The 144,179-nt window shown below is 43.5% G+C and overlaps 1 protein-coding gene and 1 pseudogene across 1 annotated transcript; one reads left to right on the top strand and one right to left on the bottom strand.

Annotated features, from left to right (window-relative positions):
• The first annotated feature begins 31,369 nt into the window (after positions 1-31,369).
• Positions 31,370-70,675, top strand: KCNS3 (potassium voltage-gated channel modifier subfamily S member 3). Its single transcript, XM_042930287.1, has 3 exons — positions 31,370-31,510; positions 56,004-56,195; positions 68,675-70,675. The coding sequence occupies exon 3, from the start codon at positions 68,734-68,736 to the stop codon at positions 70,207-70,209; it is 1,476 nt and encodes a 491-aa protein (XP_042786221.1). The 5' UTR covers positions 31,370-31,510; positions 56,004-56,195; positions 68,675-68,733; the 3' UTR covers positions 70,210-70,675.
• On the bottom strand, positions 40,290-40,597 carry LOC122215151 (annotated as a pseudogene).
• Positions 70,676-144,179: the final 73,504 nt, after the last annotated feature.

The raw sequence follows: 144,179 nt of genomic DNA, 5'->3' as shown, positions 1-144,179 counted from the left end.
AAAGTTCTTTGTACATTATACATATTGAAAAGATTTCCTCCTTATCTATCATTTTGTCATAGCACCATGTTTATGGTATCATATATTTATGCTTTTGAATGTGGTGTCCTTTTGCTCTATGAAGCTTTTCATTTTTATATGGTCAAACCTCTCCCCCTTTTATGACTTATGTTTTTTTTTTCTTTTGCTTAATTTTTCCCAGTTCCAAGGCTATCCAAATGTTATGGGTTTTTCAAATATTTTCATAGTTATTTACATATGTATCTTTTTATATTAAATATAATTTGTTGTCAAATTGGTTTCCATACAACACCCAGTGCTCATCCCAACAGGTGCCCTCCTCAGTGCCCATCACCCACCTTCCCCTCTCTCCCACGCCCCATCAAGCCTTAGTTTGTTCTCTGTATTTAAGAGTCTCTTATGGTTTTCCTCCCTCCCTCTCTGTAACTTTTTCCCCCCTCCCCCTCCTCCATGGTTCTCTGTTAAGTTTCTCAGGATCCACATATGAGTGAAAACATACATATGTATCTTTAATATACCTGCATTTTATTTTCGTCTATAGTACAAAGAAGGGATATAACTTTATTTCTCATTAGTGTTGTTATAACCGAAGAATAAATATATCTTGTCATCAGGGATGGTGGGTTGTGGGACAGTTGCTAAAATGTCATTCTATGTCTACAAACCATCATCAGCTTCTCATATATTTGTTGCTGGTACTTTATAAAAGGAAAGTGTTGGGCAGTATATCAAGATTTTCTTCAAGGGACTCTGCCCTGTGCATTTGTAGCGAGAGTATATGTTTGTGCACATGTATATGTATTTGTGTGTGTGTGCGTGTGTGTGTGTGTGTGTGTGTGTGTGTGTGTGTGGTTTAATGTGTGGGGGGAGGAAGATTAGGGAAGATAGTAATATGGGGAAGGGGATGTCTAGCCTTTGATCAAGTTTTAGCTATTTTCCTTGCTGTTTTGAAAAGAGTGGGACCCAAATGCTCTTGGCTTTTGAGTTTTTCAAGATCGAGCATTAAGAATGGTTTATAAATAGGGGTGCCCGGGTGGCTCAGTCGGCTAAATGTCCAACTTCAGCTCAGGTCATGATCTTGTGGTCTGTGAGTTCGAGGCCTGCATTGGCTCTGGGCTGATAACTCAGAGCCTGGAGCCTGGAGCCTGCTTCAGATTCTGTGTCTCCCACTCTCTCTGTCCCTCACCCGTTCATGGCTCTGTCTCTCTCGCTCTCAAAGATGAATAAATGTTAAAACAAAAAAATAAAGAAAAAAAAAGAATGGTTTATAAATAGCTTGGGTAATTTCGGTTGCCCTGGGGACCAGATACTGTGGATGAGTTAGGAACTGCTTGTCCTCACTGTCCAAAAACCTGGAAAGCCACGGACTCACCTACTAGCTGGGCCTGCCCTCAGGACTCCAAGGTGCCCATGGGAGGGGAGGCATGTGGAACATGAAGAGAAGGTGAGAGCTCTGTGGGAGGGGGCTTCTGGTGTGGGGCCTTGTCTCACAGACACGGTTGAGCCCAGCACAGCTGCAGTCCTCCCCAGACAGACTCCACAGCCCGGGCCCCGTCCGGCAGAGACGGCTGTGTACCGGCGTTTGCCTCCTGCGGTAATGCCCCCACGAAGATGCCTCCCTTGTGGGGAAAATAGCTGGATCAGGTCCCTGATCCCTCTAGGGAGCATTTACGGGCAGTTGACCGGGCAAAGCTCATAAATAGGAGTAAGTTATTTCTGGTGCTTGGATAGGGAACCACAGATTGTGTGTGCCTGTTATGTTGTCCTCAGATTTTCATATTTATTATTTCACATAATCCTCCTAACAAGCCCAGGAGGGGGCATTATTGATCCCATATTGAGGGTGAGGAAACTAAGATTTGCGCCAGCTAAACAGTGCAAAGCCCCACGATTAGTGGCACATGGTTGACTAGTTGGCTGGAGGGTTCAGCTCTAACTCCAAAGCTTAGGCCCTTCCTTCCAGCTCACTCTGGGATGCTGTGTGCTGGGCAGTGGAGAGCTTTCTCGGCAAACGCTCGCTCCCAGGCTTCTCCACCATTTTTCTCTGCTTCCCCGTCTCTGGTACCCTCATTTCTTTCACCATCGGAAGCATTTCTGAAGAGGCTGTCATTTGTCTTGTCCTCTGAATTATTTCCCTTTGAACCTCTGCCTCTGCCCCAAATGTTTCCTCAAAAATCCCTTTCACTTCCTTGCTGGCACCTAGGATGAACCACAGAGGAAACCTCACTTCTGTTCATTTGTGTTCAATAAAGTGTTCCACAATTCACACCGGGCTGAGGATTCTTTGTTCTTCTTGTCGTTTCTGCCACGAGCTAATCAGCAGAGAGGCCAGAGCAGGGGTAGGGGGGGATCCTTCGCAAATTGACAAGTAGACAGAATTGCCTTTACTTTAGAATATTAAAAAAAAAAAAAAACAAAAAAAAACAAAAAACAGCAAAAGAAAATGCACATGCAAGTGAGTTTTGGCGTCGCTGCCTTTGAGGTCCTGTTAGAGTAGCTTCTATGTGCCAACTCTAAGGTGTCATCTGATTCCTACACACACTCCAGGCTGCAGGACAGGCTGAGCTTGGACCCCAGACGGGCTTCAGGGCACCCAGAGTCTGGCAGTCTCCTCCTGTCCTTCTCTGAGAATCTGAGGGGCTGCTACCTCAAAAATGAGATGTTGATGGGGTGCCTGGGTGGCTCAGTCGGTTAAGCGGCCGACTTCAGCTCGGGTCATGATTTCGCGGTCCATGAGTTCGAGCCCCGCGTTGGGCTCTGTGCTGACAGCTCAGAGCCTGGAGCCTGTTTCGGATTCTGTGTCTCCCTCTCTCTGACCCTCCCCCGTTCATGGTCTGTCTCTCTCTGTCTCAAAAATAAATAAACGTTAAAAAAAAAAAAATGAGATGTTGAAGCTGAAGCAGTGCTTCCTAGAGAAGCTGGAAGGACTTGATCTTGATATTTTCATTCCAGAAAGGCCCTTAAACTGGCCTGGATTTTCATTCCAGAAAGGCCCTTAAACTGAGTTGGAAGAAAGCAAAAAACTTCTGAGGAAGTGGGGGGAAAAGGCAATTATTTGTTTGCCTCTTGGGTTTGGAAACTATTGACTGCCCTTCCCCTAGCAGAGCCTCCCGCTAAGTTCTGCAAATGAACTCTATTGACTTCTGTTTTCCTTCATTGAGTGAAGAGGGCAGAGGGGCAGGGCGGGGGTCACAAGAGGAAAGCACCACCACGGGCTATTCCCAGCAGAGCCAACGCCAGTTGTGGATCCATCCTGCGAGGTGCGAGGCTCAGGGCCAAGTTCTCTACATACTCTTTCCCCTTTAACTTTGACAGCTAACAATAGCGGAGGGTTATTATTAGGCCAGTTTGCAAATAAAGAAACGGGATCAGAGAGGTCAAGTCACCTTGCCCAGGGTCACATAATTGGTGCAGAGCCCAGAGTTCCACTGGATCTGCTTGACTCCTTCCTCTGGCCATTCGAGGCTCCACGTGCCAGCAGTGTGGCACACACACACGCCAGAACGGTCTCTGCAGTCAAGTCTTTCCCATGAGCCTATGTTCTCGTTTGAAGAAGTGTGCTTTTGCAGGGTCCAAAGAATGCATCAGGACTTATACAGATCAGGGCATATTCTAAGTTGTGATTCCCTTTCTATTCTCCTCCTACACAATGTGGAGCATGGTTGTGATTCTCTCTTTTAAGGTACAATGTGTGGGAGGTTTTTTTTTTATGTTTATTTATTTTTGAGAAAGAGTATGAGTGGGGAAGGGGTGGGAGAGGGTGGTGGATAGAGGATCCAAAGCAGACTCTGTGCCGACAGCAGAGAGCCCAACGCAGGGGTCGAACCAACGACCCACTAGATCATGACCTAAGCTGAAGTCCAACGCTTAACCAACTGAGCCACCCAGGTGCTCCTTCATTATTATCCACCTTCATAATTCAAGTGTGTAGGAGTTTTGTAACGACTTTGGGGAGTATTTGCATGCCTCCAGAGGTATCATAAACCAGATTTCAAGTAATACCTGTTCATAGGGACTACAGCTTACACACTCTTTTCCTTCGGTTTCTTTTACGCCCCAAATGACAAAACTGAAACGGCAATCATAATAATGGCCACCACAACAACTAATATTTACCGTGTGCTTACTCCGCGTAAGGCACTCTTCTAAGCACTTTATAGGAAACAGCTATTTTAACCCCCTATCAGGTAAGAGACAGCTCCTCGAACGACCCTATAAAACAAGGACTAACGTTGTCCCCATTTTGCAGATGGGGAGGCTGAGGCACAGAGAGGCGAAAACTTATCTAAGATGGTACAAGTTGGAGGCACCAGACCCAGGATTGGATCCCTGGTGGTCATGCTCCACCCCTGGCCCTTACCACCACTCCACTGTGTCATCCCACTGCTTTCGTGATTACAAAGCATTTTACTTACATCATCCTGTTCCACCCTAATCTAAACCTCATTACACATGAAGTTGAACAGGGACCGCCATGTCCCTTTTACAGATGAGGAGGTTAAGGCTCATCATGACAAGGTATCACAGCGCTTAATAAACGGCAAAGCTAGCATCAGAATCCTAGTCTGGCTCGTTCTGGCTAATCGCTTCTGTCTCCTGAGAATATCTAGTTGTGCCCTGAAGCCTGCCCCCAAAGGCATCTTTCTCAAAACAGGTACATTTCTTCGAGGTGGGTTTTGCCTGAAACCTTTCTGAATTTTTGAATCTAATCAGCACACACTCAGAAAACAACCAAATCCGCAGGTAGGGTAGGCTGATGAAATCCTAAACCCTTGAACAGAATTTTATTCTCCCTCATAATTCAAGATTTTGCATCCCCAGGACCCCCCCCCCCCCACGATTTTTACTGTGCATCTAATTACTTCTAGCAGAGAAAGTAGACAAAATGTAAGTAACTTCAGTTCAAGGAAACTAACAAACATGTGTAAAAGCACGGAGGTCTTTGCGAGCAGCAGGATTTGGGGGATCTGCTGTGGGCTGGTTTGGCCCAAGCACAGGGTCGGGCTGGAGGCTCAGGGAGAGTCAGATGCTGGGGGCTCGAACATCCTCCAAGCTGCCACGGAGAGGAGCCGACTCTCAGCCTGGGGGCAGCCCCTCACTCACGGGCTAACTGGGGGGCCAGCTCCCCGGGGCCCAGGCACAGCAACGGGCGTAGAACCTCACACACACGGAGTGAACGATGGGCAGCGTCCCACGTGGCTCAGTCACTAAATGCTCGAGTGTTTCCCGTTTTACTTCTGCCAGTCCTGCTATTCGTACCTGTGACAGAGAAATCCAGTGCTCAGTGATCATGCTTACAATCTTCTTCCTACTCGTGTCTGTTTTCTCTGCCTCTCACAGCTCCTTTCCTTCAAACCCTGCAAACAATTCCTTCCCGGGTGTGCCCACGTCACCCTTGTCCTTCACCCCTCTGTCTCCCCAGCACCCCCAGCCTTCGGTACTTGCGCCTCCCTCTGTTCTGCACCACACCTGCCCAGCCTAGCAGGGGAAGCCGGGAGACTAAGCAGACACAGCCGGAAACTTCTTTGGTGGCAGGTTACACTCAATCAATGGTCGTCCTGTCCCATTGGTGAGGACAGCACTGGGTGAACCGGCTTGCAATTAGGGTCTCTTTCATGGTCTGTGTGCTACAGATTATTAACCATACGTGTCTGGCTGAGTACCAGGCCTTGTGGCAACACACAGGTGGAGGGGGACCAAGGCGCCACATATTTAAACACAAGTAACATTGTGTTCTTTCTTGACCATTGTGGTCTTGTTCAATCCTCATAATAACCTTGTGAGGGCAAAATGCAGTCTCTGTTCTCAAGATGTTTCAGTGGATCTGGGAGAGATAGGCCTATACCTAAATAAGCATATTATAAGCAAAAAATAAAAGAGAGAAAACATTTTTAAGAGGTGTCCAAAACCAATGGGAATAAGGGAGGGAGAGAGGAATTCTGTCTGAGGGGGCACCTGGCTTCGTAGGTAAGCCAGCATTGAACTTGAACCTCAATGGGTAAGTGGAATCTCGGTAGGGCAGAGGGGCATTTCAAGACAGGAAGAGCAGCAAAGCAGAGGTAGAAAGGCAGGAATCGGCAAGAGGCAGAGCGCCTGGGCATGTGGGCTGAGGGCGTTTGGGAACAGGTTATGAAGGGCCAAATGTCAAGCCAAGGGGTTGGAGCTATAAAATAAGGGCACATACCTTTATTTTTTGTTTGCTCATTCTGGCAGGGTATGTGATGATGATAAATTTATGCACTGGACAAGAACTTGTGAGTTCATGGCATGTTTCTTAGCCTGCACCTGGTACCTGGGAGAGAGGCAGGACCCCTGCGCTTTGGGAGCTTATCCCCTAATAGTGGAGGAGTCAGATTCCATGAGGAGGAGAAAGGACTGTGGCGTGGACAGTGAGTCTGCTAGGAACCCTAGAGATGAGTATCTGCTCATCTGGGGATGAGCAGCGCAGACTGAGGGGTTGAAGGGGTTCCTGAATATGAGAACTGAGGCTGGGTGGGTGGTGGAAAGGGAGTGGAGGGTAGAGCATTCTTAGAAGAACTGAAGAGCAGAGTGAATGAGGGGCCAGAAGTGGTGGGAAGGGAGAGGTAGGTCTCATTTTGGAAAGCTCTGGAAAAGCCAGTGTAAAAGACAGCTTTCTGGAAAACTGTACCCGAGCGTTATGTTGCTCTCAAATACTCACTTCAGTGAACACCTGGCCCTAATACACCGCTTACCGCATGCCTGCCACTTCCTAGCCCTTCCAGCAAGGCTGTGAAGTAGCTGCCATTATCCCCATTTTACAGATGAGAAAATGAGGCTCCCAGAGGGGAAGCAAGTTGCCTGGGGCCTGTGGCTACTAAAGGGCTGTTTGGTCACAGAGCTTCCCCAGGCCCTCTCAGCGGAGCCACCCTCATTCAGACAAAGAACCTGGAAGTACAAACTACAGAATGATGATCACGAGGGACGAATAACTGCTTAGGGCAGGTTCTAAACACAGGGAATACCTGTGATTCACACTAGAAATGATCAGTTCCAGGAGAGGGGGAGGGGCAGATTTCGTCCTCTGTTTACAGCCGATTTAAGGAAGTACGAATGCCTCCCCCTTTTGATCTTTCAGTTTTCCTGTTTGGAAAGGGCCCATTCAAAAATCCCAGGGGGTGAAATAGGTATATAAAACCAAATAAATGCGCCGGTCACTTCCCCGGGGTCCCCGGTTCCTGTGATGGAGGCCCTTTCGGTCTATCCTACTCTGGAGCCCCCCTGCCCACCTCTCTCCGCAGCAGGCCAGCCAGGCTGGAGGTGCCAAAGTGGGCCCCTGGGGGGCTGGAGGGACCAGAGGCGCCATCATAAAGGGCTCTACTTAAAAGGAGCAAAAGGTGTCGGAGAAATGCTAGGGCCTTGTTGTTTGTTTGTGTGTGTGGATTTTAAATACCAGGGGAATGACAGGCTCACGGTGCCAAGGACCCAGTAGCAGAAGTGCAGTGCATCTCTGTAGAAACAGGAAAACAGGAACTGGAGGCAGGTGCTCTTTCCCCCTCTTTTGGAAGGCTCTGCCCGTCCCATTTGTCAACAAACTGCAGGTAAGTCTCCCGAGCCACCAGACATCCAGTCATTGCTTCTGGCCGCCCCACGGCCCAGGCTCACTGTGAAGGGCATGGACAGATGTTCTGGCTGCCAGGGAGGCCCCTTGCTGCAAAACAAGGGATCCATTCAGAAAACTTTATTTCCGGGTGAGCAGGCAATCCTGCAGAACCGGTCCTGGGCTGCAGAGAGGCAAGAGCGGAAGGAATGGAATATTCAGGGAGGCTCCAGCATGCACCTCAGGGGCTGTGCTCCTGGGCTCCAAGGTGACAGCCCTTTCTGCCAGCCAGGCTTTGAACAGACTGCCTACCAAGGCAAAGGAACAGCTTTGAGCCTCTGGTTGCACGGTCTGAGAACTCGAGACAGTGAGAAGCCCGGTGGTTTAGTGAAGTAACATAGCAATGTCTCCAAAGTTACAAAGTTCATGAAGTTTTTATCTGTAACATGTTGGATCAAAGCTTACATCACAGGCCAGTATGAAGATTAAATGGCATTAAGTTTCCTGCACAGTGACTGATGGAGTAAATGCTAGTTTTTTCCCCTCAAGGTAAGGAGATCTGGTAAACAATTATCAAAAAGTTATATCAGTAAGCTTAGTGGAGGAGAGTTAGCAGTACATGATCTTCCCCCCCCCCCCCCAGTGGGTAGGGGGTAGATGGCCCCATGATGTCAGAGACTGGGCTCACTATAAATGATCCATCCTGGAGGCAGAGATCCCAGATCAACCACAGAAAGAAGCTGCTGCCTTTATTTCAGTCTTGAGATGATAGAATTATTTAAGTGTTTGATTATGTAACCCAGTAAAAAAAAAAGTTCAAACAATATGGACAAACTGAAAATGCAAAGTAAAACTTTTCCTCATTGCCTAGACAACGGCCATACTGTTTTATACTCTAGAGGTTGCCTTATGAGTTTAAATGCCTTATGAAAGACAGAGAAATTGGCATTTACCTATTTCATCTCCTAATTGTTCTTAATGACTTTTTTTATATCAGTAAGATTTATAACATAAATTTTGCTAATTACAGTGAGTTGTTCTGAATGATGTGTTTGGAGCCTTATGGAAACAGTATATCCGTGACTCTGCCTGATGCATAGTTTAGAGTTCAAATGTATACTCCCTGCATGGCCTGGGGACCCCCAAGCACAGAAATGGCCATTTTTATCTTTAGAGGTGAAGAAGAGGACCCCATGCTGTTCGGGGCTTATCTTTGCCACAACAGGGAAGGTCTTTCTGAGAAGGAAGAAGATGAAGTGAAAGGCTAAGTCAGGCATGCCTCAAGGGGAGCGAGCTCTAACTGAAGTTTTCGGTTTCCTGAATGAAGAACTTTCATTGACCTGGTTCCAACTGGGGATCCGTTGAGTACACTAGGCTAAAAAAGCCAGAGATTCAAGTGCTCCCCAAACAGCTCGCTTTCTGTTACCCACAGGCAGGCTGCGGCTGGGTGCACCAACAAAACCATCCAGCACGGCTTAGAGCAGAATGATCTAACAGTAAAAGTAATGCCTGGCATCTGCCAAGAATCACAAGTAGTTAGAATCCTGACAATTTGTTTTAAAGTTTGTTTTTGCAAGGTCTAAGCTGTATTGCTGAGTGGTTATAAAATAAATCCATTTGCATTTTCTATGCAAAATGTGTGTCTCAGAATTTTATGGGAAATAGCGTCTGCTTCTATTTGCAAATAGCATTCCACCTCTTGTCATTTAAAAGCCTTTTTGACTAAATAGTATTTTAATGGCTGTTTGATGATGAAGAGACCATAGTCTAAACAATCTTAGAGTCTGAGATTTCAAACTTCCCTTAACAATGCCATGATATTTATATTTTCTATACTCAATCTATATATATGTTCTTTTAAGGGGTATCACAAGGTCAAGCAATAAGAATTTCATAACAAATTCAAACTGCTTTACAATTAGTGTTCCTATCATTAAAAACAGTCTTTGTTAATCTTGGGAGGGAGAAAAAACACTCTACAAGTTTTCATTCATAATTCATACATTGTTTTTATCGGAAGAAAAGATATTCTTAGATTTAGAAATTCACCCACCTTCAATTGGCGGGCTTCAGGGGCTGTGAACACAGCTCACAGCACGACCCTGATGTCAGTCCCCTTCAAGGCCACACACCTGGTGAAGAACAGAGGTGGGTTTAAACTCAAGTGGTGGTGGGTCAAACTCAAGTCTAAGTGCTCTCCATAATGTTTTGTGGTTTCTCTAAGATATAAAGCTTCTTTTTGAAGGGCGAGCCACCCCAAAACAGCTGTTGCTTATTGGTCAAAGTCAACTATTTACAAGCACGCATCCATCCAAATGTGACATCTACCAATTATTCCATGGCCAGAGGTGCAGGTCCCAGTGACGTAAAACTCTACAGATGGCAAATGGGGCTGGTTAATGCTAAGAAAGGCAAAATGTACCAGGGATTTATGGGAAACAGGAGGTTTGAGCTGCCGTCCTTTGACAGAATGAAAACCAAGCAGAGCTGCTATGACTCACCATACCCCTGAGAATCCAGAGCAGTCGAAGCTGAACTCGTCAACTGCATAAAGGTCAGTTTACTTGTCTCTGCTGTGCGCAGGGCTCCAGGGTCATGCATCCCCTCCGGAGTCAGGAAGTCTGCATCTGCGTGTGTGGAGCAAAGTGAAGGGGGGTGATGGGGCTCTGAATACCACTTGTAGCCCCTCTGCGTCCAGGGGGATATAGAGTCTTATCACCTACCTGCGGTAGCATCTCCATGTCTGAAAACCAAAGCTCCTAGATGAATTAACATGCAATAAAAGCACAGATCTGACCATTAAGTCTGTACACGAATGCCTTCCTGCCTCTGCTTTGAGAAGTGCTGAGGGAAGTTTACCAAACAGTCAGAGAAAGACGGGGTGGGGGCGGGGAGGAGACGCACAGACACATATGCATAGAGAGACAGAGACGGACAGACATGCACAGAGAGACGGACGCACACACACTCACACCCACACACGGGGAGAGAGATTGAGAGAGAGAGAGAGAGAGAGAGAGATGATCAGAACCCTGAACCCTGAGGTCCTGCGGCCTCTCTCAGCCCCAATGTTAGAGCCCGGTGGGATCACTCATCTCACAAGATGTGGAGCCGTGTTACAGCAAGAAGCCCAGCCTTTTGGCCTTTTATCTCTGCAGACAAGCTCTGCTTTCTGTTTGGCCTATGAGCATGGAACTGCCCTCAGTGGGGCTTGCAATCATCAGGAGACACCATTACGGCTGCCCTTCCTCCCTTCCCAGCAATAAGACGGGATCCAGGAGAGCCGTCCTGCAAGGAGGTGCCACCGTTTGCTGATTCTTTCCTACGGCTTCCCTTCAGCTCACTAGGAATGTTCCACAGACACTCCATAGAGGCCCAAGTAGGGCTGCCAGATAAAATACAGGATGCCCTTGTTAAATTTGAACTTCAGATGATGCTTGGAATATTGCAATATTTGGGACATACTTATAGTAAAAGATTGCCCGTTGTTTCTCTGAAATTCAAATTTAACAGAGCATCCTTCATGTTTATTTGCTAAACATGACATCTCTGGTGAAAAGATTTTGGCTTTATTGAGTAGAAAAGGAAAGCTTTAGAATGAGCTAGAATAACTCATATATATATGGACAGTAATATATATATTATATATATAACTAACTATATATATAACTATATATAACTATATATATATAACTATAACTATATATATATATATATATACTATAACTATATATAACTATAACTATATAGTTATATGTATATAACTAAATAATTTTTTTTCTGTCACTTTTGGTCAGATGTACAAATTAAATGGGTAACCAGGAAAGACCCGTGAGATGTTTGGCCAAGACTAGGTGAAATCAGCCAGGGCATGAGTAACCCTCAATATGTTTGTGCACACCAAAACATCTCTACTCATCGGAATGGGAACTTTTCCACGGCAAGAATATGTCATGGATGAAAACCCTACTATTTACCAGGGGTTGTGCTAGAGACCAGGAATATGGGCATGAATAAAACAATTTCTTGCTCATGGCTCACCCACTGGTAACTTAGCCCCTACGCCATTGGTATGCATCCTCAGGAATTGCCTGGGTGAGATCTGAAGCTGGCCTCATACACAGACGTCAGGGATAAACCAAAGAAAGAGGCAGGCCACTCCAGACTGGTAGGTGGTAGTTTTACTACACAAGAGAACTTACGAGGCTTCTCCTGGGCACCACAAGATGAGGGGATCTCCACACCCATCCTCCAGGATCTTAAAAATTTATATAGAGGCCTTAACCGGGTTCAGTCACATACCCTGTCCAGAAGCTCTCAGCCACACATTTTTTTCTCAAGTCTACATCCTTAATACCAGCTCCTAGTGCAGGAACGGTGGGCCACACATACATTCCAAGGACAGGGGAGGGGGCCTCCGGTTGTCCAGGTCAAGCTGGAGGGTCAACCAGCAGTCACATCCTCTTGATGATGTCCTTCAAATCAGAGCTGGCTGGTGGGACACACCCAGGAAACATGAGCTCCTCAGTGCTCTCTGTGGACTTATCTACGCTCAGCTGCTAACCCGGGTTGGGCATCCAGTGCTGGCAGAAGGCTCAGTGAGCAGTTCATGGCTGATGGTCCCTTTTCTCTTTTTTTCTTTTCTTTTCTTTCCTTTTCTTTTCTTTTCTTTTCTTTCCTTTTCTTTTCTTTTCTCTTCTTTTCCTTTTATTTTCTCTTCTTTTCTTTTTTCTTTTCTTTTTTAAAGGTTATTTGTTTTTGAGAGAGAGAGAGAGAGTGTGTGTGTGTGTGCGCGTGCACGAGCAGGAGAGGGGCAGAGAGAGGGACACAGAGGATCTGAAGCAGGCTCTGCACTGACAAACTCTGCTGTTCAAACTCAAGAACCATGAGATCATGACCTGAGCTGAAGCCGAAGCCGGATGCTCAACCGACTGAGCCACCCAGGTGTCCCTGGTGGTTCCTTTCTAACAGCCCTGTGGATGATGAGGGGGCAGCTATCCCCAGTCAATGTGTTACGGGCTCTGGTTTTTAATTTGCTGCCAGCGATGTGCCAGACACTGGGAGTTTAGCCTTTCCCCCCCACCTGTTTCACATTTAAGACACTCTCTTAGGATCCACAATTACAGAGCTGCCTCTCTCCCTAACCTGCTGAGCACTTTGGTCAAGTCCCCTCAGGTTGCTGGGCTTCTATGTCCTGATAAGTGCAAGGAGGTAGCCAGGCTGGATGGTCTCTGAGGTCCTGCTAGCTGGGGCACCGTGTGATTTCTCATTAAAGATGCTTCTTCCCATGAGGGCGCTGGTTGCTGAACTACGACTTTGGGCACAGGCTTGGGAGGGTCTGGCTGCCATCCAACAGGGCTTGGGGACTGTGGGGACACAGAGGGATTTCTTCACTCAGTTTGGGACTCCTGGCTGGTCACATCTGCTGGAACGGGTGCTTCAGCATGAGTGGGGAGGAATTCCCAGAGTTTGGAACGTCCCTAAGCCAACGGAGGAGCATTTTTAGGGAACAGGAGAAAGCAGACCCAGGACTGACCCCTGGAAGGCAATGCCAGTGCCTGTTGGGGGTCTGTGGGGGCGCTGAAGTCATTCTGGTTGAATGTGTAAAATTGATGAACAACAACAACGGCAACGACAACTCTGGAAGCTGTCCCAGCAGATGGGATTCGAAGACCCCCTCGGTAGGGATAGCTGGAAGTTCTAGTCCAGCAGGTCTAACATCTCAGAGGTAATGGGGCTTTGGGGTCATAGAAAGGTGTGCTTGATTCCTGCTCTTGATATCCTCCAGCTGTGTGACCTTAGGGAAGTTAACTCTTTTTTTTAAGAATTAAAAAAAATGTTTAATGTTCATTCAGTTTTTGAGAGAGAGAGAGAGCAAGCATTATTGGGGGAGGGGCACAGAGAGAGGGAGACACAGAATTGGAAGCAGGCTCTGGGCTCTGAGCACAGAGTTCGACATGGGACTTGAACTCACAAACCGCGAGATCATGACCTGAGCCGAAGTCAGATGCTTAATCTACTAAGCCACCCAGGTGCCCCATTATTTAACTCTTCTGAACTAAAGTTCTTTATCTGTAAAGTAGGGCTTTCCTGTGCCACAATGTTCTCCTGTAAAAAGCACCCGGCAAATTATGGATACACATTCAGGAGAACATGTAAGAAATTCCCTTCTCTCTTTCCATCCCCAACTCCTACCTGGAAGAATAGAGATTCCGTGTGTGTGTGTGTGTGTGTGTGTGTAAGAGAGAGAGACAGACAGACATACAGACAGTTGAGAGAATTACTGAGTGTAATATAGGTCATTATTTCCAGTAGTTCAGCAATTACTTCATAGTTTTATACAATAATTTTTTTATATTAAAAAATGCCCAAGAGTAGCAAAATTAAATTATCTTGGGAAGTTATGAGAAAAAAGAGACTTATAGATCTGCATTCTTTTTGTGCAAATGGAAAGGTTACTGGAAGTAAATACAACAGAATGGTAATGTGATGATTTCTGTGTGCAAGGTTCTCAGTCCTTAAAATTTTCAGTCGGCAATCTTGTGTCGGTGCAATGGCAGAGGCAAGCCACACGGGGGCGCCCGGGGCTCTCTAATGGGTTTCAGGAGGCTCTGCATCACCGCAGGTGGTGATGAGAGTGGCGTAGGCCTCGGACAGTCCTAGTCTTTGGAAGGACCCCACTGAAATAAAACGTGCCCTAAGCCCTGCGGTATACACCAGCTGGCTCCATTAGGGAAGGCGACATGCTAGAATGAGGCTGGGGTTGAGAAAGACGATCTCAGGTCTGAGGTGGTGTGGCTCAGGGTCGGGAGACCAGGCCTCCCCTCTGCTTTCCTGGGTTGACTGGGCTTCTCCTTTGGCCCCTGTGCATCTCTGGGAACCAAAGTGGAAGGACCAAGTCCCATAGCAGAGGCGAGTGCCCACCACAAGCTCGGACGCAGGAAGCTCCAAGCATTCAGTAGGACATTAGGTAAAGGTGAGATTGGGCGACCGCCGGAGTGGAGATCTTGCAGTCCTGTCCTGAGCCATCCTGAACAAGTAGGAAGGCCACCGGGGAGAGATGGCAGAGAGGCATGGCCACCCTTTGGTGCGGCTTGAAGGATGAGTTTCCCACAGCCCTCCTGGATACCGCGGAGGACCCTGAGGCATGCAAGTTTGCCCTCCTTGACAGCCATCTACGGGAGGGGCTTCAACTGCAAAAGGAGGTAGCTGGCAAGGGGAAGGGAGAGGTGGCAATCTGGGTTGGAACCTCCTGGGTGAGTGGCACGTGTGGAAGGACCTTGTCTGAGGGGTGCACACCCCTCATCTCCACCCACATCGGACACTTGTCACACAAGAGCATTGCTGGCCAGTTGGTGGGGGTCAAAGGAGCCATGACCACTGACAGAGGACCACAGCAGTGGCCAGTTCATTAAAAACAAGGAAAAGACCCCAAATCATACCCCTACACACACACACACACACACACACACACACACACACACAAATGCTTGGTTTTTTCCCCCTCTTTCTCTCCTGTCTGCCCCAATATGCTGGAGGTGTTGGTGCTAGAGAAGAAGGTGTGGGGGGTGCTGGGAAACAATCACACCTCTCCATTCCAAAGTGTGTCTGACTCCGGGTCCCTCCAAGTAGCCTTGTCCTGGGCGGATTTCATAGACTCTGATTCTTTTCTTTTATTAAGGCTAGTGCAACCCAGTTTATGATGCCAGACTCGTATGAGATTCAGAGCCGTTCTCCTTGGCCCTTTGAGGCCACTGCCATGCTCAACAGCCTCAGAAGGAGGAGGGAGAATGTTCTCCTTTTCTTCCTCCTCGTCCTCTTCCTCCTCTTCCCCTTCTTCTCCTCCTCCTTTTGCTTCTCCTGCCTCTTCTGGTCTTCAATCCAGCAGAAAGTTGGGGCAGGGAGGCAAAAAGGGGGCGGCGGTGTGCTGGTAAATAATGACCAGGTCTCCAGAAAAGATTCCCTGATTTGTAGCATCTGCCTGTTTCTGTGGGATAAATGTCCCACCAAGCTGCCAATGCGATGTTGCTGGACGTGGCGTTGGGGAGAAGTGTGCGCAGTCCCCCAAGCTGATGTGAACTGGTGTGAACCAGCGTGAGGTGGGCTGAGTTGCAGCGAGCACACCCCTGGATGACGGATAAAGGGCTCATCTACCTGAGAGGGCACAGATCTGGTCCTCTTTCTGCTGACTGCCTCTGTTGCTCTGGCTGCCACTGATGGGCTCCCATGTCCTCTGTGGGCTGGCTCCTGGGGGCCCCACTGCTCAGCCCCTGACAGGGAAGACCTGACTCTTTCCCTCCTCTTCGGCTCCCGCCACCAGAGCCCAGTTCAGGGCCTCTCGCTAGTGCTCGCCCTGAGCCGGATGGGCAGCCCTCCCGCGTGGGGCACCTGTAAGATGGCCCAAGCCGAGCTATGTTCCGAGTGTCTGCTTGATGCATGGAGATACCATGCATCTCTGACAACAAATCACAGGAGTGCAGGTGGTTTCATCCCTGTCTCCCCACCTTGAACTTTCTGTGAATGAGTTTTCACTCTCATACCACTTCTGACACCAAATGTGTGTGTTTTCCCTTTCAAGCCAGTCCCCAACTCTCTGTGGACACTAACTAGATGTCCTACAAGTCAATTCAATTCTAATGCTAACTACCTGGCTTCCTTCTGTCGTGTGAGGACACAGAGAGAAGATGGCTATCTATGACCCAGAAAGCAGGCTCTCACAGACACCAAATCTGCCAGCACCTTGATCTTAGACTTTCCAGCTTCCAGAATCGTGAGAAATAATTTTTTTTTAAGTTTAGTTTTGTGAGAGACAGAGACAGCATGCACACATGTGGGGGAGAAGCAGAGAGACAGAAAGAGAATCCCGAGCAGGCTCTGTACTGTCGGCGCAGAGCCCGATGTGGGGCTCAAGCTCATGAGCCACGAGATCGTGACCTGAGCCCAAGTGGGATGCTTAACCAACTGAGCCACCCGGGTACCGCAATACATTTCTGACCTATGCAGAGAATCTTATAAATACATGTATCCAACATGGGTGTTTTAGAGAGAAAGTTGGATTCCTTCAGGAGAGAGGAGAGCTTTTAAGCAATATAGCAGAGACGTGAGCAGCCATTGGAATCACTGATGGTCACACAGGGAACATGGACAAGTTCCAGGGTGGTGGTATTGAATGCTAGCAGTTCCCTAAGACCGTGGATTTGTGTGCATAAGTTGGGGGTGGGGGTAGGCAGGGGCCATGCAGGGGATGCATTGGTAGGAGATATGTTGCCAGATTTAGCAAAAACCCCAAAATGTATGTATGTGTGTATATATATATATATATATATATATATATATATATACATTAATGTGTGTATGTAGTACCCTAATAACCATGGGCTGGATACTTGTGACCTCCCAAGCTTCATCAGCCTCCACTGTGATGGTATTTGGAGATGGGGGCTTTGGGAAGTATTTAGGTTTAGGTTAGGTCTTGAGGGTGTAACACTTGTGATGGGATTAGTGTCTTTGTAGGAAGAAGGAGACAGAGAGCTCTCTCTCTCTCTCTCTAGAGCACACACCAAGGAAAGGCCATGTGAGTATAGACAGAGCAAGAAGGTGGTTTTATATAGGCCAGGAAGAGGGTTCTCACCAGGAACTGAATCTGCTGGCACCTTGACCTTGGACTTTCCAGCCCCCAGAACTGTGAGAAATAAATGTCTGTTATTGAAGCCACCCAGCCTATGATATTTTGTTATAGCAGCTAAGCTGACTAATATGCATATCTATACATATATCCCAGTTAAATTTTTTTAGTATAAATACATCCCATGCAATGTTTGAAAAATCTCCTGAGAATCATTCTATTAGAAAACAATAATTTAAGGATACATATTAAAAAAACAATAACATAATATGTGAGTCTTAAAATTCCTATGCATCCCCACTCATGCTAGAACACAAAATATCTGAAAAATTAAAATATGTGTGAATTATTGGACACAAAATAAATGCATTAAAAATGTCCCCAGGTTTGGATACCCTAGTCTGCTTGGCAGTGGGTCAGTGGTTTCAGGGTTAGATTTTCTTGTATTTATGTATTTATTTATGTATGTATGTATTTATTTATTTAGAGTGTGTACATAAGCAGGGTAGGGGCAGAAGGAGAGAGAGAGAGAGAATCTTTTTTTTTTAAATATGAAATTTATTGTCAAATTGGTTTCCATACCACACCCAGTGCTCATCCCAAAAGGTGCCCTCCTCAATACCCATCACCCACCCTCCCCTCTCTCCCACCCCCCATCTACCCTCAGTTTGTTCTCAGTTTTTAAGAGTCTCTTATGCTTTGGCTCTCTCCCTCTCTAACCTCTTTTTTTTTTCTTCCCTGCCCCCATGGACTTCTGTTAAGTTTCTCAGGATCCACATAAGAGTGAAAACATATGGTGTCTGTCTCGAGAGAGAGAGAATCTTAAGCAGGCTCCATGCTGATGTTAAGACTTGATCTCATGAGCAGAAGATCATGACCTAAGCCAAAATCAAGAGTTGGATGCTTAACCAACTGAGCCACCCATGTGCCCCTCAGAGTCAGGTTTTAGATGTGAGTATTACTAGATGAATTCATGGTTGAGGATGAAAAGAAAGGAATAGGCTTCATTTTTTTTAGAATGATGGTGATGATGATGATTTTTTCCCTTCATTTTGGTCTTCTCCAGAGTGCTAGCCCTGTTCTAGCAGCTAGTTGAGAGAATGCTTGGGAGCATGAAGTGTGTGGTTGTGCTTGCATACGGTGTTTTATAAAGAAGAACTTGGAGGCCCTTTTGAAATGGTTCTCTGAGTGGTAGCCTGCCCCAGGAGACAGGGCTGGCACTTCCTGACAAGTGTGAATTCTCCAGCACGTCTGAGAAATAAATGGCAGAGAGTTTTCCAACTGGGAGTTAGCTCTGATTGGGAATGGATTCTTCCAACACCAGGTGAACTGGGCTCACCAACCAAGAGAACTAAATAAATCAGGAATGGTGTTCAGAGGAGAGTTTGGATGGTTTGAAAAGAGTAAGCTAGAATTCCCGGTTTCTCACCAGTAGCCAGTCTGCCCGGGGGTCTGCAGGGCTATAAGGGATGCATGGAACATACACCTTTGCACTTGCGCAGGAGACAGATGAATAGAGACCTGTTAGAAGCAGTCTGACTCTACTGGAATGGCTGGACAAGGGTTCCACATTAAGGTCCGCTGACCTTCATGAGCCTTTCATAATATACACTGGTACCTACTTCAAAGGCTTAGAGAAGATGGCAGAAAACCTTTGTGGTATTTGTGAAATTTTGGGAGCTCATCTAAAGGCAAAGTCCAATACTTTCTTCATCATGTGAAGCTTTTAGTAATGACATAGGTTGTTATGTCCATATCAAGGCTAAGTTGGGTGCTGTGGGGGCAGCCCTGGGCTCCAACTTTAGTAACCATTAATGTTAGCATTTATCGTCAGCCAGGTGTAGGTGCAGAGGCTTAGGACTCCTGTCCTGCCAGTCCTACCCTCAGACCATCACTTCCAGTCAGAGACCACAGGCTTCTGCAATGGCAAAGGGACTGGTCTATCAAAGAAGGAGCCATGGGAATATCACCCAGGCGGGAGACTGAGTGCACATCAGTGACAGTTATGTCACTCAGACCGACCCAAGATAGGGAAGAACAATGGTTGGCAAACTGCTCATCGAGAAGATTCCAAGATGCAGAATAGTGGGGTGTTGGGGTGGGGTAGGAAATAGGCCTTTCTGGTGGCGAGTGCGATTGTGCTCCTGGTTGCTAGTAACTGAGATGCGACTGACCAATTTAATCAGAGTAATTTCCTGAGAGCTCACAGAGTTCATGAGAGCCCAAAAGATCGCACTTGGGAATGAGCAAGAATCAAGGGCATTCTGGAAGGTCAAGGAGCAAAAAGCAGAAGCATGGCAGCTATGTCAGAACTGCTGCCACGGCCGCCACCACCGCCATCTGAATCCGGTTCCACCGCCTGCCTCACATTGGCACGGCCCACTTACAACACACAGCTTGGGAGAGAATGGCTGACTGGCCAGACAGAGGGCTCCATTCCATGTGATTAAATTGTTCTCTTTCCCTGAGGGAGGATGATCACCCTGGCAGTCTCCAAGACCTGCCCCCCAAACCTGTCTTTTGCTCTGACTAACCTGGGAAATCCAATGAACATAGAAAGTAACTACTACCCTTCCATACAGCCTGAAAGCACAGACGACTACATACTTAGTAAAAGGCTAGAATAGAAGGGAAAAAAGCTACTTTTTGACAAATGGAGCTGACAAGAAAGCTTGTCTGTTTCAATTTGGATTCTGGGTAGAATAATTTTTTTTTTCTACTCTCACAATTAGGTTTGGGACTTGTATTTACACTATCTTATGGTCCATAGAACTACCACACCATGACATTAACCTAAACATGGTCTCTGACGATAACATGTCTGAGAAAATAAAAACCCTTTGGTACACAGGCTTGAAACCAGGCCTTACAGACATCTTGGATGAATGAGTTGTGTTCATTAGGCTGTGTGTGAGGCTCCCTTATACTGTTAGAAGGAACTAGAATAGGAAGGCAAGAGTATCTGATAAGGCGCTGGGGACCTCTATCTGTGCTCTTTTCATGGCCCCACAAATGGCATAGCCAGTAGAGGGGAAAGGGAATACATGAAGAACCAACTTTCCTAGAGTTGATAGAGCAAGCTGCGAGATGGCAGGAAGACCTTGGAACTTAGATCTAAGAGAGCTGGTGGAGGCCCTAAGAAGGGGAGGAAGATGGAAAGTCCACGTAAATTTGGAAGAACCCCAGAGCAAGGGTACCACTGCCCATTTTTGAAGCCATATAGAGATACCTGCTCCCAGCATGGCCTTTGAGAGCAGTGACAGCGGAATAAGCTATCTGAAAATGTGGCCCTCGGTGTACCTTACAGGGGCCACATGCCCCATGTAGTGTAGGAAATGGGACCAGGAGATTTAGACCCTGCAGAGATAGTGCAGGCATGCTGAGATGGAGTGGTGGCCCCAAAGTGCTGGGGTCAGGTCCACAAGGGAACAGGGTGAGTTCAACAAGCAACTGAGGGCCCAGCGAAAACATGGATACCAGAGATGTGTGATGGGGTGGGAGGAGTATCACTCAGTGGGCAGCTCAGTCCAGCAGAGGCCCATGGTGATGCTATACTTCACTTACCCCCACTGCTGGGGTGATGCACACACAGCCCTCCATGGGTCATAGAGATACTTCAGAAAATAAGGGAAGGGGGTGGAGGTGGGGAATTTAACTCTAGAAATCACCAGATTTACCTGGAATTACCAATATTGTTTTCCGCTGCCATGCAGAAATGAGTTCTCAAGAGCCATCAGGGATAGAGAAATAAAGAAAATAAAAAAATTTGCACCTTTAAATCTGGGTTCTTGAAATTCACATTCAAGAATCCCAGTTCTTTGCACTGATCCTGGTATAATATTAATGTTCAGAAAACCTTTGTTGACTGCGGGAATGAATGAATGACAACATAGCTCTTCTGATTGTCAGGGAGAACATATTTGGAAGCCACGCTGCCAGGCCTCTAGCCTAAGGGGTCCCTCCTGTCATCATCTGGCAGGATTTGTCCCTGGGATGGTTTATGTAGAATAAGAATGTGGTTCAACTAGCTACGTACAACCTAGTGCTTTATTGTTAGGAGGAAAAAAGGGTGTGAAGTTTATGTGGGATTTATATCGATACTTCTCATTAACCAACTGGAAATTTATTTTGTTTATGAGAAATGCCTCTTTATATACAGAATAGGAACATGAGTGCTATAAGCCAGGAAGGAAAGTGGAAGGTAATTCACACTTACTATTCCTTCTTGTGCTTGGTGGGGCACCAAGCCTCAAGATAAACTTTTAAATTGGTATTATTATTACCCCTCATTTTATAATGCCTCAATTGTAGCTATGGTTAGTACACTTGACACTCAATAGACCTTCAAATGTTGGCTGAAGGAATTAATAAATGAAAGTTGAGTCACATGCTCAAGGCTAAATAGGTGGTAAGTGGTAGACCCTGGAAATACCTCTGAAACCTACATATTTCCAAACTCCATATTTCCATTACACTCTGACATTCTAGGATTATAATTTGTTCCTTGGTGGTCATTTATTAAAATTCTCTTTCTCTATAGTCTTTCATGTCTTGGTCACCATTATATTGACTCTCCTAAGTACTTCGGTATAAGCACCTTTCTCCAAAGCAGGAGAGAGAGAAAGTGTGGAAGCCTCAGAGAGACTTTGAGGTGGACAAGATGGAAGGTGAGGGACCACACCTCCCACAGCCTCTATCTTCTCAGTCAGCAGGTGGCCAGGTCATGTGCTAAGGATGAGACCTGGGGATTGAGTTGAGATGGAGACACTCCAAGGCTTAGAAGGGAGATTTGGATGGGGTTCTATGGGAAGTGTTGAAAAAATAATAAAGACTTGCTGAGCATCAGAAGATATCCCCGAATAAATAGCTCACAAGTTTCTGAGGGCAGAAATTATTATTCCCAAAGTTCTACAGGTAGTAAGCATTATTTTAGATCTCCTAAATTAGCCATATTTTTTAGAGCTGGCTCTCGACATTTATTTCTCAGTTGATTATCTGATAGAATGCTCACTTTTTGAGAGCATTGATTATGTTTCTCCTTCTTTGTGTTTCCCAAAGTCCTTAACACTATGTGCAGCTCTGAGCAGCCTCTCAAAGGACTGGGATCAGAGCCAGAAGTTGAGGTCTAAGCGACATCAAAATATACAAGCAGGGACTGAGTCAACTGATAAGCTTGTCGAGAAGAGCACCCTTGGAGAGAGAACTAAGGCTTGGATAGAAGCTTAATTCACACTCTCATGGAAGTGTCCTCCATGAAGGTGAGCCCTCATAATGACCAACTTACCCCCCAGCTCATCAGGATTCTTCTTCTGACCTTGACACTGTGTCTGGGAGGAGATCCCCCTCTTCCTGCCTCTCCCCGAGTGCACCTCCATGACTAATGATCGACTATCAGGCTTTCTTGCTCTTGCTGTTTATGACTCAGCATCCTACCGTCAGCCTAGTATATAAGGTTATTGAAATTAATAACTCATAAGAGCTTAGTGCTTTGATGAAGGAGAGACGTGGGGACTCCGCAATCTCAGGGAGCCACTGGAGAGTGGATATGAGGGTGTACCTGTGTGTGGCTGTGTGTGTATTTGAAGCATACGTGTAACTTCCTGAGAGTAGGTGCACACCCATGCAGGTGTGGGCATTTTAGTGTGTTTGTATGTGAATGAGGGTGCACATGGGCCCAAGTCTTGTACAGCAGATTTACTGGCCTGAAATTTATCTGCTAGTTCAGAAGAAGGTAGAATTTTCCATACTTTGCAGTCACAAAATGACCTGAGCCCGAACATTGATTTGGATCTCCTAAAGGAAGTTGTGAAAATGTCTGCGATGCAATCCTGTACCACCACAAAGCTTGACATTTCAGAAGCTAAAAAAAAAAAAAAGAAAAAGAAAAAAGATCATGAAGCATCTCAATTTTTAAAAAACCTAATGACATCTTCAAGAGCTAAGTAAAATAGTATGCGTAATATTTATTAATACGAAGTATTTGTTGTAACAGTTGAGATAAGGATCACTTGCCTTAATACACACACTGACACACAAATAAACTATTTATTTTTCTCTTAGATAAAGGAATTGCAGGGGGCACCTGGCTGGCTCAGTCAATTAAGCCTCCGGGTCTTAATCTCAGCTCAGGCCATGATCTCATGGTTCGTGAGTTCGAGCCCTGAGTCAGCCTCTGCACTGATAGCGTGGAGTCTGCTTGGGATTCTGTCTCTCCCTGTCTCCCTGCCACTCACCTGCTTGTGCGTGCTCTCTCTTTCTCTCTCTCTCAAAAATAAATAAATAAATAAACTTAAAAAAAAAGAATGGCCATGATTGGCCATATATGGCATTATATAATAGTTCCGTGATGTAGTGGAGGCCCCAGATTTATGACTCTTTGAGACAGATATCTGTTCTGATCACCTCCTAGTCACTTGGTTGGTGAAGGAGGGTTCTTGCTATAAACAGGATGAGCCTTGAACACATGACACACGACACAGGACAGATGAGACTGACAACTGGTTATTAGTCGTGTGTACTCCTGGGGGTGGGCACTGAGGAGAAGGACGCCACAACCCACAGGGCCACTTGGGAGCACTTGGGAGCACAGGGGAACCAGCAGGGGCTCCAAGGAGGCAGACTTTGTAGTGACAAGAGCATGAGGCTACTCTTGGTTCCTGCAGGAGGATGCGATTGGCTTTTTTGAACAATTCCACAGGCTGGCAGGGAGGCAAAACCCATTAGGTTGAGGACCGGATAGGGTGCAACTGGTCCAGTCAATAGGGGAGAACCAAAGGGGAGAACCAAAGCAGGGAACCAAAAGGGGAGGCTTTCCCCACTGTGTGGGGGACATATCTGGCCAGAGCAGGGGAATCTTGACTAAGCCTTGGGGGCCCTGTGACACTCAAAGGTGTCAAGGCAGCACATGGAATCTCATAAGAATTGGGGGATACAATACAGTATAATTATCCCCATTTTCCACGGGAGAAAGAGAGACCCGGGGAGGGCCACGGTGACACAGCTAATTTTACTCTGAGTTGGAAACCAAGAGGCTTTTTTTCGTCTCCTCTATATTGCTCTATGTCATATCATTATCTTATTGGAACTCTGCTCCCACCCTGTCAGGGAGCATATAGACAGTGAGGAGACGGAAGGTCAGAGAGAGAGGTGAGATACTCCAGGTCACACAGCAAGAGAGGAACAGAGCTAGGGTCAGACTCAGGGTGTGGAGTGACGGGTGCTTCACTTGCTGGCACGCTGCCTCAGGGGTTGGCCCTGATAGCGGGAGAGTGGTCTCAGCCTGCTGGCTCCCACATTTCTGCACAGGATTGGGAAGGATACAAGCCTGGCAATCCAGATAGAAACATCAGCAGGATTTCTGCAGCTCTGAGAATTCCGTAAGGATAGGACAAGAGACTGGACTGAACCCCCGGGTTTCTTTTCGTTGTTCATTCCTTATGAAGAAATAAGGAATTATGGAATGGGGCGCGTGGGGGGCTCAGTCAGTTACGTGTCTGACTTCAGCTCAGGTCGTGACCTCACGGTTTGGGAGTTCGAGTCCCACATTGGGCTCTGTACTAATAGCTTGGAGGCTGCTTCAGATTCTGTGTCTCCCTTTCTCTTTGCCCCTCCCCTGCTCACGCTCTCTCTCTCTCTCAAAAATAAATAAACATTAAAAAAAAGAAATAAGGAATGGGACCATTGAATCAAGTATGTGCATATTCAGGGGCAAGAGTCAAAATATTTAACAACTGCTAGAAAGACTGTCAGTTCTGGCTGGGCCAGGCATTGACCCTTTAGTTGTAGGATGGTGGGAAGTTCTGGGGGATCCTGGAGAAGGAGCTGAGACAACAGGAAGGATACTGAGGGAGCTTCAGGGCATGACTGTTTACCAACTAGTACATAAATATTTCAATATTTCTATCAACCCTGTCCATACCCTATGACCAGCAATCCTGCTGTTGGGTATGTATCCACCTCTCCCATTCTTCCCAGGTCCATAAGGGGGCGCCTGTGAGGTTGTCCAGTCCAGTGCTGTGGTGGTGGTGGAGAATGTGGCGCATTCTGGGCACCTGTCATCGGGGAGGGGACGATGTGCACAGTGGAAAAGAGGAGCAGACCAGAGGCACACACAGCAATAAGGATGGAGGTCAAAACCACCACAGTGTGGAGTGAAACACTCGAGAAGATTAAGATAAAGGACAAATTCCATTTGCATAAATTAAAAATGCATGCATTCAAAGCAACCTTGTACAAGGACACATGGAAACAGAAGGTTATCAATAAGCACACTAGAATGGCTGCCTGTGGAGAGTGGGCTGGCAATGCATGTGTGGAATGGGGAATAAAGGAATAAATAAATAATAAAAACAGGAGAGAGGCTTTGTGTGTGCTGCTGCTGACAATACGCCATATTTGAGGATGGTGAGGGATTTAATCCTCTGTGACCAAGAGAAAAAAAAAGGAAAAGGCAAGAAACATGAAGTCATTGCAGCTGCCCAACATCCATGGGTAGTTGCAGCTGCAATTAAAGAGGAAGAGGAGGATGCATTTGAGAGAGTGCTCTCCCAGCAGACAGCAGGGCGCTGATTTTCCACCTTGCTCCTTCAGAAAGATCTTTTGGTTCCTTCTTGTCACCCTACCATTGCAGTAAAAAGTTGTGATATTTTTTCAAAAGAAATTTTAATACAAAATTCCTTCCGTCCCAGAGACTGAATAGACCATTTCCACCACCACCCCCTTGGAAAGAACTCAGTCATGTGCTCTCCCCTAGTGGCAAGTTCTCCCCCACAGGTTTGGACATGTAGACTTTATCCTGGGCATCCATCAAATGGGATGACCAGACCCTGGTTTGTCTGGACTAGTTAGGTTCCTGAAACCCTGGATTTTAAGGTTTTTAAAAGTGGGACAATCCAGGAAGAGTTCGTCACCTTATGATCCAGGTGACCACTGGGGATATTATTACTGAAGAAACAGAAAAGATCACGGGGTTGTGCCTAGCAGTCTCTACCATGCAGCAACTGTTCACTTTTCTAGTTGGAAATAAAGGCTAGACCCTAAGTTCCATTGCAGGAATGAAGGATTATTAAAATAGGTGTATAACACCCCAAAAGAAGGAAAAACCATGAGGTTGACTCATTTGGTCTTTGGTACCTCTGGGTTTGCTTTCTTGTACTCTCCTTGAAGTCTGAAGGCCTTAGTTCATCCATCTATCCATCCACCTATCCACCTATCTATCCATCATCCATCCATCCATCCATCCACCCATCCACCATTCATCCACCTTTTTATTCTTTTTTAAATTAAAAAAAATTAAGTTTATTTATTTTGAGAGAGACAGAGACAGTGTGAGTGGGGGAGGGGCAGAGAGAGAGGAAGAGAGAGAATCCCAAGCAGCTTCCATGTTGCCAGTGCAGAGCTCGACACGGGACTGGAACCCATGAAACTGTGAGATCATGACCTGAGCTGAAACCAAGAGTTGGATGCTTGACTGAGCCACCCAGGCACCCCTACCTTTTCATTCTTAAAGTAGGCACTGAGCATCTGTAATGCACCCAGCTCTCAAGATACTGAGGTAAATAATACCACATAGTGCCTGTCCTCAAGGAGCCCACAGTTTAATTGAGAAGACTCAATCTAAAAAGGTGACAATATTATAAGAATATGATTGTAACTAGAGGTTTGTACAAAGTATAATGGGACCCAGTAGAAGGAACAACTAAATATGATTTGTGGGTCAAGGAAAGCTTCAAAGAACTAGTGATAATGATACTGCAGGTTAAGTTGGCATTTGCCAGGCAGAGGAGGGGGCATTCTAGAAATAGGATTCAGGCAGGAACAAGGCTCAGAGAGCACACAATGAGCACAGTGGAAAGATGGATCTAATGTGTCAGGATGGAATGTAAGAATGGACCATGCGTGCATCAGGGCAGGGGAGGACTGTGGGTATGAGTGAGACAGGAAGAAAAGTGTGAAGAGCTTGAAATGTGACTGAAAAGGTAGGTTGCAGCCAGATTATGAGCACATCCCTTGGAGTGTTTTTATAGACAGAGCCTTTACTATGCTAAAGTGTATTATGAATATGGACAAGTGGAACACAGTATGTGTTTGCCCAAAGTCTTTTGAGCATGACACAGGTGTTCTATGGAACTCATCTTGGGAAATGCTCAAGGGTCCTCAGAGGAAACCTCCAATTCCCTGAGAAGAGGATTCCTTTGCGCGTGAAGACTTAAGCCATATTCTGTTACAGAGATTTTTTTCTTTAATAATTTATAAATTTTGTCCTTTTATCTATAGAACTGCAAGGCTTTTAGAACTGGCAAACACCTTGGGGGTCATCTTGTTCAAACCCAAACAGAGAACCTGAGAGGAGATATCGCTGAGCTGATCAGAGGCAGAGAAAGATTAGAATTCAAGCTTTGGTCTTGAACACCACAAATATTTAAGGTACTTTCAATCTAATAATATAGCAGGACATTTAAAGTAAGCTTACAAATAATTTGTGAAAGAAGAGAAATCATTGTAGCAATTATCTGAAATAAAAGCATTCTAGCTAATTAACTAGATCCAGTCTTTTTTTTTTCTTATCTTTTTTAAGTTTATTTATTTTGAGAGAGACAGAGACAGTGCAAGTGGGGGGTGGGCAGAGAGAGGGACAGAAGAATCTCAAGCAGGCTCTGCACTGCCAGCACAGAGCCCGATGCAGGGCTCCAACTCACAAAACCATGATCATGACTTGAGCCAAAACCAAGAGTTGGATGATCAACCGACTGAGCCACCCAGGTGCCCCAACTACATTTAGTCTTGACCTGCCTGGCATCCAAGCAGAGATTGATGTGATGGTTTATATGTTTTCTCTTTACCTGATGGAAGAAATAAAGCATATCACTTCCCATCAGAAGTACATGGAGCTGAGCAGTCCTATGACGGAGCCTTCAGTAATTCACTGCACAAATATGCAGACCCTATGAAAGGTCCTAGAAATTCAGCCTTCAAGGAGCTCATTGCCTGGTTGAAGATAAACAATGAAAATTCAATATGGTGGGTGCTACCTAAGCAAGAAGCTAAAGGCACTGAGGGAGCATGGAGAGGAGGTACACAACCCAGGGTGGGTGGGGGTGGGGGGAGGTGGGTGCTTTCCAGAGGGTAGTGATTAGAAACTGAATGGTCTCCTAAGAGAAAGTGAGTTGCTTGAGCATAGAAGGCTGCAGGTTGGGAAGGATATTCCAAGCAGAGGGAGACCACTGTGAGTGCAGGGCGACATGAAAAACACTGGCGCTTTGGGGGAATTGTGTTTCACATCCTGAGATGGGCTGGAGTGACACTCAGGCTGCTGTCTAAAGGGAAGCCAATAAGCGGAACCAATGGAATCAATGTTAGCCACTATTACAAATGCTTCCTCATTCACCATCTTCTTGCCAGAGGTGAGAACACCTTCATTTTCACACGTAGACCTTTTTCAATTTAAAAAGCAAATCAGTACTTCCCTTACTTCCAGCGGTGACATTCAGCTGGGTTTCTGTCATTTGGATTTTAGAGACAACGAAGTGTCAGGAAAAGGTTTGGGAGGGAAGAGGAGAGGGAGAACATGGACAGTGGGTAAGTGGATAAGAGAGAAAGACCTTAAAAAGGAGTGTCCAGAGCAGGAAAGAATATGGAAACCTAGAAGACAAACTGCATTGGGCCCACATTTGCTTGAGACGTCTTCACTGACTCTGGGAGTCTCTTTGGAAACTATGGAGGAGTGAGTACTATTGTCAGCTGATGATGAACCCCTTATAGGTTAATGCATGGCTTGTCCAGATGCTTTTCTATGTCCATGGCTAATGAAAAGGGGATGGGGTCATATCATGTGGCATAAAGACATTTAGATGGTGTAGGAAGGAGATGGGTGTGTGGGAGGAAAGAGGCAGTCAAGTGGATCAGAGCAGGCACTGTGGCAACAGAGACTGAGGTCAGAGGAAGAAGCCCTAGTAGGAGGGGGCGGTGATGGAGAGCATGGTTTTGTGTGTGTGTGTGTGTGTATGAATGCATTTGTCACTTTGCCTGGCCCAACCTTGGTAAACTGTCAGGGGTGAACATTTTGGGAATAGACATGTAATTTATGGTCCATAAATTACAATGCTTTCCTGTTTATTATTCTATTTGCTTCACATGATCATCTGTAAGGGAGGAAGTTTTCTTATAGAAGAAGAAACACCATGTTCACTAAGTGACTTGCTTATGGGGCTCCCCCTAGGGTACTGCATGATGAGAACCCCAGTCTGTCTCTTAAATCTGTGCCCCTTCTACACCCCACCCCCATATGGCCATAGTGGAGGCCTGTCCTTTCTGTCTCCAGATTTCACAGATGCCATGTGGGGGTGCTTTCTGACCTCCACCATGGGTGCCTTCCCTCCAGTTCACAGGTGCCATCCAGACCCATGAGAAAGACCTTGCTCCCTGACTCTTCTGCACTGCAGATGCCTTCTGCAGTGCTTAGAAGATTCTGAACATATTTCATTCTCAAGTAAACAATGTTGGACTTTTTGGATAACTTAGTGATTTAAAATGATTAAATAGCTAACTGCTGGGAGAGATTTGGAAGCATTCTTCTTAGGTGCTGATAAAATATAAATGTATTTTTAGAATAATCTTAGATCTTACCCTAAACATCATGATTGCATATGCAAATTACCTTCTTCAGAGGCTTGCAAACAGCAGTGTAGACAAATGCTTTGGATCCTCTTCCACAACAGGGGACAGGCTTGGGGAAGCCAAAGAACAATGGGATTAGGGACAGAGGGCCCCCAATACCTGTTCTCCAGTCACTTGCATCCCCACCTTGCCTTCCATGAGCCAAATGAAAATGCTGGTGTCTGAGGAAAGACTGTGTTGTGCTTTCTCTTCTCCTCTGCCATTCCTTCTTGCTACTATCCTTATCCCTGTAAGGAGCAGATTTCACCCCCTTTTAGCCTACCAGATACTGTAAACATTGCTCCTTTTGATTCCTATTGTGGGTTTTGATCAAACAAAAACAATGTGAAAATCCAAAGACATCAGCCGGTACTTGGACGAGGTCAAAGAAGGTGTCTTTCACCTTTTCCGTACATCCCCTTGCCCCTGTCCTCTCCCATGTGCCTGGTTCAGGGCCTGGAACTTCACTCTGTGTGGTCTTGCTAGGTGCTAGTCAGAGGCCAGTGGTCAGCAGGTGCTGGGTTGGGGGCGGCTGCTCCACTGCGTGATGTGGGGCGGGAACCCAGGAACACTGGGAGCCTACAGCTTGGAGCAGCTGGCTCTGAGGAATTATTGCAAGTCTGCACAACTTAAAAATCTGCAGTTTGGGGGCGGGCGGGGGAGCGCGGGGGTGGGTCCCCGAGCGTCCCATTTCTCCGCCGGGCGGTTCACTGAGTTCTTGCTCACTGCAGAGGGGCCCGCGACGCCTTCTGGACCGCACGCCGCCCTCGCTGAGGCCCGGGTTTGTTCCTCAACCTCGGCCGAAGGCATCTCCCTCTGACCCCTCTTCCATCCTTCGGGAAGGAGACTCGACTCGTCCCCCTTTCGCTCAGTGCATGTGACTTGGTAGGTAAGTCGAGGAACGGAGCGTGTGAAACAGTCTTGTTCTGCACCGTGCACGAGTCTTCGGGCAGCGGGGCGGCTGGTAAACAGGCAGGACCGGGGCCGTTTTTTTCTTCGCACTTTGTTTTAAAACAAGTTGGGGCCTCGGGACTTCCTAAGAGAATCCCGGCCAATGTACAGAGTGTCGCTTGGGTCGCGACTTCTGGAGAGGCAGTTGCCGGAGGCGCCGGGGCCGCGGAATGAGGTGGTCGGTCTCCCGCTGGGTCGCGGCTCCAGCCCGGAGGGCGCGCAGGTAGGAGGCACTGGGCGCGCTCCTGCTCCCACCCGGACAGGGCACGCGGCTCCGGGGGTGACTCTGCACTCGGGCCTGGGCGGGGGCGCGCGCTCCGCAAGGCCGCCTGTCTTTCCATGCATCCGTGGGTCGCACGGCCTGAGTCCCGCAACCTGCAATAGCCGGCGTCTGAGCGCCGGGCCCTCCGCCTGGGGAGCGCGGGCGGAGGGCCCGAAGCCAGGCGGCTGCCGAAGCCCGACCAATGGGGCGGCGGCCGAGCGGCCGGCCCCGCCCCGTCCCGCCCCGCCCCGCCCTATTCGCGGCTCCCAGGCGCCTAGCTCCCGCCGGGCGGGACGGACCGACGGACTCAGGCGGGCCACCCCGCTCTCCTCGCCGCCGCCGCGGCGGGCGCGGGGCCGCGCGGCGAGGCCTGATTCCTGCAGCGCGGGCAGGCGGCGTCGCAAAGCGGAGCGAGCTCGAGGCGCCGGGACTCCTGCAGGTACCTGCTCCTGTCCCCTCCTCCGCGCGCACTCCGGCGACTTCCCCGTGCGACCCCGCAACTTTCCCCACCTTTTGCTGCCCCAGCAGCCCCGCGGGCCAGGTCACGGGGGCAAGACCGCGCAGGTCTAGGCCCGCAGGGACTTTGCATTCTGCTGGGCGCCTGTCTCGCGGCGCCCCTCATCCTCCGGTCCTCGGAGCCCGCCGTCGCTGGTAGTCCTAAAGATCCGCCTGTTGCTCGAGCTGCGGGTGGCGAGACTGGCTGGGCCCCTCTGAAGGCTTCGGGAGGGTATCTAGGATCCTCTTTGGGACGTGGGGTGGGTAGCTGCGGGGTAGAGGACGGACCGGAGGCGGGAGAGTCGGGGAGCGGAGGGGGGCGGGGGGGAAGGCGGCACTTTGCGTAGGGCATCCCTGGGGCGTTTCCTTAGCCGGGAAGCCTTTCCTTCTCTTCCTCGAGAGGAGGCGCTTTCCTGGCGAATGTAAGTGCTTCCCCGGCCGCCTGCTCCGCCTTCTTTCCTGGCAGTCCTCCCCTCCCCTTTGCCCTACAGCGGTGCAAGGCGCCCCGCGACAGTTGCAGGGAAGAGCGCACCCAGGGCCCTTGTCCTGGTGCGGCGCTGCGCCCACGGACTGCCGGGGCGCTCGGGGTGGGAGACGCTTGGGGCTTGCAGGGCCCATGTAGACTCGCCCGCCGACTCCTCGGTTTTGCAACGGTGGTGGGGGGTCGGGAACTTCCCTTTCCCGCGCTCCTCGGGGTAGCTGCCGGACCTCTACATGTGAATGGGCTGGTGAGCAAGCCAGACCTTCCGGCAGGAGCCGCGGCAAGCCGGGCTGGGAGCCTTTCGCATTGCAGGGCTCGGTCTCCCCGCCCGTCCCCCCCTCCCCCTGCCTTCCCCGCTCTGTCTCTCCCCATGTCTTTTGGGAAAGGAGCACCTTTTGCGTCCTTGCTGTCACACACATTTCCACAAGGGAGACCGAGCCGGTAGTCTAACTCCGGCAGCCCGTGGCAGGGGTGGAGGACAGCGAAGAACCGCCTCCACCCACCTGAATAACCCGGGGCTCTGGTTTGAGGCCAGAGCGTGAGCGGGTGGAGCGGGGTTGTGCCTAGTCTTCATAGAGAGCGGACTTGAAGTTCGTCCCGCTCCTGGATTTTGTATTTCATCTTACCCTTTGAAGAGTGGGGCAGGTGAGGAAAACCAGATCGGAAACCTTCCCCTCCCTTTTTCATGTATTTGCTTAAGTGATTTGCATAACTATTTGCATAGAACCGTGTGGGTTTCCCCCCTTTTTAGACTACTTGCAAATACCTTGCGCAGGTAAAGAGGAAGCAAGCATTTTCCTGAGCACCTGTCCCTTTGCTAAAGGGAGATGCCCTGGTGCTTCTCTTCCCCACATAGTTCAGGCTGAAAGAGGGCGGAGTTGATTTTGTGGTTGAATTTGGTGTAATATGTCGGTTTCCCTCCTTCCCTGGATGGTAAATTCCGCGGGGGCATGGATTCATCACTTTGCCTTTACAACCAGCTCCCCCTGGGCTAGGCCCTGGGCTCTGCTCTGGGGGATGCGCAGCACGACATGAATCTCTGCTCTCAGTCTAGTTCTGTTCTTCCTTTTCTTTTTTCCACAGATTCCTTCCTTCTCTTGATCTGATACTAAATTTGTGTTTTTCACAACTAGGGATTGTCAATATTGGGGTAGGGAGGAGAAGGTGGTCCTGAAGTGCTTAAGAACTCTGAATCCAAAGCAGGTGGTGAATATTCTAAGGAGATTTGTGGGATCTGTTTTAATTCCGGCTTGTGTCTGAGCCATTTTTACCTGGAAAACCAGCCTGAATAAGCCCATTCATCAGTGCGGCAAAGCCAAGCTTTTGCTGGTCAAGTGTATAAAAATAATTAGGGTAGGGGGTGGAGGCAGTCTTCGCTCTGTTTAGAAATATTAAAATATTAAAAATCCAATACTCTGACGCTTGGGTTTGCCAGCAAAGCACCAGCTAAGTATTTTTCCTTCTTCCTTATTGTTTTTTTAAAGAAAGATGGGGAAGAATGGGGACTCCAGACACCTCCTCTATCTTAAGTGAATTTCACCCTTTGCTGTAATTCTTCCAGGACTCTGCGTCCCTCTCTTCTACCCGAGATCTCAATCTGCCCTGTGTCTGGCATTTGGGGTTGGAATGTGTGCAGCTTTGAGAGAGCAGGCACCACAGGGTTTCCTCCTCCTTTTTTTTTTTTTTTTTTTTTTTTTAATAGAGAACATTTATTGACTGCACACCATATGCCAGCTACTCTTCTCGGCACTTTTCCAGGCATTATCTCATTTAATCTTCAGAACAACCCCGTTAGGGAGTGAGGCTTTCCTTCTTCATCACAGTGTTTCTGGGGAGCCAGCACTAGGTGGGAGCCCTCTAGGTATATTCTGAGTCCCATGGAAGATCAAAAGAGGAGGCTGGGCTTGGGGGTCCCACTAGCAGGCAGGGGCAGCTATCCAGGGTAGTTCCAGGCAGAGGGGAAGGTGGGTGTCTTTACTGCCCTTGCTCCTCAGGTTTCTGGAAGGTGGATTCTCCAGAGTGCCACTTGGGTGAAATACCCACAAGGATGTGCGGTCCAGCCCTGGTTTCAATCTCTTTATGGCTCCTGGACTTAAGTCACTTATCATCTCTTGACTCTCAGTCTTTTTAGCTACAAGGATCTAGATGTCTAATATTTGTTATTACCCTCTACTAGGCACTGTGCTAAAAGCTCTCTATGTATTGACTCATTTCATCCAGATGGCGACCTTTGGAGGTGGGGGTCTATTATTACCTATTTTAGTTTTTAAATATTTATTTATTTTTATTGCAGTATAGTTGATATACAATATTATATTAATTTCAGATATACAACATAGTGATTTCACAATGCCATACATCACACAATGCTCACCACGATAAGTGTAGCAATTATTACCCCATTTTAGATGAGAAAAAAAAAAGAGAGAAATGAAATGACTTGTGCAAAATCACACAAGTAGGACTATGTGAAGCCGAGATTTTATCCCTGGCAGTCTGGGTGCAGAGCGACTGTGAAATTCTGCACTCCTCGTTCATCCCTGCAGCCCCAACACTGTGCCCTACGCCAACCAGATGTGACTCGCTGTTACCGAGTTACTTTTTGGCCTCTGTCTCATCCTTAGAAGGAACCTTGAAAACTGCATTAGAGAAATGTTCTTCTGGCTTTTGCCAAAAAAGTCTTCTTTCCAATGTAATTGGGAAAAAGGAAGACAGATCATAAAGATCATGGGCTAGGTAAACATTATGGCTATTTCCAGAAAAAGTGCTTCTTATCCATGAGAAATCCAGAAAAATCGTAGAACACTTTGTCCTCTGAGTCAAATCCGTCAAGAAAGGCAATAAGTAACCAACCTATGAGAATCTATTGTGTGGGTGCCGTGTGCCCAGTACTGCAGATACCAAGGGCAGGCAGAATAAAAGATGTGTGTTCTCTGAGCCTGAACACACAGTGGACCTGGAGACTCAAGATTAACAAGCACGAGACAGGTCAATACAAGATGCTAAATATTTGCCTGATAAAAGTCACAAACTGTCACATTTGTATAGCCTACTATAGTTTGCAGAAACTTTCGCAGGGTTATCTCATTTAAGTTCTAGTAACAGAGTGTGATAAGCAATGGACAGGTGGTGGTTTGGAAGCCCAAGTTGCAGATGAAGAAAACAAGGCAAAGTGAGCCACTTGGAATTGGTCATAGCAAGGGGTCTTCTGACTCCAAAGACATCATCCGTCTGCCTCTCCAGTAAGGTCGTGGATGTGGAGGGTCCTTGGAGGTGGCTGATTGTGAATTTCATCCTGAAACTGGCTTTTGGGCACTGCTCTTGGCAGTCAGGAGGCACAGGGAAGGAGGAGAAAATATTTGTTGCTGTTGTTTTATTTTTGCATTCAGGAGCCTGGTATGGGAAACGTGGAGAGAAATCCCAATTACGAATTCAATAACAATGTTGAGAATGTGCAATCAAATGTAGAATCTGACTTAGAAGAATTTCCGTCCCTGCCTTCCTTTATCATTTTTCTTTCTCTTATCATTTCTTTGTGGGCAAGGGGGTCTTGCTCTCCTTGCAATCCTGCAGAGCCTTGCACCATGGTTTGCTTGGAGTAGGTACCCTTTAAAATTATCTTTAATTGCACACATGTTGAATGATAAGGGGCTAACATCTGCTTTTAGCTAATAATGTTACAGATTAGCAGTTAATGTTGATAGCAGCTGGCTTCAGTGTGCTTGAGGAGGTTCCTGGTGAATGAAAGCCTCTTGCTCATCATCCTGAGCAGATCATCTGAGCTCAGCTGACCTTCTAGCAGATGCTTATCAATGTTGACTTAACAATGAACTTATGTAATCATATGTATCCTCTTTACATATAAAAATATGTATAAGCCTTCATTCCACAAGGATTGGAGTACTTACCCAGTGTTATGCACTGTTAGGTGCTAGTATGCTGTGGTAAAAAAAAAAAAAAAAAAACAGACATGTAGGGGTGGGAGGTGGATGGGGAGACAGATATTAAACAAAGAAATACAGACATTTAGGGGCGCCTAGGTGGCTCAGTCGGTTAAGCGTCCGGCTTCAGCTCAGGTCATGATCTCGCGGTCTGTGGGTTCGAGCCCCGCGTCGGGCTCTGTGCAGACAGCTCAGAGCCTGGAGCCTGCTTCGGATTCTGTGTCTCCCTCTCTTTTTGCCTCTCCTGCTCATGCTCTCACTCTCTTTCTCTCTCAAAAAAAAATAAGATGAAAACATTTTAAAAAAGGAAACAAACATTTAAGGATTGGCAGGTGCTCTAAACAACTTCCTAGGAGAGAGGAATAAGGATGGGGAAGGCACTAGTTAAGATGTGGGAGCTGGGAAGACCTTTCTGAGGAAGAGACTTTTCATTCGGAGGGATGGACAGGAGTTGATCAAATGAGAAGTTTATCAAATGAGAATTCCAGGCTGCGGAGGGATGTGAAGCTTTGAAGGCAAGGATGCACACTGATTCTTGGAGGAACTTCTGGAGAGCTGGGTTGGGTGGCTGGGTTGAGGCTGGAGAGGAGGACAAGGGCAGATCACGCCGCACCCTTTATGCCAGATTGGGGACCTGAGAGTTTATCCAGGGGTCTGTAGGAAGGAGCTCGCGGATTTGTAGGCGGAGAGTATCAGGAGCCAATTCATATTTCTGCAAGATCACCTGTGAAGAACAGATCGGAGAGGCTCAGGCGTGGCAGTTGGGAGCCTCCTTGACTGGAGTGTCAGAGAGTTAGGACCTAAAGCCATCTCGGACCGAGTGAAAAAGAGTGCGAGGGGAGGAAGTGGAGGCCACATCTGTGCAGGTTGGTTGTGAAAGGGACTGGAGAGACTGAGCAGGTGCGAGATGAGGTATGAGGCTATGCCCGTCTGTGTGGAAGCCACCCTGGCCGAGGTTAGGGAACTGCACCCACGTCCTCAGTGAACCAACACGTCCACGTCTCTGTGCTTGGACTTATATGGCACTTGCACTTCTAGAAGATTAGAAATGTGAATCCTATTCTTCCTTTGTCACTAACTGCTGGGGAAATTTGAGCTTATCTCTTGTCCTTCTCTGTTTGTTTTTGTTCTTGTTCTCCTCACAGCCTGGTGATTTTATGATTTAAAAAAAAATAGGCGATCTGTGTATGGATACTTTTCTTCAGTCGTATCATTCGGATGTGTTAATTTGGATCGTTTTCATAAATTGAATTAGGAGAACTATGAGTGGGTATGTGGAACATTTGTGGTGAGATTCGAAGCATTTGCTCTTTGATGATTACCAACTGCCTTCAATGGTGAGACACCAGTGATAGGCCTGGTGGTGTGGAGATGCCGAGCCCCACCGAGATATGTGGGAGTGAGGCCTGGTGGAGAGCCCCGGGTATGGCTAAGCCAACTTTCTGTGTCTCGGTGGAATCCCTCACCACCTGCTCTTCATCACGTGAGACTCTTCCTCCTTACCCGTGGGTATCTTATGAAAAGATTCAGGAGAGATACCTGGGGACCCAGGTTTGGCAGAATATGCTGGACTAAAGATCAAGAATGAACATCACAGGTAGCCCGATGGGGCCTTGAAAAAGTGATCAATTTGTAGCTGTGTGGAATGAGAATATAGATAGGACCATAGAACTGAAAGTTACCCCCAGATCAGTTAAGACATTTGCTGCTTCCTGATGACTTCTTTCAGGAATGCTGACTTCTCTCCTGGGAAGTTATTATTGTGGTGAGATAAAAGAATGCCAGCAGACTAAAATTTGGGGTTTGAACATACCCTGTTTTTTGTTTTGTTTTGTTTTTTGGTTTTTTTAAGAGAGAGAACATGAGCGGGGGAGGGGCAGGGAGAGAGGGGGGCAGAGGATCCCAAGAGGGCTCTGTGCTGACAGGTCGACAGCAGCAAGCCCATCTCGGGGCTTGAACTCGCTGACCATGAGATCACGACCTGAGCCGAAGTCACATGCTCAACCGATTGACACCCAGGCGCCCCAAACATGCCCACATTGTGTAACTTTCATTCTGCTGTGGACGGGTCTGGCTTTCTTAAGCCCTGACTGACATGCCAAGGTGACCCTAAAAGCATTTCCTGGGATTTACTTAAGGTAAACAATTTAATTGGCCAGAGGGATGGGAGAACTTGGTAGCTACAGACTGTGGTTGGAAGGTCTGGACTGAGAGGAGGCGCCTGGGTTCTGGCAAAAGGTTATATCAGTATGCTTGTCTTTGAGGTCAATAAATATACCTTCTGTGCCGTGTTTTTCTTGTGGGTTTTTAAAATTCCCAGTATTCTAAGTGTGGTACCCTCATGAGGCTGCTGACTTCAAACCTCTTCCTACCCTCCTCCTCTTGGTGATTAGACAATGCCTGGTCATGATTTAGCCCTGGGGCTATTTCAGGGTTGACTCTTCTCCTCCTCCAGGCTAAATGTGTAAATGCAAAGTATCTTTGTGTGGCAGTGTCCTATCTACCTAATCTTTATCTATCTATCTATCTATCTATCTATCTAATCTATCGATCATCTACCAATCATCTCTGTCAAAGAGTGAAAGGGTCTCCATAAGCCCATCTTTTCTCACCATCTCCTTAGATCACAAATCTACAGGATAGGCTCTCTGGATATGCAAAAATAGGAACCTCATGGAAGTTCATATGATGCCTGAGAACTTCACCTTTTATGCAGTTTCCCCAGACTTCCTGATCTGATTAAAAAGCACATGTCAGTGTCGTGCATCTTTGTGGTGAGGGGCACTGAGTTTTCTTCTCCCGGTGCCCCCCAGACTTAAAATGTGGACGCTCTAGTGCATCTTGCCTTCTCGTCCAGTGTCCTTTATGTGGGGCTTAGAAGCCGAGAGTACAGGATGAAGTTGTGCCATGTGGTCCTAAACGAATGGGTTTGCTTTTAGCTGCTTTTGGCCAGTCGCTGCTGTCAGCCAGACACATCATTTAAAATCGCACAAGCCAGCCCTGTTTTACAGCCCTTCCCTCATACGGTAGGGTTCGCCACTCAGAGATAAATCCTACGTAAGCATTTATTAGACACCGGGGTTAGGTTTCAGAATGCCCATAGATGCAGAGGCAAGTTGTAAAGGGTGGGAAGCTAGAAGGTTCGTACTGGAACTCCAGGATTGGGAGGTGTAGAAGAGAGGTGGCCGTTCTCTCCCCTGGCAGCAGGGTCCTGCTCCACACACCGTGCACTCAGACACGTGCCCCACAGGTGTGCTCACTGGTGTGAGCAGCTCAGCTGATGGCACAGAAGTAGACAAACCATAGACAAGTAGTAACTGGGTATAGAGTTTCAGTTTGACAAGATGCAAAGAGTTCGGGAGATAGAAGGTACTGATGGTTGCATGTTAGGAATTAAAAAAAAATTTTTTTTAATGTTTATTTTTGAGAAGGAGAGAGAGACAGAGCGTGAGGAGGGGAGGGGCAGAGAGAGAGGGAGACCCAGGATCCGAAGCAGTTTCAGGCTCTGAGCTGTCAGCACAGAGCCCGACGCGGGGCTCGAACTCACAAACCGCGAGATCATGACCTGAGCTGAAGTCGGATGCTTAAACGACTGAGCCACCCAGGCGCCCCAGGAATACTTTTAATACCACTGAACTGTACCCTTAAAAATGGTTACTATGGTATGTATTATATGTGGTGGTATATATGGTATATATATATGGTATATATGGTATATATGGTATATATATGTGGTGGTATATATGTATTATATGTGGTGGTATATATGGTATAAATTATATGTGCTGTGTATTTTTTCACAATAAAAAAAAATTTGATGAAAAAAAAAATTGAGATTCCAATCCTATGAAAAATAGCATTCTCAGATGTTTTGGTCTCAGATTCTTTACATGCTTAAAAATTATTGAATCCCCCCCCCCCCCCCAAAGCTCCTGTTAGTGTGAATTATAACTATCAGTATTTTTTGGATACCATTAGTTTATTATAAAAGAGAGACCTAGAAATTATACTACATGATGAAAGATTTCACAACTTCAGTTATGAATGGGCAGCTTTACATGTACCATTTTTTTTAAGTTATTTGGAGAGAGACAGAGAGAGAGAGAGAGAGAGAGCGCACAAGTGGGGAGAGGGGCAGAGAGAGACAGAGAGAGAGAATCCCAAGCCAGGCTTTGTACCATCAGTGCAGAGCCCGATGCGGGGCTCCAACTCATGAACCGTGAGCTCATGACCTAAGCTGAAGTCAGATGTTTAACCGAATGAGCCACCCAGGTGCTCCGATACCGTTTCAATAATGTGTTTTAGTTTACATACTTTCCAAGAATGTCACCATCTCTAAATAAAAAGTCCTTGTCTTCTAGAACTAGTTTGGTGCCTCCATATTCTGGGACGAGACCTTGATGTCCAACTTCCACACTAACTGGGTGAACCTCTCCACACTTTCCTTTAGAGCCCCATCCAACGGCTTCTGCTGTTGCTTGCAATATTTTTTCCTTGAGATTTTTCTGGAAGCATCATGCCTCCTTTGGTTACAGTTTCATACACACTCCTTTCAACTAAAATTTGGTCAAAGAAGTAAAGAAACTTTTCTAAATGCCTGCCCTGCCATCACTCCGGCTGCTGCAGTGTGTACTCTCATTTATCAATATATATGTTAGAAATTAAAATAGTTATATTTTAGGAGCACCTGGCTGGCTCGGTCGGTGGAGCATGCGACCCTTGATCTCAAGGTTTTGAGCTCGAATCCCCTGTTGGGTGTAGAGATTACTTAAAAAATAAAATCTTGGCTGGGGCACCTGGGTGGCTCAGTCGGCTGAGCATCTGACTTAGGCTCAGGTCATGATCTCACAGCTTGTGAGTTCGAGCCCCGCGTCGGGCTCTGTGCTGGCAGTTCAGAGCCTGGAGCCTGCTTCAGATTCTGTGTCTCCCTCTCTCTCTGCTCCTAACCCACTCGCATTCTGTCTCTGTCTCTCTCAAAAATAAATAGACAAGGGGCGCCTGGGTGGCTCAGTCGGGTAAGCGGCCGACTTCGGCTCGGGTCATGATCTCGCAGTCCGTGAGTTCGAGCCCCGTGTCGGGCTCTGTGCTGACAGCTCAGAGCCTGGAGCCTGTTTCGGATTCTGTGTTTCCCTCTCTCTGACCCTCCCCCGTTCATGCTCTGTCTCTCTCTGTCTCAAAAATAAATAAAAAGTTAAAAAAAAAAAAATTAAAAAAAAAATAGACAATAAAAAAACTTAAAAAACAAAAATCTTGGGGCGCCTGGGTGGCTCAGTCGGTTGAGTGTCCAACTTTGGCTCAGGTCATGATCTCGCAGTTTGTGAGTTCAAGCCCCGCGTCGGGCTCTGTGCTGACATCTCAGAGCCTGGAGCCTGCTTTGGATTCTGTGTCTCCCTCTCTCTCTGCCCCTCCCCTGCTTGTGCTCTGTTTCTCTCTGTTTCACAAAAAATAAAATAAAAATTTAAAATAAAATAAAATCTTAAAGAGGTTAAAATTTAAAGTATTAATTATTAATTCATTTAAAATAATAATAGTAATCTCATTACATGTTAATATAAATGACATATCTTTATGAAAAATTGTTTTTTTTTTCAAAACAAAAACAATACAAGAGTAGCATTATTTTATATTTTTACAAATGTATTTATTGTCTGGTTTAATGGAAGGCAGGGGGATTCTTAGCCTTGCTTCTCTGTGTAGTCTGTGATCTCACACATCGTATACTCCCTGGAAAACTCCTCGGCCACTTATGAGAGAATGAGAGTAAACAGGAAAATAACATCTTCGTTTATTATGAAAATGAGTTTTTTATCTCATGGACCCTTTAAAGGGTCTTAGGAACCCCAGGGGTCCCCTGACCACACTTTGAGAACTACTGCTATAGAATAAATCTGCAGCCAAGTTAATTTTTTGTTATGTTCTTTGTTTTAGCCTCTTTTCATCAAATGTTATAGGAACTTGAACTTTAGCAATTCAATGTGTTGCTTATCTGTGATTTCAAATAAAAGAACTAGGTGGCTCCTTAGCTGGGGAGGGGGGGGATGACACATGATTTTTCTCTTGTTTATGTAACAAACAAGCAACAAAAAAAACCCTGTTTGCACCATTCTGTTGTTAACTTTTTCAGAAGCTACAAAATTGATCTAGCGTGTACCTGTTTGGAATTCCCCTTGCTAAACTAACTTGAGTAGGAAACTCAAGACATGGAAAATTTTGAGTGTGAAAATCAGCTAAAGCAATCCAGTGTTTCCTTCAGGGTATACAAAGTTTGCTTTTTTTCAAGTGTTCGTTCCTATTTTCTGTGGAGTGAAGACATTCTTTCAGCTTCTCTGGGGAAAGTCTGCACCTGTCCCGGGGTGGTGCCCAGAGCTCTCTCCTGGCGCATGGTCCTGAGCTGTGCTCTCACGTGGATGCCGTGCTCTTCAGAGAATCTCCTTTTCCTCCCTCCAGCTCTGCCCCACCTCTTTCTTCCTTGTCTTGAGAACTTGGAAACTCAAGGAGGAGATGGCGTTTAGGAAACAAACTGGAAAAAAGAGAGGTGTGAGATCTAATTTTAACAAGTCCAACTGAAAGCTTTTTGGCTTGCATTGTCTGGGGAATCTCATTATTTCTATTTTTTTTTCATGTTGATGAAGTATGGAATTAGTCACAGCAGACAGTCCTGGGGAAAGCTTTAAAAAATCCTCCCAGGATAGCTTCTAGGAGCTGGATGTGGATGTTTGTGAAGAAGAACATTTCTTTCTACCTTCCAGATAATGGATTGGATGCTAAAGGAATTATCGTATTTATTTGACGGTATCTTTTAAAACATTAAATGCAACTTTTGTTTTTTCACCCCATGAAATAGCCACTGTGGCAGCTTACTACAGCAACAGACACTTGGCTCTCTGGGTTTGTTGTGAATGTGCTGAGCAGTTATGATTTGCCAAAAGCAGTCTGTTACTTCCAGCAGCAATAAGCGCTTTTCTACAATCCTTTGGAAAAGCCCTAATGTGTCTGGCGCTCCCGGTTGGAAGAGGCCGCTGGATGTGTCCTTTCTGGAGTGGCTCCCCGACCAGACCTTTCCTTTAGGAGTAGTTTCTGCTTGCAGACCCTCAGAAGGTCCCCAGTTCCTGCTTGTTTCCAGGTGTGCTTTTTTTTCAGACTTCTCTTTGACCCTGAGAGCCACAGATTGCCTTGGGACAAAAGTCCTGTCTGTTTAGTGAGCCAACACCAGTATCTCCTGCTGGTATCCCCAGAACCCTCATAGATGTGGGAACTATCCAAAGGCCTTATTTCACACCAGCGTGTAAAGGCTAAGCTTGTAGCCTTTTCTGCTGCTTTTGAGAGGGGAGTGGGGGGTGAACTCAAGGATGGTGCTTGCTGAAATGGAGCCAGGGATGTACCGAGAGGGGCACAGGAGACCAAGGCCCTGCGGACGGCCCTGCCGGCTTCCCTGTGTTGCAGGTGGTTCCGCTGAGGTGTGTGCACCTGGCGGAGTGAAAAGAGCATCAGACGGATATAGGAGAATTTCTGTGTAGAATTTCAGCTCTTACTCACATGATAATGATAATGAACACTGTAGCACTTGCATTGTGTGCTGGGCACTGTTCTGAATGTGTATACATATCAACTCGCTTCATTCTCATAGCAATTTAAGGTAGGCATTATCATTTTATCTTAAGTGAAATTATATTTCTTGTTCTATCTATACCATTTCTATCTATCTATCTATCTATCTATCTATCTATTTATCTGTCTATCATGTACTTATCTATCGATCAACAGACAAGGAAACATCTAAGAGATTTTAATAATTTACCCAAGGATGCAACTAGAAGTTGGCACGACTGAGTTTCAAATCCTGGCAGGCCAGGTACAGCCTCTGCTCTTATCTACAAATTTGAATCTCAGCTCTGCCCCTTATGGTGGGAAAGTTATTTAACCTCTCTGGCCTCAGTTGCTCATCTGCCGATTGGGGATAATAATAGCATCTACCTTAAGGTAGATAAAATACTTAAAGCAGCGCCTGGTACAAAGTAAGCTCCATATAAGGGCTTACTAGAGATTATTTTTGTAATGGAGACTGTAAAGAAGACTGAGTGTACATACTTCATGGAGGTAAGCACAGGAAAAAATTTGACTCTTTTACTGATTGCGTGTATCTACAACGACTTTGTAGATATTTTGAAGCTCTTGGTGGAAAGAGCATGAGTCGATGAAAACTCGTCTTTGTCGTCCCACACTTATTTAGGGAGATAAGACAGAAGTACAGTTAGTTTTAAGGACATGAGCCTCGTGTGGAAAGACAGCCAGCAGAGCACCGCCAAGAGGAGCAAAGTGTGAGCAGCTTCCCCAACACGGGCCTCCCCAGGAAAGCTGGGCTCGGGCACTGGGCTCGCTGTCTCTCCTGTGTGCTTAACACTTCTGAACCTCATCCAGAATGGCGGATCATAATAATGCCAGCCTTTCTGGGTTGGTTTGGGGATTAAAGAAGTTCGTCCACTCATTCATTGTTTCCTGCTAGGCATTAAGGATGCAAAGGTTAAGAAAAAATAGGCCCTGCCTTTGTGGGGCTCCCAGTGCTGTGGTGGAGGCTTCTGGGAAATTGTTCTACTCCAGGTTAGCAAGTTAAATACTCAACGGAGGGGGCAATGGCGGAGGGGGCCAGTGGCTGGTTTTAGGGTAGAGAGAGATCTGGGGTCAAGGCTCGGTTCTGGAGAATATGATAGAGAATATGAGTCTTGAAGGGCATTCTGAGCAGATAGATAAGTGAGAAGTCGGGGGTACTTTTGGAGAATTTCAGGTAATTCTTTATAGTCCTAGAGTTGAGTTGGGTTGTGGAATGTGAGGATGATGGATGAGGAAACATAATGACAGCTAACATTTGATTGAGCACTTACTATGTACTAAGCACAGACAGCTTTATTTTTATTATCTCATTTTTAAAGATTTTCTTTCTTTTTTAAATGTTTATTTTTGAGAGAGAGAGAGAAAGAGAGAGCATGTACACATGCGTGAGCGGGGAAGGGGGAGAGAGAGAGGGAGACAGAGAATCCAAAGCAGGCTCCATGCTGTCAGCACAAAGCCCGATGTGGGGCTCGAGCCCATGAACCGTGAGATCATGACCTGAGCTGAAGTCGGATCCTCAACCAACTGAGCAACCCAGGTGCCCTTATTCTCATTTTAAAACTTCATGATGGCTCTATGTGGTGTGTGATACTTAGTATCCATGTTTCACAAATGAAAAAACAGAGGCTCAGAGAACTTCAGTGATTTGCTCAAGGTTGCGCAGCTAGTGCTGTTGAAGCTGGGATTCAGACTCAAGCAATCTGGAACCAGAGTTTATTCTGAAGGGCAAGGGAGCTATCAGAGGACTTTAAGCCTGCACATTTTAGAAGGTAGTGTGAACTTGAGATGGACAAAAAGGTAGGGGATGGGGGGAGGTCTAAGGCAGGGAAGATACTAAGAAATGTATTGTAATAAACCATGGAAAAATACTGAGTGTCTGAATTAAAGCAGAGGCGGGAGGGACAAGGAAAGGAAAGGAATTTGAGAAATGTTGGGGAATAGAGGATGAAGGGAAGTGTGGACATGTTTATTTTAAGGTCCCAATGGGACATTCTAATGGACACGTCCAGTAGGCAGTTACAAGAGTTTGAAATGTAGTGGGGAGATCCGGGTTGGAGATAATGCAATTCCCAGGGAGAGTAGAGGGATACGAGGAGCCCCTGGGGCTGCAGTGACCCAAATCTGAGGCCTGCAGATTGTATCTGGCTACAGATTTGTTTGATTTGGCTCACAGCAGTAAAACATTAAAACCAATAGTTGCCAACATTTAGAAAATTGGGAAAGTTCACATAAAAACAAGATTTGTGGGTGTTCTTGGCAAACTGGGCAATCCGACTACCTGATGTGCACAAACAAGGGACAGCAGTCCCCTTTCAGCAGGGCCGGTGCTCTGCAGCTTGTCACCGTGGCCGGATGTCCTCTTTTTTTTCATTTCAGGCACCTGGCCCCTGCAGGTATTTTATTTTGTGACCCCAGATTTAAGGTTTGGGAAGGTGAAGCCGGTGTGCCACAGGAAGCCAAGAATGAGTAGTCAGACAAGTGGCACCAGTGAACTGGGAGGGGCTGGGAGGTGGCTGGGAGGTGGGAAGTGGACAGTGACACATGCCTTGGACATGGAGGTCTGGTGCAGAAGTCAACCAGAGGTGCCCTCAGCAAAAACACTTCGTGGAAGGGCGCCTGGGTGGCTCAGTCGGTTGAGCGGCCGGCTTCGGCTCAGGTCATGATCTCACAGTCCGTGAGTTCGAGCCCCGCGTCGGGCTCTGTGCTGACAGCTTATAGCCTGGAGCCTGTTTCAGATTCTGTGTCTCCCTCTCTCTGACCCTCCCCCGTTCATGCTCTGTCTCTCTCTGTCTCAAAAATGAATAAACGTTAAAAAAAAAAATTAAAAAAAAAAACACTTCGTGGAGTGTCAGGGCAAGAATTGCACAAGAGGAAGGAAGGGTGAGCGTAAACGATGATTTTAAGAAGCTGTGTTGTGAAGGGCAGTTGGGGTTGGGAGAGTTTTATTTTTCCGTATGTGAGTGAGCTGAGCACATAAGGATGTTTGTGATATAAAATAGTACTTTCTCTGTCCTCGACTCACATTTTGGAACTACAAGGAATCCAGGCTTTGCTTTGGTTGTTCTTACCGAAACAGAATGCTCCAGGGGGTGGAACGGAATGAGGTGCTTTGTACGTCTGTGAAGGCTGCCCTGCCAGCCGCAGATCTTCCCAGGGCTACCTGCATTTTTGCTAGTCTGAGTAACAGTGCCTTAAAAGGGGCCCCTGTGCGTTTCAGCAGAGCTGGCTAAGTTGAGCAGTGTCCATGTGGTGACTTACTGCCTGCATTTACTCATGTGTTTGTATGCTGTCCATTTCCTCCTGCCGTTTGCCAGGTGGAATCTGTGTGATGGTCTTATCAACTAGCATCACTTCTCTGGCAGCTTGGGTTCACGGGCCTTTTATTGGTTGTATGCCATGTGCCAATTTTCCCATTTACTTTTTTTTATTTGTTTTATGATATAACTTGATCTGATAACCTATTGTGTGTGTGTGTGTGTGTGTGTGTGTGTGTGTGTGTGTGTGTGAACTTGTCTATCTCGCCTTTGATGAAAACCCTTTTTATTAAGGAAGAAAATGCATCTCCTTCTGCAGTGGCTGATAAATCAGCTGCCTTTCTTCTGTGGTGACCACAACTTCAGAAACACATTTGCTGTGATTTTTCTTTTCTCCCAATAGCACAGTAGACAGACAGACTTTAAAATTCGACATAGGATAGAAGCAGCCAGTAGCCAAGCTATGTGACAAATGCTAACTAATGAATTCAACAAATCATTTTTAAGAACCTACTGTGTGTCAGACGAGGTTATAGGCACTTGGGTTATGGTGGTATTTAAGACATAAAAAGTCCTGCTTGCACTGAGCTCATATCTGAGTGGGGGAATAGATAATAAATATTATAAAAAAAACAGAGTATATGTCTTTAAGTCTATTTTAGGGAGTGATAAATGCTAAGGAGAAAAAATATAGCAAGGAGTGGGGGGATAGGAGTTTCGTTGAGGGGTATTTTAGGTAGGGTAACTGAGGAAGGGCTCATTTGGAAGGTATTTGAGTCCAGGCCTGAAGAGAGTGGGGAAGCCATACAATCCCCTGTGGATAGAGCATTCCAGGGACAGAGATCAACCAGTGCAAAGGCCCTGAGGCAGGAATGATTAAAGAATAGCATGGACACCAGTACGCCAAGGGGAATGAAAGAGAGAAAGGAGAAGGAGGTGAAATCAGATAAATAAAATGGAGGAAGGGAGCTTTTGCTCTGAGCAAGATGGAAGTTACTGAAGAGTTGAACACAGGAGTACATGGTGTGATGTATATTTTAACAGGATCTCTAGCTAAAGGAGTCTTAATCCTTTTTGTGCCAGGGACCCCTTTGGCAGTCTGGGAGCCTAGGGACCACTTTTCAGAACAGTGCTTTCAGATACAAAAAATAAGAGCCACAGACTGTAAAGGAACTCAATTGTATGGAAATGCATACAGTTACCAAAACAGTTAAACCACCTTATGATTTAGTGATAATGTGTGCTTCTTTATCAGCTCCTTAAGGATGACCTAGCAGTTGGTCTGTTACTACTGTGATTTCAAAGAAACAATGAACTTATGTGATTATTTTCTGAGGCCTGCAACAATTCTGCTGTGATACAGAATTATCTGGAATTTCTAGTGGGGTGAAGTCACTGGTACTGCTCTTATTGCCCTGGGCCACTGCCTGCATTTTTAAGGGGGGGATTACTAACTTCAGTGAAAAAATCAAGATTTTTTGCCACCCCCTGTCTAAATCCAAGGACCTCTTGAATTCTCCCTACCGACCCCTGCTTTCCTGCTCTGTTAAGTGGAGGTGCAAAAGAGAAGTGGGTGAATTCATGGAATGTTGCCCACGTTTCTGGCCTGATCAGTCTGTGCTTCCATAGACACTACTGGGGTTCACTGTTTGCCACCTTTGATCGCTGCAGTTGCCGGTGGATTGCTGTACCCAACACCAGCCTCTAATTTTTGAGATGTTCTGGGAACAACGATAACTCCAAGAGGTTTTTTTGTTTTTGTTTTTGTTTTTGTTTTTTTATGTCTCCCTGACTGGTTCCTTGTGGCTAAATAGTTCAGGAGACCTCGGTTATGGTCCCTGTTTCAGCAGATTTTCTGTATGGTCACCTGTAATCCTTTCTCCTTTCCTAAAGGATATCACTCACCTTGGTGATTCCTGGCTCACAAAGGTGTGGGTAGTGCAGGTAGAGTTCTTTATATTCTATATGAATAGCTCTAGGTCATAGGGCTCCATTAGCCAGACTCGACTATTTTCTGCTCTCTGTGCGTAACACAAGCTTTCCAGTCCCGCGGCTTTGCGTATGTTCCTTCCTCTCCTTGGAGAACGGCCTTTTTACACTTACTTGTCTCCTTTACTTGTTTATGTCTGACCCCACTCTCAAGGCTCAGCTCAAATGCCACCCATTCCTGTCATTCTCCCTACCTCCCGATCCCAGAGGGACCCATTACCTTCTCTGAATTTCCATGGAACCTTCTTGGTACCTCTCTTCAGGGTACCTGACATCTCTCGCCTGTACTACACTTATTTATTTACCTACGTACCCTCCTGTAACCGCTTCTAAGCAACTCTAAGCTCTGAGGGCAAGAGTCATGTTGTCCTTTGATTTCTGTAGTCCCTGGGACAGTGCCGGCCACAAAGCAGACGTGGATCTACGGCAGAAGCTTATGATTCTCACAAGGAGTCCATCGGCCGAGGGTCCCACCTCCGCCAAGCCTGTACGTTCACTTGATGTCCACCCCCCTTCCTTTCCCCAAGTCCTGCCTAAGCCTACTTTCAATTGTTTATTTTCCAAATAGAAATGACTGTTTACACAAGTGTTTCTTAATGCTTGCAAAGAAAGTCACACAATGTTGAGAGGTACGGAGTAGAAAGCAAAAATCACCCTGAATTCTATCACCCAGAGAGAATGCATTTAACATTTTAGTGTATATTCTTATAGATTATTTTTTTTCACTTTGTAAAGTTAGACATATTTTATAAGGATCAGATCATGCCATTATATTGTATTATAATTTTCTCTTTTTTACTTGGCATATTTTGATGATTTTCTCATGAATCTAGAGGTAGTAGAGCATTGATTGCAGTTAACAGGATGGCTTTAGAGTGTTATTGCTCAGATTCAAACCATGAGGCTATCACTTAGCTGTTGACCCTGGAGAGTTAGTTAATTTCTCTATCTACCAGTTTCTCCATCTGTAAAATGAATCCAATAAAAATACTACCTGTTCAAGTGTCATGAGGATTAAATGGGTTCAGACGTGCAAACACTCAGAGGTGTTGAGACACCTGATTCAGTATACGGGACCTCCTTCCATTATTATGATTTTGGTGTTTTTAATGGCCACAGACTAGTATTACATGGCTACCTCCTAATCTGACTATTTCCCTGTTGATGGACGTTTAGCTTGCCTTCGAATTTTTACGCTTATGAGTAACCACTGATGCAGTGAACATCCTTGGATACCCATCCTTGCACACTTGTCTAATTCATTCCCTCAGGATACATTCTCAGAGGTGGAACCACAGTTTTGTAATACACAATTGCTACAGTGTCCTCCAGAAGGTTTCCGTTTACCTGTTTCCAATCACAATTATCCTGGCATGCTATGTTTCTCCCTCTCTACGCTACAGAACTGCTCGCTTTGAGTTGCTCTTTTTGTCACTGTGTTAGTGCAGACACTTGATGCATCAGCCATTGAAAACATGGGGACGAATGAGACAGAGCACAGGGCCTAAAGCCCCTGGGTGGGCTGATTTGCCTGCCTGTTACCTGGCTGCAGCCTGAGCCCCAGATTTCAGCCAGTTGTGCTTTAGGGGGTGTCTGCAAGTGGGGGTGTCTGGTGGAATAGTGGCAGCCATATGGGCCACTCAGGGTGGTCCCAGAGCCCTGTTAACACATGGGGATGACCTTGCTGGGATCAGTGACCATGAGATTTCTCTCCCCTTTTTGAAGTGCACACCCTTCCACAGGGCTTTTCCTTACTCTCCGTTCTGAAGATTGCCTTTGGAGGTGACTCAGTGACTCAGCAGCAGCCTGCTGGCTCCCTCTGTTCCCCAGGGAGGGTTGTCTAGGAACATAAAACCCGAGAAGAGGAAAGTGGTATTTAGTTACCCGTGCTTCAAGCCTTAGGGATTTCTGGAGATGGTGTTGCATTTGCTCATTCTGGATGGCCAAGAAAATATCATTTATATTAACTTTTCAAGTACAATTTAGAGCCTTTGCTTTGGAAGGCACTTACTGGTTTCCTCCCTGAAGACCAGAACTTGTATAAATTTATTTTCATTCTTATTTTTTATAAATTTATTTTTAATCCCTGAATGTATTAGACCTGAGAAGTTTTCACTTTCTTCTTGGGACACAGCAAAATTTTTAAAAAGTGTTCGTTAATTCAAGGATTTCTCATATTAATGTATATCTTGAAATTTGATAATTTGGAAAAACTAAGTAAGTCAGGGATATTCTTAGTAATCTACTGTCTGAATCAACTGGAAAGTGTTGTATTATTCTGATTTCTTTGGATTATAGGATTTAAATATAACTACAATTTTTCTGGGACACTAAATCTGATTTCAGACTGACTGTGATATCTTAATTTTATTTAAGCAAAACCCCAGACCACAACTCTCATTAGCTAATCAAGATAGGAGTAGCATCGAATTTCACCTTTTGTTATTATTCCTATTATTTCGTTACTCTTAGATCTTATTGAAAATTAGTCTGTGATTGATAAATAGTGGTGAGACTATAAAACTAACATGTATTTGCACTTTTCCTGGGACATTGATGAGTTTCCAAGATTGGAGCTTTGGTCAGGAGTGGGTTTGGTCAGGGGCACCTGGGTGGTTCCATTGGTTCAGCTTCTGACTTTGGCTCAGGTCATGATCTCACTGTTCATGAGTTTGCGCCCTGCGTTGGGCTCTCTGTTGTCAGCATAGAGCCTGCTTTGAACTGCCTGCACCCTTCTGTCTCTGCCTCTCCTGTGCTTGATCTCTGTCTTTCTCTCTCTCTCAAAAATAAATAAACATTTAAAAAAACAAAGGAGTGGGTCTGGTCAGCGGGAGGACCCGTACCAGCGAAGAGCTGTAGTAAGCCATCTTTCCAACTATATTAATGCATTGTGCTGTGTGTCAGTTCTACCCCCCAAAATGTTAGCAAATATCATATAGATTCTCAGAGAAAATCACTAACCTTTATTCCAGACTCCAATTGCCCGAAGCATGCTTCGAGTTTCAACAAAAGGTTAACCCTCCTTTTATCTTTGCTCACTTGCAAAGTTTCGCTTGTCTGACACCAGAAATGCCATGACTGAATTCTAAAAGAACAAGTGTCTGGGGAATATCCCTGGCCCCTGTCAGCAAAGTATTAGTACCATCTGCCATTCTGAGCTTTCTGAACTCCCAGCTTCCAGACAGGTGTCTGAGGTCTCCTTAGAGCAGGGGTTCACAACTGGGGATGGTTTTGCTCTCCGGGGGACATTTGACAATTTTGGTTGTCACGACCTTAGGGGAAAGTGAGATGTGCTCCTGGTGTCTAGTGGGTAGAGGCCAAGGATTCTGCTAAATATCATAAAGTACATGACACAGCCCCCCACAGGAGGGTTACCTGGCCTCAAAATGTCAGTAGCATTGAGGGTGAATAAACTCTGTAGAAGTTTGCAAGGTCAGGATGTCTCCAGGGAAGCTGGCTGGCTGTCAGGATGGTGCTTGATGGTGCTCTTTACCTGGTGACCTTATCACAGGTCAAGGTCAAGCTCTCTCTCAGCCCGGCAACTTCAGAAACTCGCTTTCAGAGTACCAGACTCTAGCAGATTGACTCTCATAGGAACTCACAGAAAACTGAGTGAATAAACCTCTTCCCACCTTATTACATTCCACTAATAAATAAAACCGGCGGATAGAGTGGACACGGTTGTTGGCAGCATAGCTCATATGCTCTCCGTTGGCAAGGTGCCTGGGAACTGAAATGGCCAGGAGGTGCCTCAGGGAGCCTAGAATCTGAAAAGGAGAGGGTTTGGGGTATCTAATGATAGCTGAAACTCTAGGTCTAGACACTTAAAAATCCATGCGAGATGTGCCCATCGGGGCTGGAATGTGCCACATCTTCAGGATTACACCTCCTTTAGAAAGTGCTGGGATGGCTCTCGGCAACCAACTTTGATCTTTCACACTTTCCTCCTCTGCTTCCCTTGCTGACCAACTGCCTTTCCTTATCCATATTGATTCTTTTAATTAATTTACTCTTTAGTCTCATTGCCGTGGGGGAGAGGAATTGGTTCAATAAAAATGTGTCAACCACCGTTGTGTAACAGGGATAATTAATATGAAGACTGATATTTTAACACTGTCCTTAACTGGAGGCTTCTCAGCTAGTGGGTAGCACGGAGGCGACAATATTTCAGAAGAACGGGAGCAGGGCAGTAACAGGTACGCTCAGGATTCTGTGCAAGTCCGTAAGACACAGACCTATCCAGCAGTGACACTTGGAATGTCTGCTTTTATCTCTCAGGCACTGATTTTATAGATTAATTTGAGTCTTAAGAGAAGGGCATAGGGAGCTATTATTACCCCTGTGCACTGTCTGCTTGTCCATGTGATTTTCCTCGTTTTGTTCCAAGACTGGATGTCAGCTCTCTGGATGATGGAAGAGTTGATCTTCACTTTTTCCCTCTACATAATGGAGAAAGTCATTTTGTATATTTCTGAGTGCTGTGGTCAACCCACCAGGAAATCTAGGTGAGCTGGAGGGTCTATCACAAGGATGCTGGAGAGGATCTCCCTTTTTACTGCGAAGAGAGTTCTACAGAGGCGAGCAATGCCTGAGCAAGCTTGATGTGTTTTGCCCCAATCCTGCTGAATCACTCACCAAAGTCAGAAACCTGCTTCAGTGCTAAGTCACAAACAATACTCTCTTCTTTTGAACCGTTAGGCTCTGACAGAGGTGGTAGGAACATGGAGGATAGAACCATTTGGTGGGGCTGTTAAGCAGGAAGGGGAGAATGTGTTGGGTGCACACATTTTTCTTTCCCAAATCCTGCTGGTTTGGGCCATGTTTTACCCACTTCTCCCAGTCCTTCACTTTCCCTGACCACTGGATGTGGATCTCGATTTTCTATGCTGATTGACATCAGGCAGACTTACCTGAGTTTGAATCCTGGCTCTGGCATTTGGACAAATAGCTTCCCTGAGCCTCGATGTCCTACCTATAAAAGGGGAGTCACAACAATTAACACTTAACGGTGGTTAAGGTGATACGTGTGTGAAACTCCTGGGAGGTTCCTGGCATGTTGTACTGGACTCAGAAAGTGCTGGTTATCATTTTAGAAGGGAAAGGTCACCCTTAGAATGTGAATGCCCTAGGAGGAGAGTGAATTGGCATAAATTCACACTGAGAGGTATTGACTGGTATATCTTTTCCAAAACTCCAGTTTTGTTTTTTGTTTTTGTTCTTGTTTTTTTGACAGGAGTCTTAGTGATGGGAAATGAAGCAGAACACTAGAATTCTGAGTTTGGGTAGGGAAAGAGAAAAGGCAGCCCGGGACGTTAGTAATTTATCAGACATTGATGGAGGGCCCCACTAGGTACCAGTTTCTGTAAAAAAGATACACTTGGCTCACCTCACAGTCTGTCCCTGGGCCAGCCCTTCTGTGATGAGCCAATGCTCAGCAATGCTTGGGGTTTCTTAGAAGTGCTGTTAATTTTTTCTCTTCAGTAATTAATATAGTCACATCAAAGAGGTTTGCAGTTAATTAATTATCTCCCAGCCAGATTAATCTTACCTTCCCTTAAAATGTGCTACATTTGGAAAGGCATCTGGTAGGCAAAGGAAAGACTGTATGTGTGTGCTGTACCCTTTAAAAAAGGGAGAGCAGCATTTTAGTGGAACACAAATATCTGAGGTTGACCCAATGATGTGTTGCTGGGGGGCCATGGAAGAAGAGGAGAAGGAGGAGGAGGAGGAGGAGGAGGAGGAGGAGAAGGACAGATTTTAGCTCCTGAATTGATATTATTTATCCCTGTTGAGATTTCCCTACCTCTTCTGCTAAGAGTCCCATCTCAGAAATTCCCTTTGGGTAGAGCTGCATTTTTTTTTTCTGGGTCTTTCCTTGTTATCTTTATTAGAGGTGAAAACACACCGAAGCGTTGCTCTGGCCATTGTTGGGACCGGTGTGTTCCTGCTTTGCTCCCTCACCATTGCCCCCTTGATGTTGGTGGGACACCATTACTTGTTTATTACATTTGGTTCTGGGCCTGGGAGCTCCTGGGGGGTGGGGAGGAGGGGCAGCCACTGCATCTTGTTTGTAATCCCAGTGCCTAGGATAATTCCAGGCCGATCTTAAACTATAATGAATGCTTGTTTGATGACTGACGTAGCTGGAGGCTCTTCGTTCATTTTCTTTCTGAAGCTGGGAATCAATCTTTTCTTCTTCCTCCCCACCTCGCCCCTGTCCCCCCCGGCCCCCCGCCTCCCCCCCCCCCCCCCCCCCCCCCCCCCCCCCCCCCCCCCCCCCCGTGTAGGACATATCATTGATCTGAAAACATGAAAATCAATGGATGGATGCTTAGATCCTAGTATAAATCTATGGGAATGTATCAACATGAGGCACAGCTTACCTTGTTGGGAACTGGACATTTTTGTGGTTTCTTTAATTTATTCAGAGAGAGAAATGTAAATTTGTCCTTTTGTTTTGATACAAATTTACCCGCCCACCCCCCCACGCACCTGCACACACATACACACGCACATGCACACACACACACACACGCACGCACACACACATTTTAACTGGAGGACTCTGATCTAGCTTGTGTAGTCCTTTCTGATCTGTGAAATACAACAATGGACAAATAAAGCAAAATCGAATTTGGCCAGTCTTTGAAATTGATTTCAAATTAGAGCAGCACTGTTAATTCTATTAGGGCAGTCACACTCAGAACTGGGTCTCTGAAATGGATTAAAATGTATTCATTTAGAGGCTTATAAGTATATCCTTGATGAATTAGCTAGGGAAATAATGCTCCCAGAAGAAATTATGTGTGGGAGGTGAATGACCGCAGCCCTGTCTCTAGTGCCTCGTGTTATCTTTGGAGGTTTTATTGGCTTTGGGGTCTGTGGAGAGTCCCAAGTGTCCACTACGGTCAAGATCTGAGAGTCTGTGAGCCTGAGAGCAATTGTGAGTCTGGTCCTGGGACGCTGATGCCTCTCTATCCATGTGTCCAGTGGGAGTGATGATGGTTCCGTGGTGGGGAGAAGACCACCCACTTCCTAAGATGAGATGGGCCTCTAAGATATAGGTCTAATCAGTAAAACGCCCAGATTGCTGAGTTTGAGATAGAACATGTTGGGTGTGTTTCTTCCTTGGAGCCAAAACTTGACCTATGGTTTCTTTGGCAGGTGAGAGTGATTTCCCAGTGATTGCTTTGGCCCTTACAACCAGAGAACAGGATTCTTCCCTTCTTTTTGGCCACTAAATGCCTGCGCACACCACACATTCCTGCGAGGGAAGAAGGGCGGAGCTTCTTGGATGATGATGGACATTCCACTGGACAGGATGAGGGCAGAGAGTGTGACATCAACACCACAAAGGTAAGAGCTTCCACTGATCTTCTTCTCTGGCCCCCTTACTTATCAAAGGGAGGGCAGAATGAGCCTTACAATATAGTGACAGAAATGAAGGTTAGACACCAGGGAGACTATTCTGACTCAAATTCACCGGCAATTGGGGCACGTGACCGAAGGAGGAAAGGAGAGAGCCAGCCTGGGAGGAAATAGGTTGGATTCTTTTGGGGGATGCACGAAGGCAGCTCTGGAAGAATCCGTAGCCCACATTGCCCATCTGCCCTTTTGACATTGATAGTTCAGACATGAGGAAGTAGCACTAGTATTATTGAGATAAAATTCCATTTGTGTCCATTTAAGTCAGTCTGGTTTAAACTGGACTGTGGAGTTGGGTTGGTAAGTCTGGGTCAGGCTGCAGATTGGGGGCTTATCGGAAGTAGCTGGCATGGAGACACATTTTGTGTGAGCCACATAACGTTGGGAACATGTTGGATCAAGTCTAATAAAACTTGAGCTATCCCTCATAAAAATCGGGATTTCTGGGTTCTCCTGGAGCACCAGCCCTCTGCTTCCACAAAGGACAATGGACAACAATGTCCTGGAGAGTTCACCACAGTCCCAACCAGCCCACTTTATTTGTTGAACTTACTTGTTTGGCTGCTGGAAGCATTTCATTTCACCTTGTCTGGTGTAGATCATTCTGCTAGCTCTTTGACGAAAACAGTGATAGCCTTTTAATTCTTCCAGATAAAAGAGTATCTTTCACTAGACCATGGGCAGAAATTAGCATAAACGGCTGAGACTGTAGAGGTGGCAATACATGATTCCTTCCATGGAAGAGCTTAGGGTCTAGTGACAGCCATGGTCAGGTCTGTGGTGGTGAGGAGAGCTGTGAAAACATTATACTGTCTTGTGGTGGATGCTAAAATAATAGTGCCCTGCGGGCTGTTGTAAGGTGAGGGGATGAGGAAGTGGGTGGAGGGGACCTATTAATTTGGCTCAGGTGTGTTCAGATTCTCCAGAACTCCCCCCTGGGACTCCAGAACTTCACCAGTATAACCACTAGTGTGTGGGTTCCTCCACATAACGTGACTGTTGATAGGCTCCTGTCTTGTTGTCCGTCCACATTTTTCCTAGTCCACGGTGAAAATCTTTCATCTGTGATTCTTTGTTTTTTACAAATAGGACAGATTTCTGGCCACTTGTCTCACTAAATCACTCAGTCTTCTGAGCAGCCTCTGCTTGGAGATGAGCTGTATGAGTTACAGGATCCCTGGAGAGGAGCAGCCACACTAACTAGAGGTCCAGATGGAATGAATACAGTTCTAAGAGGACTGTTCCAGGTGGAGGGAGCTGCCTCGCTTCCAGAAAGCTCTTTGAAATTTCATGTATTCTATACACTGGCTCTGGGCATGACCTTCTAGATGTCTCAGAAGTAGCTATTTGTTTTTCAGAATGGCACTATTTTACTGGTTCTAACAACACTGAGTCACGAGGGCCTAAAGCAAGGAACCCTAGCTTTCCATTCCCAAATCCACATAGGGTGGGCTATGCAATGCCACTGACATTTGACCATGCCCTCTTATCTTCTCTGGCCCATTATCTATTACCGATGTTCTTTTCCTTACATGTTACCCACACCAGTACACAGGGAGCTTGCTGGAAGAGAAGATCAGCGAAGGTCAGCGAAGGTGCCTGGGGAGGATACCTCCATTCATGGGTGTGGATTGACTTTAGATTTCTAATTCTGTTTACATCTGCTTGGTTTTATTTGGAATATTCTCACATGCCATGGGCAGAAATATGAGTTAGCAGGACCTAACCTTTTAGAAAACATTAGTGATTTTTAGGGCTTCTGGGTGGCTCAGTCTTTCAAGCATCCGACTCTTGATTTTGGCTCAGGTCATAATCTCGTGGTACGTGAGTTCAAGCCCCACATTGGGCTCTGCGCTGAAAGTTCGGAGCCTGCTTGGGATTCTTTTCCTCGCTCTCTGCCCCTCCCCTGCTCTCTCTCTCTCTCAAAATAAAAAAAAAATTTTTTTTTAAAAATTAGTGATTTTTCTTTTATATTTAATGGGATAAAATGCAGCTCTTAAAAGAATGTTCCAAAAAGATGGCAGTATTAATTCTGAAAAATGCCCTATTTGCTTTAATTTGATAGGAGGATTTAACGTAGATTTTGGACAAGTGGGAGGGCAGAAGGAATCTAGGTTTTTCTTTACTTTTGTGGGATTGATTGAAAAAAGTTGTTCTGCCCCATAAAAATACCGACTTGTGTTTGTTATGCTTTTGTTATTTTTCCGAGCAAAGCAAGAGCATTATCAAAGCCACTCATGCACTTGTGTGCATGTGTATTTGTCAGCCTTGAAAAGACTCTGTTCTGAGAGTATTTTTTAAGTGAGTTTGAGAGCATAAAGCAAAAAAAGAGGGAAGTGGACTAAGAAGAGGTGAGTAAGAGGTTAATGGCTTTGAAAAGCCTTTTACAGGGTGCCACTTGGAGAGAAGATCAATGCAGGTTTTCTTGTAAGCTTCAGTGGATATCTTGGATTTTTGACATCTTTTTCTTTCTTTTCAATCCTGTAAACACCAAGAGGCACAAGGTAGCCAAATACAGTAGATAATGTTCTCACCATGAGTAGCTTGGGTTAGTAGTAGGCAGGGGGAGCGATACAGAAGCCAATGATCTTCTTGAGAAAGAGGACAAAAATAGCAGTTGATTTTTCAACTTTGCAGCCAAATGCCTTTTGTGCTCCCAGATGTGCCTGATTGGAGACTCCATGTGTCCTCGGTATGCTTATACCAAATCCCCCAGTAAGGAGTATAGCATTCTTTAATGAGGATGATAAAAAACTCTGTGAATTTAAAAGTCAGCCAGTCCCTCCTGCCTCCCACTTAAATTTAAATACTCATGTCTGAGGCATAGTGGAAAGAGTCTGCCACACAAAAGCTGGATAATGTTGACCAAACTCTGCATCTCAGGTGTCCCTATTTGCAACGTGGGATATAAGATCTACCACTAAGGACTGTTAGAGAATTCAAGGAGGTTCTTCATTCATTCCATGACGCTTCCTCATTCCCTCCTAGTGCCCGGGTACTGCATGAGTTGCTGGGAATTCAAGGGTAACCAATAGTGTGTATGAAAGCACTTACTACACAGTACATGGCCCAAAAAGGTGCGTGGTAAATTTTTCTTGAAACATTTTTGATGGAGAATTTTTTTTTTAAGAATTTTATTTTAATTTTTTTTAACGTTTATTTATTTTTGAGACAGAGAGAGACAGAGCATGAACAGGGAGGGGCAGAGAGAGAGGGAGACACAGAATCTGAAACAGGCTCCAGGCTCTGAGCTGTCAGCACAGAGCCCGATGCGGGGCTCGAACTCACGGACCGTGAGATCATGACCTGAGCCGAAGTCGGACGCTTAAGCGACCGAGCCACCCAGGGGCCCCTTGATGGAGAATTTTAACATGTACCAAAATAGGGAGAATACTACATTGAACTCCTGTACCCTTCACACAACTGCAGCAATGATCAATCCATGGCCATATCTTGTATGAGTAAAATACACCTCCCCCACCCCCCACCCCTCCCGACTCTGTCACTCCCCATGGATTATTTTGAAATGAATCTCAAATGTAAAATTTTATCCATAAAATTGTAATACATACTTTCAAAAGATAAGGGTTCTTTTGAAAAGCATACTTACAATACCATCAGCACATTGAGAAATTAATAATCATTCTTTTATATGATCACGTATCTAGTTGGTACTCAAACGCCCCTGTTTTTCATATTTTTTTAAGCATTTGGCCTGTTAAAATCGGGAGTCATACAAAGCCCACACATTGGATCTGTTTGATATGTCGCTTATCTGGTCTGTGCCATTTGTCTGTACAGTTTCCCACAGTCTAGATTTCGCTGTGTCACTCACCGCACATGTTCCCCTGAAATCTCCATGTGATTTCAAGTGGCAGATCTAGACTCTCAATAAAATTCAGGCCTGATTTGTTGTTGTTGCTGTTGTTGAAATACTGCAGAATTGTGTATGTACTTCCATCATGAGGCACATTGTGTCTTGTTTCTTTCTGTTACTTCGGGCTTGATCAGTGAGCTCAGGTATTGCCATTCTGATGTAGCTGTGGTAAAGTTCCCCACCAGCTTTTTATTTGGGTGTTAGCAACCCAGAACTGTCATTTCATGATGACCTTGTGAAATAGGGAGATTTTAATTCTATCATTCCTTCTCCATTAGATGGAACCCTATTTTAAAGAACAGTTTTATTGAGATATACTTCATTTACGATACAACTTACCTTTTTAAAATACATAATTGGGGTGTTCTTAGTATATTCATAAGGTTGTACAGTCATCTAATTCCAGAACATTTTTATCACCCCCAAAAGAAACACATACCTATTAGCACTCACACCGTATCTCTCTTCCTCCCAGACCCTGGCAACCACTAATTTGCTTTCTGTCTCTATGGGTTTGCTTACTCTGGATATTTCATATAAATGGAATCGTACAATATGTGGCCTGTTTTGGTCTGGCTTCTTTCATTAGAATAATGTTTTCAAAACATTATTATCTACAGCAAAATATGTTGTAGTATCAGTAATTCATTCCTTTTTATGGCCAAATAATATTCCATTGAATGGATAGACCATTTTGTTTATCCATTCATCAATTAATGGATATGGACTTTTGGGTAGTTTTCCCTCTTTGGCTATTATCAATAATGCTGCTATGAGCATTAGTGTATATGTTTTGTTTGTACATATGTTTTCAGTTCCTTTATAAATATACTTAGGAGTGGAATTGTTGGATCATATGGTAATTCTATGTTTAACTTTTTCAGAAATGGGCTAAACTCTTTTCCAAAATGGCTGCACATTTTACATTACCCCTGGTAATGCATGAGGGTTCCAGTTTCTCCACATCCTCATTAACACTTGCATTATGCTAAAATGCTTGTATTATTATTACTTTTTTATTTTAGCCATCCTAGTAGTGTCAAGTGTTATCTCGTGTTTTTAATTGGCATTTCACTAATGACGAATGATTTTCCGTCTTTTCACGGACATTTTGGCTATTTGTATATCTTCAGAGAAATGTCTATTGAAGAAATCCTTTGCCCATTTGAAAGTAAGTTATATGGCTTTTTATTATTGAGTTGTAAGAGCTCTTTATTCTGGATACTAGATCGTTATTGATAATTTATTTGCAAATATTTTTTCACATCATGTGGGTTGTCTTTTCATTTTCTTGATTCTTGTCCTTTGACTTGATAGTGTCCTTTGAAACACAAAATTTTTACTTTTGAAGTCACTTTACCTATTTTTCCTCTTATTATGCTTTTTGGTGTCATAGCTAAGAAGTCACTTTAATCCAAGCTCACAAAGATTTATGCTTGTATTTTCTTATGAGCGTTTTATAGTTTTGGCACCTATATTTAGGTTTCTGATCCACTGATTCATTAACTTTTGTATATGGTGTGAGGTAGGCATCCAATTTTATTCTTTTGCACGTGGCTGTCCAATTGTCCCAGTGCCAATTATTGAAAAGTCTGTTCTTTCCCCATTGAATTCTCTTGACATCCTTGTTGAAAATCAGTTGACAGTAGATATGGATGTGTTTCTGGATTCTTAATTCTGCTCTGTTGATCTCCCTCTCTATCCTATGCCAATTCTGCCCTGTCTTGATTACTGTAGCTTTGTAGCAATTTTTGAAATCATGAAGTATGAGTTTCCTGACTTTGTTCTTCTTTTTCAAGATTGTTTGACTATTCTGGGTTTCTTGCACTTCCATATGAATTTTAGAATCAGCTTGTCTGTCAATTTCTGAAAAGAAAAGGCAGCTAATATTTTGATGGCAATTGTGTTCAATCTATAGATTAATTTGGGGAGTACTGCTATATGGGGATGTCTGTACATTTATTTTTGTGTAATTTCTTTCAACAATATTTTGTAGTTTGGGCACAAATTTGTACCACTTTTGTTAAATTTATTGCTAAATAATAACTTTGTGATGCTACTATAAATGGAACTGTTTTTTAAATTTCATATTTCTGTTTACTCATTGCTAGTGTACAGAAATACAATGGATTTTTGTATATTGACTTCATATTCTGCAACATTGCTTAATTTATTTATTAGTTTTAATACATTTTTTGTGTGTATTCTGTAAGATTTTCTATATACATAATCATGTCATCTACAAATAGAGATAGTATTTTTGGGTTCTATTGCCGGGTACATCCATATTTGTCATTTTTATGTTTTCTTGATCAATTGACTGTTTTATTTTTATATAATGCTCTTTGTCTTTGGTAACAACTTTTGTCTTAAATTTTGTGTGGTTATCAGTATAGCCACTCCTGCTTTCTTTTGGTTACTGTTTTCATGCTTTTACTTTCAAACTGTGTTTTTCAATCTAAATAAACATTTTCTAGTGTACTATTTTAATTGTTTCTGTTACAATTGTTTTTGAATTGTTGGAATATTTTTATAAGGAAAAATTCCCTCTTTAACTACTATATGGTTCTCCTAAGGTATAATTCATGCAGGAAAACAAGATAAATGTTTGATTTTCTTTTTTGTCTCACATTCCAGAGTAACGAGTTGGTACTTTAGTACCCTTCAAAGGTGACCAATGTATTCTTTCTTTCTTTCTTAAAAAATATTATTATGAACTCGGGGATTTTAACATACTTGATGTGTTTCAGTCTATTGGAGATTTTTTTCTTTTTGATGCATAAATCTTTGGCCAGTGTGAGTCTCCAGTTGGTCCTGAGTCCCTTTGAATATTCCCTTGTCCTTCCCTTCCCTTGTCCTTCTGTTCCTTGCTTTCTAATGTAACAAGATAGTCCAGGCTTATTTTGTGTATTTCTTACCCCAGACCTGGGATTGGCTATTTCTCCAAGAAGCCCTTGTTATTTTAGTGAGAAATTGTATTTTGATGCCTCAATCTGCACAAACTCGAGATGTTCATTGCTCTTGACTTGGTGTCTTCAGTTGGGTTCCCAGGGAAATAGACTAAGACAGAAGTTTATGTGCAGAAAGTTTGTTGGGAGGTTCCCTTGGGACAAATACTAGTGGGAATTGAAGGAAGTAGGGTTGGGCAAGGAGAGGCGTTGAACTGGGATGAAGTTGTGACAGAAATCTTAGCTGATCCTATGGGAACTCTGGAACTCGGGTGCCCACCTTGAGAAAAAGGTGCTGGGTCGTTGTAGCTTCCCCATACATAAGCCACTGGATGTGAACTTGCCTGGGGAAAGAGTGTGACCTTGGGCAAGGCAGCTCTCTTTGGCTGAGGGTGATTCCCAAAGAGGGACTTAACTGAGAGCCCTTTAGCTATTAACACTTCGGGCAAGTGTGAGAATGAGTGTTTTAATTCTAAAGGGGAAATATAAGTGATGCTTCAGAGCATCCACTGGAGATAGTCATTCTGTTGTAGGTTTTTTCAGTGGAAATAAGATTTTCTTTTAAGAAAAATTAAATTATCAGTCCATAATGATATTTCTAGTTCAGATTTAGGATCATTGGGTTTTTATTTCATTTCTTTGATTTTATATTTATATTTCTTTTATTTTGCCCTCAAAATCTTGGGGGATAATGATATTAACATAATAATTTACTTGCTTTAACCTATGTGTATATGCAGAAAAGTTTCAGAATAATTATACCAACATGAATACTAAAAATATTTTAAGATTTCTATACTATATTTGTCCTATGGTGTATACCACTATGGATGTACAGTCAGATTATTGAAATTAAATTAAATTTAGAAAACCTCGAGGGGCACCTGGGTGGCTCAGTTGGTTGAAGGTCTGACCTGGCTCAGGTCGTGATCTTGCAGTTCATGATTTTGAGCCCCACATTAGGCTCTCTGCTGTCCGCCTCTCAGTGCAGAGCCTGCTTTGGATCCTCTGCCCCCCTCTTTCTGCCTCTCCCCTGCTTGCACTCTCTCAAAAGTAAATAAACAAATGAAAAAAAACCTTGGAATAATTTATCTCTCTGAAGTTACTGACCAACTTGATATACAGTAAGGTTAAATTTTTAAGGATTGTCTTTTTTATTTATTTATTTTTTTTTAATTTTTTTTTCAACGTTTTTAATTTATTTTTGGGACAGAGAGAGACAGAGCATGAATGGGGGAGGGGCAGAGAGAGAGGGAGACACAGAATCGGAAACAGGCTCCAGGCTCCGAGCCATCAGCCCAGAGCCTGACGCGGGGCTCGAACTCACGGACCGCGAGATCGTGACCTGGCTGAAGTCGGACGCTTAACCGACTGCGCCACCCAGGCGCCCCAAGGATTGTCTTTTTTAAATTTAATTTTGTTTCATAATTATGTAAAATATTTACACAGTTCCAAGTCCAACTTCCAACACTGTGCCCTATATCCTGTTCCCTCTCTCCCCATATAGGGAGGCACTTTTTTCATTTTTGGTTTATCCTTTTGCCATTTCTTTTTCTTTACATAAGCATGTGTGTACATGCGTGTTCGTATGTATGTGTATATGCATGTATATGTACATACACACATATTTTCCCTTTACTTAAATAATATATCCTAGAAATCACTCCATTGCATATATATATATATATATAGAGAGAGAGAGAGAGAGAGAGAGACAGAGACAGACAGAGAGAGACAGAGAGAGAGAGAGAGGAGAGGGAGAGAGACCGTAGTTTATTTGGCCAATCTTCTATTGATGGCTGTTTGGATTGTTTCCAGTTATGCAAGTGTTTTTAATTTTTGTCTGTTTCTCTTTGGGAGAGATTTCTAGAAGAGAGATTGCTGGGGCAAAGGGTAAATGCCTGTACAGTTTTGCTACATCTTGTCAAATTCTCCTCCAAAAGGGTTCCCCTTCATTTTGCATCGCCCATCCCTCCTCACCCACTTCCCCACAGACTCATTAATAGAGGATGCAGGCCAATTTTTGGATTATAGATCACATGGACATGCATAAAGAAAATGCTTTAATGTATTTAAAGTTTATGTATTTATAAATACAGATAAATGTATATATGTTTACATCTATAAATAAATGTATACATTTACGTATATAAATAAATTAGAAATGTATAATTTATATTAATCTCAAATGTACATAGATATGTGTAAATATACCTTTGATCTGATGAATGTGTTCTGGGTAGGAGTAAATGAATGGCTGTTAAATAGATGCTGATCTGAAATAGGAAACTTGGAAATAATGATGTTCAGTATCTGCCTTTCTTTATGTTGCTTTAGATGTGTGAGGCAGAGTGCTGTAGAAAGCCCTGGAATTGGTGTAAGGAACCCCAGCTTGCGCCTCTGTTCTAACCCTTAATAGCTGCATTATGCCCACTTATCTCTTCTGATCCTGCCTCCTCATTGGCAAAATCCCAGAGTAGTAGTGAGGGACAAATGACAGAAGGGATGTTTGTGATTGGCAAGGGACTGTCTGCATGCCAGGGAGCCTAGCTACAGAAGGTAAGGTGAGAACTCTTTCTTCCCTGCCCCCTGTTGGCTGCTGTGGGATGGACACAGCCAAGGAAAACAACCCCGTCCTCTGGCCTCTGTGTCCTGGGACAACTTAGCTTGCCCTCTGAGCTCAAGCATTGGACCTGATCTGGAGATGCTTCCCTTTTCCTCTCTCTCGAAAGCCCCCAACAGGAGCCCCTTCTTTTATGATGTGTGTTGGTTTAATGATCAGACTTTGAGGCATGAGTGGGCCTCACGAAGGGCTCTCTTTCACCAGCACAGAGCGAATGCAAAGCTAGGAGGACAGAATGGGAAGACTGGCATCAAGGGTGATAACAGGGTCCTGTAGAAAAGTGCCCGTGGAATGATCGGGAAGTGGATGACACACCCCCTGAGACCGGCTTATGCAGGTGTGTCATGAAGGCAGACCCTGGCATTCTATTGCTGGGGCTTTCCAGAATAGCCAAAGAGATGAAAAATAAGCCACCCGAAGAAAATGTCCATTAAAGTCTTAGTGCCAGCTTAGCTAAAACTAGGTCCTTGGAACGTTTTACTACTATACTTGCCATGAGCACAAGCCTGCTGTTAGAGATCTGAAGTTCCATAAATATTTGGACCAAGCCAGGAGCTCTGATTTAGGCCCTTCAAAGAAGATATCTAACTAAAAATAGAAAGCAGAGGCAGAAAAAAACCCAAGTATTTTGAAGAGGTCAGCAAATCTATTAAATGGCATGTCAAGCTATGCTGCGGTCTCTGGTTTCATGGGAACACACTCATGGGAGCACATTCGGTTAGTGTCTCGAGAGCGAATGCCCATGCCTACTTTATGACTGTAGGCTTCCTCCTGGGCTGGATGGCAGAAGGCTGGACTTTAAGGCTGTGTTCTCTGGTGCATCCTTTTCAAAGGAGGAGTCTCTTGTCTCACACACAGCCTTGGCTTTTCGTAAACACAAGGGGCAAGAAATTCCTTCCTGATCTTTTTGCCTCCTCTAGTAGTGTCCCCGTATCACCCACTTACTGCAGAGTAGAAAACACATTCTCTTTTTGCTTTTCTAATTTCCTGTCCTTTTTTTTTTCTTTCAAATTAATCACCAATTACTGCTGATTTGACATTATAAACTTTCCTTGATTTTTGTCACTTCCTCTTTACACACACCACCACTGTGTGAGTTGGGGTCTTCTCCCTTCCTCTCACCTGTTCTGTTGTAGCCCTGTCTCTTTGGCCCTGAACTTTCACCCCAAGCAGACCCCTGCTCCACTGTCAGTGGGGTCTTTCTAAGTCACCGTTGGCAAAGACAGCTGTGTCCAGTCATTGATTAAGATTGTTTAGGGGCACCTGGATGGCTCAGTCGGTTAAGTGTCTGACTCTTGATTTCAGGTCAGGTCATGAAATCATGGTTTGTGGGTTCGAGCCCTGCACTGGGCTCTGTGCTGACAGTGCAGAACCTGCTTGGGATATTCTCTGTCTTTCTCTGTCTCTCTCTGACTTTCTCTGCCTCAAAATAGATAAACATTAAAAAAATAAAAAATAAATAATAAACAAAGATTGTTTAGTGGTCTTGCTTACAGGTAAAGTCCAGACTCTGTAGACTGATATACAAGATTCTTCCCAATCTTGCTTATGCCCAACCCTTGGTGCCCACTGTTGGGAATGCCCATTCCCCTTGTTTGGTCAACTCTGCTTGAACTGTTAATGTTTGAGCCAAATGTAACCAATGACAAGGGTCATTGCTCTTTTCTCAATAAGCCCAAAGATGCTTGACTCATTTCTGTTATAGCATTTCCCACATTGCATTATTGGATTATAATAAGGAAGAAAGTGGATGGAGGAGAGGGTATATATAGTGGGAGTAGCATGGATTTGCATTAATCCAACCTGGGTTTAAATTCTGGCTCTACCATTTACCTATACTGTGATCTTTGACTCAACCTCTCTGAGCATCCATTTTTCTGTACACATTCTGTAAAGTGTTGGCAGGATTAAATGGCATCGTGTCTATCGAAGCATCTAATAGTACCCTGTAGGAATTTAGTATATGATAGTCTCCTACCTTTCTTTTTTCTGCACCATTTGCTCTGAGGAAGTATCATTGTATTGGGTGATAGTCAAAGCTATTACTTTCTCCCTGAGAAATGGATCTGGTACATCCTAATTAGTGTCAGAACTAGATGTGCTGGGCCAGTATAGACTGGGTGTCTATGGGGCAATTGGGAGTGTGTGGGGAACTGTCTGTGAGGGGAGGGAGCAGGAGAGAGAGGAGAGTGTTTGTATGAGGAAACTGATAGTGCAATTAACTTATAGAGGTTTCCCCAAGTCACTGTCTTCTCTGTGGATGTACCTGAAACACTATCCCATGAAGTGTAACTATATCTTTAAGATGTAGGGTACTTAAGGACAGGGAGATAATTATATGCTCTTGATTGTCCACATCCAAATGTAGGAATGGGGCTTTCTCTTAAAGGAGTGAAACATGGGAGCAGAAGGGGAAAGCTACATCTTTTATAAGAGCTGAGCTGAGCCCCCAGTCACGTGTGGGTTGGGGGCGAGGGTCAGAGCAGAGAAGAGAACTGTTTGTGAGGGTGCATGACTGAGACCTGGCCACAGGGAGAGGTGAGCTACAAGTCAGGCAGCAACCAGCCTGTCACGTTTGAACTGAGCATTGCCAAATGCAGGAACCTTGTGGTTGAGACTGGGGATGCTTGTATTGTGTAAGTGATCCACAAGGCGTTGCTTTTTGGGGGCCTGGAGGTAAATTTTGTATGCTTAAAAAAAATAAAGAACTAGGAACAAAGGTTCATCAAACTTAGATGGCAGTCTTCTTTTTCCTAAAAAATGGATCCATCAACCCCAGTTTTTGGAGAACAATCTGTTTTGTGTTCATTTTCTTCCGGTTAAAATGCATAATGCTTTTTCCTTCTTATTCCATTTCCTGCTTTGCTCTTCACGTAGCCCATCATCCTGGAAAGGGCAGATTAAAAATAAGCTTGGCAAGGCACAACGGGGCAGCGCTAATGCCGTCTTGTGCTCCTTCCAGGTGCAGCGTGAACTTCCTCATCTCCCTTCCCATCCAGCTCCCTGCCTCCTGTATCCACCATGGTGTTTGGTGAGTTTTTCCATCGCCCTGGACAAGACGAGGAACTTGTCAACTTGAACGTGGGGGGCTTTAAGCAGTCCGTCGACCAAAGCACCCTCCTGCGGTTTCCTCACACCAGACTCGGAAAACTGCTCACCTGCCACTCGGAAGAGGCCATCCTGGAGCTGTGCGATGACTACAGTGTGGCCGATAAGGAGTACTACTTTGATCGGAACCCCTCCTTGTTCAGATACGTTTTGAATTTTTATTACACGGGGAAGCTGCATGTCATGGAGGAGCTGTGCGTATTCTCATTCTGCCAGGAGATCGAGTACTGGGGCATCAACGAGCTCTTCATCGATTCCTGCTGCAGTAATCGCTACCAGGAACGCAAGGAGGATAACCACGAGAAGGACTGGGACCAGAAGAGCAATGACGTGAGTACCGACACCTCCTTTGAAGAGTCGTCCCTGTTTGAGAAGGAGCTGGAGAAGTTTGACAAGCTGCGATTTGGTCAGCTCCGGAAGAAGATCTGGATTCGAATGGAAAACCCAGCCTACTGCCTGTCTGCCAAGCTCATTGCCATCTCGTCCTTGAGCGTGGTGCTGGCCTCCATTGTGGCCATGTGTGTGCACAGCATGTCAGAGTTCCAGAACGAGGACGGAGAGGTGGATGACCCCGTGCTGGAAGGTGTGGAGATCGCGTGCATTGCTTGGTTCACTGGCGAGCTTGCCATCCGGCTGCTTGCTGCTCCCTGTCAAAAGAAATTCTGGAAAAACCCTCTGAACATAATTGACTTCGTCTCCATTATCCCCTTCTATGCCACCTTGGCTGTAGACACCAAGGAGGAAGAGAGTGAGGACATTGAAAACATGGGCAAGGTGGTCCAGATCCTCAGGCTTATGAGGATTTTCCGAATCCTCAAGCTTGCCCGGCACTCAGTAGGACTTCGGTCTCTAGGTGCCACCCTGAGACACAGCTATCATGAAGTTGGGCTCCTGCTTCTCTTTCTCTCTGTGGGCATTTCCATCTTTTCTGTGCTTATCTACTCTGTGGAGAAAGACGAGCAGACATCCAGCCTCACCAGCATCCCCATCTGCTGGTGGTGGGCCACCATCAGCATGACCACTGTGGGCTATGGAGACACGCACCCAGTCACCTTGGCCGGGAAGCTTATCGCCAGCACGTGCATCATCTGCGGCATCTTGGTGGTGGCCCTCCCTATCACCATTATCTTCAACAAGTTTTCCAAGTACTACCAGAAGCAGAAGGACATTGATGTGGACCAGTGCAGTGAGGACCCACCAGAGAAGTGTCACGAGCTACCTTACTTTAACATTAGGGACATTTATGCCCAGCAGATGCACGCCTTCATTACCAGTCTGTCTTCTGTGGGAATTGTGGTGAGCGATCCCGATTCTACAGATGCTTCAAGCATTGAAGACAATGAGGATGTTTATAACACAGCGTCCTTGGAGAATTGCACAGCAAAATGAGCAGGGACATTTGTGCCTGTATCTTGTGTCCCTTCCTGACGTTAGGTTAACACAGCTTTATAAACCTCAATGGGTTCGTTAAAATAATTTAATTCTCAGGGTGTACCTTTCAGCCATAGTTGGACATTCATTGCTCCAAAATGATAGAATCTTCTTTATTTTTCTCAGTAAAGTGAATTAAATGCCTTGTTCTGAAATTTATTTTTTACAAGAGAGAGTTGTGATATGATTTTGGAAAAAAAAAAAGGTAAATGGGACTGGGTGGGATTTATTGCTACGGCTTATGTATCATTCTGTGTTTGTCATCTACTCACATTGAGCTAACTGTACATTACTGACAAGTAGAATCAGAGGCCCGGCTGACTGAAGACTCCATGCATGTAAGATCCACAAAATGAGACAATGCATGTAAATCCATGTTCACGTTCTAGACATGGAAATTAGGAGCCTAATAAACTTGCCTAATTCAGTGTGGAGAATGTCTTGGTTGTACGTTTTTACGTCAAGTAAGTATATTTCAGGATGTTCAAACTTGGTCTGGAAGGGAACTTCTCTTTTTGGAGCATCAAGAGTCCTTTCTGTTAGTTTCTGAATTTTGGATACACATCTACCATGGGCTAGTTCTTCTGTTCAGTAGACTGGTGGTGGTGGGCGGCAGGCAGAAGGATCATGTCCGTGATGAAACCATGCCGTCCAGGGTATATTGATTACACGTGTACAGGTTTGGGTCATACTCAAGTTGCCATATGTGAATGAAGCATGTGCCCTTACAGATATGTTTCTAGTGTGTATTTTGTGTTTTATGATTTCTCCTGTCCAGATAAAACCTCATCACCTGAAAAGTATGCAAGGCAGAGTAAATCTCCACATTCACAGGCAGAGATAGACTCCATGAGTGGAAGGAAGGAGAAATAGTGTTCAAACACACAGATATGATTCACTATGGCCAGAGGAGTGAAACTGTAATCACTGGGAAAAGCTACGCCAGGAGCTATAAAATAAGCCACCACTTAAAAATAGCCTTCGAGACAGTAATGTCTGCATCTTATGTAAAAGCCCCTCATGATGAAAGAAGACATACATACTCATTTCCAGAACAATTCCATCCCATGTGGAGAGAATGTAGTGAAAAATCTTAATTTTGGAGACGTATGTGACTCTAACTCATGCCGTCAGACCGAGTCCTTTCCCTGAGATCTTTCTGAATGGAAAAGCCGCCTGGATTTATTACCCTACTTCCTATGTCTGTAGACGCGTTTCATTGAAAGAAGGACATTGCCTGTGGGTTATCTGATGAAGATAACTCTGACTCATCTCTCCTCTTAACGTTTCCGTGACTTCTGAGACGGATATAACTGAACAGAGTTTACAGTCACTTTTAAATCTGGAGGTTTATTCATTCATGTGTGTCATCCCCTGCCCATTTGAAAAATCTTTCTTTTCCCCCAAACGCCTTTTTGATGTTGGCATAAATATAGTTTTGAAGCATAGCAATAGAATTTGGGATCCAGTTTTATTAAAGATTTCCCAATTAGTAGTGAAGTAGCTGAAGACTGCTTGTATAGTAATAGTAATAGTAATAGTAATAGTAATAGTAATAGTAACAACAATACTACTAGTAATCATAGTACTAGTAATAATAGTAATACGAGCAACAATAGTAATAGTAATAATAGTACCAGCAATAATGATAATTGGCTGCTATGTAAGTGCCCCACCTTACATAATCATCTCACTGATTGCTTACAACATCACTATTGGCAAGGGTTTGTTCCCGTCTGCATTTTAAGACGAGGAAACTGAGGCTTGCAAGAAAAGTGCCAGTGCACACAGCGAATGATGGAGTCGTGCCGAGGACCCCAGGATCCAGATTCCAGAGGCTGTGCTTTGAACACTACATCACACTGCCTCTGGCTCCACTGTGTTGGGGAGTAGATTTAAGGACACATCAGGGCAGAGTTCATCTGAACAGACAAAGAGCAACCAACTGTCGGACTCTGATCTTTCCAGGATGTGAGTCGAAAGGGGAAAATGCTGGCTATGTACCTGTCCTCTCCTGACCCACAAAGCAGGCACATTTGTTTACAGAGAAGAGTTTTCTAGAATTCCCTTGAAGCAGAGGCAGACTGTGAGGGTGCTTCCTGGGCACGAGTGGCAGGCACAAGAGTTCAGGAATGTCTCTCAGCGGGTGGGTATTGAAGGAGAGCTAGAATCCTGTACCTTCTACCTGAGCTTTTCTGGTTGGAGCAGAACAGGAGTTGTTTCTGCCTATACCTCGAATTAATTCCCTGATGGTGGCTTGCCAGGGCGCTCAGCAGCGTGTGCCTGCGAGTGGTGGTAGCAGGCCTCCCTCTGGGCTCACTGGCTGGAAGCCTCTGCCCCGGAACCTTCTCACCTCAGTCCCCGCCCCGCTCTTCAGTCAACCGGATCCCTGCCGGGTCACTGGGCCTCTAGTGACACAAAGCTGCAGTGCCTTTTTGGGTGTATGCCTCTCTTAGCTTTCCCACAGTCCGTGCAGGTCATCTGTTGTTCATCCCACGCGGTGAGATGGCGGGTTCCTTCTTGCCTAAGGGTTGAGCCAGCCGCTAAACGCCCACTGCACAGGTTTGCTGGCCTGTGAGTGGGGACTGAGGGGTGGAGGAGGAAGCCAGTCAACCTGATCGACCTACCTCTGGCACTGCCTGTTGTGGTGTGATCAGTCCTGGGCATTGGGGTCCCTTTGAGTGGGACCAGGCCACTTTGAGAGAGTTTGGTCTTTTAGTTCTTTCAAAATCCTTGTCCCTACCCTGTGACCTCTTCTTCCATGTCCTCAGATTTGTTTTACTGTCTCAGCTTGCCCAGGCTAACACTTGGCATTCCCTGAGTGCTTCCTGGGACAGGTCCTCAGGGCGGGCACTGGGAATAAAAGACAGAGATATGGTCCTTGCCCTCAGGGAGACTTTGGGCTACAGCTGACATGTATGTGTACGTGTGTGTATGTGTGTGAGAGAGAGAGGGCTTCCTGGAGGAGGTCATACCTGAGCTGTTTGGGAACTGTAGTCTGAGATCCTGGTGAGTTTGGTTCAGTTTTAAAGATAGAACCTTCACTGCCACTGGATGGGTCCCAGCTGCAGACGGTGCTAATCTCTGCCTTTGGGGCCTCTCTTTCCCCGCTCTGGCAACCACCACCCTTCTTTAGTTAAAGGATCTTCCACCTTTAGATGTGACGGTCTCCCCACCCCTTTTTTTCCTGTGGAAGTTTAACCATGCCTATGTTAGTCACAGTTGCTTTTGTATATGCCTGAGCTCATCCCCTTGTGTTGGTTTTATATTTAACTTAGAATTTGGGGGCCAATTGGTATCATCCCCATCTAGAGCAGGGCACAATGCTGTGCATTGTCTTGGGGTTTATGTGCCCTGGTTAATATTGGAAAAACATTTTCTAGCATTCAGAAAAGGATGATTTGCACCATATGACATTGTCATTATTCTATCAGTTTTTAAAAGTCTAGAATAACAGCAGCTTCCATGTGATTCAATGCGATATTGGGGGTTTGCCTTATGTCAGCAAAAAGGTATTTCTCATGTTCTTAGGCAAATTTGTGACTGGTTGTCTCTGCATGTCTGCTTTAAGGAAGAAGTGGGCATCAGGAAGCTTGGGGATTGGGTGTCAGCACCAGGGCTAACGAGCTGGGTGATCAGCAGGCCCAGCAGCCAGCCCTTCTCTGAGCTTCTTTTCTTCGGTTGGATTTAAGTGTAATAATCACCAGAATCCTTTCTGTCGCTGACATTTATGTAATCTACTTTGTTCCTGCAAACTGGCTAGTTCCCCTCTAACTTTGTTTACATTCGAAATTTACATAGCAAAATCAGATTTTAACCTGCCAATGAATTGGTCTTACTTATTCTCTGTCAGTGGAGTCCTAACCAATGAGATCTTCTTGTTGAGGACACAGGGAATTGGCTTGCTCTAAAATCTAGGTTACAGGGGCACCTGGGTGGCTCAGTCGGTTGAGCGACTGACTTCAGCTCAGGTCATGATCTCACGGTTTGTGAGTTCGAGCCCTGCGTTGGGCTCTGTGCTGACAGCTCGGGGCCTGGAGCCTGCTTCTGATTCTGTGTCTCCCTCTCTCTCTGCCCCTCCCCCATTCATGCTCTGTCTCTCTCTGTGTCAGAAATAAATAAACATAAATTTTTTTGTAATTTAGGTTATTAAAGACATTTGCAGAACCATTTCTTTCACTTTATCTGGTGACGAGGAGTAAAGTCCCCTGAAATTGCTGGAGGGTGATGTGGGTAAAAGTTCTCTTGAACATCAGTAGATCCATGAACTTGATTTGCTTGAAAATCACCCAGTGGCTTAACCTTTGGTCGTTTTGGCATCTGATAGTTTGCCCTTCTCGGGAAGAATGCCAAAGCATTTAGGAGCACAGGGGAATGGAGGGGTGAGCTGAGAAAGAAGGCACACAGGAGGGCTAAGCCCTGCTTAAAGCCAGGAGTGTGATAGCTCAGAGGCACCTGGGAGGTCATCTGGCCCCCCTCCCCACTTAACAGATGAGAAAGAGGAGTGACTCACCGGAGGCCGAGCAGCTCGAGGCATAGAGAGAGACTAGATCCAGACAGGACCACAACCACAATGCATTGCTCCCTCCCTGCCTCCTTCCCTACCTACATTTTATTAGAAAAATTTCAAACATGTACAAAAGTTACGAGCATAGCATCATGGAACTACGTGTACCTACCATATGTGAACATTATCATCTCATTAGACGCTCATTTCCTCTCTTGCTCAACTCATTTCCTCTCCAGTGTATTTTGCAAGCAAATGTCAGGCATATCATTTAATCTAGAAGTATTCCAGTAAGTATCTTTAAAAAAAAATACTCCTTCTAAACACAAATGCATTGCCATTAATTAAACTAAAGATTAACAATTTCTTTTTCTTAAGTTTTTTTTTTTAATGTTTATTTTTGAGAGAGATGGAGCATGAGTGGGGGAGGGGCAGAGAGCGAGGGAGACACAGAATCTGAAGCAGGCTCCAGGCTCTGAGCTGTCAGCACAGCTGACACGAGCTGTGAGATCATGACCTGAGCCAAAGTGGGAAGCTTAAGCGACTGAGCCCCAAGTTTTTTTTTTTTTTTTTTTTTACAGTAAACTCTATGCCCAACATGGGTTTTGAAATTACAACCCTGAGATCAAGAGTCACATGCTCTACCAACAGTCAGCCATATGGCCCCAAATTAACAATTTCTTCTATAACATTTTTTTCTAATGTTTATTTTTGAGAGAGAGAGACAGAGTGTGAGTGGGGGAGGGACAGAGAGAGCAGGAGACAGAACCCGAAGCAGGCTCCAGGCTCTGAGCTGTCAGCACAGAACCCGATGTGGGGCTCGAGAACCCACAAGATCATGACCTGAGCTGAAGTCAGACGCTTAACTGACTGAGCCACCCAGACGCCCCAACAATTTCTTAATAGTATCTAATATCTGGTATCAGAAGGTGTTGCATAATTGCTAGGCTCCAGTTACTTGGCATTTCGGAACACCTGGTTCAGGTAAAAGAATTCCACAAATGATGTGTTAAAGCATCACAGGGAAGCAGGGAGCCTCAAGGAGTAATGGAAATGATTTCTGCTGAGACCCTCAAATTAGTGAGACAGATTACTGTTTCCTCAGTTTTTAAAGATCTCTGGAGGCTGAGAGAACACACCTTACAGTTTACATTTAAGCGAACAGTTACCAAAAGTGCTTAAAAATTCATTTGTCTTTGCTTCACACTCGCCGAAGGTAGAAGCGGTTGCTAACTTCCCCGGAACAAGGAATGTCTGTGTTCCTCAAACCTATCAATTTCCATTCTGTACTCTCTTCTCCTGCTGTAAAGAATCCCAATTTTGAGAAATGTATTTGCTTTTTGTTTTCCCCAGAAAAACAAGGAAGATATTTATTAGGTGTTACCCAAGTTGACCAACATCCAAGTGAGGTTGGTGTTTTAGTAGAGGGTTTAAATGACGTTCTTGAGTATTAGTTTCCTATGGCTACTGAGCTAGTATCACAAACTCCTAGTGGCTTAGAACAACAGAGATTTATTGCCTTGTAGTTCTGGAGGCCAGGAGATTGAACTGAGTTTCAGGGGCTGAAATAAGGTGCTGTGAGGGCTCTGCACTTCTGGAGGCTCCGGGGGGGTAGAGTACGTCCCATGCTTCGTCCAGCCTCTGCCTACATCTCTCGGCTTGTAGACACATCATTCCTGTCCCTGCACCCGTGGTCACATTGCCTCCTTCTCTTCTGTGTCACACTTCTCTCTGCCTCCCTCTAAAGACACTTGTGATTACATTTAAGATCCAGGGTAATGTCCCCAGGTCAAGATCCCCAATTTAATCAAATCTACAAAGTTCCTTTTGCCATATAAGGTGACATTCACAGGTTCCAGGGTTTAGGACCTGGATATCTGCAGGGGTCAATATTCATCTTTCTTCACCAAGGTCACACAGCTACTAAGAAGCCTTGATTGTAATGGCGTGCTAATACAAATGCATCACGTTGGTTGGGAAAAAGGAAGAGTGCCTAAGAACATGGGTTTTGGCATCAAACAAACTTGAGTTCTAATCCTAGCTTTGTCTGTGATCACAGACAAGCTCTTTATTCTCTCCGACCCTCAGTTTTCTCATCTGTATTTGGGGTTGATACCGACCTTCTTACGCAGATAGTGCAAGGATTAAATTGGCTGTCTCTCTATAAAGTGTCTGGTGCAGTGCCTGGCATACAGCACGCACCCCACAAATGGTCTTCCGTATGTAATCGTGATGCAAGACTCCTTTAGGCTTATCTCAGGCGGCACTCGTGTAGGAGCAAGTAGGTTTCTGTCTGATTGCAGTACACTAATGAGATTAGATAGAATTTGATGTGAAGACATTTACGGGTGTCAGGAGAAAGGTAATTTATGAAGTATTATAGTGTGGAAAGACATGAAGCTAATTTGAAAATAAGAAATATACATCTAAAATAGAAGAATCGCACTTCATGTTGGAGCAACTTTTAAGTGGATTGTAAACGTTTCCTGAAAACAGAAAACATCACTGAGATGAAATAGGTTTGAAGATAGGAAACAGCACTGGTCCCAGAGTCGGAATACCTTTGTTTGCATTCCAGATCTGTTGATGGGCTTGGGGAAGCCACCTGACTTTTCTAAGCCTCGGGGTCTCAATGTGTGAAAAGAGAACAGCAAGATCATGGCTGTGAGGATGTAAAAATGCTTCACACGTGTTCTAGTAACACTTCATAGGAAGAAGCTATCGTGAGGCCCTCTTTCCCTGATAGGAAAGACAAAGAGAAGAAGCAACCACTCTTGTGTCTATGATGAGTTTTACTGCATCATTAAAAGAAAATCAATGAACAGAACATTTGGTTCCTGAAGCGCTGTGTAGCTTTATTTGAACACAGCTTTCTTCCTAAATGAATCCTGCCAAGTACCAACGTGAATATACATTTTATGGAAAAGCTCCATGGTGCTGTAAGGCCAGATGTATGAAGCACACACAGGGCCCCTTTTCCAGTAGCAATTACCCGATGAAATTGTGCCTTGTCTGCAGCAGGCAAACCGGATCTGTTCCCATTGGAGTAGGGAGCACGTGCTATGGTATTTATAAACTGTAAACGATGTTTGTCAGTATGCACAGCACATGCATTCATTCCTGACTGCTGGCAAGAAATAACCGCATCGGTTCTGAACAGCTAATGATGGATTCATAAATTCTGTCAGCAAATCTGTTGCTGTGAGGGATTCTCTCCATAAACGGTGAAGACTCTAGCACGTGCACTTCTAATCCTGCACTGAACAGAGTGTAAGGCTTTGGGTCAGACACTTGGCTCATTCATCCCTGGGCCAACCCTAGCAGATTCCAGAAGCCAAGGAAGAGTCATGGTGTCCGGTGCATCGTGTCGCATGGAAGGTGAGCTGTAGGAGGTTAGCACTGTCAGGTCTCGCTTTGATCTCTCCTGCTGCCTAGCCATAGAGAGTGTTCAGAGCCATCTCAGACAAGTCTTGTCCCAGCTGCTGGCGGGTCTGTAGAGGTCAGCACTTTTGAATCCTTTCTAGGCTCTCAAGGGGATAGGTTGGCTTTGTTGGAGATGGAGGCAAGAAAGGTTCATGTTTGCTATATCCTTTACCTCTGGGTGAGACCGACCGCCTCGCCGGGCCACGGAAGTGAGTGGCCAGCCCTCCATGGTGCTAGAAGCCAGGGACCCAGGCCGTCTTCCCTGCTCCCTCCAACTTCCAGTTGGTCTGGGTATGATCTGGCTCCCGATTCTCAGCTTTCACTTTTGTTCACCATCTGCCCTTGGGACTCGGCAAACGATTTCTCTGTTGTTTACTCCAGTTTGCCCTCATACCCTCAGTTGATGTGTCTCCTCATTTCAGACCATGTTTAATGTCTATCCCAGCCAGCCTCTTAGGGCAACCCCAAACACCAGCCAGCTGGTTCAGCCCCACCTGCTCCAAGCCCTGCAGGGAGACACCTGGACATTTCAGGCTGTTGAAGTCCATGAGCTCAGGTGATCAGTGTAGGCCTGATCAGACTTCATTCCAGGCTTCATAGCAAGAGTTATCAACTAGCACTGGGAGTCCATGTCAAACCGAAGGTATTGCATGGTGTATACATAATGGGACTTCAAATAGAACTTTCTTTTGTGTATTTTTGGTTCCTCCAGTATGATTCCCCTCCCTCCTGATCAGAAGGCCCTATGGCTCTTGATGCTTGTCTATAAGGGACTTTGTGGACTCTACACAAGTCCATGAAGTCCCTTATATTTATGGCAGCTTCCCAGCATGATAGAAAAGGATCCCTGAGCACTTATCCTTGGTAATTTCCCTCTAGAATCCAAATTATTTATTATGATTTTGCTGGATGTCCAATTTCATTTGTTCAACAAAAAAATTATTAAAGATTTCACTTTGAGATATATGTATGTGGGTGATAAGGACACAACTCTCTTTTTCACAAGAAACTCATGGTGTGGTAGAATGGGCATCTGGGGCTACGGTGCCCAAGACAGGGCAGGAAAAGAGCATAGGTCTTGGGGTATAGAGCTTGGTTCAGGGGCTGTCTTCACCATCTACTTCTCTTTGATCATGGTCAGGTTACTTAACCTCTCTGAAACCCCTATTTTCTCAACTATTCAAAGGGGGCTATTACAGCCCAAAAGGGTTGAGATAATGCACATTAAGGACACATAGTAGGTGCTCAATAAACATTAGTTTCTTCCTCTTTCTGTTCCCTAATATGGCACTCTTGGCTAAGGTTTCATTATATAAGATGAACTGAAGCCTTGGTATTTATTTAGTGAATCTGAATAGTGTGAACAGTAAACCAGATGATTCAGAGGTACAATCTCCTTGCTCTCCACCTCATGCTTTGCCTGAATAAACTCATAGTGGTTCATCAGTGTGGTATTAAATGCCAGTGCTGCTCTGAGGTCAAGAGCAGCCTCTTCCATCCCTCACTGATTGCTGGTACAGACCTTTTCATCTTTCTCTGATGATCTTGTGCATCATGAGGCAGGAGACACCTGAGCCTTGGGAGTGTCTTTAGGCAGCTCCAGACTTGACATTCGTGATCCAATATTGCCTTCAAACAATGGGGGATTCTAAAAACAACATGGACCCAAAATAACTTTCATGAATGTGGTATTTGAGTGCTGACAGTCATCACCATGGTCGATAAAAGGTTTGGCAAAGGTTTCTATCCCTCACTGAGCATCCGAGTTCTACAATAGAGCTGTACCAGTGTGTCCTTCATTTCTGATGGTTAAATGTTTCAGCCTATCTCAGGAAATTGTGTGCAATCAGTGGATCTAATAAAGCCGGAGTTTTAAAAGTAATTTAGATGCCATTGAAATATGCTGCTGTATTTGGAATGGCAGCTGTACAATAATAATATTACACATGTGCTTGGCATTGATGCTTTATATGAATTCACCCACTTAATCTTTACAACAACCCCATGAGGTAGGGTGCTGCTCTCATCCTCACTTTACCATTGAGAAAAGTAAAAAACAGAGGGGTTATTTCTTGTCCAAAGTCACACAGCTAGTAATTAGGGAGCTAGGATTTGAATCCAGGCACCTGGTTTGACCTCAGAATTCATGCTGTCAGTGACTATAATACACTGACTCAATACTAATTTAAGTCCCATGACTAATGGTTATTTAGAAATTCAATTGACAAGATTTCGACGATCTCAAGTGGCTGGGTTTAAACACATACAATAGTATGACTTCCAAATTTGAGCACTGAGAATTGTTTGCTTCTGATTTCTTGGTGTTGCTGTTATTGTTGAGGCCCTGCTCTGTGATGAAGATTCTCTTGGGTATCCAGGAGAAGACTGGAGAATTGTTCCACATGATCATGTTGAGAACTGCGAAGGGTCTGAAATTTACCCTGCTTGCATAGTAACAAGTTAGAGGACACATGATTCCTGGGCCAGAGACAAAGAGCAGTTCATCAGTCACAGCAATGGAAATAACTAGCATATCAGCATTTATATCTGCTCCCTGAGCCTGTCTCCATAGGGTGATGCAAAGTGGGCCTGAAGTGGACACCTGAGCTGAGGGAACGCTAATCTTTCATAACGGGAAGCAAGCATGTCTGTCCTTCACTCTGGAAGCTGATTTTACCTTTATTATATTGAACAGTAAACCATCTGCCCTTTTGTTATGGACAGCAATATCTGGAAACACTCTATCTTTCAAGGCTGTTTGCTCTACAAATATCCTTGAAAAAGTAGACCAGAATGAAGGCGTTTCATGGGTCTCTTGTGTTTCTTCTCATCTTGTGAACATGAATTGTCTCCCAATAGGTCTCTATACTTCCAAGAATCTAGAATTTCCATGTGTGGTTATGAACAACAGTCATAAAATAATATCAGACTAATATACAGGTATCACATAGTCTGGACGGCAAATATAAAGGGCCTCTTGGAAGGAAAAGTCATGGGGAGCTAGGGTGGGTGGGTGTAGAAGTCTTTTTGGATCAGGAGAGATTTCTCTAAGTCAGAATACATTGGTGAGTGAAATAAAGGAGAACATTTTATGCTGTGTCACAGCTGAGGCTAGGTACTCCACCATACAGGACACTGGACTTGCTGGAAGATTTGGGTTCTAGTCATGACTCAGTTGTTCATTAGTCATGTGCCGCAGGCAATCCCTCTGAACCATCTGGCTATTGTTTATTGACTTTTACTTTCCTTTTCTATAGGGTGTGAATACTTATTACCTGCAGATATAGGGATCAGAATTTCGGTCAATATCATAGTAAAAAATGGAGAGACTTTGGCTTACCTACACATTTAATGGGGAGTTGAGAAAATGAGTTGGATTTTCTTTGTATTGAAGAAAGTTTGTGGTCTGGCCACAATTTATCCAGATTCTTTGAGTAATTGTTGACATCTCCTATCTTTACCACTAAGACTCAGGCATCTCCTCTCCCTTCTCATAGCCCACATTGACTTTCCTCTCTTTGTTAGTGTTGCTATCGCTATCAATCCATCACTTGTACCCATTGTCCAAGGATGAAGTTCTGACTCCATAACTCTACTCACATGACCTCTGAGAGCTGGCTCAGGTCTGCCATTTCTGCTTCACCTTCCCACTAAAAGTGATGTTTACACACACACACACACACACACACACACACACAGTACTGATTTTCCATGTCTTTGCTTACACTTCTCTCTCTCTCTCTCTCTCTCTGGAAAGCTTTCTCTCTCATCATCTTACTAGTTCACTCCTGTTTATCCTTTATGAATCAGCTCAAGAATTACCTCCTCCTTCAAAATAAGACAACTAAACTTAATGCTCCTAAATAGATTTCTTCCTCCCTCCCATCCACCATCTATCATTTATCTATATCTTACTGTATTTACTTCCATTGTATTATAAAGCGTGTATGTAAGTGTCTCTTTCTCCATTAGACTGTAGGTTTTTAAAGAGTGGGTAATAGGTCCCCAGTGATATTTGTCCAATGAGTGAAGGAAAACAGTTGATTCTATGAACAAAGGAATCTTTGGATCTCTAAGTCAAGACCCTCATGGTGGATGCTCAGCAGATCATGGCCTCGTTGTCACTACCGCACGTGGGCTTGAAGAGGAAGGCAGTAGGCAGGGCTGGCTCTGGGTACAGACTGTCTTCTCCAGCTCCTCCTTACCTTATCACTTGGCACATTTCCCAACCCTCTGATTTACCCCTTTCTCATAGGGGATTAGTCAAATGTAAAAATCAGGATTAGAAAGAATTGGCGGCGGTGGGGGGGGGGGGGGAACGAATCCCATTTAGCCTAACCTTCTGTCCTTCCAAGGGCATCTTGATTTTCAGAGAGGCCTCATAAAGATCCCAAAGGCTGAGACCTCCTTCCCTGAAGGAATCATGGGTGGTGGGATTCTAAGCAGTAGGCCAGAAAAGAACATAGTATCTTCACAACAGAGCTCCATCCCTCTGTTCTGTCCGTAGGAATGAAAGTAGGTTCTGCTCGCTGATAGTTTCAGCCAGCTTTCAAGGTCACGATGAAGGAAAATGATCCGTATATGCAAACCTAGAGCCAGTTTTGAGAAAAACAAGCATTACCAGGAAAGGCTATAAACAAGTTTATTTTCCCAGGGTGGCTTAGTTTTCATGAGTCTGAAACCTCGAAGGACTGAGGTGTGTGCCACCCCTTTCTGAGGCTCGCAGCATGTTTGAGGACTCTGTGGGCAGTCATCGTTTCCATCCGTGAATTCTCAAGAGATGTGCAATTCAGTGAATTGGTGGCTCTTAGCTGGGAAATGGCCTTGATATGGACCACGGAGCAGCAGAAAGCCATTTTCCCCATGCCTGAGTTCCAGGAGGGAGACTTTGAACATGGGGACTTCCCTGGAGACGTCAGAGCAACCGGTTACAATTGCTGTCACATTCTGGTGCTTTCTACGATTTGGTATTCTATAGGGTGTCTGTGTGCACACAGGTACGTATTTTGCATGTTAGAGGAAAAAGCCAAAACTTGGTGGGGATTACTCTGGTAATCCTGGATTCCGATCACTTACTAGCTGAGGGACCCGTGTAACTACTTCCACCTTCAGTTTCCCCATCAGTCATGTGGGGATGATGAAGTCCACCCAATTTAGTCATCGGGAGAGTTACGTGAAATGACAAGTACTTGGCGAGGTACCTAGTGAACAGCAGGTGCTCTGTAAATGGTACCTATTGTTAGTATAGAAACAGGCCACATTCACTTATTTGTTTGTTTACTTATTTAATAACACCCCACCTCATCCCCCCACCAAAATACTGGGGAAGCGTACAGAGAACACGCTCTGACCCCAGCTACCGACTTTGATCAGAACAGATCAAAAGAGAGATGCGAGACACGAGAAGATAAGAATGAATTAGATGAAGAAAAGGTGGCAAGTGTAAAATAAATGGAAAACCCTGCATAGTTACAAACTTAAAAAAAATATGGTACTTAATTATGTGTGCTTCCACTTGTTAGCGGAGGGTTTTAAAGTAGTTTACAAAGATACGTCACAACAGAATTAAAATGACTGCAGTATATGCATTCGTGCCCTGACTGCTTCCCCAGGGGACTTCAACTTATAAACTTAAACAAATATCAGGAAGTTACTAATAATGAGAAAGAACAAAAATGAGTTAGCAGAAGAAAATTGAATAGAGTCGAGATGCTAAGTGTGGGGTTTCTGTGTGCAGCGAGTGGCCCCTGGAATCTGTCCTGACCTTTATCTCACATGCATGAACACCTGCAGGGGCAAGCTGAAGACCTTGAACATGGCTTTCTGTAGTCATCTGGCTTCCCCTGCTTTGCTTGCAATCAGTTCCCCTTCAGCTTCCGCCCTGACTCTTGACTCAGATTCCCCTGCAGTCCTGCTCCTGCCGTCTGGCTTGTGCACCAAACCTTGTTCTCCCCTACTCTCCCAGGACTCTGGCTCAGGACCCCTCCAGCACTCTGTTCCTGGCTGCTCCATCTCAGTCCCCCGTATGGGCAGGTGCTGTCTGGGAGAATGGAATATCCTGCACCGTCTGTCGCCCCATACCCACACTGATTGATGACCTCGTCTGGTTTTGTCATTTGCATATGTGTCTGGCTCACCAGATCAGCTGCCATGGGTGTGGAGCCCGGCTTTGGGGCCTTTTGCCTCTCCTTACTGTGGATCAAGTCTTGGACTACTTTATGTGTAGTTAGTGGTTTCCAGAAGTCACTGGCTGGCTTGGCAATTTGCTGATGGTACACTGTGCATGCATACTCAGGGCAATCATTTTACAAGGGATTCTCAGGTTTCTGCTAAATGAAATATTTAGACACAGAGGGCTTGCTTCTTTGCTGCAAAACAGCATCATCAACAACACAAGCGATGATAACGACAATACCTTCAAATTTTGAGCATTTCTGTGACAGGAATTGTGCTAAACACGTTATACTCATTCTTACAAAATCTCATGAGTAAGGGATAACTGTTAGCACCATTCCCCAAAGAACAAACTCAGGTACAGAGAGGTTAGTTGATTTCCCCAGATCAATAAGTATTAAGTTTAAACAGGATTAAAAACCGTCTTCCTGACTCAAAGGCCAGGTTGCCCACACCACTGCACCTTCTGTTTACTCAGTGGCATCCATGACAGCTAAGGGACGGCTGCCTGGAAAACCTGGGGAGTCTCATTTTGGGGTCCCTCTGTAACAAGTGCCTCAATCTCTCCACATTCTTCATCTCCAAGTAGCTTCTTTTTTTAATGTTTATTTATTTATTTTGAGAGAGAGAGAGGTGGGGGAGGAGAGAGAGAGAGAGAGAGAGAGAGAGAGAGAGAGAGAGAATTCCAAGCAGGCTGTGCATTGTCAGTGCAGAGCCTAACACGGGGCTCGAACCCACAAACCATGAGATCATGACCTGAGCCGAAATCAAGAGTCGGTCGCTTAACTGACTGAGCCACCGAGGTGCCCCCAAATAGCTTCTGAGGTAAGTGTTCATTCAAAATGAAAGCATTTGCTGTAATACTAGTCACAATCTGTAGCGATTTATTTATATCTGCACTCATTCTGCTTTCTTTCCAGCTAGGAAAGTCAGCCTTTCTCTTTTTTTTTCTTTTTAAAATATAATTTATTGTCAAATTGGCCAACATACAGTGTGTAAAGTGTGCTCTTGGTTTTTGGGATAGATTCCCGTGGTTCATTGCTTACATACAACACCCAGTGCTCATCCCAACAAGTGCCCTTCTCAATGCCCATCACCCACTTTCCCCTCTCCCCCACCCCCCACCAACCCTCAGTTTGTTCTCTATATTTAAGAGTCTCTTATGGTTTGCCTCCTTCCCTCTCTGTTTGTAACTATTTTTTCCCCCTTTTCCTTCCCCCATGGTCTTCTGCTAAGTTTCTCAAGATCGACATAGGAGTGAAAACATATGATATCTGTCCTTCTCTGACTGACTAGGAAAGTCAGCCTTTCTCAAAGCCAGCCTCTTCACCTTTCTGTCCATTTGTTCGTTTGTTCATTATTCATTCATTCATTCATTCATTCATTCTATTTATCGATCATCCCTGCACCATGTGCTGGGGAATAGGCGTTTGGCGGCCTTTGGTGTTAGTCCTTCCTCCTTCCTTCAGGACTTCCATCCATCTGTCACCCCCTTGCCTGTCACTAATGCCCCCTCTTTTTCTCACTGTTCATTCCTATAGAAGTGTCCAAATGTTTTCCATCCTTTTCCATCCCCTTCTTTTTATCACCTTACTCTCGGCTTCTGAGCCAAGCTTCTAAAGAATTGCTAGGGCTCCAGCCTTCCCTCTCCTCCTGTACCTTTACTTCCAGTTCCTGCGGCCTGGAGCCCCCTCGCACCCCACACTGGCCTCCTGGAACTGCCCTCACCAAAGTCGCTCTATTGCACACTCAAGTCCACACCACACTGATCTATCTGGGCAGCTTTGGTCCTTCCCTTGTTCTGGAACTATCCTTGCTGTCTTTGACCTGACTGTCTGGATTTTTGTAATCTTCTGAATGTTCTTTCTCTGTCTTCTTTAGGGGTTGTTCACTCTCTGCCTAGTACTAAAGGTGGGTTCTGTGCAAGCTTACCTTTGATCCACAACCTCCTTTCCCTCCATGTTCTTCCTGTGCAATCCCATTGACCCCAGAGGTTGAGGCAGACATTTCTATTTCTGTACTCATTCCCCTGGGCTTCAGATGGACAAAGAACTCTCCCATGGAGCATTCCCACTGAGATATCCCAGGTCAAGTCCCAAACTGAGCTCATCATCTCCCCAAGGTGATGATCCTTCTGTCCTGTTGGCTTCTGAGAATGGCAACACTGTCCACCCAGTCACTCCAGCCAGAGGCCTGGATGTCATGGCCCAGAGTTGCCCAAGTCAGGTCCTCCTTCCCTCTCTTTCTTCCTGCCTTCCAAATTTCCATATTTCCCATGTCTTGTGCTACTTAGTGAGAAAATAAAATAAAGCAAAACAAAAAACAAAAAAAGAACTCTAAAAAACAAACAAACCCAAAGTCTCAGCCTCTGGTCTCATGAACTTATACTCTAGGGGGAAAGGCTGACTTTGATCAAAGTACTGTAAAAAGAAGTGGAACCTGCATTTGTGATAAATGTTGGTATGAGAATGTAAAATGAGAATCTTTCCCATGGAAAGTGAGGTTTAATTTGACACTGAAGGGAAAATATATGACAACTAGCTAAAGGGCAGAGGACAGGTGCAGAGAGAACAGCACATGCAAAGGCCCTGGTGAGAGGCAGCCAGTGCACTGAAGGAATCTTTATAGGTCTGGGGTGGCAGCCACACAGAAGAGGGGGGCGTAAGTGAGGCTGGGTGGGGGCGGGGCAGAACATGCAGGGCCTAGCAGGCCGGCCCAGGGGCTCTGGTCTTGACCCCACAAGTACATGGGAATTGTTTAAGGGTTTTATTTTATTTTTTTTCATATTTATTTTTGAAAGAGAGAGAGAGAGCATGTGAGCGTGTGCAGGGGAGGGGCAGAGAAAGAGGGAGGCACAGAACCCGAGCCATCAGCACAGAGCCCAACACGGGGCTCAAACTCAGGAACTGCATAATCATGACCTGAGCTGAAGTGAGACGCTTAACCAACTGAGCCACCCAGGCACCCCTGTTTAAGGGTTTTAAACAGAGGAGTGACATGATCCTGTTTTCATTCTGTCTTATGGCATGGAGAGTGAGAAGGGAGGAGAAAGTGAGGGTGTGGGGGTGCTAGTTAAGAGCTGGAGACCATGGCAGCTTGTTAGTATGCCCGATAACCACTAAGAACAGAGGGCTATGGGTCACTTTACAAAAAGTCAATCAATTTGTGTTGAAATAATTAAATTCACCTCTCCGAGGGGAGTCACCTGACTGTTCAATTATGTGAGCCCCATTTCTTGCTCAGGAAATTTATGAAATGAATTAACTTGAATCTTCCTGAGGAGGCTGTTTTGCTGCTACATAAGGCTGTTTCCTGCGACTCCTCCATGGGCACCGCCACCCCCTGTCTCCCCCCATTCCCTTGACACCCCCCCCCCCGCCCCCGCATGCCATCAGATGCCAGGAGCCAGGAAGTTGCTCTGTCAGCAGTGCCCTCAGAACTTTATCCAGGGGTATCAGTAGTGACCCCCAGTGGCCAAGGAAGGCCCCCCTCCAGATAGCCATAGTGTCTCCGGGACTGGTGGCAGCTTCCTCTGTCCTTGGCTTTGGGGACCTCTGCCTGAGGCAGCTTCCTGTTTGCGCTGAGGCTCTGATACCAGTGGCCCAGCAGGGGGTCACATGCTGGCTGGGTTAAATGAGACCACTTTTAACTGCCGAATGGACTAGGGTTTTAAAATTAATTAATTTTTTCTTACCATTAAACTTTAGAACTGAAATGTGGAATGAGGCTGGAATCTGAGTGTGAAATGCATCTTGCATTTTCCCTGTGGCATTCCTTCCTCCTCTGAGTTATGTGGACATGGGAGTGGAGGAAAGCCCAGTAAATGTTTGTTGAATGAAGCTGCAACCTATTCGTCAAGATTCTAGGAAGCTTCATCTTGCAAGAATGTCAGAGCCCCAGGACGCTAGGACATCCCGGGGAAAATCCTAATCATATAGAAGGATTTGGTGGGACCAGTAGGGTGCATGGCTGAGGATGGGGGTGTCACGCAGAAGGGCAGAAACTGAGGGGCATTTGGTGGTGAGGGCTCCACATGGAGAGTGAAAGATGGAATAGCAGTCCTGGATTATCAAATTTGGGGGGAGGAGAGACATAGTGATGTGTGTTTATATTGGAGTAATTCCTCCAAGTTCTTCAAAAGCCTTCACCAAAGTTCAGTATTACCCTTCAAGGTCTCTGCAGTTAGATTGGTGTCTTAATAGATGGGTCAAGAGGCAGAGGCATGTCTCAAGGAAACAGACATTTTGGTTTTGCACATAAATGAAAGTGTCTAGACTGCTTCCCTGTGCTGTGTTTCTGGAGAAATCTTGGGGTTGGCCCTGAGCCTTGCCGATATTGCAGGCTATTGGGGGACCAATCAGTACAGGGGCTTGAAACAGAAATGTACATTGGCTCATTCTGGGCTCTCAAAAACTCAGAGGCTGTCAGAGTTGGAAGTCATTCCGGAGAGTATTTAGTATTTTAAGATGGGAAATTGAGGCTCACAAAGGAATATCACATATTAACACATAACTTGTCAAGGAAAAGCAAGAACTCGAACTTGACATTCTTGGGACAAGAGCTCTTTTCTGTTTCACTTCATTTTCCCGGTTCTGCAGGGTTCAATCCTTAGGTTCAGTAGCCTTGGTAAACATGAATTAGAAACTCCCTGTGTCTATTAAGATTCTTTGCAAACAACAGAAACAATTTCTAGCTAACTTAAGCAAAAGGTGGGAGTTCATTAGAAAACACTAGGGAGACTCACAGATCCAAAGGAAGAGCAGAATATCAAGCCCGGAGAGGACAGGATGGGGGCAGCGGCGGTGACCCTCCCTAGGGCCCTCGCTGGCTGACTCCAGCAGCTGCGCTTGTGGACTCAGATTAATCCTGTGTTTCTTAAAAAAAATTTTTTTTCTCCTCTTTTGCAATCTGAATGGAAAGCATCATAAAGAACCGAAAATTGCTACAATGATTCTTGTCTGTTCAAAAGGTTCAGAACTTTTTTGATGACAAAGATAATTTTTGCCACATTATGGATTAAATTTATGGAGTACTGTTATGGGCTGAACGTTTGTGTGGCTCCAAAATTGATATGTTGAGACCCTAACCCCTAAGAACATGGTCTTATTTGAAGGTGGGGCCTTTGGAAGGTTTAGATGAGGTCATGAGGTGGGGGGGCCCCGTGATGAGATTGGTGTCCTTCTAAGAAGATACCAGAGAGCTTTCACTCTCTCTCTGTCATGTGTGGACACAGCAAGAGGGTGACTCTCCACAGACCAGGAAGAGAATTCTCATCAGGAACGGAATCTGCTAGCACTTTAATCTTGGACTTCCAGCCTCCAGAACTGTGAGAAAAAAACACCTGTTGTCTAAGCCACTCAGTCCATGGTGTTTGTTATAGCAGCCCAAGCTGACCAGTACCCTGACTAGTACCCTCTCGTGTACAAATGACCGCACACCCAGTCATGGCTGATATGAAGGTGCTAGTTTTCTAATGGCTCCACTAGCAAGAAATATCTTCGGGGATTTTTTTTTTTTTTTTTTTTTTTTTGTAAATAGAGAATGTGGTTGAAACTACGATTTTGGCATTTTGCTTTTGAAACTCAAAGTGTAGAAAGTTGTCTACAAATAGTACATACCTTAATTTTTCATTTTTAAAATTTTGTTGATATTAGCTTTTATTTTATTTTATTTTTTTAAGTTTATTTATTTTTTTGAGAGAGACAGAGACAACATGAGCAGGGGAGGGTAGAGAGAGAATGAACCCCAGGCAGGTCTGCACTGTCAGCGCAGAGCCTAATGTGGGGCTCAAACTCTCAAAACTGTGAGATCATGACCTGTACCGAAACCAAGAGTTGGATGCTTAACCAACTGAGCCACCTCGGCAGCCCTGAACTAACTTTTAATATAATAATTATTATTTTTTTTTACTTTATAATGTACACAAATTTCCCATGCTAATAAATTACATTCCAGCAACAGAACTGCAAATAATTGCATGACCTTAGGGCAAATTACTTTACTTTGAAATTTTTAGTTTCATCTGTAAAATGAGGATATGGGGACTGAGCAGAGCACAATGAAAATTTCTCTTACGCTTATCATATATTGCCAATTATTTGTCTAGTGATAGTTTTCCTCACTAAATTTGAAGCTTCCTGGAGGCAATAGTCTACCTGATAACATTTTTGGCATTGACTGGTCAAGCTTCAGTTGCTACCCAGGCTCTTAGGTAAGGATGGGAGTAAATCAGTACCTTAAGGAGGCTGGGCTGGGCTTCCTTGGTGGACTCTTCAGCTCATTACTGGAAGACAACCGGCATGATTTTGTTGTTTGGGAAACATGGCTGTTTTGGTGTTTTTAGTTTGGATGCCTCTTTATATCCCAGCTCACTCTGTAAAGTGTTTGAGATGTGACAGATGTCAATTGTTTCTGCTAAGCTTTTGCTCGTAGGGGCAGCATGTGCAAATTTGGATGGGGGTGAAAAGGGGTGCAGGTAGGGGCTTCCTGGTTCTCAGTTACGCCGTCCTAAGCACTTGGAGCCAAGCTGATGCTATCTGTGCATTAGATGGATCACAGTGACAAGCAGATGTGCCTCTGTGACCTCAGTTGCACATAGGCACAAAGAATCCAAATAGCAAAGCCAAATGTACCTTAATCATCAGTGGGAGATTCTGTCACCCAGGCAGAGTGGGCTTTTTTAGTTGGAATGGTATAGGACAGAGGACTGAGCAAGGCCAAAATATTCAGTCCTGCTGTTCCCTGTTCCATGTGCTCATATTTCATTCATTCATTCAAAACACATTCATTGAATACTCCTGTGTGTCAATCCAGTTCTATGGCTAGTGCTCTGGGCAAGATAGGAATCAGGAGCCATAGGAGAAGTTGGAAGAATCTAATCCCACCTGGGTGGGATGGGGCCAGGGACAAGTTCCCAGAGGAGACTGACTTATGCCAACTGGATGGATGTGTCATTGTTTATTAGGTAAGGATGGCTGTGCATTGGGGAAGATGGGAGGTTGTTCCAGGCTGAGAAAGTTTTGGTCAAAGGCAACGCTGAACGAAAGGGGGTGTGTTGGGTTGTGACCTGGGCTCAAGAGCTTGAAATTTATCCCATGTCCAGTGGGGAGTCTTTGAGGGAGCTTAAGCAGGGAATAACCTTATGAGATTTGTATTCTAGAAAGCTCTCTTTGGTAGCTGTGTGAACAGGTGGAGAGAGAGTGAGGGTGGTAAGAATAGATGGAAAAATGAGGTGAGGACATATAAATGGGACATGTAACAATCTTCTTCAACTGTTCTGCAACAGGCTACTCAAGTTTAGAAGCCAACAGTATGCAGGCAGTTTCCAGAAGTAAAGTGGGATCTTATTTTAAAAGTTCTCATCTTGGGGTGCCTGGGTGGCTCAGTTGGTTGAGCATCCAACTCTTGATTTGGGCTCAGGTCATGATCTGGTTTGTGAGTTCGAGCTTTGCGTCAGGCTCTGCGTGAGCGTGGAGCCTGCTTGGAATTCTCTTTCCCTACCCCACTTGTGCTCTCTCTTCCTCTCTCAAAGTAAATAAACTTAAAAATGAAAAACAGAAGTTCTCATCTTTTAGATTGTCTCATAGCCCAGACTTGCAGTGGCCCTAGAATGGGGCCCCTGTGTACACCCACTTTCCATTACCTGCAGAGGTGCCATGGAGACTGGTGTGGCTCGGTGTCCAGAATGGTTTCCTTTTATATTTCTATTCCAGTTTTTTTTTTTTTTTTTCTATGGGAGTTGGCCATGTGACAGGGCCCCTCTTGGGTCACATGCCTGGCTAGATCTCGACCCCAGTGATGAGGAGAATGAAGTGTGGCAGCACTGGGGCTCCTGTCTGAGTGGCTGAGGGATTGGAGAGTCTCGAGGCCTGTGTTACAGGCCTGTGTTACAGTCCTTCTTTCGGCAGGACTGCGCTGCACAGGTAGGAGCCCCCTCCATTTTCTGCTGTGGCTCTGGTCAGCAGGCCAGCCTGTGTGACCCAGAGCACAGCGCTGCCAAATCTGCTGTCTCAGAGCTCGAGTGGAGCAGAGGCTTCTTCCCAATGGCTGGGCAGGGGCATGGGGAGGCAGCTCAAGGCTGAGGCTCTCCCTCGGACTCTCTGGGGACTGCACCTCTGCTACCCTTCCCTTAAACTTAAAAAAAAATGTTTATTTACTTTTGAGAGAGAGAGAGAGGCAGAGTGTGAACGGGGAAGGGGCAAAGGGAGAGAGAGAGAGTGAGAGAGAGATGGGGAGAGAAGAGAGAGAGACATAGAATCCGAAGCAGGCTCCAGGCTCCCAGCTGTCAACACAGAGCCTGATGTGAGGCTTGAACCCACAAATCATGAGATCATGACCTGAGCTGAAGTCGGATGCTTAACTAACTGAGCCACCCAGGCGCCCCTCCCTTGCACTTTTATATCAGCCTCATCATCTGTCTGTCCACCTCTACCTTCTCCTCATCCAATACATATTGGTTATACGGTCATATTCTTTTGGTCTTCCTGACCATGTAATTTTAAAAAACCAAATTAAAAAATTTTTAAATTGTGTTAAAAATACACATAACACAAAATTTACCAACTTAACAATTTCTAAGTGTACTGTTCAGCTGTGTTACGTATATTCACGTTGTTGTGCAACCAATCTCCAGAACTCTTTTTATCTCACAAAACTGAAGCCGTGTACCCATTAAGCAACAACTCCCCATTTCTCCTCTCTCCAGCCCCTGGCAACCACCATCCTGCCTTCTGTCTCTGTGACTTTGACTATTCTAGGTACCTCACATAAGTGGAATCCTACAGTATTCGTCTTTTTGTGGCTGACTAGCTTATTTCACTTAGCATAATGTCCTCAACGTTCACGTGCATTGTTGCATGTAACAGGATGTCCTTCCTTTTTTAAGGTTGAATAATGTTCCGTTGTCTGGATACACCACCTTTTGGTTATCCGTTCATCTGTTGATACACACTTGGGTGGTGGCTTCTGCCTTTTGGCTATTGTGAATAATGCTGCCATGGACATCAATGTACAAACCAACCACATCATTTTTTGAACCAAGTCCCATCTCCGGAGCCCACCCTGCCTTTCCCCCATCCAGAGAACAACAACATGGCAGCTCTTTCTGCTCTCTGCCCAGCCACTCTCTATCCAAGGTGGCCAAAAGGAATTTCTGTTCTACAAAGATAGTCTATGTTCTTTCACCTGGACTAGTTAGCCTTTGTGCTTCACTCCTCCCAGTTTTTTGAGGGGATTCTTTGTGAATTTTCTTTGTGGAAGTGTTTTCTCTCCATTTCCTTTGCGTTGTTTGCTTCTGGGAGGATAGAGCAGGAGCATCGATTGTAATGAGGGGGAAATGCTCCATAAGGGTCTCTCCCAAGGTGATCAGAGCAAGAGAAGAATGCTCTACAAAGGGGAATCCCGTGGCTTTCCAGTGGGGGAGTAAAAGTGGATGAGGGAGGTGTGACGCTTCTGGCTCCTTCAGCCTTTCCTGGATTGGAAGAACATGACCAGGTATTGCGAACAGCAGGCCGCGGAAGGAGCATATGTCAGGTGCCAGGGTAATGTGTGTCCTGTGCATATGAGGGAAGAGGGCCTAAGGAAAGAGAGCATGGTGGTGTGAGAGCTGCTTGCATGAGAGCGAGAGATGACAAACAATGTCTGAAGGTATTTCTAGGATGCTTTTTTGAGTAATGAGATGTGTAGAAACCTCTGCACTCATGCAACCTTTTTTTAAATTTTACTTTATTTTATTTATTTATTTATTTATTTATTTATTTATTTATTTATTTATTTATTATTTTTTAAAATTTACATCCAAATTAGTTAGCATATAGTGCAACAATGATTTCAGGAATAGATTCCTTAGTGCCCCTTACCCATTTAGCCCATCCCCCCTCCCACAACCCCTCCAGTAACCCTCAGTTTATTCTCCATATTTATGAGTCTCTTCTGTTTTGTACCCCTGCGTTTTTATATTATTTTTGTTTCCCTTCCCTTATGTTCATCTGTTTTGTCTCTTAAAGTTCTCATATGAGTGAAGTCATATAATATTTATCTTTCTCTGACTAATTTCACTTAGCATAATACCCTCCAGTTCCATCCACGTCGTTGCAAATGGCAAAATTTCATTCTTTTTGATTGCTGAGTAATACTCCATTGTATATATACCACATCTTCTTTATCCATTCATCCATCAATGGACATTTGGGCTCTTTCCATACTTTGGCTATTGTTGATAGTCCTGCTATAAACATGGGGGTGCATGTGTCCCTTTGAAACAGCACACCTGTATCTCATGGATAAATGACTAGTAGTGCAATTGCTGGGTCATAGGGTAGTTCTATTTTTAGTTTTTTGAGGAACCTCGATACTGTTTTCCAGAGTGGCTGCACCAATTTGCATTCCCACCAACAATGCAAAAGAGATCCTCTTTCTCCTCATCCTCACCAACATCTGTTGTTGTCTGAGTTGTTAATGTTAGCCATTTTGACAGGTGTCAGGTGGTATCTCATTGTGGTTTTGATTTGTATTTCCCTGTTGATGAGTGATGTTAAACATTTTTTCATGTGTCGGTTGACCATCTGTATACCATCTTTGGAGAAGTGTCTATTCATGTCTTTTGCCCATTTCTTCACTGGATTATTTGTTTTTTGGGTGTTGAGTTTGATAAGTTCTTTATAGATTTTGGATACTAACCCTTTATCTGATATGTCATTTGCAAATATCTTCTCCCACTCTGTTGGTTGCCTTTTAGTTTTGCTGATTGTGTCCTTCACTGTGCAGAAGCTTTTTATTTTGATGAGGTTCCAATAGTTCATTTTTGCTTTTGTTTCCCTTGCCTCTGGAGACATGTTGAGTAAGAAGTTGCTGCCGCCAAGATCAAAGAGGTTTTTGTCTGCTTTCTCCTCGAGGATTTTGATGGCTTCCTGTCATACATTGAGGTCTTTAATCCATTTTGAGTTTATTTTTGTGTATGGTGTAAGAAAGTGGTCCAAGTTCATTCTTCTGCATGTCGCTGTCCAGTTTTCCCAACACCACTTGCTGAAGAGACTGTCATTATTCCATTGGATATTCTTTCCTGCTTTGTCAAAGATTACTTGGCCATATGTTTGTGGGTCCATTTCTGGGCTCTCTATTCTGTTCCATTGATCTGAGTGTCTCTTCTTGTGCCAGTAGCATACTGTCTTAATGATTACAGCTTTGTAGCATAGCTTGAAGTCTAGGATTGTGATGCCTCCTGCTTTGGTTTTCTTTTCCTTTCTTTTTTTTTTTTTAAATGTTTTTATTTATTTTTGAAGGAGAGAGAGACAGAGCATGAGTGGGGGAAGAGCAGAGCGAGAGGAAGACACAGAATTTGAAGCAGGCTCCAGGCTCTAAGCTGTCAACACAGAGCCCAATGTGGGGCTCGAACTCATGGACTGTGAGATCATGACCTGAGCTGAAGTCAGACGCCCAACCGAATGAGCCACCCAGGCCCCCCTGGTTTTCTTTTTCAAGATCGCTTTGGCTATTCGGGGTCTTTTCAGGTTCCATACCAATTTTAGGATTATTTGTTCTAGTTCTGTGAAGAATGCTGGTATTATTTTGATAGGGATTGCAGTGAATATGTAGATTGCTTTGGGTAGTATTGACATTTTAACAATATTTGTTCTTTCTATCTAGGAGCATGGAATCTTTTTCCATTTTTTTTGTGTGTTCTTCAATTTCTTTCATAAGCTTTCTATAGTTTTCAGTGTATAGATTTTTCACCTCTTTGGTTAGATTTATTCCTAGGTATTTTATGGTTTTTGGAGCAACTGTAAATGGGATTGATTCCTTGATTTCTCTTTCTGTTGCTTCATTGTTGGTGAATAAAAATACAACCAATTTCTGTGCGTTGATTTTATATCCTGCAACTTTGCTGAATTCATGAATCAATTCTAGCAGTTTTTTGGTGGAATCTTTTGGGTTTTCCACATAGAGTATTATGTCATGTGCGAAGGGTGAAAGTTTGACCTCCTCCTGGCCAATTTGGATGCCTTTTATTTCTTTGTGTTGTCTGACTGCAGAGGCTAAGACTTCCAATACTATGTTGAATAACAGTGGTGAGAGTGGACATCCCTGTCTTGTTCCTGATCTTAGGGGGAAAGCTGTCAGTTTTTCCCCATTGAGGATGATATTAGCCTTGGGTCGTTCATATATGGCTTTTAGGATCTTGAGGTATGCTCCTTCTATCCCTACTTTCTTGAGAGTTTTTATCAAGAAAGGATGCTGTATTTTGTCAAATGCTTTCTCTGCAACTATTGAGAGGATCATATGGTTCTTGTCCTTTTTTTATTGATGTGGTGAATCACGTTAATTGTTTTGCAGATATTGAACCAGCCCTGCATCCCAGCTATAAATCCCACTTGGTCGTGGTAAATAATTTTTTTAATGTATTGTTGGAGCCAGTTGGCTAATATTTTGTTGAGGATTTTTGCATCCATGTTCATCAGGGAGATTGGTCTATAGTTCTCCTTTTTAGTGGGGTCTCTGTCTGGTTTTGGAATCAAGGTAATGCTGGCTTCATAGAAAGAGTTTGAAAGTTTTCCTCACATTTCTATTTTTTGGAACAGCTTCAAGAGAATAGGTGTTAACTATTCCTTAAATGTTTGGTAGAATTCCCCTGGAAAGCCATCTGGGCCTGGACTCTTGTTTTTTGGCAGATTTTTGATTACTAATTCGATTTCCTTACTGGTTATGGGTCTGTTCAAATTTTCTATTTCTTCCTGTTCCAGTTTTGGTAGTGTATATGTTTCTAGGAATTTGTCCATTTCTTTCAGATTGCCCATTTTATTGGCATATAATTGCTCATAATATTCTCTTATTATTGTTTTTATTTCTGCTGTGTTGGTTGTGATCTCTCTTCTTCATTCTTGATTTTATTTATTTTGGTCCTTTCCTTTTTCTTTTTGATCAAACTGGCTAGTGGTTTATCAATTTGGTTAATTCTTTCAAAGAACCAGCTTTTGGTTTCATTGATCTGTTCTACTGTTTTGTTTTGTTTTGTTTTGGTTTGGTTTTGATAGCATTAATTTCTGCTCTAATCTTTATTATTGCCTGTCTTCTGATGGTTTTGGGTTTTATTTGCTATTCTTTTTCCAGCTCCTTAAGGTGTAAGGTTAGGTTGTGTATCTGAGATCTTTCTTCCTTCTTTAGGAAGGCCTGGGTTACTATGTACTTTCCCCTTATGACCCCCTTTGCTGCATCCCAGAGTTTTGGGTTATGGTATTATCATTTTCATTGACTTCCATATACTTTTGATTTCCTCTTTAACTTCTTGGTTATCCCATTCATTCTTTAGTAGGATGTTCTTCAGTCTCCAAGTATTTGTTACCTTTCCAAATTTTTTCTTGTGATTGATTTCGAGTTTCATAGTGTTGTGGTCTAAAATATGCACGGTATGATCTTGATCTTTTTGTACTTACTTCGGGCTGATTTGTGTCCCAGTATTTGGTCTATTCTGGAGAACATTCCATGTGCACTGTCGAAGAATGTATATTCTGCTGCTTTAGGATGAAATGTTCTGAATATATCTGTTAAGTCCATCTGGTCCAATGTGTCATTCAAAGCCATTGTTTCCTTGTTGATTTTTTGATTAGATGATCTGTCCATTGTTGTGAGTGGGGTGTTGAAGTCTCCTACTATTATGGTATTACTATCGATGAGTTTCTTTATGTTTGTGATTAACTGGTTATATATTTGGGTGCTGCCACATTTGGCGCATAAATGTTTACAATTGTTAGGTCTTTTTGGTGGATAGACCCCTTGATTATGATATAATGCCCTTCTGCGTCTCTTGATACAGTCCTTATTTTATTTTATTTTTTAATTTTTTTTAACATTTATTTATTTTTGAGACAGAGAGACAGAGCATGAATGGCAGAGGGTCAGGGAGAGGGAGACACAGAATCTGAAACAGGCTCCAGGCTCTGAGCTGTCAGCACAGACCCCGATGCAGGGCTCGAACTCACGGACTGCAAGATCATGACCTGAGCCGAAGTCGGCCGCTTAACCGACTGAGCCACCCAGGTGCCCCAATACAGGCTTTATTTTAAAATCTAGATTGTCTGATATAAGTATGGGTACTCCGGCTTTCTTTTGTTGACCATTAGCATGATAGATGGTTCTCTATCCTCTTATTTTCAATCTGAAGGTGTCTTTAGGTCTAAAGTGTGTCTCTTGTAAACAGCATATAGATGGGTCTTGTTTTCTTATACATTCTGTTACCCTATGTCTTTTGATTGGAGCATTGAGTCCATTGACGTTTAGAGTGAATACTGAAAGATATGAATTTATTGCCATCATGTTGCTTGTAGAGTTTGAGTTTCTGGTGGTGTTCTCTGGTCCTTTCTAGTCTTTGTTGCTTTTGGTCTTTTTTTTTTTTTTTTTTTTTTTTTTTTTTTTTGCTTTCATCTTTTCTCCCTTCAGAGAGTCCTCCTTAAAATTTCTTGCAGGGTCAGTTTAGTGGTCACAATCTCCTTTAATTTTTGTTCATCTGGGAAACTTTTTATCTTTCCTTCTATTTTGAATGACAGCCTTGCTTGATAAAGAATTCTTGGCTGCATATTTTTCTGATTCAGCACACTGAATATATCCTGCCACTCCTTTCTGGCCTGCCAAGTTTCTGTGGATAGGTCTGCTGCAAACCTGATATGTCTTCCTTTGTAGGTTAGGGACTTTTTTCCCTTGCTGCTTTCATGATTCTCTCCTTGCCTGAGTATTTTGTGAATTTGACTATGATATGCCTTGTTGATGGTCGGTTTTTGTTGAATCTAATGGGGGTCCTCTGTGCTTCCTGGATTTTGATGTCTGTGTCTCTCCCCAGGTTAGGAAAGTTTTCCACTATGATTTGCTCACATAACCCTTCTACCCCCATTTCTCGCCCTTCCTCCTCTGGGACCCCTATGATTCTGATGTTGTTCCTTTTTAAGGAGTCACTGATTTTTCTAAGTCTTAAACCATGCTCTTTCGCCTTAATCTCCCTCCTTTTTTCTGCTTCATTATTCTCTATAAGTTTGTCCTCTATATCGCCAAATCTCTGTTCTGCCTCATCCATCCTTGCCGCCGCTGCATCCATCCGTGATTGCAGCTCAGTTATAGCATTTTTAATTTCATTCTGGCTATTTTTTACTTCTTTTATCTCGGCAGAAAGGGATTCTAATCTTTTTCCGACTCCAGCTAGTATTCTTATTACCGTGATTCTAAATTCTGGTTCAGACATCTTGCTTGTATCTGTGTTGGTTAAATCCCTGGCTGTTGTTTCTTTGTGCTCTTTCTTTTGGGTTGAATTCCTTCGCTTTGTCATTTTGAAGTGAGAAAAGGAATTAACGAGGTAGAAAAGTTAAAATTAAAAAAATATTAAAATTAAAAAATTAAACACACACACACACAAATTGAATAAATGATGCTAGATACTAGATGTGTTTTGGTCTGGGTGTTGAAAGTGGTTTGACAGAGTAGAGAAAAAAAGCGGGGGGGAGGGAGAAAAAAAGGAAATAGTTTGAGAATTTGAAAAAATGAATACACTGAAGTAGACTAAAATGAGATGATGGGAGTAAAATTGAATTTGAAAAAATGTACACAAAAGTAAAGAATATAGTTGAAAAAAATTAAAGAAAAATATTTTTAATAAAAGTTAAGAATAAATATGAATTTTTTCTTTTTCTGTATTCAAGAAAAAGAAAAGAAACAAAAAAGAAAAAAGATTTTAAAAAGGGAAAAAAGGAAATTGTTTGAAAATTTGAAAAAGTGAATACACTGTCGTAGACTAAAATAAAATGATGGAAGTGAACTAGAATTTGAAAAAATTTACATAAAACAAAAAATATAGTAAAAAAATTTAAAGAAAAATATTTTTAATAGAAATTGAAAGTAAAAGTGAAGTTTTTCTCTTTCTGCATTCATGAAAAAGAAAAGAAACGAAAAACAGAAAAAAAAGAAAAAAAGGAAATCGTGTGAAAATTTGAAAAGGTGAATACACTGAAGTAGACTAAAATAAAATGATGGAAGTAAACTAGAATTTGAAAAAAATTTACACAAAAGTAAAAAATATAGTACTAAAAATTAAAGAAAAGTATTTTCCATAAAAATTGAAAATAAAAACGAATTTTTTTCTCTTTCTGTATTCAAGAAAAAGAAGTGTAAAAGAGGAACAAAAAAGAAAGAAAATTGAATCGATGGACCTGCTAACAGATTGAAGTAGGACTGAAATTACTTCATTTTCCCCTAGAAGTCAGTCTATATAGCAGTTTACAGTCCATAAACTAAGCAGGCGGTGAGACTTGCGTATTTGAAGAGCAAGTTGGCCCAGTTGGGCGGGGCTCAGTGTAACGGCTTCACTCTCCACTAGATGGCGCTGCTCGCCTACTGGGGTGGAGTTTCGTGGCGCTTGTAGGTGTGTATGCGCATGCGCGGGAGTGGTGAAAATGGCGCCACCCAGCTACTTAGTCTGTTCTCCCCATTCGGCAGTCGTGCATCGGTCCTCTATCTTCAGCTTTCATCCACTCCCCGCTTTTTCACTTTCCATGACCGGGCCCCAGGCAGTACCTCTCTCCCGAGTTTTGTCTCAAATTGCGGCTGTTTGCCCCAGCCCCTTACTTCTGAAGGACTGCAGCTTTGACCCGTTCCGCCCCTCTGTGGGAGGGTCTCACCGAGCAGAGGCCGAATGAGCAATGGCCGAATGTAGGCTGCATCCAGGAACGCTTGCTGGACCCTGCTGCTCCCTGTGCCCCGAGACTACAGCCAGGTGCCAGCCCGTCCCAAAAAAAGATCGCGAGACAGAGTAGCATCAGCGTTTCAGGGATTATGGAAAATCGCAACATACATCTGGCACCAGGCTTCACCCTCAACAACCTTGCCCCGGCACCAACGAATGTGTCTGCCTTCCGGGGTCTGCTGATACCAGGTGGCTTCAACAGTCTCTACCAAATGTCCTTCCAGCAGTGGAACCGCTTTCCCCGTGTGGCCTGAGAACCTCCCGGACCCCACTCTGTTCCTGAGGATTCACCCTTCCCACCAGAGCACCGCCAGGTATCGAGCTGTGGAGTTGCAGACTTTGCGCTCCCCTTGTTTACAGTCTTAATGGAATTTAAACCCTCTCCTTTCTCCTTTCTCTCTTTTTAGTTTAGTCCCTGCGGCTGTTTCCAATTTTCCACTTTCTCTCCAGCTGCTTTTGGGGAGGAGTGCTTTTCCCGTATTCTCCCTCCCCCCACCCCCAGTCTCCATCCTCTCTCCGCTCGCAAAAGCACCTCTCTTCCTGCGCCTTCTCGCTCCCCAAGTTCACCTCTCTGTGCCGTATACCTGCTGAATTCTGTGATTCAGGTTGTGCAGATTGTTGTGTTAATCCTCCAATTGGTTTTCTAGGTGTGTAGGATGGGTTAGTGTTGGTCTCTCCTGCCGCCTTTTAAACAACAACATTCTTCTTTAATGCTGCTAAGGTCTGATTTATGTTCCCTTTCAATGTGATTCCATGTAGAGGCTGGGCTCCGTGTGGCTCCCCAGGATTTATTGAAGATAAAATGTTGATTCTAGAATGATTTGTTGTTGGTTTCTGGTCCACATGTCCTTAGTTTGATTTTTTTCGGGGGTTTCCCTGTTTTTGCTCTTTTAATTTAATTTAATTTAATTTTTTATTTATTTTGGGGGGAGGAAGAGAGAAAGGGAGAGAGAGAATCTCAAACAGGCTCCACATTCAGTGCGGAGCCCAACATGGGGCTCGATATCACGAACGTGAGGTCATGACCTAAACCAAAATCAAGAGTTGGATGCCTAAACCCATGAGCCACCCAGGTACCCCTACCCCACTTTTTACTCTTAAATTTAGAGTGAAGGTAGTTTCCCTAGGACCTGGGAAAAGTGAAATGGGATCTTTAGGAAAACACAAATCAGAGAGAGGCAATTTTATTCTTTTTTACAGGAATTCAAGTTTTAAAAGGGATAAAAGTTTCCTTGAATAATGCTGTCCTGAATAACTTGAAACATGATTTCACCCAAGGTTTCCCCTATTACATTTCATAAGCACACTAATAATTCTTCTGATTATAAAATATATTTCCCATGTTATGTTTTCATACATTTACTTACTCTTAACCTGGCATTTGAGATTACATGCACAAAATGTCGTAAGAGACAAACTCTTCTCATTGTCGGGGACACTGTGGAAAACTTGGAAGGACCCAGGGTGCAGACCAGGGGTAGACCTTACATAAGTGCCCACGTTTTGCTGAGCACTGTCCTGGGGCTTCTGCACTGCACTTTCTCTCTTTGTGCAATACACCCATTGAAAAAGCTACAGGCATCTTTCCTGCTCTCTTGAAAGGGGTTATCTGCGGATCAGACTTCAGAGCCGCTTATCTGGATTCTACCACAAATTCCATTTTCTATTTCCTTCAAGATGGAAGGCATTCCTTTCACTGGCTTCCTGGCCCCCATCTCTAGCCATCATTCTAAGCTATTTGTTTAATTTCAGAGATGACTGGTCGCTGGAAATGTTTTTTCCACTAAGCAAATAGTTGCAAGCTTGCAACGCTTAATAATTATCAAATTCTTCTATTCAGAAAAATCTCCCTCAGACATGACTACCCGATGAGGAGAAGGTAGCTTTTCTGAAGCTATGTGTTCTTGGGAGTGAGGGCATCTTATGGAGGAGCATGGACAGGACTGTGATGATTTCTCACTTGATGTTTTAAATCTGACTTCAGTCCCCTCTTCTGTATGACAGTAATATGTTTCCAGTTCCAGTTAGTGTCCTTGGTGGCCCCTGAGACCACTTTGATTTCTGTTATGCCTAATTTTTTTATGCTTATTTATTTTTGAGAGAGAAGGAGAGAGACACAGAGCATGAGTCGGGGAGGGACAGAGAGAGGGAGACACAAAATCCAAACAGGCTCCAGGCTGTTAACACAGAGCCTGATGCAGGGCTCGAACCCATGAACTGTGAGATCATGACCTGAGTCGAAGTCGGTGGCTTAACCGACTGAGCCACCCAGGCACCCCTGTTATGCCTAATCATTTATGGAGGTTTTCCCCACATGGGTTTCCCCCTTATATCAGGTAGGCAGATAAAGGATATAAACATTACTTTCATCATTTCTTTATACTCCCTAACCTATAATTCCTAGCTGCTTCAGACAATCATTTTTCAGTCACCCATCATATCCCTGCTTCCAGGCCTTCCTCCTGCTATTCTTGCGTTAAGAACAGCAAGAATCTCTCTTTCTTTCTTGTTTCAGCATTGGAGGTTTGATTAACAAACTTTTAGTGAGCGATGGATTCATCGCAGCTTTTGTTATATCCTGTGCACATTGTTCTTTCCCGACTCCTTTGGTGGCAAAGAACATCTCCTCTGGGAAACCCTTCATGTGTTCCCCGATGGAGCTGATGCTTCCGTGTCGCAGTGTCAGGAGTGGGCAACACCCGAGACCTTCAGCAGTCCTCCGTGAGCCTCTTCTGGAAGCAACTGGGAAAGAGGCAGAGCTCCTTCCCCTCGTACAACGATTCGTCGTGAGGATGATCCAAGCTGGATCTGCCGTTTGCCATCTTTGCCACCACGCGGGCATAAAGGGCTTGCCCGAGAATAAAGCCCAAATACAGACAGGCAAAGCCGAGAGATGGAGAAAAAAAGATATTCTTAATGACACCATCAGACCCCTTCATGTTGGCATGTTGAAGTCGACTGTGTCCCTTAAGTTTTCAGCTACATGGGACAATACCTTCCACCTTTTGTGTATGCCAGCTTAGTTGGGTTTCTGTCATTTGCAACTAACAGACTGCGAGTTCTACAACTGCCAGGCATTTTATCCATGGCCGTTTCTAATGGGTTTCAGCATCTACTTCACTTACTTCTCTGGCATCCTAGGGCATCAGCCGGTCCAGTGATGTGCACAGACAATGGAGGGACACCCAGCTTTCATGTAGGGCCGTAGGCAGGTGATTTTCAGTGACTGAAAGGTTTCTTACTAGGGTGGCCAGATAACATACAAGATTGCCGGTTAAATTTGAGTTTTGGATAACTAATAATTTTTTAAGTTATCAGTATGCCCCATGCAATATTGAAATTTCAGATCAACAACAAATAATTTCTAATGTAAGTATGTCTCACTGAATATGTGGGATCTACTTATACCAAAAAAAAATTCATTGTTTACCTGAAATTCAAATTTGAGTGCCCTATATTTTGTCCAGTAACCTTAGTCTCATCAAATCTCCATATTTTAGAAATGTGCTTGAAATAATGTTGGTAGGTTTCTAAATTTAGGAGAGCATCCTACATGAGTGTCTTTCACACCCATGGTGTGAAATTCAAATTTATTATTTATAATTTGCATTTTTATTTACTGAACCTGGCGATCCTGTCCCCTACCCACCTCAGTTATCTTCCTGATCCAATGATACAACACCTAAATTCTAGTATCCAAGAGCCATCTTGTTCTCCTGCTCTGTGGTCAAGGTCAAGAAGCAAGGTCTGGGTTCAAGCCACTTCACTGGGCACCCCTCTCTCTCAGGTGTTTAGAGGCAAGAGGGCATTACAGTTAATGAGGGACTATTTCATGACCTGTGTGGGAGCAGAAAGAAACTCAGGAGAACATTTACCAGTGTTCTTCACTTATTGGCCATGAGGGAGAAGCTTCATATCCATTAACTCATTTAATCTTTGTGACAGTCATGTGAAATTGAATAGATTTCATCCATTTCCACTTTTGTTTATTTATTTGTTTGTTTATTTATTTATTATTTTTTAAAACTCATTTTGAGAAGGAAAAGAGCGAAAGAGAGAGCATGACCAGGGGAGGGGCAGAGAGATGGGGAGAGAGAGAATTCCAAGTAGGCTCTGTGCCATCAGCATAGAGCCCGATCTGGGTCTTGAACTCAAGAACTGTGAGATCGCTACCTGAACCAAAAATCAAGAGTCCGACGCTTAACCTACTGAGCCACCCAGGTGCCCCTATTTCCTTTTTTAAAATGACAAAACTGAGATCCAAACAGGTGAAATGAGTTGCCCAAAACCACATAGCTCAAAAGTAGTCAAGTTAAACTGACCCGAGGCCCGTGATCTTCCCATAGGTTCAGTTTCTTAGAGAGAGGGCAGCTCTTGATACCTGTTAGCTGAGTAGGACATTCCCAGGGCACTGAGACCGGCAGAGGGACAATGACTGCCTATGTGCACAGCTTTAGGACCAGAGAATCTGTGACCTTTATTCCCTGCCCACACCCAGCTGGGATGAGTGAATACTTTGGTGACCGGGGTCTTCCATGCCTTTCCTTGGGATAGCGATACAAACAAAGCAGACGGTCTTCAAACATATGAACAATGTTCAAATTACTCATAATTAGACAAATCAGGATGAAAATGTCACCAGAGACCACGTCTCACTTGTCAGATGTGCAAAGTACAACGCAGCATTCTGGCAGAGGAGTGGGGGAGACAGGTACTGGTACATCTTGCTGGAGGCTGTGCCCAACTGGCACAACTCATCTCGAGAGGCTGTAGGCCACACTTGCCAGAGCTCGCCATGCACTTGCTTTGTCATCCGGCCACGTCACTTGAGAAATCTACCTTCAAGACATAGCAACGGTGTGAAAAATATAGATGAACCAGTTTTTTTTTTTTTTCCTTCATTGCGGCAACATTTGCAATGGCAAAATATCCGTCTGTAATTTAGTTAAGAGCATCGTATGATATTAATTTCCTGGGTTGATAATTTTATAATTTGGCTGTGGTTATGTAAGATGTTAACGTGATGGCAAGCTGGGTGAAGGGTACTCTCCTGTGCTATTTCTGTAAGTCTAAAATTACATCAAAGTAAAAAGTTAAAATACCAACAAAGAAGCAGGTTTCTCATCATCTTACGTGGGGCATGAGGTCAGCCCCGGACCAGCAGTGAAGGGCCGTAGCTGCCCACAGGCCTCCTCCTCGGGCCTGGTACCTCCCGGAGAAGGGGCCGGGGCTGACCTTGTCTCATCTGTGACAAGAGAGAGTGGAGGGGTACAGACAGTCGTCAGCCGCACACTTGAGGTGACTCTGAGGAGAAGTAGGGAGCAGGGAGAAAATGTAAGAGGGCATACCTGCCCGGACTGCTGCTCACATTTAGCTTAAGTCAGTGAAAGATGTCCTTGGAAACAGTTTCATTATCTTAAAGCCTCATCTCATATGTGTGAGACATCCGCTGTCCTTTCTCAGCCCCTGGTTATTTGTATTGCACGTTCAAACACCTTGAACTATTGAGAATATTTGCAACCCTTTCTTCACGTGGCATTTTCAGCCCTGCAAATAGAACAGCTATGAAATGCTTACGATGTGGGGCAAGTTATCTTTCCCCGAACAACTTGCTCCAAAAAAACCCCACAGTCCTCTTACTTTTAAAAGATTGTGAAATTGGCGAATGAATTCGAGTGTCCTCAAGGTGACTTGGGGGTCTTCTAACATTCTTATCATTTCTAATTTATGCTTTATAGTAAAAGAGATTAGCTGCTTTCCGTTTGCTGTTCTGAATTGTTTTGCCAGAGACTAGCTTTGGGCTTCAGTGATTCCTCCCCCAAATATCAAACCCTTGATCCTGTGGAGATGGGGGTGAATTAATAGAGTGTGGGAGATGCTCACTCCGCTGCCAGCTTTCTGGGGTCAACATGGAGGCTGGGCGGACCCAGCCCAGTGTCGTTGAGGGTGCCCTTCCTTGGGGATTTCTATCTTGACCACCAGCGGGAGCTAGATACTATATTAAAGCTGATTCAATCCCCCTGGAGCCCTGTTAAGACAGAAAGGTTGAGTGCTTTTCTGAAGGTCACAAGGCTAATAAGTAGTGGAGCTGGGGCTTGACCCCAAATCCAGAGCTCTTTTCCCTAAGCAGCTAAGGGAGATCAATTTAGTCACCTCTGCCACCTTGCTGAGACCCATGCCTATGGAAAGAAATAATGGGGTGTCCTTCTGTCAGTTCAGAAACCTCACTTCTGCTCTAAAAATTGGAGTGTCTTTCTGTTGTTCCCACTCCTCACCACCTTCTGATCCTTTAGGACTCACAGTCCTGGAATACTAGGGTGGGGATGCCAACCACTCTCCTCCTTTCTTTTCAAGGGAAGTTTCCATGGGTGTTTTGAAAAGAGCCTAGGCTTGGAGTCCCCCCTTGCATGTGACTCTATCTCAGCACTGGGTTTCCTTGGATAAATGACTCACTTCTCATATCGCAGCCTTTTCTGTAAAGTGGGGATGGCATTTCTTTTCACAGAATTATTGTCCAAATCAAATGACCTACCAGAAAAAGCACCAATTGCAGAGTAGGTGAATGACTGGTTATTATGTTGACAAATGCTACTAATTCTCAATATGGCGTTTCCCCACATATCCCCTTCACAGCACTCGGGCTTTTTCCAACAAAGAGGAATAAAGTTGCAAAGCATGTTGCCTCTCAGAATTACTTTTCTTTCTAGAGGACAGAAACTCTGCCAAAGAGGAAAATGGAATTTATCCCAGGCTTTTGTGCAGGTTTTATTTGTATGCAAAAGCGAGCAAGTCTTCTTTGTTCTGAAGATGAATTTCATTCTAATGGTGCCAATGAATCTTTTAAAATTTCATAATTGCCATTCTTAGCATGCTCCAAACCAAAAGATAACAAAAGGGTTAGGTGGCCAGTTCAGATTGGGTTTGGAGGCGGATGTACATATGAAATGCTTCAGCTGCTCCCTGAGTCATCCCCATCCACTGAGACGAGCGTGCGGTGAGCTGGATGGTTGAGTCAGCAGACCCCACCCAGCCTCGCCCATCCCTGGTACTGGGGATGCTGGATGGTACAAGGCAGGCCCAAGGGGGTGAGTGTGGTGCCCCCTGCCTAGCTCTCCTTTTGGTCACCCTTACATGCAAATACGTGGAGCACTAGGCAACTTGCAACGCCTTTTTTACATTTATTGTCTTGTGTAATTCTCTCAAAAATCCTTGAGAAGGGATTAGGTCAAGATTATTATCTCATTTTCTAACGTGAGGTTCAGAGGAGTTGTGGCTGATGAATGGCAGAGCCGGGACTCGAATTCACATCACTCAACTCTAAAACTAATAATCTTTCCACTCTATTTGTCCGCCGGCACAGTATGATGGTCCAAGCTTGAATTATTGATTTTTCTTATTTTTTCCTTTGAAAAGGCTGTCATGTAATCCTAAAAATCCTGTGTAAATTACCAAAGCATGGAATTTTGTACTCTGGTGACCTGACACACTATTTTCTTTTCCTTTTTTTTTTTTTAAGCTTATTTATTTATTTTGAGAGAGAGAGAGAAACAGAGAAAGTGAGATCAGAGGAGGGGCAGAGAGAAAGGGAGAGAGAGAGAGCATCCCACACTGTCAGTACAGAGCCTGATGCGGGGTTCGAACTCACGAACTGTGAGATCATGACCCTAACTGAAATCAAGAATCAGATGCTTAACCGACCAAGCCACCCATGCTATTTTCGACATTACCTCTTGGACTTCTTGGATCTCTTTCTCCTCACTCCCTTGCTGCCACCAGCATGCTAGTCACCAGCACAGCAAAGCTGTCCCTCTGTGCCCATCGTTTTATTTCTCCGAGCACCACCAGTATCAAGAGATAAGGTAACAGGTTTTACTAAACATTTGAGATCACAAGGACATGACGAGAAATTTTAAAGCTGGATGTTAAATGTCACTGCTTCCATCACCCGATGGGAAAAGAAAAAGGTTAGTTCCTTCACAGAGACCCCCCTCATGAAGCACCCCTTCGCTCTGCCTTGCTTTTCTATCTTACTTCCTTTCTCACAGAGAAAACCCTTCTCTGACCCTTTCCAGGATGGGTCTCTCCCTCCCTTAAGGAAATTACCATCTTTTGCTCACAGAAGTTGGCTTCGTCCAAGTATTTATTCTACGGATCCTTTCAGTCTTATTAAGTTTGGATTGCTACAACAAAATACCATAGACTGGGTGGCTTCAACAATAGCAACAACAAAAAACACATTTATTTTTCACAGTTCTGGAGCCTGGGAAGTCCAAGATCAAGGTGCCAGCAGACCCAGTGTCTGGTGAGAGCCCTCTTCCTGGTTTGCTGGTAGCCTTCTTATTCTTGTGTCCTCACATGGCAGAGAGAGCAAACGCTAATCTCTCTTTTATAATCGCACTAGTCACATCCTAATGGCTCCATGGACCTCATGACCTTATCTAAACCTAATTAACTTCTTTTTTAAAAAAATAATTTATTTATTTGTGGGTACCTAGGTGGCTCAGTTGGTTAAGCCTCTGACTCTTGATTTCGTCTCAGGTCATGATCTCACGGTTCATGAGTTCGAGCCCCCTGTCAGGCTCTGTGCTGTCTATGTGGTCCTGCCTAGAATTCTCTCTTTCTCCCTCTCTCTCCTTCTCTCAGAATAAGTAAAAAAAAAAAAAACAACAAAAAAAAAAAACTTGAAAACTGTATTTATTTTGAGAGGTGGGGGGAGGGGCAGAGAGAGGGAGAGAGAGAGAATTCCAAGCAAGCTCTGCACTGTTCGTGCGGGGCTCAAACTCAGAAACCTTGAGAAACCTGAGCTGAAATCAACACATGGATGCTCAAGAGAATGAGCCACCTAGGCGCCCCATATCTAAACCTAATTAGCTTCTAATACAATCTCACTGAGGGTTGGGGGCGTCAACATATGAATTTTGGGAGGGACACAGATATGCAGTCCATAACACCTCTTAAACGGGCCATCTGTGGGGCAAAGGGATTCATATGAGTTCATTTCCCAAATTTGGCGTGTGAAGGAGGAAAGATCTTGTCAAACCAGATCTGCTTTGAGGGCTCTGCTAGCGTGAGGCAGAGATACAGGCTTCCAGCCACCTGAGAACAGCTCATGGACACACGTCCATATTTAGATGCATACTCACCACGTCCCTCAAGGACACACACAAGTGCTCGCAGGCAGCTCAAACTAATCCTGGGTTTAGGGTGACAGCTGTTTTCCTAAGGTGACACAATTTCCGATCCTTTCCCTGGCCCGCGGCACAGGCAAGCCTGTGTTTTTCCCTTCCCCTCCTCTTGCTTTCAGGTTCGTGTACAGGAAGCTTCCTGTGCAGGCAAAGTGGGGGGTCCACTGCTCTTCCTGAAGAGCAGACCTATGTACCTCTTACTCCATCTCTGGCTGCAAAAACAAAGGGACACACACTTTAAATCAGAGTTTGGCCTTGGGTTGGCTACACTGAGGCTTTTGTCTGAAGTCCCCCTTGTCCAGAGTTAGATGGAGTAACCCTAGCCTGTTCTTTCTAAGCAGTGTGAGATGCATAGAAACAGGCTCCATTTCTTACCCAACTTTGTATTTTCACAGCCCGGAACACACCTCACATTCAATGGTTTGTTTACAGACTGACTGACTGAATGGACTAAAAAAATATGAGTGTTCTTGAAACTAAAGGAGATTTAGAGGAATGGTGGATACCATACATTTATATTTTTAAGCAATAATAAAAACAATATACTTTCCCTGTATCATTTTGGGCTCTTAACATCTATCAAGTGAAGACTTTGTATTGATTTCTATATTTACTAAGGCATCTACTAGAATAGTACTTGGTATAAATAAATTCACCGCAGTTTCTGGTCTTCATGATCCCTAGCATAATACTTTTCCTATAGAAACATTTTTGAATACATTAATTTTATGTCAACATACGTGTCTTAATTTTTATGTTGTTTTTTAAAGTCAGTGATCTAGAACATTCAATTATCACATCAAAACTTTCTTTGATGATGACAGACTAATCAATTACTGCTGAGCACATTCCTTACATTTTAGATCACAGCTTCGTAATTTTTTTTCTCAAACACAAAAGTTTGGCAATTGCTTTTTGATGTAACTTTTGGGTAGAGTTTTTATGAATTTTATGTAGTGTTTCTGTTAAGAAAAATAAGAAAATTTGGTGCACAAATTCTTAACAATTCAGTGTAAAGTATGGCAGATTAACTCAAAGAAATGTCCTTGAAAATAGAATAAAAGTTTGGAAAATAAGAGAGAAAAGATGAGACAGGGAACTGGTCTGGGTTTCCACCATCTGTAGTGTGATCATTCCAGAAAAAGAGAGAGAGAGAGAAATAGAGGACAGGAAATTATCAAAGAAAAAAATTGAAGAAAATTGATCAGAAAGGAAAAGACACACTATGTTTACATATTGAAAGGGCCATGTAATGCCCAGCCATCTGATGTTTGTTTGTTTATTTTATAAAATAATTTTTTTTTTTTTGAGAAAGAGGACACATGAGCGAGTGGAGGAGAGCAGAGAGAGGAGAGAGAATCCCAAGCAGGCTCCACACTGTCAGTGCAAAGCCCGATGCAGGGCCTGATCCCACAAATCCTGAGATCATGACCTGAGCCGAAACCAAGAGTCAGACACTCAACTGGCTGAGCCACCCAGGCACCCCCTGCCCCAGCGTGATGTTTAAAAAGACCCATATTAAGGCAAATCATTGTCTCAGAACAGCCAAAACTTTCAGAAAAAGAAAAAAGAAAAAGAAAAATTCACATAAAAAAAGAACAAGAATCAAAAGTGTTACTTGTTTAGTAGTAATGGGAAACCGGAAGATGATATGGTAATAACTCTAAAATTTTGAGAACACACTATTTCCAGTCCATAATTCTATATCCAACCAAAATATCACTAAGTATGAGGGCAAAATAAAAATGCAAGGCCTTTTTTTTAGACATGCAAGGCCTTACACTTTTAATGCCTATGCACCCTTTTTTGGGAAGCTACTGACAGGCACCCCTCCTAGAAATGAGGGAATAAACCATGGAGCCAAAAAGACACATATGATCCAGAAAACAGGATTCTGCCACCAGAGAGGAAGGATATTTGGATAATGTCAATGTAGGGGAAGCTCAGGATGCACATCAGGCAACAGGCAGCCAGCCCCAAAGGACTTCTGGACGGAAGTTCCCAAAGGGTGCCTGTGTGGGTGGAAACAAACTGATAGACCACCTGATGACACTGGGAGGACTGTCACCTCATGGTTGGAGTACTTGGGAAAAATCATATGACAGGTACATATAAAGCTAAGACATATTTTTTTTAAAAAAATAAGAAACAATTTTTTTCCCCCAGGAAAAATGCAAACTTCTGTAAGAAAGGAAATGTGCTCCTGGTGCATCCATATCTCAGCTGTAACATTCCAATGGTCATAATAATGTCAGTGTTGAATATTAATTTACCAGAAAGTGTGATAAAATGTATTAGGAAGGTGGGGGGAGGGGGGACGTGTGTATACCCCAGTGGTGCTGGTTTAAAAGAGTAAGTGTGCCATTCTCCCTGGTGACAAGTCAACAGAGAGTGTCTAAAGTTGACAACTAACCCGGAAGTAGCCAGATGAGCACGTTGTTCAGCAAAGTTAAGTAGCAAATACAAGAGGTGGCTAAGAATGGACAGCGGCTGCCTCTGTGCAGTAGAATGCAGGGAGGGGGGCAGCAAATGCTCTGGTCCTTTCTCCCGCTTTCTTTCTCTCAATGTATTTTCAGCAACCCTACACTGACCAGACGAGTAGAGAACTTTATCTCGAGGTCCTGGAAAGAAAGGAATGAAGCTGAGTGCATAGTGTTGCCATGTAAAGCTGAACAATCTTTTTTCCTCATTATTCAAATTCTTACTAGGCTCCAACAGTATTGGGTCTTTTCAAGAGCCCAGCAGTATTCCTGAAGCAGAGATGAGATGTGAAAGGAAGAAGGTCCGACCGTAAACTAGCATTTGGCTCAACGTGTTGCAACATGGCAGCTTGCAAAGGTGTGACAGGGCACCCACATCCACCGTGGACTCGTGCATTTTGGCATGGCTACCCTACAAGAAGTTTATACGACTTTTTTTGCTTTAAAGATGATCGTGAATTGACATACCCTAGGAAATCAGTGAGGAGAAGCAGTCGGTGGTATGGGAGGCTTTACTTTGCTCTGAGAATTGAGGTACAGGAGGGGCTCAGAGAAGACACAGTGCTGACATTTTGGCAAATTTGGAACTGATTTTATAACTTGGTGTCGTGCCTTTGCCTCTGTTAAGCCATTTCTTGAGTGATGCCTAGGGAATGAGCCTAGCTCAGAATCAAAGTATTTATTTTTTTGTCAACTCTCCCTGCCCCTTATCTTCTCCTTCCTCCATTCCAGCATCATTTCCTGCCAGTGAAAGTCCTTGTCCTTCCTAGCCCACCTTCTGTGGGTCTGGACATCAACAGCTGAATGCCTGGGCAGGTAAGGCCATTGGCTGTAGGGACATTTTCACCCATAGGGATGCAGTTGCATTGAGATACAGTAGATTTGGTTCCAAATATGCTCTCAAGACATCTGGCCCATTAAGGAAAACAGTATTATTTGTGAATGATTATTGCTAAGAAGGCTCAGGCACGTATTGTGTGACCTGTTAATTGAAAAATTACTTCCTGTCCTCACTTTTCTACTGCTTACCGTAGACACGATGATGCATTTGACAAACTTCTTGTGAGTTTTGTGTTACAGCTCAGCTCTGAATATGTAAAGCAGTCTGTTCTTTACCTATTCCGCATGCTCTTAAGAGAGTTGTTTTGAATGCAACATGTTTTCTTCCCTATTGAAACTACCCAAGCTTTTGCAAGTGTTGAATAAAAGAATAGACAGTGGTAAGTCTGGGTTGGATCCGGCTGCCACACTAAAGCCGGTAGGATTATTTATCTGTAAATCCTCTGAGGAGTAGCCAGTATGAGCATTGCTCACTTTTCTGTTTCTCCCAGGAATTCTGTCAAGTTTGAGCAAAGCTGCAAAATCTCCTCTTCCTATGCTTGATAGGAAAAGTTATATTTCTAGAGGCCCTTGGTGCCATTAAGACAGAGAGGCCAAAAGGATGCTTAAAAGAATGACAGGGGATAAATGTCCTAAGCCCATTTCTCAATCAGGTGTCCTACTCCCTTTGTGCAAAGAGTGGCCACTGAGAAACAGCTGGATGGCTCAGTCTGTTGAATATCCCACTCTTGATTTTGGCTCAGGTCATGATCTTATGGTTCATGGGATCAAGCCCCATCAAGCCCTGTGTCAGGCTCTCTCTGTGTCAGAATTCTCTCTCTCCCCCTCTCTCTGCCCCTCCCTCACTTGTGCATGCTCTTTCTCTCTCAAAATAAATAAACTTAGAAAAAAAAAAAGAGTGACCACCCAAAGCCATCTGCTGTTGCTGATGTCATGTCGTTGGTACTTAATACCTGTCTGGCGTGTGAATTAAGGCTTGCTGAATGGCATGTAGGAGACCACATGAAGTTCTCTGAGTCCCCAGAACTCACAGTCTGCCTTCAAAAGACCTAGGTTGCTATCCCAACCCTGTCACTTTTCTTGTCCAGTGACCTTAACTTGGTTTCTCAAAACCTCACTTTCTTTATCTGCAAATAGAGGTGATTCTAGCTACCTTTTGTGGGTAGTAATTAAGATCACGCGTGACAAAAATGTGTATGAATATATTTTTTATTTAGCCCTAATAATGGAAATGATTCATGAAAATAAATGTGTGCTCTCTGTCATCAAGACAATTTGGTACGTGTATGTTTATAATCCAGCACAAGAAATAAGGAATTATTTGATATTTGAGCATTCAGGCCAGCAGAAATAAAGTAACAATATTTTGTGTATGTAATATGAGCACAAAGTGCTTTCAGCCGGAGAAAATTTGATTCAAGTGTAAATAAGTCTCTACATATTCTAGGTTACATTGATAGCCTCTCTTCAGATTTTCTGCAGCATTTGCTTTTTCTGCTATTCAGTTAGCACTTGGTTCAGTAAGGATGTGTAATTTAATAACAATTATTAACTTGAGAGAGTTCTAACTTTTCTTCTGCCAAAGAGAATTTTTACTTGGCAGTCAAGTGTACCATCCACCTCCCAGTCTGTTTCCAAAAAGTTATCTTTTTTTAGTTTATTTATTTATTTTGAGAAACAGAGAGAGAAAGAGAGAGAGAGCATGCACGGACACAAGTGGGGAAGGAGCAGAGACAGAGAGGGGCAGAGAGAGAATCCCAAGCAGGCTTTGCACTGTCAGCACAGAGCCTGATGTGGGTCTTGATCTCATGAACCATGAGATCATCACCTCAGCCAAAATTAAGAGTCAGATGCTTAACCAACTGAGCCAACCAGCCACCCCCCCAAAAGCCACCCTTTATTCTAAAAATCTATGGGAGAGAATGGAGAGGGAAGGCAGGAAGAAGAGGAGCATAAAAAGAGGATGGAGAGGAAGATTTTTCTAGGAGCTCCCTCCCTGTTCTATAGCTAGAAATTGGTGAGAAAGCATATCACATGTTTGATCTCAATGATAAGGAAATACCTGGTGACCATTTCAGTCTTTAGACCATTTGAGCCTTTAGAGATCACAACTTGAGGTCCAACTGGAGTCTCCATGGGTCCATGCACAGTAAGACCAGCAGAATGAGTCTGTGTCTTGAACTCTGGAGATGGGGTGCTGCACCCAGAAAGATGAGACAACCGTGACAGAAAAAAGAGCACTGGGGTTGTTGATGCAGCTGCAGGTAGGACATTGACTTTGGCTGGCACACCTGTATTCACATTTTGAACTTCAGGTTGCTTTTCTAAGTCCTTGTCGCCATTAAATGCTATTCCTTTCAAGAGGGTCCGTCCGTTATATTAAGTCCTGAATTTGTTACACTTTTAAGGTGCTTCATAAAGGAAAGTGTTTTTTTTTCTTCAAGTGCAGCTGTCTCAGTAACTCTAAAACCTGATGCATTTTGATTTAAAGTTAAAGCTCAGATTGCTTAAAACAGGCAGTTATTTGAGATCATGACTTGTTTCCAACAAACCCTTAAAGAATAAAAGTGATTCACATGATACAGGGGAAGGGGAACTGGTCAAATATTGAAACTAATGTTACCGGAAGCTGGGCAGAAATAAAAAAGGGAGGGTCGGGGTTTGGAGGGAGACCAAGGGACAGAGACCCTTCCTGGACCCCATAATGGGCATAGCTCGCCGACACATGCAAGGAAAGCCCATGCTCCTAAATATGGCAGATACAAGCTTGGAACCCCACCTACCTTTTCTGCTCCGTCTTTCTGCATCGCCCCTTGCTTGTGTCCTATCTCTGAGCTCTAGCCACCCTTAAGCAGCCACGTCTCTATCACACTCTTTCATGCCTCTGTGCCTGTATATGTTCTATTTCCCTTTCTCGGGAAGCTCAATTCTTTTCTTTCTGAAGCTTTCTATATTCTTCTTTAAGAATTAGCAAAATAGCATCTCTCCCGTAGACATTTCTCTAGTTCCATTTCCAGTCACATCCCAAGGAAAAGCAGTTGTTTTCCTATTTGTAATGTCGTTCTGGAGCCAGAATGCCAAGTTTGACTCTTATCTACCTCACTTCATGCTTTGTGATTTTGCAGAAGTTATTTAATCTCCCTGTGTTTCAATTTCCCCAATTGATCACAGGGATAATAACAATGATAATACTGCCACTTATAAAATTTTAATGAGGATAAGGTTCTTAGAAGGTTTACTGGAATCACATTGTAACTTAATAAGTGCTAATTATTTATTATTTTTATTATCATTTATTATTGCTACTACCATTACCATCATCATATATACCTCCCTAGGGCTTTCATTTACATAAATATTATTCACATAATTATTATTGTTTGTGTTGGTCTTAATCTCATCTATTTTTAATCCTCAGGATTTACCATAATATTTGGCATGAAGCCATGTCCAGTAAATATTTCTGAATTCCAATTATTGGGCGTTTATGGTTTTTTTTTTTCCTTATCAGATGATTAGTTCCTTGAAGTGTGTTTTCTACTTTATAACAGTCTTTAGGGATGCTATCCCAGTACCCTGAACATAATCACTCAGAAGTCTACTGAAGAAACCAGTGAATTAATGAAGAATGTATAGAAGTGACTATTTAAATATTTGCTTCCAGAAGGCAGGGCAGACCACTGGTGTAATGGGAGACTTAGTCCCAGCTTGTCATGCAGGGTCAACTGGAGAACCAAAGCCCATACTTTGTTCCAATTCTTTGCTTCCTAAGCTTCTGCTGAAATTAAAAGGCAGGCAGGATGTAGTGTTAAGGATGAAGGTCTGCCTTCTGAGCCTGCAGCCAGGGTGCAGAAGCCATAAGGGACAAATTCGGGATTCATGTGGGGACCATTAGATGGACTAGATGACTAGCATGTTCTCTGTAAATCCAAGAGGTAAGATTTTGTGCCCCACAGCTTAAAACATCTGTATTTCCACAAAATTGGGCTCTTACAATTAAAGTTTCTCTTCCTAGTGGACATGATTTGATTGGATGTTTCCTTATGTTACATTTGTCAGATTACAAATAGCTTAAAGTCATAATTTTCCTCAATGAGGGATTAGACTGAATGCAACACTTTGATCCAACTTCTAACTGAGAGAATGTATTTCCATGAAGGTGTTGTTTGCACCCCAAGAGTGTGGTGTGCTTTTGATCCATTTCCCATCCTCTTTGAGGAAGAACATTCTGAACTTTGGGTTGATTATTTTACAGCTCTTCCTATTAAATATTAGCTCTTTAAAGGGACACTTGTTAAGCTGTTTGAGCCCTGAATTTATGTTTTGTTTAAAGAGTGCCTTTTAAGGTTTAGATTAAGAGATTTTGGGGGAATGGTTTAAGTCAAAAAATGAGAAGTTATTTGAGCTCAAATATAACCTTTAAAGACTTTGCCGGCGACCTGGAATGCACACAAAAAAATGTGGGGTCGTTATAAATGGAATGTTAGACTCTTTATTTTTCTACTGTGAGATGTTGGAAATGAAAAGTGAAAATGGAAAGATAAATGAAGAGGGGATTTTGAAAGTTCTTCATCAAGGAACCCAGTCATTGACTGAAACATCAAGGGAAGTAGAGCAGATGGCTCTTGGAGATGCCTCAGACAGGCTCAAATGCCCAGGAAGCATGGCTTCCCGAAGCCCCTTTCCGTGATAGTTTACCCACCACTAAAGCTTTGCTTTAGTACCTGCCACTGCCTCTACTAGCGCCTTTCTCCCAAGCTGAAGGAAACACCCCTGTATTCATTTAATGTCCATATTTTCTTCTAGCCCTGGTATATTATGGAATAAAGACTCGCCTAAAAGTGAGAAGACAGTCATTTATTCACTAAGGGAGTGTTTCGTGAGAACCCACAGTGCTATATCTAGCACTGTGATTGGTTCTGGAAGTTCAGGGATGGCATGGCTCAGGCACTGTTGGGTGCTCCTAGAACAGTTTCTTTTTCCTCCTGGACCTTTAGGTAACTGTGCTTTTTAGTCCATTTGTGGTCAGGTGAGACCACATGCCTAGATGATGCCTAACGGATTTGAGTAGAAGCAATATGAACCACCTCCAGACTAGGCTCCTAAAATACCTTGTGTGATCTTACTCTTGACGTCTCTTTCACCATCTCTAGCTGAAAGCAGAATATCTAGAAAAGGAATCCAAGGCTAAGAATTAGCTTCGTCTCCATGTCAGAAAGTCTGGGTTCTTGAATTACCATGTGGATGGGAGCCACCTGGGGTAACTGTCTACCTGGAAACATCTGCATGGGATTTTGTGTGATTAAGCAATGAACTTTTATGTCGTGAAGCTACTAGATCTCATAGTTGATTTATTACTGCAGCAGTTATATTATGTTTTCTGACTAATAGAAATGAGTAAAATACAGATCTTGTCTTCAAGGAATTACCTTTTTGGTTAGAAGAAGCATATAAATAAAAGATTAGAAGATAAAATGATTAGTATAGCAAATGAGATATAAGACATGATGAAACTAGAGAAGGAAGTGAGATGGGTTGATGACAGTGATAGACTTTCTGGAGGAAACCCACCATTGTGTATTTCTTGCAAGTGCGGGTGTGTTTGGGGTGGCGGTTGTAGGTGGAGAGAAGAGGAGGATGAGAGGTAGGTCAGTGTTGCTGGAGCAGGAAAGATGACGTTGCTCATGGTGACACATGGGGCTGGAGAGCAAAGCAGACAACAGACCTTACAGAGTCTTACACATCACGCTGGGGACCTGAGCTTTTTGAGATCAGTGCTATTCCAAGTGGTGATGTCAGAAGCTTGTGTCAAGATGTACATCAACACTTTGCTTCTTTCATGGAGAATGTCTTGCTATTTCAAAAAAAAAAAAACCTGAAATAAGTAACAAGCAAATTGATATAGTTGATTCCCATTCTGGCATGAGCTTCTTCTCTTATCACGTCCAGCAAACTGCTCGCTCATCTGACGGCCACAATTAAGTGGCCCTGCTTTGGACAAATTATGCTGCTTTCTGTGGATGATGGGTGTGAAGGGCATGTATCCAGGGCAGGGACCACTTAAGGGGCATGAGAAGTAATTCCAGAGGAAGATGGTGAACACCTAAACTGGGGAAGTGGTGGTACCTGTGCACAGGAGGGAATGGATTGCGGACATATTAGTGCAGGAGCAGAGCACGGTATACACAGCGAGGAGAGAGAATTAAAAGCTAGGTTTGTCTGGCAACAAAACCTATGCTCTCTTTACCATCCTACGTTGTACAATGATTTGAAGGAGAGATAAGGCACCAGGCAGAATGTGAATTGAATTTTGGTAGTAGATCATTTATAAGGGCCATCCTTGCTGTATTTTCATAGGCAATATCCTTTAATAAAAGGCAGAATGTTCCTTTTGAGGAGCATAAACAAAATTCAATGCAAGGGCTTTGAACTAATCTGACATTAGGTATATAAAAAAAGACCGGGTTGATCAGCAAGTGACAGGGAAATAGGGAACTTTTATAAAGACTAAAAAAAAAAAATCAATACTAGCATAACAGTTTACAGAGGCAATGCATTTTTTTTTTTTTTTTTAGTTCTCTGAAAAATCTCTGAAGATGAGTGTACTAGTTGATAGGTATAGAAACTCTTGAGGACATAATTCTCATTCAGTACAGATAAGCAGTTATCCAAAGCCAATTATCTGATATAATAAGAAAAGAGCTCATGTTTTCGCAAAGTGTCTTCCTTTGAGTATGTTTTAGGAATAATTATTTTCAAAGTTCGCCAGGTTATCAGGGGGATTTTCTGCTTCTAATCAGAGAGAAAAAGGGGAAGAAGATTTTGAATATATAACAACATGTTTAAAGAACCAGTGGTGTTACTGGGCTTTGTGGAACTGGGTAAAGAGGTATGGCCAGCGTTTTTGGAAGCTCCCTAATTTAGGTATCCAGGCTTTTCTATATACTCCTTCTGGTTCAGATGCTCTATGTTCAGTAGTCTTGCAATTTCTTCTTATGCCCCCAAATAGTCCTTTTGGAGATAACCTACCTTACTAAGTGTTAAAAAATACAATGTTTTAGATATTATCAAGTCCAAATATTCTATTTTACAATTAAGAAAGGAAGTAGGGGTCTTGCCCAACATCACAGTTAGGGTAAGCTGTGACTGCAGCCCGGGTATCCTAGCCTCTAGTGCAGTGCAGTTTCTGCCACCCTGCATCTGGAATGTAAACTCAGTGCAAAACGGGGCTTTATCTTAGCCACTGTTCTATCCCCCAAAAAGCCTAGAACACTGCCTGGCACAAAGGAGGTGTTGGCTGTGCAATTCGAGTAATGGACCAAGTGTGTGTTTTAGGATTCCTACAGCATGGAAAAGCTTAGTATGACAGTTGGGGAGATGCTGGTTTCCCCATCCATTCTAGATCCACCAGGCTGTCTTAGGGGCTATTCAGCACCATCCCCAGTTCACAATTGCCCAAGGATTTGGGAGTAGCCCAGCCCTGTGGTGGCAGGAGAATGGGGAGCCCAGGGCCTCTGCACTCAGGCAAGCTGGCTTTACTCCTGCTCTGATCTGGATCTCATTCTCCCTCTACCTCGATTCAGGGATTGAAGATATTTCTTTATTTTTTAATATTTATTTATTTTGAGAGAGAGAGAGAGAGAGAGAGAGAGAGAGAGAGAGAGAGAGAGCGCATGTGTACAAGTTGGAGGATAGGCAGAGAGAGGAGAGAGAGAATCCCAAGCAGGCTCTGCACTGTCAGGGCAGGGCCTGATGCGGGGCTTGATCTCACAAACCATAAGATCATGAGCTAAGCCAAAAACCAGAGCCAGATGCTCAACTGACTGAGCCATCCAGGTGCCCCGAGTGATTGAAGCTATTTTGTGATAACCTGAGGCCTAAGTCTCTGTCTTGATTTTTTGCTCATTATCTCTGTTAGTCAGACTAATCTAGGCTTTAGTACAATAACAAATAAGCCCAATATCTCAGTGGCTTAATACATAAAGGTTCATACCTTACTCATGAGTCTGGCAGCTCTCTACGACAATTTCTTCTCAAGCAGTGACTTAAAGGAGCTCAATTTCTTGCGTCTTGCAGTTGTACCATGTGGAAAACATGACTTCCAGTTCAGTTGGCAAGGGAAGAGTGGGCGGGAGGGTTGTGCTCTATCTGTTAAATGCATTAGTTTGGAAATGACACACATGGCTTCTGCTCAATGCCCATTGGCCATAACTAGTTGCATGGCCTTCTCTAACTTGCATGGAATTTAGGAAAGCATACAAATTTTAGTAAGTAATAAAGAACTTTGTGAAAATGAGATCAGGCAAATAAATGAGAAATCACTGACATTTTCATCTTTTTTTCCTTCCTTAAAAAAATCTTGTAGCAAGTTGACTTTGCACAGTGGAATGTTCTTTGTGTCTTAACAAGACATAAAACAGAAGTGTTGGTGGATCTAGGAAATATAATGGGTGAGGCTTTAGGTTCTTGAGAAGTTTGCTTGCTCTGGTAAGTGCTCTGAGATTAGGTCACATGAGTTGTCTCATGGAGTAATAAAAGGTAGCATGGCTGAGCTGATCCCAAGTTGGCTGACTATTCAGTTCAGACAGAGCTAAAGAAAAACAGTTGCCCAGTGGCCTTTCAACTCTTCTCCTTTCCTGTTATTTCTTCAGCCATTTATAGTCTCGTGTCTGGATAGAGCTGGGCCAAAGTTTGGCAGGGTTTGAGGTAGATAAATCATTTGCAGACTAGCAAGGGCTTTGCAGCTTTACCAGGAAAGGGAAATTGGAAGCTTGGATTGGAGTAGATCAGTGTCTCCTTCTACTGGCCAAGCATGCTTTCCTTTTAACCCCCATGGAAACCAAAGCACAATGTTAGAATCGCACATGCTACACCTTCAATGGGCAAATGCCCTGCTAGGTGTTTGGTGGAAAGGATCTAAGGATTCCCTGCAGGCAAAACAAATGGCAGTTGGACATGATGTGGCTGACGTGGGGCGTTGCAACTGGATGAGTGGAGCGTGATGCCTGCCTTAGTGTTTTCTAGTAGCATCTGTTCTTGAATAGGATTGGCTACTGAAAGAAAGCTTTGTTTTTCACTTTTACATAAAGTCAGACTTACTGTTGCACCTGATAGAAAACAGAGGGGAGAAAACCAACGATAAGTCCTTTCCTCTTTCTCCTCCACCCATTCCTTCATCTTGTATCTAACCAGTTATTCCAACCTCACAGTGTGACTCAGAATATCTCCGCAATCTGATTTATACTCCCTACGTGATTGCCTTTGCCTTAGGTTCAGGCTCCACTATAGCTCATTTAGAGTATTTTAATAGCATCCTGGTCTTATGACCTCCAGTCTCAATTTAACTAGTTTGTTTTTATTCTTATATTCAGAGTGATATTTCAAAACCCAAATATAATCAAGTCACAGATGTGTGTAAAATTTTTCAATGGTTTTCGATCATCTGTGGAGTAAATTCCAACCTGCCTGTTGTGGTTCATATGGCTTGTTGTGATATGGCTGCTGGTTTTCTTCTATGGTCTCTCATCTCTATGCTTCAGTGTATATGGAATAACCTGTAGTTACCAGACTGTCTTATACCCATTTGTGCCTCTGCTCTTTCCCCTATGTTCTACCCAGAATGCTGTTCTTCTTACTTGTTCATCTTGCAAACACTTTAATCTTTTAGGATTCTGACAATATATCACTTCCCTTAGGGAAACTTTCTAGATCCCTTCAGTTTGGTTAGAAATCCTGTATCAGGGCTCTCGTAGCATTTGTTCCATTGAACCATCATTTTTAACATGCTCAGAATCTTCGTGTAGACATTGAACCTCTTGAAGGCAGGAGCCGTATTTCTAACTTTGTCTTTATCATGCGTGGCTCTGTTTTGGGACCCTCTATTGTGTTCTGTTGATCTATATATTTATTATTATGCCAACATCACGCTGTCTTAATAACTGTAGCTTTATAGTAAGTCTTGAAATCAATTAGTGTAAATGCCACATTTTGTTCTTTTCAAAGTAGATATGGCTATGTATATGTGAAAAATTGTCATGACTGGAGCCATTTAAAGTATTCCCAGAGCACTCACTGCAGAGAAACTGCCTTACCTGCCTTTGTTTGGACTGGACCAAAATCTGTGGAGTGGGCAAAACAGCATTTGTTTTACAAGCAATTGTTAAAGTCAGCACGACAGTGGGCATACTGATCGATCATAAGACTGTTGGCTGTGGACTTTCTGAAGACAGAATAGTTAATGAATTCATATCAGGAATGGTTTCCTTTGTTGACATCAATAGAATAGTTGATCAACGTGTAACCAAAAGTGGCTCAGCCTATTAGTGCGAATTGACAATACTTCTTCTCTTTTATTCAAGGCATATAATTGCCCCCCTTCCTCTTTCTTATAAGATCCCCTTGCTTTCACTTCCTAGGTGGGACACTATTTGGGTTTCTAGCTGAATCTGTGCTCCCTGAATTTCAATTCTTTGATCCCAAATAAGTCTTGTTTGCCTCTCATTATGGTTCTTTATTTTCGGGTTGACATGTCCCTTTTATGTCACCCTATAAATTCAAAATCAGCTTGTCACTTTCAATAACTGAAACCTCTTTGGGATTTGGCTTTGGATTGTATTTAATCTATGGATCCATTTGGGGGGGGGGTATAGACACATTACCAATATTGAGTCTTCTGACCTAGGAACATGGTGTATCTCTCCATTTATTTAGTTCATCATTCATTCTCTCAGAAATGTTTTGTAGATGACAGTATATAGCTCTTCATATCTTTTGTCATTTAAAAAAACACTAATATGCAAAAACTCAAATCTAGGAAACAAATAAACCCAGAGAGGATTCTTTGCTTTCCAGTTGGGTTCAATGAAAGGTTCTTAAATACAAGCAAATCCCACACTGGAAAGAATGCATCAAAGAGTAAGTGCTCAAACACACTCTGGACAACTGAGTGCCTGCTGTGATTTAGAGAATTTGCATCAATAGCAACTTCCCTGAATCCAAAGAATACTGGAAGTAAAGGATGCCTGCATTCTGTTTACCTCACTCCTCCATGGCATTTGTTTTGGTTCTTTGCAGGCAAAAATTTGCATTTTTCTGAACCTGGTACTCTGCGCCAGACAGAATCCACATCTGGGAGAGTAAAGCTGGGTTTAGTCACAGTGACTAGGGCCTGGGATCCCCTGAGCCCATGAGTTCCTATCAGCCTGATGAGTCCTACAAATGACTCTGTCCTGCCCACACAGAGCCAGACTGTGCATGTGGGATGAGACCTGGCTCCGCCAGTCAGGCATAATTTATGGGCGACTACAGAAAGCGGAAAGTCTTAGGCTAGACTGATAAGACAGAGGGAGACACAACCTCAGAGCTATGCCAATACCTACCAGGCTGTGAGAAGGTCACAGCCATGGTCCTGTTCATTTTGCACCTGCGTACAAGTGAACCTTCATAGAGTTCAGTTCAGCTATGCCTGACTCCCATCCCAGCTCAAAAGCCTCTAGTGGCTCCCATTTACCCACTAACTAGTTCAAATTTCTTTTTATGACATTTAAATCCCTTTACAATCATCCTCCAAATACCTAGCAGGCCTGGTATCTGGTGTATTCTCTGCATTTATTCTGCCCCTTAGTCATGTTGGAGTGTATGCAAGTCCCAACAAATGGCAGAATTTTCTTCTCACTTTTGCCACTGCAGTTCTGTCTGTGCAGAATGATCTCACTCTCCTACTTTATGTATTCTTTTGCTTTCTGAGAGCTTTCTGCAATTTCATCTTCTGCTTATTGTGTTGAAATTTTCATTTCTACTATCCACCCAATCCATCCAGCCCAGGCTGTTGGAATAACATTCCTAAATTACAGCTCTATTCATGAGCCTACTAAAAAAAACTTGTGGTTCCATTCTAAGGCTGAAAGATGAGGCAGAACTTATTAGCTTGATATTGGGACTCTTCAAAATCCACTTTCCCATGCCCCAACCTATTTTGTTTACTGAGTTTCTTACTCTGAGTGCACGACTCTGGGATGGATACCCCTGAGTCCTTCTCTAGCACTTAGCCACTGGTTGTTCTCACCTGTATATCATATTTTGTTGCAGATTGTGGTGTGTGTGTGTCACTATGTCTATATCCGTACTAGACTGTGGGCTTCCTATGGCCAGCACCTATTTGGTTCATCCTATATAGCCTCTTCAGGACCAAACACACTGCTTCCCCTTAGTAGATGCCTAATTAATAATTGCTGGTGATGCATAACAAAGAAGTAGAAGAGAGGATGGTCTGGTTGGGTATTGATCAGGGAATTACACGAGCCTCCTACTTGGAAGCTTACAGCTTAAATGAGTGCTTTTTAGGTTCCATTTAACAGATATATGTGGGTCACCTCAAGGTTAGATTTTAAAATGTACTATTAAATACTGATCCCAGAGGAAGAAATGCAAATTCATGTTCCACTAATGCCTGCCGGTGAGATATGAAGCTTGGGCCAGCTTTCTATGATTTAATGAGCTGTGAAAGAAGACCTCACAATCTTCCATCTGCTGCCCTGGGCTTGTGGTCACAATCATGACATAGCCAGACTTCATCAGCAGTTATAATGAAGACCAGCAAGTGCCCAGTCAGCACAGAGAAGACCAACTGAAGGTCAGGCATAGAATAAAAGGAAAGAACATCACTTTCGGCCCATCGAAGAAATTTTCAGCTGTTGGCTATTCCTGAGACTGTCTGTTCACAGGGCTTTCACTGCCTTTATACGCACCTGTTTCACGCTGTGTGCCATGCAGAAGTCACAGGTCACACACATGAATTAGACTCTAGGAGCTACAGGACAGCCATTTAAGAAGGTCCCTCACATTTATGGACAACTTTACACTTTTCCTTTCCATAAACTTGCCTCTATCATTAAATGTTAATATAAAGATATAAAAAAGAATAATAGTTGTATCTTACACTCAGAGATAATTGTAAAAATTGTGCTAAAGTTTTCATCCCTTTATCTATGTATGCCTGGGTACTTTTCAGTAGTTGAGAACATAAGGTGCATTCTTCTTTTTCACTGACTTTGTAACACAGGCATTTTCCCACATTAATACATAGGCACGTCACAGCTTTTATTCCATTCAAAAAAAAAAAATAGGGTATAATTTACACACAGTAAAATTCAGTCTTTTTTAGTGTATAGCTCTTGTGAGTTTGACGAGCATGTGTAGTTACATAACTACCACAATAAGATATGGAAACAGTTTTATCATCCTCCCAAATTTTCCTGTGCCCTTTTGTAGGCAATCACCCAAGCTCCAGATCCTGGCAACCACGGATCTGTTATCTATTGTATAGCTTTGGTTTTGCAAGAATTTCATATAAATAGAATCTGTAGTATAAACTTTTGGGTCCGGCTTCTTATACTCAGCATAATGCATTTGAGAATTATACATGCTGTTCTGTGTAACCAGTTTGTTTATTTTTAATGCTGAGTAATATTCCATTGTATGGATTGACCATTCTTTATCAATTCCCTGGTTGAGGTGCATTTGGGTTATGTATGAACTGACTTAGATTTTGGCGGTAATATATTAAAAATAACCACTATAAACATTCACATAGAGGGTTTTGTATGGACATAGGTTTTCATTTCACTTGAACAAATACCTTGAAGTGGATTGCTATGTCATATGGTAAATGAATATGTAACTCTATAAAAAAAATCCACCCACCCAGAGCCCAGATTTTGATTTATAATACCATTCTCTAATAAAAGGAACGAGAGCTCTTTGGATAAATAGCTGATTCTAAGACTAGAGAAGGAAATATATAATACATAATAATATATATGAACTTGGAGCATTGCTGAGATTATGTCCAAGGGGCATTAGGGCCAGCTGAAAGACCTCCCAGTGGCCAAAGGTGGGACAGTATGAGCAACAAAATAAATAAATTAGATTGTAACCCAATGTGTAAAAGAAATATTCATGTGTCTATACTAATATGAATAAATGATTGAATAAATTAATAATTGGGGAGGAAAAAGACAAATCTCCCATGCAGAAGGATTCCAAATAAATTATGTGGATACTCCACTGTAAAGAGAAGCCTAACTCCCCACTCTTAAAGTATGGGCTATCTATGGTAGCTTCCTCCAAATTGTACAGTATGGCAAGGGGAGGGTAGCAAAAGAGTAATTTAAAAGCTGAGAAACCTGAGAAACACTACCTCAGTCAGGTGTCAAGGTCAAATCAACAATAAATAATAATGTTGATTATATATAGGTTTGATATGATGTGATAAAAATGGCAGTTTCTCTCGGTGATTGGTCCACCCAAAATCCCATAGCCTCAGTCTAATCATGAGAAAAACATCAGACAAATACCAATAGAGAGGCATCTCACAAAATACCTGACTGGGGTGGCTGGGTGGCTCAGTCAGTTAAGCCTCCTACCTGGGCTCAGGCCATGATCTCTTGGTTTGTGAGTTTGAGCCCAGCATTGGATTCTGTGTTGACAGCTGGGAGCCTGGAGCCTGCTTTGGATTCTGTGTCTCCTTCTCTCTCTGCTCCTCCCCCACTCATGCTCTGTCTTTCTCTCTCTCTCTCTCTCCCAAAAATAAATAAACATTAAAAAAAAAAAAAAACCCTGATGTGTACTTAGAATAGTCAAGGTCATAAAAACAAGGCAGTTCTGAGAAACTGTCATGGCCAAGAGGGGCCTTAGGAGACATGATGACTCTGTGTAATATGATATCCCTAGATAGGATCCTGGGGCTAAAAAAGACATTAGATGAAAAATAAAGAAATCTGAATAAGATATAGACTTTAGTTGGTAGCAATAAATCAATATTGATTCATTAATTGTAACATGTACTATAGTAATGTAAGATATTAATAACGGGGAAACTATCTTCAGGGGTAGAAGAGAACTCTATTATCTGCTCAATTTCTCTCTAAATCTAAAAGTCATTTTAAACAATAGAATCTATTAATTAAAAAAAAACCTTCCAAACTACTTTCAAAAATAACTGTATCATGTTGTGTCTCCACCATCAATGTATGAACGTTTCAGTTGCTTTACGTCTTCAGTAGCACTTAGTATGGTCAGTTATTAATAGGTATAAAATATCTTCTTTGTAGAGTTTCTGTTCAACTATTTTTCCATCTATATTTTTGGGGGGGTTGCTTGTTTTCTTATTTTTGAGGATTGATAATATTTAAAATATATGTTCTGGATACAAGACTTTTATCAGAAATGTAATGTGCAACTTTGTTCTCATTTTTGTGACTTGTTTTTTCATTCTCTTGAAAGTGTCTTTTGAAGAACATAAATTTTTTAGTTTATTTATTTATTTAGAGAGAGAGCGAGAGTGAGAGAGAGAGAGCGAGCATGCAGAAACGAAGGGGCAGAGAGATAGGGAGGGAGAGAATCCCAAGCAGGCTCTGTACTTCAGTGTGGAGCCAGAAATGGAGCTCCAGCCTATGAACCACTGTGAGATCATGACCTGAGCTGAAGTCAAGAGTTGGACACTTAACTGACTGAGCCACCCAATTGCCCCTGAAGAACATAAATTCTTAATTTTTATGAAGTCCAGTTAATCAATTTTTCTTTTATGGATTGTGTTTTTGATGGTATATTGTTGGAGTAGGTCATCAAGAGGACAGGGCTTCTGGTTGACCTGTGAGCCACACCCAGGCAATCAGAGGCTCTTTACTCCCTCCCCTGTCCTTGGAATGTATATTTCACCCACCATTCCCACACTAGGAGCTGTTCAAGGAAGTAGCCTTGAGAGAGTAAGGTGTTGAGACCATCTGCACTGAAAACGTGACTGAACCCAGTTAAGGCCTCTATAATAAACTTTTAAGATTCTGCATGGTGGGTGCAGGGATCTACTCATTTTGTGGGCACCCAAGTCAAGCCTTCTGTGTTAGTTCCCTTGTTTATTAAATCTGCCACTTACCAATGTGAAGTGGTCTCTCCTTGACCTTCATGTATGGAGGCTAGTTTGTGAACCAATGTGTATCTAATAACTCTTTACTTAATCCAGGGTCACAAAGACATTCCCCTAGAATTTTTATAATTTCAGGTTTTACATTTAGGTTTATGATCCATTTTAAGTTAATTTTTTTGTATAGGTTGTGAGATATGAATAATGAGGTTTTTGGGGTTTTGTTTTTGTTTTTGATTTTTGCACATGGATAACCAATTGTTCCAAGTGACATTTGTTGAAAAGACAGTTTTGTCTCCACTGAATAGCCTTTATGCCTTTGTTGAAAATCAAGTGACCATATATATTGGCTTCATGATGGACTGTCTATTTTTTTTTTAAGTTTATTTATTTATTTTGAGATAGAGTGTGAGTGGGGGGAAGGGCAGAGAGGGAGGGAGAGAGAGTCCCTCTGACAGTGCAGAGCCTGATGTGGGGCTTGAACTCATGAACTATGAGATCATGACCTGAGCTGAAATCAAGAGTTGTATGCTAAACCAACTAAGCCACCCAGGCACCCCTGAACCATATCTTTTGTTTCAGTTATCTATAAGTCTATCTTTATGCCAATACCTCACTGCCTTAATTACTATAGCTTTATAGTAAGTCTGGAAATCAGGTATTATGAAAACTGCAACTTTGTGGTCTTTTTGAAAAAATAATGTTTATTTGGTTCCCTTGCTCTTACATAAATATTTTAGAACCAGCATGTTGATTTTTGTAAAAATACTGTTAGGATTTTTAATGGAACTGTATTGACTCTATAGATTCCTTTGTTCTGCTTGCTTTGGATTTGTTTTGCTTTCTTTTCTAGTTTCAGATAAAACCTTAGATCATAGGTTTGAGGCCTTTTGTCCTTTTCTAATACACACCTTGAATGCCACAAATGTCCTTCAAAGTACTACATTTAATATGTTACACACATTTGGATGTGTTATGTCTCCATTTTTACTCTCAAACTATTCATCTGAGTGCCTTCAGCCAAACATTAGAACCACCTATGGAGCTTTCAAAAATACCCATGTGCACTTATTCCCAAGGCCAAATGAGTCAGAAAATCTGGGGGTGGGGCCCAGGCATTGCTTAGTTTTAATAGCTCCTTAGGTGATTTTATTTTATTTTTTTTACAATTTTTTTATTGTTTATTTTTGAGAGAGAGAGAGAGACATACAGACAGACAGAACACGAGTCAGGGGAGGGCAGAGAAAGAGAGGGAGACACAGAACTTGAAGCAAGCTCCAGCCTCCACGTTGTCAGAGTAGAGCCCAATGCAGGGCTCGAATTCAGGAACCGTGAGATCATGACCTGAACTCAAGTCAGATGCTTAACGGAATGAGCCATCCAGGCACCCCTCTCCTTAGGTGATTTTAATGTTTACTTAAGATTGAGAATCCCAGGACGCCTGGGTGGACTCAGTCTATTAAATGTCTGACACTTGATTTTGGCTCAGGTCGTGATCTCATGGTTCATGGGATCAAGCTTCACACTGGGCTCAAACTTCACATCGGGCTCTGGGCTGAACAGCATGGAGCCTGCTTGGGATTCTCTCTCCCTCTCTCTTTGCCCCTTCCCCATTTTAGCGTGCTCTCTTTCTCTCTCTCTCGAAATTAATACATAAACTTAAAAAAAGAAAAGATTGGGAATCTCTGCTCTAGCCTTATTGAAAGTAATTTCCCAAACTCTTGTGTGCAAATGCTTAGCTGAATGCTTGCTAAAAAATTCATATTCCTGCACCCACCACTGGAGATTTTGGTTCAGCCTGTATACATGATGGTCAGTGAAAGCTAAATTTTTTAAAAAATGTAGCCCATGTGATGCTGATGCATGTGGGCCTCAGACTACACTTAGAGAAAATCTGCATTAGAAAATCCATAAAATAAGAAATGAGCCCCTGCTGTGGTAGCAGCTGGATGCATTTCAAGCAGCAAAAAATAGCCGAGTACAGTCGGCACTCTTGGAGAGGGTGCCTCCCCCCAACTCCCCTGCTGTCATGGAACAAGTCTATGATGGCAAAGAAATTTTCTTTGCTGGGAATAACTGGGATGGCTTCACGCCTGCAACTGCCACCCTTAACATCATTTTTCAAGGCCAAGTAAAAATACCTTCATAGAGTTCAGGTCTTTGCTCATGCAGTTTGCTCTGTCTAAATGCCTCTCCTTTCATCTAGCTGACTCCTACTCATCCCTGCTACTCCATCCAGGAAGAGTTCTTTGATCCTGTCTCCACAGTAGAAGTTTCCAGACTTCCCCAGTCTAGATCAAGCACCTTTCTTGAGGGACCTCATGACCTTTCTCATTGTTACTATCAAGGGTTAATCATCTACTTACTCATCTGCATCCATCACTAAACATCAGAACAAGTCTAGTCTGTCTTCTCTATCTTTTTTTTTTTTTTTTTGATGTTTATTTATTTTGAGAGAGAGAGAGAGAGAGAGAGAGAGAGAGCAGGAGAGGGGCAGAGAGAGAGGCAGAAAAAGAATCCCAAGCAGACTCCACACTGTCAGCGCAGAGCCCGATGCGGGGCTCAAATTCACAAACCGTGAGATTATGACCTGAGCCAATATCAAGCCAATATCAATTTGGGCGCTTGACCAATTGAGCCACCCGGGCACCCCAGTCATCTTCTCCATCTTCAGGGCATAGCCTAGGTTTGGCCATAATACACCCTCAGGAAGTGTGTGCTTAGCTGATCTAAACTGAGTGCCTTCCACCAGCGGACATCCCACCATTCTGCGTTCCTGTTGGTTTCAGTGTAGGATGAGGTCAGGACAGTGACTGCCCACATGTTCTGTATCGACAACCCACTGTCTACAACCTAATCAATATTGGGGGTGGGGTGAGGCTTGGAGTAGGTGAGGAAGCTCAAGCTCTCTGCAAGTCTTCAGCCCAGAGTCTGGCCAATAATAACTGCTCAGAAATATTGTCTGATTGAATGAAATAAGAAAACAAAGAGGGAAAAAACCAAAGGATACCCTGAATGAAGATGCGGACTCCCCTCCCTCCCCCCCACTCCCCAAGCCTGGAATCATGAAAGAAAACCTTGCTTAATGTACCATTTGTTGGACTCTAATCACTCTGAAATATCCAAACCCAGTTCCAGGCTTTCTAAGTAGAAGAGACTTAGAATCAGAGAAGGACTTACTTTTGTTTCCCCAGGAAATAAGATAGATGAGAATATTTTTCTGAACATTCCAGTTAATGGGCTAATGTAATGAGCATTGGTGGGTCAAATTATGTAGCTGTAGAAACAAGTGTTTCAAATTCTGCCAACAAAGAAGTTTAATCGCCCCGACAGAAGCTTAGTTTTTAAGGCCTTTAGAAACATCACTTACAAGGAATCAAGTTGATAAATACAGTATTTCTCGATGCACAATCTCAATCCCAGGGCACTTTTTTGTCACAACATGCCATATTTTGCTGTAGGCACTTGTAAATAATAAAATTGCTTTCCTTAAAAAAATAATAAAAATGCTTGCACATTCCCCATGGCTATTCAAAGTAGAGATAAGTTTTTTTCATATAGAAATGAATGCCTGAGTTATTTTTTAATCTGAAGAATGAAGTAATGTCCTTTTCCGTGTAACATCAGTTAAAGAGCAAGGTAGTAGGATTGTCTTTGTGAACTACAGGGAGGAGGGACCAGTTAAGCCCTGAAGTCTAGGGCAAGAGGGGGAGAGTTGAGGATAGTTGAGCTGGATGTCTGAAGAATACCAAGCAGAACTGATTGATGAGAACTTCATTCATTCAATCAGAAAATATGTATCAAGTACTCAGTACATGTCAGCTACTGTGTTAGAAGCTGAATGATGCCAGAAGATTTCACAAAACTGATTATGGGGTAGAAATCTGTAGAGCTAGAAACAGGAAGAGCTCTGAACAAAGAAATCTGGTTTTGATTCTGTGAATGCCTTAGGTAATTTCTTGCCCTTTCTGGGCTCTAGTTTCTAAATGGGGGAGGGGCAGATGAGATTAGACCACACAATCTCCAAGGTCCCATCCATCTCTGTCATTGAGGTGTCACCAGGCTACTGAAAAATGAAAATATGCATCGATGATTTCAGTGTGGGTGTTCAATGCGTTAAGGTTCAGTATGGAAATTGCTTACAGCACTGGGATAAGGGAGAGAGAGCGTTCATGATTCTTTGTGAAGCTGGTGTGGGAAATTGGGTGGCAGGTGAGTGGAAGGGGCTGAGAAAATTAGAGGTAAGGACCGGTTCTATTTCTCCATGTGTCTGTACTACTTTAGGGATGGGCTGTGGTCTGAATGAGCACAAAGACTGAAGCCAGGCTTAATGTCCACAGCATGGTGATGGCGTAGCAGGAAAAGATAACTTTGTGATAGTCCTGGTTGGTTGTTTTTATGCCTCACTCTATTCTTAGCTCCATGAGATCTCCCTCTGTCTTTTCCTATCTGTGTGACCTTGGGCAGTCTCTAACAGTCTCAGATTGAGACTGATGCATAGATTATGTGAATTTAAGCATACAAGACATCTAAAGTAGTGCTTGATACTGAGTAAGTTCTAGAATGTCAGTTTTTTTTTCTTGCTCGTATGAAAGCACAGTAATCTGAGATCTTCTATTGTAGAGCCAAATTGTGAACATACATTCCTTTAGAGTTACTCTCTCATAAAGATAATGTTGACTGTGTCTACCTCCTTGAACTCAAGTAGATATTCTCTTTCACAAGGATTTCCAATTACAGGCTTGCAAGTATTTTCTCCCTGCCCTCAGTTATACCTTTTGCCAGTGCCTCCTCCACCTGCTGCCAGAATTTCCCTTCTAAAGCCCACTCAAAATTCTATAGTGGCTCCTCATCACTTACAGGATAAAATCCCAAGCCCTGAGCTTACATTGCAAGCCCACTGGGCTGTAACCTCATCTCCCACCATATCACTCCACACATTACCCTTTATCCCAGAGGTTCTCAAACCTAAGTGTGCTTCAGAATCACCTTGGAGGACTTGTTAGAAATGCATGCTCCTGGGCCTCCCACCCAGCATTTCTGATTCAGTGAGTTTGAGATTCGGCCTTGAAATTCTGCATTTCTAATAAGTTCCCAGGGGTACTGAGTGTGTTCCTTGGGGACCCCCCTTTAAGAAACATTGCTCTGACCACATGAAGTGCTGGCTTTTTGGAGGTGTATTCGGCACATGCTTTCATATCTTGGCATTTCTCATACTCTTTCTTCAGGCTCTTGCTATTGGTAGAGTTCACACATTTTCCATGCTAATTTTACCTTCCAAGTAAGGTTGTCTCCATCACTCTCTCATGCACTTCTACAACATGCTACGTGTACTTCTACTTTAGTATTTGTTCCATTCTACATTGTACCAGAGCTAATTGTGTGTGTGCCATCTCTTTTATTCAATCATCAGTCCCTTGAGGGAAGGGACCATATTTCATTATTCTTTGAATTCTTGAAAGGCTTAAATTTTACCATGGTGCCTAGGAGGCAACCCCAGTACTCACACAACCCCTCTTCTCCTTTCTCTGCGAATTGAAGCTCCAGGAGAGACAGCAATGTCAAGACAGGCAGACACTCTTCTTTCTGAGGTTGAAGGATTTGCACCATTTAAGTGTCTGCTCTCATAGATTCCGTCAGCGTTGTCATAGAGAAATTCACCAAGGTTGGAAGGTAACTGGCCTAAAATGTTGGTCTGGTAGGTTTCAGAGCTACCAGTATCATGAAGATGCTAAACTGCCTTGCAATAAGTCAAGCTGTCATGGGGAATGCCATCTAAACTCAACTCCAATCTAATGAGGTGTTTGAATTATCTTTAAAAGGAAAAATGCCAGAAGCCATTTCTTCTCTGTGGATAGCCTTTTCTTACACTGAATGTGCAGGAAAGAAGCAGAAGAGTTAGTAATGAAGCCAGAGTGAGAGCACAGTCGAGAGAAAGTTTTGTTCAAAGTAAATTTCAAGAAATATAAAATAATCAGTCTCCTTAAATACCCTGTCAGTTCCCAAAGAGCACAGATTGAATCCAGTTCTCCCATATGACTCCCTTGCTCACTGTTAGTGAGGGAGGTACTTCTTAGTCTCCCCCTGCTCTAGATTCTCTTCCGCTTTCCTCTTCAGCACCTGGTCCCATTCTTGGCACTGTTGGGTTTTCCTTGGGAAATTCTATCTGAACCCATGACTTTCCCTGTCACTCTTAGGCTGATGACCACATCCAGTCTAGGTTTTTCTCTTGAGCCTCACACCCCTGGAGCCAACATTTTCTCCTAGCTCCTTCTGGCTGTATTTATACAGCTCAATTTATACAGTATAAATGAGTTTTCTCATTTTATACTCAATTTATACTCAATTTATATAAAGCTCAAAAACAGTGGTCTCAGATTCAATATGCCTCTGAATTAATTAATCAATTTCCTGCTACTCTGGTCATTTGCAGGGCATTGATTACGAAGTGCATGGCATTGTATAACCACTTTAGAAAACTGTTCAATCATTTCCACAAAGACTTAACAAATGCACAGCATATGACTCAAAAATTCCACTCCCAAGTAGATGGTTAACAGAAAATCTTACATACATTCACCAAAAGAAATGTGTGAGAATGTTTAAAGTAGCACTGTTTGCAATATCCCCAAACTGGAAACTAGCCAAGTGTCCCATTGCCTGGATATATAAATATGGTTCATTCGTATGGTGAAATGCCATAGAGCAATAACAGCACACAAACTGTGGAACAAAGAAGCTTTGTGGATAAATCACACAAACATCATGGTGAACAGAAGAAGCCAGAGACAAAAGAACACATCCAGAACACTTCAATTTATATAAAGCTCAACAACAGGGAAATTTAATTTATGCTGTGAAAGGTCAGGAGAGTGAATCCCCTAGGGAGATAGATGGAAGGAAAGAAGCATGGGGTGGGGGGTAGAGAAGGGAAATTTAGGTGTGCTGGTGATGTTCTTCTCCTTGATCTGGGTGCTAATCTACCTGGTGGTGTTCAGTTTGTAAACATTCCTTGAGCCGTACATTTAAAAGACCTGTGCACTTTTTTCAATGTATATTATACTTTAATAAATGTTACCAACAAAAAAAAAAAAAAGAAAAAAGAACAAGAACCACTGCTCTCAATCTGTCTTTAGCTGAATTTAGGTTTCTGTAATTTCCCTATTCTGAGACTTTAAGACTTATTTCTCCCTTGGTGGCCAAAAATGGAACAAACAGCCTCAATCAAATGAGAAGACACACGATAAGAAGGCAGGCCGTGTGCAAGACCTAGTTAAAGTGATGTTTCTAAACATCCAGTTGGCTACCCTGGCCCCCATGGTTGCCCCTTCTCAGCCCCCAAGGCAGGTGTCCAGGGACACTACCCTCAGCCCAGAGGTCGGCCTACGAAGAATTTGCTGGTTGAAGCTCTGTTAACTGAGTAGCCTGTGGACCTAGGCTCCTTGTCCAACAGACTGCAAAGGTATTTTTGTGTGTGAGTGGAATTCATAGTTTCTAGGTAAATGGGAGCTGTCATTGGCCAGAAGTTTGGATTGTATCACAGATGGGATACAATCCATTATTGAATTGCAACATTGGTGTTTTAGTTAATAGATAAACCCTGGTATCACAGTAGATGAACTCAATCGAAGGTTATTGGTAGCACATGTGAAGTCATGGTAGCAGTAGCAGGGAGGTGGGCTAGGGAGAGAGGGTTCTGCTCCATCCGCTCATTCAGGCTTATGGAGCTCTGGCTCCTTCAGCACGTGGCTTCTGAAGTCACCTCAGGCACTGATACTCAACTGATGGGAAAATAGGAGTGGAGCTCCGTGCAGTTTTGTAGATCAGGTCTGGCTGTGGGACCCCTCACTTATTCCTACTTTTCATTGGCCAGATCTGGTCATATGACCTGATCATGTCACCACACCTAATGTCAAAGGAGGCTAGGGATTGTGGTCCAGCTGTGAGCATGGAGGAAAGGAAAACTCATTTGATGAATAATTAGCCAAACTCTGCCACATGTAGATTTAAGTGCGATCAGGGAGAAATTAAACAGAGGTCAGAGGTGGGTGTGAAAGCAAATGTGATCCCTTTGGCTGGACTGTGTCACAGGTGAGGTGCCAGGAAGCCTGGTGGACTGAAGGGAGGGATCTAAAATAAGAATGAGCCTTTATCTTAACTCAGTTGTTTTTTGGGTGAGTGGGAGGTAGGGCGCCATAGCCTGAAATTGCAAGAGTGGATAAGGGGCACTCATGTCTATTCCTTGGTTAGTAAATGGAAAAGGAGACCAACTTTCCTAATTGATGTCTTCCCATGCTAGCCTGTTCCTTTTCTTGTATTATATGCTACTCGCCGTTACCTGAACCTGTCACTGGAAGAGTTCTTCTATCTCTACATTTATCCAATTATTTAGTAAGTCCTATCAAGTTCCTGTCCTACTTTTTATTCACGCCTTTGCATCATTCCATTTCCATGATACAGTCCAATTTCTGGATTTCTTTAGCTCTCACGTGGGTTTTTATAATAGATCTCAAACATATCTTTCTACTTAGAACCTCTCTACTCTGATCTGGATTCCATACATTGTCAAAATAATTAAAGTGCCATTATTCAAACATTTCAATGACTCACCACTACCCATCAACCTTAAATATAAACTCCTTAGTTTAACATACACAAGATTTCTTAGCCTAATCCCTAAATGACCTACCAACTCTTATCTCTGGCGATTTAAAAACCCTACAAACCCTGTATTCCAGACCAATCTAATTCCTGGTCATTCTCTATACACTCCTCCAGGTTGTTTCATAGGCTGGTGAGCTCCTAATCATTAATAATACCTGATTCAAATAACACCTCTTCCATGAGACTTCCAGGACTCCACCAGGAAGAGTTAATTTCAATAAGATTTATCTCCATTATAGCACATGTTACTTTGTATTGATTTTCTTGTTATTCACCTCTATTGCTAGACTGTCCTGGGAAACAACGTAGTGTAGTGGAGGAAGCATGGAGCCAAATTAGACCAAGACTTGAGTGCCCACCTCTCCATATCACTACCTATGTTGCCTTAAGTTACCCAAGCTCTCTGAGCTGCAAATTTCTCTTCTATTAGATGAGGATATTAATATTTACCATGTGAGGTTGTTGTGAGGACTATGAATATGTACAATGCCTAATATTAGTCCTGGCACCAGGTGCCTAATTTTTTCCCTCCTCCCCTCCTCCCCCCCCCTCCTTTTTTTCCTCTACTTCCTTCTTATATTTTGTCTCATATAAAAGGCATCCTGAGGGGCACCTGAGTGGCTCAGTGCATTAAGTGTCTGACTTTGGCTCAGGTCATGATCTCAAGGTCCGTGAGTTCGAGCCCCGCATCAGGCTCCGTGCTGACAGCTCAGAGCCTGGAGCCTGCTTCGGATTCTAGGTCTCCCTCTATCTCTGCTCCTCCCTCGCTCACAGTCTGTCTCTCTCTCTCTCCTTCAAAACTAAATGAACATTTAAAAATTTTTAAAAAGAAAGGCACCATGAGCACTCAGTGAAGGTTTGTTTAATGAGTGAACTAGAAACCTCAGCTGCTTTTCAGTGCACACCCGCATCATAATTCTCCTGGCCCCATCCCCTTACAAGGAGGGAAGCACCTGCAATGTCCTTTGTCGTTAATGCTCAGATGAGAAAAGGTAGAGTACTCTTAGCTGTGGCAGGGAAAATTTTCATCAAGGATGGTTAAAATAAGAAGACTTATGTTCTCGATTACTTTAGTTTAAAAAAGACCTTTAGAAAGTATCTTTATAAAACTATTTCTACAGTAATTTAAAAGTAGTTTTACTTTTGCTTTAGATTTTTAAATCAGGCACTGTAAGTTCCTTGACTATTTTTATTTTAAGGCTGTAGTGGCTAGTCTGGTCCTTTGTTTCCTCACAAATTATTTGATCAGCTTATCAATTTCTGCAAAAAAACCTGCTAGAATTTTAATAGAGATTGCATTGAAAATGTAGCCAATTTATAAAGAATGTATATTTTAGCAATACTAAGCCTTTTAACCTATGAATATTGTTCGCTTATTTGGGTCATCTTTCATTTCCCTCAGCACTATCGTGAAGTTTTCAGTATGGAGGTCTTTACTATCTTTCATTAGATGTAGTCCAGTTTTTTGAAGATTTTTAGTGATATTGTAAATGATACAATACAGTTTTGTTTTCTAGATATTTATTGCCAGTGTTTACAATTTTTAATCTGCAACCTTGCTAAATTAACATATATATTTATAAATATATAATTTCATAGGGTTTTCTACCAACAAACCATGTTATCTATGAATATAGTTTTATTTCTTCCTTTCTAATCTGTATACCTTTTACACTTTTTCTTGCCTTATTATACTACCTAATATTTCCAATAAAACATTGACTAGAGGTGGTAACAGTAGGTGATCTTAAAGGGAAAGAGCTTAATATTTCACCATTAAATATGAAGTTACTTATGAGATTTTGTAGATGCTATTTATTAGATTGAGGAAGTTCCCTTCTCTTCCTAAAATTTTGATTTCTTTTTTTATCATAATATGTTGAATTAATTGTTTTTTAATGTATGAAATGGGTATATGATTTCTCTTCTTTCCTCTCTTAAAATGGTAACATTGATTGAGTTTGTAATGATAAACTATCTTTACATTCATAGAATAAATCCTACTAGACCATGATGATGTATTGCTAAAGTAGATTTTACATATTTCATTAAATCTTTTTGCATTTATGTTCTTGAAAGATATTTATTTTTAATTTTATTTTCTTGTAATATCTTTGTCTGGTTTTGTTATTAAGGTTATGCTGACCTCATAATAAGTCTTCCCTTTATTATTGCTTGAAAAAGTTGATATAGGATTAATATTGTTTCTTCACTAAATGTTTGATAGAATTCAGCAATGAACGTCAGCAACTTTGTGGGAAAGTTTTGAATAAAGAAAGTTCAACTTTGTTCCTAGATGTGTTGTTATTTACAATGATCATTTCTCCTTTACATTGATAAAAATGGTTTTCAAGGAATTTTTCCCTTTCAATTAGTTGAACTTATTGGTTTAAGATTATTCATTTTTTATTACTTTAATTTTTTAAATTTTGAAATAAATTTATATTTACTGAAGAATTGCAGAGATGGTAGAGAATTCTGGTACATCCTTCACCCAGATTCCCTTGATGTTAACATTTAATAACCATAGCAATTAGTCAAAATTAAGAAATTAACAGCGATACACTACTACCATGATTGAGATGTCACCAGTTTTTACACTAGTGTCCCTTTTCTGTTCCAGAATCCAGCATAGGATACTACGTATTTTTTACTTGTTCTGTGTTTTAGTCTCATGCAATCTGTGGCACTTTTTCAGTCTTTCCTTCTTGATCTTGACAGTTTGATATGTATAGGTAGCAAATACTTTATCCTATTTTTAATTGAAGCTTTATAGCTTTGAGTCTTAATTTTCTTCTACAATCCATGTTTGAACTGATTGTAACATATGGTATGAAATGTAGATCAAAGGTAATTTTTTTTCTGTCTATGTAAAGCCAGTGTTTCCAATGGCATGTGTTGAAAAGTCTATTCTTTCTTCACTCAGTTGCCTTTGCCAAAATCAGTTGTCTATGTATGTGTGGGTTAATCTCTGAATGCTGTTCTGTTCTACTGATCTGTCAGTCTATACTTAAGCCAATATACTTGCTCGTTGTCTCCATCATTGTTAGGACCTCTTTGGAGGTCTGCCTTGTGAACTCCAGCTACTCTCCAGACTCCAGACTCTGCCTTTCTTCTTGTCTTGCTCAAGCCTCCTGAGGGCAGCTTTGCTGTATTCTGTGAAGCCCTGGAGTGCTTTGCATTTCTCCCAGAGATCACCCATCTGTACAGCAGCCTGGAAATTTTCTCCAGAGTTTTTGTAGAGCAATTGTAGGGCTCAATTTGTTTGTTGCAAGGATCAGTCTCCTGTATTGTACAATATCCATTGTCTGAAGACTATTGCTTCATATATTGTCCAGTTTTTTAAAGTTTTTATTTTTTCATGTTATTTTTGACAGAGAGAGAGATGCACATGCACATGCGAGCAGGGCAGGGGTAGAGAGAGAGGGAGACAGAGAATCCCAAGCAGATTCCCTGCTATCAGCACTGAGCCCCATGTGGGACTTGATCTCACCAATAGTGAGATCATGACTTGAGCCAAAATCAAGAGTTGGACCCTTAACTGACTGAGCCGTCCAGGCGCCTCTGTCCAGTTTTTGTGTTTTTTTTTAATTGCCTGAAATGGCAAGGGATATACTGTTTCATTACTTCATTTTGACCAGAAGCACAATCTGTAGTGATTTCTTAGGTATACATCTTCTTTTTTTTTTTAATTTAAATTCAAGTTAGTTAGCATACAGGGGTAGAACCCAGTAATTCATCTCCTGCCTATGACACCCAGTGTTCAGACTGAAAAGTGCTCTCTGTAATGCCTGTCACCCATTTAACCCATCCTCCCCAACCACCACCCCCCTCTAGCAACCCTCAGGTTGTTCTCTGTATTTAAGAGTTTCTTACGGTTTGCCTCCCTCTCTGTTTTTGTCTTATTTTTCCTTCCCTTCCCATATGTTCATCTGTTGAGCTTCTCAAATTCCATATATGAGAGAAATCATATGATACCTGCCTTTCTCTGACTGACTTATTTCGCTTAGTATAATGCATTCTAGTTTCATTCACTTTGTTGCAAGTGGCAAGATTTCATTCTTTTTCATTGCTGAGTAGTAGTCCGTTGTATATATACCACATCTTCTTTATCCATTCTTCAGTCAATGTACATTTGGGCTCTTTCCATAATTTGGCTATTGTTGATAGCACTACTATAAACATTGGGGTGCATGTGCCCCTTTGAATCAGCATTTTTGTAGGTATACATCTTCCTGATTTATTTTACTGGTTGTTTTAGATACTGTAATATGGATCTTTACGTTATTAAGTTAACCTCCAAATAAGGCTATACTGTTTAATAAACATTAAAGAGGCAACTATATATTTCCATTCATTCTTCTGCTTTTGGGGCTTTTGGTATTTTATATATTTTCTCTGTATATACTATGCCATAGTATCTTATTACTTGTATTTTAAACTATACATAACCTATAAAACATTTCAATAAAGCTTTTAGATGCTAACAAAAAAAAATACTTTTATATACTTTTTTGTGCCCTTCATTTTTCCTATAGGTCTGAAGTTTCATCTGATTTAATCTTCCATACCCTGAGGAAACTTGTCCTCTTTTTGTTCAGGATTAATGATTTTTAATTTTATGCGAATAAAAATATCGGTTATTTTGTCTTTATTTTTGAGGAGTATTTTCATTGCATATAAAATCTTAGATTGACACCTTTTTTTTTTTTATACTTAAGAATTGTTGTTTCATTGTTTTTTAGTTTACACTGTATTTAATGAGAAGACATTTCTATTCATATCGCTGTTGTTTTTGCTTTGGGTCCATTTGAGATTTTTCTCTTTGTCTTTGTCTTCACATGTTTTCATAATTATATCTTGTGTACTTTTCTTTGTATTTATCCTAGTTGGGATTGGCTTTATGAATCTGTTTTATCAATTTTGAAAAGTTCTTGGCCATTTTATTGTAAAATATTTCTTCTGCACTGTTTTCTTCTGCTTCTGGGACTCCAATTACATGTGTGTTAGAACATTTTGTATTCTCCTACAGATTTCAAACAGTCAGTTCTTTTTCTTGTCTTTTTTTCTTTTTTAATTTTGTTTTAAAGTCTTATTTTGGTTACTTTCTACTGGTCTACAGGTTCACTGATCCTTTCCTCTGCTGTGTCCATTTTGATATTAAGACCTTATACTGAATCTTCATGTCTAATATTGTTTTTCTCATTTCTAATGTTTCCATTGGTTTAAAAAATCATTCTATTTATCTACTGTAATCTCTTAGTTTTTGAAGGATGTTTTACACATTTTTTCACTAGATACTTAGCATTTTTATCCTACTTTCAAGATCCAATCCGATATTTCATCATCTGGGTTATCTCTGGTTCTGCTTTGACTGACTATTTCCTCTGTTGTCCATGGGCTACATTTTCTTGCTTCCTGATGTATTATAATTTTTGGTCATTTGGCAGACATGTTGTATAAAAAATAGACTGAAGCAAACAATGTTTGCCCTAGAAAGGAACACACCCTTCTTTCTACTAGTCTTTCATGGTCAGGGCCTACATCAATCTGACCCGTCATCAAGCTGAACCTGGGCTCTGTAGTGGCTTTAGTTTGATTCAATTCACTCACTGCAGGCTTTAGCTGTTTTGAAGGTGGCTTGGGACTTTCTTATCAGCAGGATTTATGCTCTGGAACCGCTGCAATAGCAGAGATCTTTTTATGGATTACAACTGAGTTAACAGCTTTCCAAACCATATGAAAACACTCTGCTTTATAGTTTGGCTGCAAGATTGATGGCTTGTTAGGAGGATCTCTCTGCTGTCTAGACCAGTTCCTGTGTTTCTGTGGCTTAAGGAAATATTTTTCCCTCCTGATCTACCCAAGTCTTCTGAAGGCAGCTTCACTTCATTCTGTGAAGCCTTCAGATGCCTTATATCTCTCTGAGATGCCTTGCATTTCCTCAACCATTTGGTGCCTGAAAACCAGTAGTGCTTTTAATAAATTTCATTCAGCCCTCTTGTCCTACTTTTTGTGT

The sequence above is a fragment of the Panthera leo genome, chromosome A3, assembly GCF_018350215.1.
Source record: "Panthera leo isolate Ple1 chromosome A3, P.leo_Ple1_pat1.1, whole genome shotgun sequence".
Classification (NCBI taxonomy): domain Eukaryota; kingdom Metazoa; phylum Chordata; class Mammalia; order Carnivora; family Felidae; genus Panthera; species Panthera leo.
Note: the sequence above shows the minus strand (reverse complement) of the source record. Positions and strands in the feature narration are given on the sequence as shown.

Bases quoted from the DNA above. Each gene is read 5' to 3' on its own strand.
- KCNS3 (XM_042930287.1), top strand. From the start codon at position 68,734: ATGGTGTTTGGTGAGTTTTTCCATCGCCCTGGACAAGACGAGGAACTT.